This window comes from Pteropus medius, unplaced genomic scaffold (assembly GCF_902729225.1).
Source record: "Pteropus medius unplaced genomic scaffold, Ma_sr-lr_union100, whole genome shotgun sequence".
NCBI classification, from domain to species: domain Eukaryota; kingdom Metazoa; phylum Chordata; class Mammalia; order Chiroptera; family Pteropodidae; genus Pteropus; species Pteropus medius.
In genome coordinates this window covers 6,849,425-6,993,603 of record NW_024349800.1, presented here as the reverse complement: position 1 = coordinate 6,993,603, position 144,179 = coordinate 6,849,425, and the positions used below count along the sequence as shown (strand labels likewise).

Here is a 144,179-nt window from a genome sequence, read left to right as displayed (position 1 = left end):
AAGCTATGATGTCGGTAGGTTAGGTGTATTCAATGCATATCAATTTATGATATTTTCAACTGACAGGGATATAACCCCATCTTAAATTGAGGAACATCTATATACAACTAATAGTATATTTGAGAGTGAAAGTGCTTTTCATCTAAGATCAGGACAAGACAATAATGTTCTTGCTTACCACTCTTATTCAGCACATTACTGGATATTAGACAAGACAATGCAATGGGAAAAAAAGAAATAAAAAACATACTAATTAGAAAGAAAGAAAAAACTTCTTAATTACAGATAACATCATTTTCTATGTAGAAAATCCTAATGAATAAGCAAAAATAATTATGGGAACTTATCAATTGGTTAGCAAGATTATAAGATATGAGGTTAATATCTGAAAATATAATCAAATGTGTTTCTAAATTCTAGCAACAATTAGAAATTAAAATAAAAATTATAATAACATCAAATACAAGAAGCATTTAAGGATAAATTTTTAAAATATGTGCAAAACCTGAACCCTAAAACTATGTAGCACACACACACACACACACACACACACACACACACACACACACACACGCAAAACATAGTTAAATGAAAACATATACCATATGTCCATAGGAAAACTCAATGTTATTGAGACATTGATTCTCCCTAAATTGACCTACAGGTATAATACAGCAACAATCAAAATCGCATTATGTTTATTGTAGAAACTGCTAAACTGCTAAATTATATGACTGAACCTAGAATAGCCAAAACACATTTTAAAAAGATGAATGAAATCGTAGTAGTACCCACAACACAAATTATCAAGACTTATAAAACTATAGTAATCAAAAAAGAATGGCTTTGGCTATCTATCTATCTATCTATCTATCTATCTATCTATCTATCTATCTATTTATCAACTCTCTATTAAAAAATGCAACAGAATATTGAGATCCATATACATATATGTATATGGATTTTTGACACATTTCCCAAGGCAATTTAAAGGAGAGATTTAATCTTTCAACAAATGTAGGAATGGTTGAATAGCTATATGAAAAAAATTTGACCTGTGACCTTACAGCATGTACAAAAAGTAACTTGAGTTTGGTCACAGATGTGGACATATTAAGTATAGGTACAAACTTCTAAAATGAAAAAGAGAAAACTTAGCGATTATGAGTTTGGCAAAAAAATACATACAACACAATAAGCACAAACTATGAATAAAGTCAACACTTTGGACTACAACAAATTAAATGTTTTGTTCTTCAAAATATTTTAAAAATGAAAAGATGAGCAACAGACTAGAAAATATTTTCAAAATATATTTCTGACAAAGAACTTAAATCTAGGTTATATAAAAAATACAAAAAATATTATGAAGACCAAAAACATAATAAAAATGGGCAAAATGTCTGAATAAACATTTCACTGAGAATGATTTTTGGTGGGAAATCGGCCCATGAAAATATTAAAATAATTGGGAATTAATGAAATGTAAACTAAAACCATAACAAGATTCCATTACACAAGCACTAGAGTGGACAAAATTGTAACGATTAACCCATGATGTTGGTAAAACTGTAGTTAACCATTGCTCGAGGGAATGTAAAACCTATACAAACACTTTGGAAAATAATTGGGCAAATTTTTGAAATATTATATATTCATTGGCCTTATAACCTAACCATCTACTCCTAGGTGTTTACTCAAGAGAAATTTAAGTGCATGTCCACAAAAAGACATTTATGAAGTTATCTTAGCAACTTTATTTGTAAAATCAAAAACAAGAAACCTTGTTAACCTGAGTGTGAATGTACAAATCATGATATATCCACACAATGTAATACTACTGACAAAAACTAGGGGAAAGAAGAATGAACTGTTGATGCATGAGACAGCATGGATGAAACTCAGAATAATTACTTGAGAAAAAAACAGACCACAAGAGCCTACACTTTAAGTTTCACTTTATGTAAAATTTTAGAAAAAAAAAACTAATCTATAAGAGTGACAGAAAGCATATTGGTAGTTGATGTGGAGTGATGGGAGAATGGAGCAGGAAAGATGGCAAACACCATGAAGAAACTTGCTGATAATGGATACGTTCATTATCTTGATTGTGGAGATGATTTTATGGGCATATGAAGACAATATTAATCAAAATATATACTTTAGATACAGTGAAGATAGAAAAAATATAGCTTACAATCCTTTGACCTTAAACTCATATTTCAGTCTGTATAAATACTATAAGCAAAATATTACCATATAGTACAGTAACTGCTATAATTGACTGTGCGAATAAGATGCTTTTTGAATATAGATATCTAAAAACTGATACATGATACTCAGATTATTTTATTTATACTTTCATGTCATTTTTCAAACACAGTCGACTAAAACATTTATGCATGTTTTTGACAATTGTTACTTGGGAAGAAAGCATAAGATATGAATTTCAAGTTTCCATAGCTTTGCTGAAGAAGTTACTTCATGAAACATTTATAGTAAATGATGTCAAAAAAGATTCCTTACTACAATATGTTGCTCTCTGGGAGGACTATAGGAAGCATTCTGCTTCCAAAGCAATTATTTCCCAGACAGATAGTATTATGTCTCTTTGCTTGATTCTATACAATGACATCAACACCAAGCCAATTCTTCCTTTCCTCAACAAAATTATTTTTCTGCCTCCTTATCTGCATGCTTAATTCTAAGACTATACTTTAAAATGCCAGAAATAAATGTAGTGGATATAAAGAAAAATAAAAATAAAAAAATTAATATCCTTCAAATGATAACTTATCAGTTATTTTTTTCTCTTAAGACAATACATATGACTAATTTTAAGAAAGTAACACTTCATATGTTATGGGAGGTGCTACCTTTAAAGGTTCAAGAATATATGAGGGAGTTTCTTATGGTAAGATTATATAGAGGGTAACAAAAGTTAAAATTTAGAAAACCTTTCCTTCAATAAATTGGAAAAATAAATGAGTTATTTGGGATGAAATTCGGCATTAATTTATAAATTGAGTTTCATTACATAACAGATATGAATAAAATTAATAAAAGTATACACGAAGCAAATATAATCTATTTCTTAAGAAAAATGTATCCTTACCTTTTAATTAATAATAATAATGACAAAAATAATTTAAAAATTATTATAACATTGGGCAATAAAAATATACATTTGTCTTATGTTAAAGATGATTTTTATTTTTTAATCTAAAGAAAAATAAGTAACATTTTAAAAATTAGAATATCAATTTATTTTAACTATAAATTTGCTAGTTTATTTTACAAAAATATATATTATATTAAAGACATATACACTGAAATATACTCTATAATGCTTTAGTAATGTGCTGTTTAGTGAAGTAAAGCAAATCATAAACATATTGTATTATTTCCTTTTTATGAATTACTAAAATTATAACCAACATAACAGTATAAATTGTTCTAACGAGAAATTAGGATCTATTGTATACACACAAGGAGGAAGACATAGCATCAGGGTTACATCAGTGGCTCAGAGAGTTGAGCCACTGGTTCAAGTTGTGATGTTGTTCTTAAAGTTCATTCATACAGGAGATATCTACTGTGTGGTATACGAATGGAATATAATACTGAGTATGAACACAAATATTTCCTGCTTTCATGAGTTTATAATCTAAAGTGAAATACAGACCTTAATTTAATTATCGTATAAAATCGTGATTTTAAAACAGTATTTTAAAGGAGAGGTAAAAGGTACTATAAGGCCTATAACAAGGAGAGTGGTAAGTGGTAAGAAGTATTTGTAGAGAAGTGAGTTTAAGCTGAGTTGAATGACCAAAAGTAATATATATTTAAAAGGGAACAGAAGATTGTTCAAAGCAGAAGAAACAGCATACACAAAGATCCTATAGTAAGAAACAACATGAAGTATATAAAGGACTAAAATAAGTTCAGAATATGGGAGAAAATGGGGAGCAGAATGGCTTGATGTGAAACTGGATAATAGCTTAGATTATCATGCATGATAAACTATGAGGAACCTGTGTCTTAATAATTATTGCCTTATTTTTTGGCCAATGAGAACATATTGGTTTTGTTTTTATGATGACTAAAATAATTGTATAGCTCTACATGACAACCTTGTATTAAGTGTATGGAATTTCTAGGAGAGGTTATTTAAAGGAGTAAATGATTCAGGAGTTACTTCTATAATCTGGTTGAGAGATAATGACAGCTCAGACTACATTGTAGCTGTGGTTACATAGATAAATGAAAATATTTGAAAAATAATGAGGAAGTAAAATTTATATGACATAGATATAAATGGAAAAAATGACAGAATTCAGCACAGTTTAAAGCAACGGCAAGCACTGAATTATACACTCCAGTATTTGAACTTAAGAATTCAGAAAATCACTCAGCATTCAAAACTGAACTTTAGGTAGAAAATTGAGAGAATATTCAAGTTATTTTTTTCTAATACTAATATTGCATTTTAAATTGTGATCTGGTTTGATGAAGTTTAAAATCATTGATTCATTTTAGTAGAAATTAATATGTAGAATTAAGAGAATATATACTAGAAACATAAGGCCAAGTTTTGAGTAAAAGCTCAACAGTCGTGATTAGAGTATAATTCATAGTAAAAACTGAATAATTTTTATACCATGAATGAATCAACAAATATGAGAGAAGTTCAAGAACAGTAATCAGGATTATTAGCGGTAAAGTATTTTAGGATGAGAAAACATTGTTCCAAGAAAATGTTGATAAAACTATAAGAAAGTTAACTGATAACCTCTAAAGGAATAATTTCAGGGAAATTATACTGCCAGAACAAGAAATAAAATAGTAATAAAATAAAAGGTAGCATGGCTGTCACCACATACAATAAAGTAAAACAAAAAGCAAAATTAGCTGTTGTCTGGTAAAATTCATTAAATTTAGTAAAAAGCACTTCTCTACTGAGAGTCTGTAATCTAAATTCTCACATTAATAGAGATGCTACTGTACTACAATTCTTAAATGTTATTTCATCAAATAGTTTGTGTTCCTCTAGCTTTGTTTTTTATACCGTCAAATAATTTTATATTATAATTGCATATAGTGATGACCTTTACTTTTATTACTTTATCGAGAACAATATTATTTCAGGAGATTGTGAATGACTTTTCTAAAGCTTCACAGTATAGCTGTGGCTGAACTATGGTGGAATCTGACATTTGTCTTAATCCCATCTCCATATATTTTCATTATTCGAAGACATCTATGTTATTTTATCTATACTTAATCATTTATTAGGTTAAGTTAAAACATTTGCTATTAGAAAAAATAAATATTGACTGAATTTTATACCCCAAATATCCTACCTGATATTATGCTATTATCGCATTGTAGGAAAATTTATTTTTTCATCTAAAGGGCAGGTACAATCAAATCAATATTATGCATTTTCTGTTAGGCTTATCTATTCGTGTGTGTGTGTGTGTGTGTGTGTGTGTGTGTGTGTCTGTGTGTCTGTGTGTGTATGTGTAGCAATAGCTTTTAGAATAGTCCATAATCTACATATATTTTTGTAAGAGGGTTGGTTAGAAAACAAAATAAAGTGCAGTAGCTATTAAGGAGATCATTTTACTTCAAATATGTTGTCTTATTTGTCGATTCTCTTTATACTATTCAGACATATCGCTTTGTATGCGTTATTTGTCTGATAAGTGTACTTTAAAGAGACTCCAATATGGCTTTGATGTAACTGATATAACCATTGGCTTTGATGGAGAAACACTTTGTTCCTATTAAACTTAAAAAGTACATTTCTGAAGGTTGAAGAGTTAAGAACATGGAAGCTGCCTGTGTTTTCTCAGCTTCCACCTGTCACGCTTGCTGCCTTGAAATATTTATGTCTCTCATTGTTCTGTCAAGTATAAGACATCCTTGTTAACATTTAGACATAATTTAGGACACATTTCACAAGCAAACTGTTAAATATTTATGCCTAGTACTCATTACTTACAAAGCACTTCACATATGCATCTATGTTTCAATTATTAATGAAGAATTTGGACAGACCTTGTTTTTATTGCTCTGTTCTTCTAAAGATTAACTTTTTCATATTCTTCCATACTAATATCCTGAGTTGTTTATTGTCTGGTTTAAGGAGATTGTCTCTTTTTTAGATACTAAATTTGTTTTATGTTTAAGTTTCTAGAAAAATAGATGTAAGAAGATGATAATATAAAATTAAATTCTTCACATTAATACATATGCACATGTGTGGATTGCCTCAGTTTAATAAAAATATTAGTTTATTTTTGAAGAGGAAATGTAATTCAGTATTTAACAAGGGTGTTTATGAGCTTGTTTAGCCTTTTCAGCCATGTGTGGCTAAAGGCAGTGCCAACTGTAAATACAGGTCCCCCTGCTTTTTGCAAGTTGCCTTTACACCACTTGGCTTTTACCTAAGACCTACATTAGTACTTGGTGTCACTAACTGAAAGAAATCTGAAAAGGATCTTCATTTTAGAGAAAAGGTAAAAAGTGAAAATAGTGTTCAGCACTTGCTTTGCAGCGAGCCATGATAAAGGCAGCACACACCTTGAGCAGAAAGTGTCCCTCACCAGGCTCACTCCCTGAGAAGCACAGTCTGTATCCCAGCATCAAGCCGCCATAGCTTTGAACTATGTCTGTGAGCATCTGTGTTTTATTTCAATTTGTTTTGTGCACCTCTTAGCAAGATGTGTCATAAGGTGATAGCTTCTTTGCTTTACATCATTTCGGCTTATGAAAGATCTTTCGTAAGGAACACTCCACTTTCAGATAGTGGAGAAACCTGTATATTGGGAAATAATATTCTTTTCTACTTAATACAGTGAAGGCTCTTATAGACAATAATACAAGTGGAACCATCTGAGCAGTTTTTATTACTAGACTTAGGAATCATTTAAGTTTTTAAATATCTCACAACTGCAGAAATTACTGTACATATTTTGATTTTAATGTCACTTACATAGTTTAAAACAAAACACACACACACACACACACATGAAGACCATAGAATAATGGACCATTTATAGGCTCCCACTTAACTGAGGAAACTTAGCATTGCAAATAATTTTATTTCTAATGCATCTATAAATTTATGTAACCTCCTATCTCTGATAAGTAAATAAACCCCAATGGAAGAAAGAGTAATAGAATTTGGCTAGGCTTTTTTCCCAATATATTTTCCAGTTCTTAATTTTGGAATATCTTCTTTATGAACAAAGACATTTTCATAAATGGTTATATCACTGAGGCAAATAGATATTAGCACCTTGTTAAAAAGACAAGAAAGTGTGATGTGATAATACTAAAAGAAGTAACAAAAGCCCAATCATACAGACTATAGGAAGCTCAAATCAGTAACAGCAGCAGAAGTTACTGCCCTATCTAAGGTAAGTTGGGATATCGGATTTATTTTAAAATTTTGAGAAATATTTACAACATCATATAACCTTTAAAAGTCTATGTAGGATCATTTTGATTGTATAACAATCTCGAAGTCTCGAAACGAGCTGCTAGTAGGATTTTTAAAGCTACTTCGTATAAAATTCAATGAGTATTTTACTCTTTTTACTGACTATGAAATTATAGTCAATATAATTGAAAATATTCTCATTTTAAAATTATATTTTTCTTCCTAAAAACTTGTTACACCAAATCTAGGGAGAACATATACTAGCATTATGAAATAATAGAGAAGAAAATAGTAGTAGAGATACTTTGTATACTTGAAAAATGAAAAGCTTTTTGGTTCCTTCAGTCTCTCAACAATATTTTTGGAGCTTCAATTAGTAGAGGAAAATAGACAAATAAAATTGAGAGTAGTGACCACTGTTGTAGATAAGGAGCCAGAAAAGAATGAGGGTTTGAATGCTGTATCACAAAAAATGGACTGAAGTGACAGCTCTCAGGTTCCTCAGATGCTAAACTGAAAATCAGAAATTCTATGCAGGCTTTTTTTGGAAAAAAATCAAAGAATCAGGATAGAACCTGCAATTAAATTTAATAATTACTCCAATTTTGTATTATGTAAAGTGTCAGAGTGAACTCCATATTTCAAATTGGCCAATATAATGCTCCTTTTGATGTACTGTATGAAAATGGAAAACTACTAGAAAAAAATAATTAAGTACTATAGAAAACATATTTTTATTTAATAAAGATTTGAGTAGAATGCCTATATATTACAAATAACTAAGGTTAATTATATATTTCTAATGTGGATATATAATTTGCTGTTAACAACATAATCAAATTCAAAAAGCAGTGTCTCAGCAAGCCTGTTTCCTTCACAGATCACTAATCCTATCCAATGGTTCCAACAGCTGTGCTATAAATATCAGAGGAGGTCAACATCCATCATGGGCACATTTATATCAAGAGGGCTCCTGGGTTATGATATGGAATCCACATCAACATCTGTGGAGAAGAGTGCCAAGTATACAATTATGGAATATTGTGCACGGCATTGGAAAAAAAATAAAGATAGACTATAAAGGTGATAGAGTCATGAAAAATACTGTAATAGGAAAAAACTGCAAACTTAGCAAAAACACATTATGTTTTAGCAAAGCACAAATATATTGTTTAGCTCAGCTAGAATCTTCAGTTACTGCCTGAGGCAGGTATAGCACTAAAATGAACAGATATTTTTACAGGGCCTGTTGAGATGGAGGAATGGGCAGAGTGAGGAGAGGACAGAAATTAAGGAATGAAGATGCTAAGAGAGGAGATCATAAAAGGTAACCGAAACAATTCTACAGTTTTAGCAAAGCAGACAAGATGAGGGTTTTAAGCTCTATATAACCACTTAGAATGTTATATACACCATCTAGCTAGGACTTTTAAGTGTTTAGACAAATGATCATTGTAATATAATCAAGAGATTGGTCATTCTTCGTACTGTGATAATAATTTGTACTGCCATATCACATTATTTGTTGTCGACATGCTCAAGGGCTACTAGTCAATAAATTGAGTTATTTTGATTGGCCTTTTTATCTGTTGGGTGCATAATATACCTTACATTTTTCCTAAAGTCGCATGAGCATCTTTAATTTACAAGTAACTATACAAGATGCCATAACACCGTATGCTCTGATTATTTTTCATTTGGTCATCCTCATTACCTATGAGTTTATTAGTTCTAATATATTTTGATACAATTTGCTTTAAAAACTAAGCCGTTGTTCACTTATAGAGCTAAGATAAGCCGCCCTTTTAACCCGAAAACAAGCCTGCAATTAACTATGAAATATCTCCTACACTAGTTCCTAAAATTCCAAGTCCTAGCCAGAGCCACTGGAAGCAATGAAGGAGAAAGTTACAGTTGTTATAAAACAATGACATTTGGGCACATGAATATTATACAAAAGGAAGAAAATAACGTCAAGGAAATGGTGGCGTTTGGAAGCAAGAACTTTGTTTCAGTGTAGGAACATTTAATTGAGTTTCAGTTCATAAAAAATGAATGCAAAGCATTTGTATACAGAGTTCACAGCTATGAATAAGAGAACATTCGATCTCTTTTCATTGAACACTGAGATATATGAGGAGTTAAAACTTTCCACAAATTTAAGCAGACTTAGGATAAAGTTAAATTAACAGATAAAGTTGAAAAATGTAGACTTTAAGAAAGAAAATAAGTAAATTAATTCTATGGAATATGGCCTCAAAATTCAAGTCTGGCTACATATTACAGGTGAAAAGAAATTAACTGCTTAAGTGTTTTTAGTATTTTGGTAAGTAGAAAATACAACAAGTTTTAGTTTGGGATTTATGCTCCCGTCCAAGTTAAAAGATGATAGTTTTTTTTTTTTAAACTAAACAAAATTTAACAAAAGTCCAGTAGACTTTTGTTCAGGCCATATTGTAACTCCACTTTGAATATAATTCAAGAATAAGAAAAGATATCATTAAGATATAGGATAACTGCACTATAATAGTATATTTGGTTATTTTGAATTCACTTTCCAAGAGTAAATCCACTGATGGAATCATTACTATAATTTTTACATTATAACCTAGATGAAAAGATGGAATTTTTATTTGATTTAGAAATAAAACATACCATCTACTCATTCATTCATTTGTTCATTCACCCATTCTACAATTTGTACATGTGTGATTTTTTTTTAAAGCCAACTCACATAAGGAATATAAAGTTATTTTTCTAGCAGATCAAAAATAGCACTATATTTATTTTAGCTGTTCAGCGTACTTCAATAGACTGTAAAGACAATAAAAACTTAGTGGCTCCCAGAGAAATGTTAATAAATAAATAGAATGAAAGTAACCTCTATGCTCATGTCCCTAGTTCCAAGCAATTACTTAACAGGTATCTATAGTTAATTTAAGTTTATATAATGCCAAAAAGATTAGTGTACTCATTAAGTGAGAGCTGGTCATTTTCAAAATTACTTAAATCGGGACAGCTTTTTCTAAACTGTTTTTGGGGACCAAGAATTTAAATTTAAACCCCAGAGAAAAGACTTAACCATACCATAGAATCTTACAACAAATTTGCAAAGAAGGTAATGCACCATTATGGTATTGAAAAAAACTGCTCAAAAGATTAAATTATTTGTTATGTTCATGCTGGACTTACATCCATGTTTATCAGATATAAAAATACATATTCTATTTTTAGGCACCTTACAAGCATGCATGCTAATACACCTTAGCAATTATGCCTCTATTTGTCTCTGTCTCTCTGTCTCTCTCTCACCATAGACTGATAGGTAGGTAGGTAGGTAGATAGAATGATGGGTTTATAGATAAAGGATAGATATAGATATAAATCTGTTGCTATAGTTTATATGGGATTTCTTTGTAACCTTGAAGTATGTGTTAAAAAATAAATAATTATGACTATGAATTTTATAGTCATGCACCACAGAACGATGTTTCAGTCAACAACAGACACATATACGAAGTTGTCCCAAGATTATCATGGAGCTGAAAAATTTTTATCGTCTAATGATGTCAAAACCATTGTAACATCGTAGTGCAAAGATTGTGAAAATCAACAATGTTGTGGATGAGATGGCAAACCACTTTAATCTGAATGCGGATGAGGGTGACATTGAGGAGCTCCTGAGGTGGTTCCTGAGAAATTAACTGAAGAATTGTTGGAACTGGAACAGGAGAGCGAAGATGAAGAAGAATCAAGAGAGAAAGTGACTGCGGAAGAAAGAACCCCCAAGAAAATTCACAATGAAGGAGTTATCAGCCCTTTCGCAGACATCAACAAGCTCCTTAAGGAGTTTGTAAACATAGACCCTAACATTGAAAGATTTTCATTAATAGAGAGGAATGCTCGTGATGTATTATTTGTTTACAAGCAAATCTGTGATAAAAATAAATACATAAATAAACCAAGCTTGGACTGGCGAGCACACAATAAAGTATACAGATATTATAATATAAAGCAGTACACCTGGAATTTATATAATGTTATTAACCAATGTTACCCCAATCCATTTAATTTTAAAAAATTAAAAACAAACAAAAAAAAAACAAACCAAGCAAACAACCATGGATCTATTTCTGAAAAGAGCGACTCTCCTCATAAAGAGCTTCAGATAGGTCCTTCAGGAGGTATCAGAAAAAGACATTGTTATCATATGAGATGACAACTCTATGCGTGTCATTGCCCCTGAATACTCTCTGGTGGAACAAGCTGTGGAGGTGGAAGACAGTGATATCGATGATCCTGACTCTGCAAGCCTAGGCTGATGTGTGTATTTATGTTTCAGTTTTTAACAGAAAAGCTTATAAAGTAAAAAAAATGAAGACAAATTTTAAAAATAGAAAAAGCTTATAAAATAAGAATATGAAAAAAATATTTTTGTACAACTGTACGATGGGTGTTTTAAGCTAAACGTTAATACAAAAAGTTAAAAAGTTAAAAAAAGTTTATAAAGTAAAAAAGTTACAGTAAGCTAAGGATAATTTATTGAAAATAAAATTAATAAATTATTCATAGCCTGAGTGGACACTGTTTCCAAAGCCTACAGCAGTGGACGGTCATGTCCTAGGCCTTCGTATTCACTGATGCTCACTCACTGACTCACACAGAACAACTTCCAGTCTTACAAACTCCGTTATTGGTAGGTGCCTTACCCAAGTGTACCATTTTTTATCTTTTATATCATATTTTTACTGTCCCCTTTGTATGTTTACACATGTTTAGACACATAAATACCACGTGTGTCAATTGCCTACAATATTCAGTGCAGTAATATGTTGTACAGGTTTGTAACCTAGGAACAATTGGCTGTACCATATAACCTGGGTGCAATAGATTGTACCACATAGGTTCGTGTAAGTGCACTTTATGAGGTTTGCACAATGACGAAATGGCCTAATGACACACTTCTCAGAAAGTATCCCTCTCATTAAGCTACACATGACAGTATACTTATTTTTACAATTGTGGGGCAAGTCCTCGTGACGAAGTAGTGACTTGCTTTCTGACTTCTGCCCTACTTTGCTGCTCCCATTACTTTACTGGTTCCTTTCCCGTGTCTGATGTAATCTGACAAGTGTCCACTATGGATTGTAGCCCAGCTGCCAGATATTCAGGTCCTGCCAGTTCATTTTCTCCATGTCTGCCTTTCCCTGGCACCGGTGCTCAGCAAAACGCCCCAGTCAGTTGCTTCTACTCCATGGGGACCATCAAAATGCAGTTCCTACCACCACCCTTTCATTTCTTGAACGACAGTTAAAACAGAATTCAAATTCGTGATTATGTATCAAGCACATTTAGTTAGAAACAAACAAAAAACCTTTGTCATTTCTAAAGTGGAATAAAATAGATCCATATCACCCAATCTAGAACTTTCATTGTATTTTCTGCCCACCCAGACCTCTGTAATGGATGCATTATTTTAGTCAAGCCATAGAGGACCCTGGAGTCTTATGACTGACTCCCTAAGGGTGGCTGTGGTGGGGACCAAATACCTGGTACATGATAAAATATGATGTATTTTAGATATAAGGATATTTCTCACTACATCACCATATTGTCATTGTTCTTGCTGCTCAGAGTCTCAAATCATTTTAAGCTGTTGACACTTTCTGCTCCTAGCAGTCGTCTAGTGCTGACCTTTATAACTATTACTGATTGTTTTTGCCTAGTGCCTCATTATGACTCAACTCTTTAATTGAATTCAACATAGAATATTTAGCAAAAAAGTTTTACGTAGCAATTTAAAAATAATATCTATTTTATTAACTGGAATAAAATCATTGATTCTTTTGTTTTTCATTTTTTATGATTTTAGACAAAATATTACATTTACACTAATTTTATCTTTCTTTTCATTATAAAACATTAGCATTATAATGTAAGTAGTATTGTGTCTACAGGAGCATAAATCTGGAATTGTGTTAATAATCACTGCCCTGCCAGGTAATAGGAATCAGCTGTTCAAAGAGCTCCATTTAAATAATATTATAAATACCCTGCAAAATAAATTTAAACTCATGCCCAGGGCCAAAGGATTTTACAAGAATGGATTAAAATAGCATTACTTTTTAAAAAAGAAACAATATTTCGAATGGGTGCCTAGTAATATGCTTCTTTATATGAACTCAAAAGTGAAATGATCGTGTTTTCTTTTTTCTTATCAGAATCCAGAGGGTGATTATTAAGATGATCTATGCTGCCTTTCCTTTAGGTGATTGAAGGAAACGTGATCTTTAGAATAAGCAGCTTTCCTTAGTAAAGCAGAGCTTTTTCTTGTTAAACTTTATACACCACCAATCATGAGAAAAAAAAACAAGCTAAACCATACCGAAATACAGAAGAAAAGCAAATTTAAAACAAACTACAGTGGATTAAATAGAAACACACGCACGCACACACAGACACACACACAATTTCATTCATTCTCTTTTTTATGAAAAGTTCCAGGGGCAGACTGTGATCAATTATGATTATCTATAATTTTATTGTAAAAAAAAAACATTTAAAAAACTGAATAGTAATAGTTACAAAGGAGTTTTCCATAACTTTTTTTTTTTGGATGCTACTTTGTTTTCAGTGGTTGTTATTGGCTTGAATGTGATTTAGCAAAAGTGGGCTAAACCTGATTTCACAAAATCTGTATATTATTCCCAGCCTGCCTGCTGTCCCAAAATAGCCTAGCTCTAGATCTAATTTAGGAAGCATAAAATTGACTTCTAAAAGGATAGTTAATGATCTTGTGCCTCTGTGAATGTCCAATTTATAGACTGTTCTCTGAGTAAATGAGATACATATTTTTTTCTCAAATATTTGCAATATGGAAACGACAAATTCTCTATATAGACCATTTCATATAAGTTAGTTTTAATACTAATAAACAAAGAATCTAGAAATTATGAGCTTGATTTTCGTTCATCATAGTTTTTATTTTTTGAGACAATTGATATTTATTTCACTTTAATAGCTTAGATGTTATATTCAATATAAAGAGTGATAAAATTTGCTTTCTCCAAATATGAGAAAAATGGGTCATTATCTACTGTGATAGAAATAATTACTGATATTTATAGACTGAGGTTTTTTTTAATAATATTAACCAAAGTTACCATATATTTATTTTGACCCTATGGGGCAATTAATTCTTTCCTGGAATAATTAAGGGAATGATCAATAAATTCAGTCGATTTAATTATTTTGTACAGAATTCTTAATAGTGAACTTTATAGCCAAAGGAGCTATTATGACTAAAATATTGCATGCATTATTTCACAAAGTTTAACCAATTGACTAAGAAGTTAAATTAGGACACTTGCAAGAATTAAAAATATTTTAACCATTATTCAATCAGGGGGACATCAAAATATAACAGTATCCACTTCAGAGGGCTGCTGCAGAGATTATGCATTATTATATGTAAAGCATTTAGGAAAATGTTTGGTACATAGCAAGTTAACAGTTTTTCTATTTTATTATTATTGTTCTATTACATAGGTGCTATTATATCTCTTATTTATTGTTATTTCTGTTTTTATTCAGTTTAGCTTATTTTAATCTTCTATTTGTATCCAGATCACAGGATAGTATTTGTTGATGTTTCTTAGAACTCAATATTTTTGTCTATTTGAAAAAGACAGGATTACTAGAGTGTCTTCCATTTATAAGGAAAGAGATTCTCTTGCGTTTTAGAATGACTGGTTCTGGAGTACCAACAGGTTCTTTAAATTAAGCGTTACTCTACCACAATTACAGAAAACTAATTACCAGGTAGAATACAGCATGTAGCCCAAAACTATTTCAAACAACTCATACCTATAAGATGATTAAAATATGTATCTATACCGCATTGATTCTGTTCTTCCCCTTACATACCCCCTTTCCTGCAATAAAGATGGACATCCAATCTGATGAAAACATTAGAGACTGAGCTTTCACCCATTTTCTCATAACTCAGAGAGCCACTGAAATCCACTGAAAACACAATTTGTAATTGTGCTACAATTGTGTTGTTTTTTTAAAAAATGAGAATTAGAATTGAGTCAGAAAACATGGTAACTGTCATTCTCTAGATAGCAATTAACCTCATATAAAGAGTACTATAACTGAATCTTAAAGCAAGTAACATTTATGTGAATATTTATTTTTACTTTTTTCATGGAGGAACTCTTTTCATATATTAACTGGTACACCAATTTATCACTCAGGCTTTAATTGAAAATTATGTATATGACATTGTATTATTTTTACTGTTTATTTTTATGATTACCCCCTTATTTCTATATGCAATTAGAAGTTGTAATATAATGTTTTATTTTAAGAGAAACATGTAAGTAAAATGAGTCAAAATGAATAAAAAATATTTTTAAAATGATAGAGTTTATAAATTTAGATGTAGCAATAATCATGAAACGGTATTGGAATGATGGGACTATTTTAGTGAGGGAGATAATTATACAAACAATTAGCGTGCTGAAAAACCATGGTAAGAAAGTACAGTGTGAGATGAGCACAAAGGGGAATGAAAGGGCAGTGGGAAGCAGGCCACTGAGTTAAATTGTCATGCAGCATTTCCCAGGAAAATCAGTATCAAATGGCTCCAAGAATTATTAATAGACGACACTTAAGTCAAAGGAGGAAGGGAGAAAGCTGTAGAGAGAGTGCTGATGGCTTGCTTTTACTTCTTCGAATGAGTCGACACCTTTTTAACTCAAGTTCTTTGTACAAGTGGTTCCCTAAGTTTGGGCTACATTTTCCTTATATTTCTTTCCATAATTAACTTTCCTTAAAGCTTATAATTTCAGTTCGAGTGTAACTTCAGCAGAGAAAACTTTACTGACTCACCAGAATGCATGAAGCTTTCCTCTAATATTTTTCCCTAGATGCCTATATATATTTTTGAGAACGGTTATTATATTGAAGTTTATAATTTTAAGTCTCTGTTTACTATGCATTATCAGCTATAGATGGTAATTGCATGACAGCAGGAATGTAATTTTTCTTTCATTTTTTGGCAAATAATTTATCCCCAGAAGTCCTGCAGATATATATACAGGGTGTTAAATAAATATCAGCTAAATGAATGAATGAATGAATGAATGAATAAATAAATGAATGTTTTAGGCAGAAAAAACAGTGTAACATTGAGAAAAGTGCATGTATTTCAGGATGGTTTTATATTATCTCTTTGCAAAAAATAGCTTCTGCAGAAGACACTGGTTTTTATTTCCTTGTTTGTTGTCTCCTCTTCATTATTATGAACCTGGGGACAGGAACTTTGCCTTTTTCCTTATATTTTCAATGCTTAGTATAATGTCTATTCCAGTTAGAGTCAGACAAAAAGCAGCCATTTTACCTGTTAATCCCAATTATTTTAACAGAGAGATTTTGACACAAAATCCGTTAACCAGGCATTAGAGAATCAAAAAGACTTCTAGGATGAGAATGAGGTTTGGTAGAGTTAATAATTGCAAGAAGCAACCATAACCCCTATGCCTGAGGATACAAAGGGAAGACTATGATATTCTGAAAACTAAGAAGAGATCCCATGGAGCTGGTTCCAATAGCTTCTGAACTCTGAAAACAAATCAGCTGCCCTTACCTGAATCAACTACCATTGCCAAGGTGAGAACCATTGCTGAGGTAACTATCAGGAATAGGAAATGAAAAAGAAGCAAGCCCATTCTTCCTCTTCCACTCGTCCTTTCTCACTCCGAAACCCTGTATTGGCAGAGTCTAACACAGAGTTAGCTGATAAAATAGAAGTGTTGTTTGCAGTGTCTCATCGCTAGTATAACTAGAATATAAAAGGGTGGATTTGAGGGTGAGAGCAAATAGGTAATTATCTGGCACAACATCCACATAGTACATCTGAACGACAAAAACAATCAATGATTTTTTTCTTAACAGGAAGCAATTTTTATTTTGTGTAATCAAAATGACTCTTCCACTCTCCCCTAAATTACACAAAGTTCCTACAATCAGTCAGTAGGTCCACAGCTGAGAGCCAGCCACAATATCCTTCTCTAGGCTATGTTAATTGCTTCTCATATTCGTTCTCAGCCCCATCTGAATATTTTGTACTACAGACAAAATTGTAAAATAATCGCTAATAACGATCTTTGTATAAAGTAATTAGGGAAAGACAAAAAGAGAAAATTATAGTTATAGATAAAAAAACATAGATGTAAGTATATACACCTATAACACCCAAAGGAAAATATATATATAGCTGGTACATTTCTTGTTCCTATAACTGGTCATAAATCCATAGTTAATTTGCCACTTCCCATTTAATGTTTCCTTTGCTTTTAGGTAAAATCTTAGGAAGTCTAATTCTTTATCTGTTGGAATGACAAAGATCTTCATTCCTGAGAAGACCAAATCCTTCATGGCTCTTCCTTTGTTCCTTTGCTGTAATTTTGTATTAACTTTTACTATTGGACATTGGAGAACTGAGAGGCACCTTGTAGAGATTCCAGACAAAACTCTCTCAGATCCCTGTTGAGTAACAGCAATGCTGTCTCCCCTTGAAATTTAAACAATCACCCAGTCAGTAGAGTAATCCTCTTCTTTGTCTGCTGGTTCAAAATCATAAGACATCATTAACAACAAAACAAAAATGCTAATAGCTGAGTGGCAGATTCAACTTCTAATGTAATGGAAATAAATTGTGTCCTCTCTAAAACATTCCTGTTAGGAACCGTGGTCTCCACATCAGCAGGGCTCAAGCTTGTGAGAATTAAATGAAAAGAAAAAATATAGAGTGAGATATTAAGTGTAATCATCAGAGAAACTGCTTTCACTTTTACTTCTTAATTCCCAGACCAATATATTCCGCAGCACATCTTAGTTACTGATTCATAGGATATACTGCATTCTATAGGATAGAATCCCATTCTTGGATATTGTCTCCCAACTGACATACGTGGCTTGAGCCTTTGAAAGGTATATACTTATTCAACTTTGCCATTTGCTTATAGCTAACTGGGCCTGTGGTAAGACCTATGAATTCTCTGGGCATTAGCCCATTGCTGTACTACTTGTACTGTGAAATCTGTACCTTAATCAGAAGCAGTTGTGTACAGAACACCATGCTGTTGAAAAGGCAGTTACTAAGTTCATAGATGGCAGTCCTGGTGGTGTTATGGGCAGGAAATGTAATTCTATACCCACAGTGTACTTCTGTTCCTTTGACAAAAAATAGCTAACTCTCCATGATATAATTTACCCAGTGTAATCAATCTATCACCAGAAATAGTTCCACATACAGAACAGTGTTTTTCTCGGATATTAATAGGTTAGATACTTGATATGGCCTGGTGAGGGGAAGTTCCGTAATTATATCACTAATGTTATGGTATTTTTTTACTTGAGTCCATTGTGTAAGCACAGGGTAACTGAAGAAACTGAATTATCTGAACAGTATAAGTCATCTTGTCCACGTGATTACTGAAAGGCTCCTCTGCAGAGAATGACCTTTGAGGAGTATCCACACGGAACACAAATATCTTCACAATCTGTAGCCATTCTTCGAGATTCATCCCTATATATATATATATATATATATATATATATATATTTATTTATTTATTTATTTATATATATAAATATAATATATATATAAATATAATATATATATAAATATAATATATATATATATATATAAATATATATATAAATATATATATATATATATTTTATTTCAGACCTCCTTGCTACCAATCTTAAAATCCTGTTCTTTTCAAGTCCTTTATCTTCCATCCAGACAGTGTACAAGGTCTCATGAATCTATGCCAATTTCATTTATAGCAATTCCTCAGTCCGGATTAAGTAGAAAATAAAATTTACTGCATGAATTTCTACACACTGAAGAGATTTATCATGTCTTTTGTCTTTAAGGACCACTTCTGGATTGGGGCATATCTCTGCATCTATTCAGTTACAATTGAAACCAGTATAACATGCAGACCATCTATAAATCAAGAACATGCTTTTTCTTTCTCAGTCAAATGTCTGTAAGCCACAATTTATGAGACTATAAGTCTGGATTAAGGGAGATAGAGAATATCACAGGCATTGATATGATGTAGTGTGAGCCACCGGCTCTTTCAACTTCTATCCGTCTTTCAAACTTCCTTGAGCTTAATTTCTTATCTACTGTTTTCATTTAATGATAGATTGCTTCTTCATAATCACAAGATTATGGTTTGGTAGAAAATACAACAGCCAATAGATGATGAACATTTCAGTTCACATGATTATTGATTTCCTATTATTAGGCTTATAGTGACTACCAGAGTTAGGTAGAAGCCTAGGGCTATTTCTCAAAAGAACAGTCATTATCAGGAGAAAAAGTAAATTTTTTTTTTACTTTTTTACAATGCCTAGAAGTCTGTACTGTTATTCTCTTACTGGGGAATTCCAGGGGCTTCATACAACATTTATATTTTTCACAGAAATTTTGAATATCATTGGATATGCTTTCAGTCTCTATAAGGGCTGAATAAAAGCTTGAAGCTATTTCTCAAAAGGAGAATAGTTATTTTCTAAAGATGATACGGACTTTCTCTCAAACCCTAGGGATCTATTCTCTTATTCTCACAGTTTTCCAGAGGTTCAATCCATCATCTGTGTTTGCCACAATAACTTTGAATATTATGGATATGCTGGGTCTTAAGTCCTGCGTGGAAGAGCAGCTTTCACAGCAGTACCAAGTTGTTGCTGAGTCTTCTTTTATTCTCATCCTTGCCCAAGATTATAGTTTTATGACATATATTGTAAGTGGGTTTGAGGAGCACACTCAAAACATCACTTGACAGAGAGCAGAAAAGTTTGTGGAACCCCCGAACAATACTGAGAATTTTCACTTTTAGCCTTGCAAGGTAAATCTCAAACTGCTTTCAGTAATTCTGACAATTAGTGTAGAGGGATAATAAAAGCAAATTCCAGGTAAATGGGCTCAAACCAGATACCTGGACTGAATTAAAATTTTCCAGTAAATACACACTATTTAGAACAGCAACCAGAGTTCTCTTCTGATTTGGATGATAATAAAACAGTTATTCTCCAAGATCCAATTTGTGCTGAACAAAGCAGAGAAACTTTCTGTGTTAATTAATGTAGCAGCCCAATGTTGCAGTTTGTCGAAGTCAATTCCAGTTTTTCCTTTTTTTTTCTCTCTCCATTCAGAAATCTAACCAATTTCTATTTATCCCTACTCTGATCTTGCGTCCTGGCAGTTGGGGAGGGAATTGTAGCTGTACTTTGATTAAATAATGTATAATCAGCTCAGGATAATTTTAAGAGATGTGTCAGTCAACTTTTCTGGAACAGAAACAGGTATTTTTTTCAGGATGGAACTATACACAACATAATTCAGATAACAAAAAGAACTTTAAAATAAGTCTGAACCAGACTTCACATAAGTTTGAAAGGATATTGAATCCATCAATTTAAAACATGTTAAGTGAAAAGTATTTCTTAAAAATTTTAAATTCTTAGAAGGGATTGGTAATTTAATAGGTTATCAAAGTTGTAATCTTGAATTTAAATATATAGAATAGAAGCAAAGAAATAATTTTAAATTAGAACATGAAAAAAAGGAAATACAAATTAAAAGCCTGAAGAAACAGTGAGAAGCAGATTGATGTCAGGCTTCTTCACTCTAACATTGGATGCTAGGAGACAAAGGAGAACTAACTTTAAATTATTAAGCAGAATTTATTTTGAATCTCAAGCCATCTACTCAGAAAAATTAATATTAAGTGAAGACATTTTCATACACATAAGGATTTAAAAGTTTAATTACTTAACACTTGTAAGAAAAAATTTACCAAGGACATATTGTGACAAGAAGAAAATGTGATTCTAAAAAAGAGGAAGGTACAAAAAAGAAGGGAAATAAAATCAGTAATGATTATAGATTGTGCAAGTAATTGCTACTAAATGCTTTTAAAAAGCCTGGATAGAAAATTCAAATGTTTTCACTGTTGAAGATGACTATTTTTGGTAAGTAATATAGGTATTTGTGATGAAAATATCAGTAACAATGATACCAATAATAAAAGTCTGAATATGTGCAAAGATCTTTGTGCAGTCGATGCCATATTATATTCTTCATCCCTCTTTTCCACAATGCTATAAAACTATGCATTTTTATGTTAGTAATTTAAATGTAATAATTAGATATCCTAGAGAAAGTATGAATATATCCCATGGCATTAAAGCAAAGCGGAAGGAGAAAAAAATTGTTTCAACAAAAAGCAGGAATACAGAAATATATTAAAGAAAAAGAGAAACAATAAATTGGATACATAAATACTACTTACATTTTAAATCTACTTCATTAACTATAACTCTAATTAGGAAGAAAACCAAATATATTGCTTTTTCCAGTACATGTAGCAAATGGATAAAAATCTACATTTGAAAGGCAGAAAAACCCATATTAGAATGAAATTGACCTAAAAACATCTGATAAACAGAAATATATAAAATGAAATAACAGAATAGTTTTAACAGAAGGATACAAAAGCTTTAATATTTTATTAACAAACCAAAAATGATCAAGTAATATCGATAATAGAATAAATAGAACAATGTACCAAAGCATAAAAATATAGGTAATAATATAAACCATAAGAGGGTATAAAATTATGAATAATTATGCACCTGATAATGTATATTTGAAATATATAAAGAATAACACAAATAGACAAAAATGGCAAATACATTTGCAGAAAAGGACTTTAAAGCATGTTTCTCAGAAATCAACAGATTGTGTGGAATCAACAATATCATTATAGAATATTTAATAACGTAATCTACAAGACCAATCTAACACTATATAGACTTATTTTTTTGCAAGCAAAAAGTGTATATTTTTTCAAAGACTAAAATCATATCACACATTTGACCATCTATAAACCACTTGTGCACACACAACCATATACACACACACACACACACCCTTGAGCAAAGTTTGCAGCACACAAAATCTCATACAGGTTATCTTTTGGTTCAATTTAATGGAATTATATGCTCCAAATTTTCATTTATGTGTACAGAGATATATACAGAGAGAACATTATATATCACAAAATTCATACAAGTGATCTTCTTTTGCCATATAGCTCCTCCAGTAATGTGATCAAGATGAAAATAATATAGCTGAAAGAAAAGAGAGGTTCATAGGTGGGGGTAGTGACTATAATTTTTCAAAGTAGAAATATTTTGGAAAAGTTATAGAGGTAGTTGTGACATGTGCGGTGTTTGAGGAAGATATATACAAACCGATAAAAGGAGTTTTAATGAGTATTGCTAATGGAGTTTAAGAAAGACAAGCAACATTTTGAGTTTTTGAAAATTGTCTTAAGCTTCACAGGCTATTCTCTTATCTTAGATTATATTTCAAGAATGAGTTATGTGCGTTGTGACTTATAAGAATTACATCTATGAATGGGAAAATTGAAATTAAAATAAGTGTTTGGGGAATGGTTAAATTTATTCACTCATTATATAAATGCTTACTGAATGTTTATCCTAAATGTTTTTTTCAGTGAAGAGATATAATTTATTTTGGAAATTGAATCATTTAGATGTATGATGAATTGGGTGTAGAGGAAGCAAGGAAAAGATACATCATCAAAAAGATCATCAAAAGAAAAAGTGGAAAGTTTTGAGGAGCCTTTGTAAAGGTTACTAGAGAAGGACAGCAGAGATCCTAGAGATGATTTAGAATATATTGAAGTTTTTCTTTTTTAAATCCTTTTAAGCAAAGGCATTCTGCTATATTGTGTAACTTGTCAGCAATAATGCTCTGATGCATCGATATGAATATATATGAACAAATACTTCAAAATAAGTATTTTCTTAGCTAAGTCCAAAGGTAATATGCTTAATAATAATTGCAAGTGAATGATTATAATGTTGAACCACAATATTACAAGCCAGAGAAGTAGGAAAGAAGTAAACTGAGAGGTATACTGAAATTGGGAAAGGAAAAGTTCTGACAGTCTTGGAGAAGTTGAAGAATTGCATTATTTGCTGGAGAAATAGAGAATTTTGTTATATCAGTAGAATATCTGAATGTGTGGCTGAAAACTTCCAGTTTCTTTTTTTTTTTTTTTTTTTTTTCTAGTTTGTTTTTGCAAAGACAAGAACAAGGAAGCAGCCATAAGATTCTGGAGATGAGTCGAAGAAAAGATAAGGTGTGAAAGCTACTGTGTTGGAAATGCCCTCTATGTGCACCATAAAATTATTGAAAATGGTGAGCAGAACTGAGGTGGAGAGAAAAAAAAAATGAGACAAAGTATTAAGCATTATTGTCTGAGTAAAGATGACAGAAAGTTTCCATAGTCAATAAGGAAAGAGACAGGGTGATACAACAAGACTACTTGAACTCTAAGGCAACATGGATTTTCAAATGATTGAAAGTGAGGACGGGTCTAAAACTGGTATGGAGGAGAAAGGAAGACAAGCAGCAGTATTTTGACCCTTGTGTGTGAAAGTTATGACCTTTCTGGGCTGATATGGTATTCTCAAGGTGAAACAAGGGTGTAGTTAAGAGAGGCCAGTAGACGAAATTTGGGAAAGGATTTTGAGTCTTGCAGTTGTATTTTCATATTGTGGATTAGAGCATTCAAGCTCAGTGGAAAGAATTGGAGTAAGGAGAAAGATGGGAGAATATGTTCCAGTAGGGCATGAACCAAGAGGTATCAAGGTTGATAGCATGTAATAATAGATTAAAACTGGGGAGTGAGTGAAGTGGGCTTCAGCTCTAGAAATGACTAATGTGCATGGAGATGGGACATATAAAGGGTTCTTAGGAAAGAATCCTGAAAATAGCATTGAAGCTCTGAAAGTTTTTCCCAGTGGCTTTCTGGGAAACGTTCTCAGTAGGTAAGCCGTCACTGAAGAAAGACAAATTCAGGTGGCTGGGTCACAAAGACCTTAGGTAGAGGCTCCGCATGTGGAGCCCTACAGGCTGCTGGGATCATGGAAGAACTGGATCTTTCTGACTGCTAAGGGATGGTGTGACTTCTGGGAAGGATCTGGTTGGGAGTGTCTGACCTGCAGTTAAGTGGAGCCAGACTCCCATGTGGAGTGACCCAAATGGCAGAAAAGTGTGTCAGTAGCCTTCCGTATAAAGATTGAAAAAAAAAATGTTTGCCAATAGCTTGTAGGTAGTAAGGCCCTTGTTTCTCTTGGCTAATTTGTAGCTCAGTGAATCAGACGCCATGGCTATGGCCCAAGTAGCTGAACATTCAAACTAGCAGAAAAAACCTTTCTTGTGAAGATATTACACCTTAATTATCTATGGAATAAAAGTAGTACTAATCATATATTGCACTTATAATAGAATAATAATATCAAACTAAAACCAATTAATATTTCATTTGGTAATTCACAGTTATTTAATAACTTTTTTCATGTAAAGATTTTCTTTAAGTTAGTATATTAGTATTCTTATAAATACATAAATAATAAGAGACAAAATTGATGAAAAAAAAAACACCTTTTTCTACTTTGAATGCATTTCCAATTCTTCACACTGAGTATTTTTCTACTTAGAGAACTTTCTGCACATAAAGCTGGCATTACATAATCATGAGGGAAGATAGAGATTTATACGTCTTCCATTTTGTGGACTTCCATTTTGTGGAGTGCTTATGGAACAATTGGCATATTAAATAACTGGGAAATTAATAAATCACTTTTTGATAGTTACTTCAAAGAGTAATAACCGAACTACAAATTCTTCTGCTATTCAATAAGCTTACCTGAAATCATTTAAAGTTACATGATAGACAAAGGAAAACTGTCACAAGTTTATTTTGACAAATAGATAAAGGTTGGGGAGATTTCAGACTGTCAGTTGGAATGGTAAATTAGATTCCTTGGAGGTATAACATCTATGACAACTGTGTATAATTCAGTTTGTAGATTGATCTCATATACTCGGTAGTGTCATTGGCTTACAGTCTACCCAGATCGTGACTGTAATAAGCAGTTTTACTGACTATGGCACCTTGTTAATACAAGCATAGACATTGAAAGTTGGCAGTTCTCAATTTTTCATTTTTGTATTTCATGAAGCTGATAGGAAAGAGTGTGTCAAAGTCAAGGGAATTAAAAACACTAAATAAATTGAGAAAGAGTAATACTTACTGTTGTAGTAACACAACATTATACTTTTTGAAAAATCGGAAAATCTGAATAGCCACTAGTGTTCCCTTTGAAAACTCTTCTTACTATCATAACTATCCCTTAATTAATGATTTGCTATTTAGATGGAAAATTTCTTATGAACACCGCTCTTTACAACACAATAATAATTAGCCTCACAATCATAAATTGTATTGAAAATAATAGAATGAGGTCATTAAGGACATGAGTTTTGGAATAACACATACCTGTGTTTAATTCTCAAGTTTAATACTTACAAACTAGGTCAGGGGTCCCCAATCCTTAGGCCACAGACCAGTCCTGGTCCATGATCTGTTAGGAACTGGACCACACAGCAGGAGGTGAGCAGCAGGCAAGCAAGAGAAGCTTCATCTGTATTCGCAGCTGCTCCCCAGTGCTAGCATCACCACCTCAGCTCCATTTCAGATCATCATGCATTAGATACTCATAGGAGCACTGGGCCCAAAAATGTTGAGGACTGCTGATGGGAAGCTGAGATTGAGTTCTGAAGCTCAAAGTTTTTGTTTATATTAAACAAGAGAATAACACTATGATAACACAGGCAGATCCAAAGAGATTTAAAGATAATAGTATATGTGAAGTGCTTAGCATAGTGCCTTGTCCATAAAGAGGGATTCGAAAAAGGCATTTATTATATCATTAGCATTAGCATTGTGACCAAATTTATCATCAAAAATCAGTTGAAATTATTTTCCCAAGTTATTTCATTATTCTGTTTTCTATATTAGTGACTAGATAGGTGATTATCAAGTTCCCAAGAAGTAAATTTTTTTTACAGTAGAAAATAATGATCAAAATTAAAATGCCTTGCATTATGAAAATGTTAATTTACACATTCTTACACAAGAAGTTAGTATATTGGTATTCTTATAAAAACATAAATAATGAGACAAAATTGATGAAAAAATAAAACACATTTATTCTTACACAAGAAGAAATACTGGAGAATGTTTAAGTACCCCAACTTTATCATAGACTCCAAAGGCAAATGATTTGTAGACATGCTTGACTTTCATGTTAAGAATAACTTGTGCATATCAAAACACTTGTGCTAGAAAAAAAATACATAAACAAAGCTTATATTCTTTTAATTTCTGCATTTTCCTGATTTCCTTTGTACATTCAATATCTGCCTTTATGTCAGTTTAATAACCTAACTGCATACTTTTAAGTGGCTATGTATGGAAAATCCTGCATAAAATCTTTATATATCATATTCCATATCTCAGTTTTACTTCTTGTTATTTGTTTGATTTTGATTTTTTATAATTTTAAAAATAGGATTAATGTAAAAAGTCTCTTGTAAATATTCACTATTAAAAATATATATACAAACCATGGGAGGACTGAAATTTGAAATGCTCCTTTGTGTCATTGTAGTATGTGGTAAAGCTCTTCGGTGCAGAATTAATATTCAAACCAAAGTAGATCTCTATTTAGTCTTCTGCTTGTTGACTAAGTATTGACTCAGTACTTATTACCACCAACAAATGAGTTTTAGTGCCCTGTTAACAAAATGCCACTATGGTTTTCCAAACTACATTATTTAATATGATTTGCAGAGATGATGGTACACCTATAATGACTTAACATGTGCATAATAAAACCTCTACCTACTTTTCATTGGATTTAGTTATCAAAATTTCTCTAAAAGGAAATAGTGTAACAGCTTTTGCAGTGATGTATAAATGATAAAAAGACAGCAGGACATAAGGCAGCTGAATGAAAATAATCCAGTAACAGTGTTTATCTACTGACAAAAAAACTGAGATGGTGACTCAAAATATCTGTTAACATTTGGCACGATCTTCATAGCTGCATAACTGCAAGAAAAACTTAATTTGCTTGAAGATCAAGGGAAAATAATTGGAAAGATGCAAACTGTAGCATATAATACTAAGACTGCTTTAGAGAATGTTATATGATAGCAGCCTTATTTAAATTTCTGTTAATTATTTATTTGAAGTTGCAATAAAAATGGCTTAGGATAGATTACAAATTACATCTAACTTACTGAATAAATGGCAAGCTCTTGTGATCTCTAATCATAATTATTTTTAGTTCTATAGGGTTACATATTTTTCTCTTCTCTTTATTTGTATGCCACTAATCTAAATAATATTGCTAAAAATGCAGTCATAACTAACATATGTATACCACTTGTAAAACCAGTACTAATTTATCTGGCACTATAAAACATACTATCTTTCAGCTGAAGAATGTATATTTACAAGAGAATAAAACAACATAGAGCTATATTTCAAGAAAGTCAGAAAACTTTTACAAGAAATCAGCAAAGCTTACCAGTTAGATATTTTGAATGTCATCATAAGTAGTAGGAAATCAATGAGAAACAGTGCCCTCATTTGATCTTTCTGTTTCATAGTATTAATTTTTCAAAAACTCTGCTCATTTTATTATTTTTCTTTTACTTCCAAATCAATATGTTTACATTGATCGTTTCTTTGCTTTATAAAATATCTTTTATTTCAACTCTTCAGTGAGTATCAAGTATACATTATTTTTTATATGTCGATAATTGTTCATTGGTTAGAAGGATAAAGACAAAACATGGACCACAACAATTAAAATACAAGACAAATTAAAGTGGGTTGTATTAAATAGTAAGGGTATCAATAGACCATAGAGATAATTTAAAATATATATGTATATATCAAAATGCAAAATTAAAATAAAGACAAATATTTTCCCAAGTTAGGCATTCATAATTTTTCTTTATGTTTATTCATTTCACTTGCAAATGTGCTTTACACATTTTGAGCTATAATTTGTATTTCTTTTTAATCATTTTTTCTTTTATTAGTTAAGCAGCATTAGAGTGATAACCCATTCTTTGATCTTTTCAGCGTGATTGTTCTAAGTGACAGATATCCGACTTGAAATAACCTTGAGCACAAAGAGAGAGTGTATTTGTTTGTGTGACTTGGCTCTGAGAATGACAGAATTGATGCTGGTCTCAGAGAAAATTGGAACTAAGGACAAAGTTCACTTTTGTTGTCTTTGCTTTTCTCTCTGCATGTAGATTTATTTCTGTCCTGGTAGACGTAAACTTTTTCTTCTTTGCTAAGGATACGGCAACTGACAAATTGACTCTAAGTTTCAGCATCCTACAGAAATAGCCTCTTCCCCCATTTCCTGTTCTAAAAATCTCAGGAAGAAGTCTGCTTATATTAGCAAAATAAGAGAAATAAGAGAAAATAAGAGAAATAAGAGAAAATGTGTAGCTGAATATACTTCTTTATTGCAAAATAAGAGAAAATGTGTAGCTGAATATACTTCTTTATTTTTCTCATTCTTTCTTACTGATATACGTATTCTCATAACAGCAACAACATTATCTAATAGAACTCGAGTGAATGCTGTTTGAAAAACTTCTACCTTTATAATAGCAGGACTTCAGACCTCTTCAAATTCTCCATCATTTTGTTGTCCCCAAAGTAGTTCTTTACATGTGTCTAAGAACACTTCAGTTGCATTCACCAGAGCAGTTACTCTTTCTTCATTCTTATATGTGCACACACACTACAATGACTTGGGGAAATTGTGTTTTCCTTCTCACCTTTCATGATAATGCTGACTTTCAAGCAAATTGTGCTTGCAGACATTTCCAAAGGCGTTACATTGCTCCCGTATATCTGAGCAGCCTTTGAGTTCCCTCGAGACTAAGGGAGAGGGCTTTTCTTCTCTAGGGCGTTTCATACTTTGTCAGAGTTCCCCCTCTAGGCTCTTATCTCTTGAATAGTTGCATCAACTTGATGCACTCATCACTGTAGCTATAGGGATTCAAACCCATTACTGAAGCTGGAGGGGGATGTAAGCCATGTCATTATCTTAACTGTATTCTCTTCACAACTACTCTCCACATTGAAAAGCCTTCCTTCTCAAACAGTTGCAAAATAAAGCTTCTAATGTTTCCTGTACTCAGAACCTGAGGACAGTAGGAGATGCTGCTTACATAAGCAGAATTTGGACCTTAGCTCATCAGCTAAGAATGCTTTGTAACAAGAAAGTAAGTCTCATTTAGCTGCACCACAGGATGCTCAAATATAATTTCTCAACCATCTACATTTGTAACCAATTGATTATTTTTTACATTAACCATAAAATTTGTTTGAAATGCCTGTGATACTTCCATTTCTAAAAATATTCATTTATTCATTTATGATTATGTACAATTCCCAACTTCAGAAAAAATTAACATAGGGAAAATATTATAATATGGGCAACAAAAAATAAATAAAATAATCACACAGCAGTCAATTGAAAACCAGTATCATTATATCTGTGCTCTATTTCTTACATACATACTATATAAATCAAGACTGCATAGATTTCATGTGTTGCACTAGAATATGCTTCATTATGGTAGTGTTGAGGGTGGGGTACTATTTACATGATCTCTCTACTTCAGGAACAAAGCATATTATAGCAATTTCTACTAAGGTCAACTCAATCCAGATCTGATTAACCATACTTACTTGTCACTGTTTGGTGAAATAATGTAATGTAGAGGGTATAAATGAAGGAAAGCAATGGAATTATAGCCAACTTGACAAAAATGTTCCCACACCAAATGTTGCCACGTCAAACCTTGATAACTTTATAGAACTAACTTCAGTGATTTTAGATGCAATTAAATTTTTCTTTATTTTATAACCCCAATACACTGGAAATTGATAAGGTACCTAACTAAACTGAGTAGATAAAGTATATATTGTTCCTTTTTTCCTTTTATATGCATATCTTATTAACATATGTTTACTTGTCTTAAAGCTAGTTTTATGCCATATATTTTTTACGTTAGGCTGGCCAATATTTGACTAAATACAAAGATAGTAATTTCAGTGTAAAAATAACAAAAATTACTATTTGTTGATCTATCATCTGTTAACTCATTCTCTGTATTTATAGAGATGCTTACTTTCTTCATATGTTCTCTAAAATTCTGATGCCCATGTGTGGTATGTTTATTCTGATTTTGGTCTCCCCAGCTGTTTCTGTGTTTCTCTGCTATGGGTGGATGTATATGTGTGGCTGGGCAAAGGTTCATCTTTAAATCAATTTAGCTGGAGGCAGAGAAACAGAATTCAAATAAGTGTAACTCTATGCTTTTTCTTTGATTTTCTCCAAGAAACTTCTATTTACACACCATATTCAACTTGGTAATACAATTTTACTGAAGGTTTAAAGTAATGGATATATTTTACTTTACAGTAACAAAAGTACTTACATGCAGAATACTTGACATCTGTGCTCCTAAATCTTTTCAGTCTCCTGCCTCTTAGCCTTTATCACATGGGTTATATGTTTGGATCTCTGGTAACCCTTCTCTGCTCCTCTATTTTCCAAACCCAACTCTATCTGATTGTTTTGGGGAAACATAGTAGTATTCTGTTATTCAAGTTAAAGTCATTCTTCATTCTGTACCAGGCTTAAGACCCACTTTTACAAACCAAACTCTTCCTTAGTACGTTAGCTAAATGAGACCTTCTAGTCTGTTTCATTTTGAGTACTTTACTAAGCTTTACTAAGCTTTGGTGATTCAATATTTTGTTGTTATGGTATCTTTAACAATATCTGTAAGTGGAATTGAGCATTATAAAAATTTAGTTCCTACTATTAATTACACTGATAGCATTGCATCCTTTGTCCTAAGAGGCTATGTCATCTAAATCAATTTTTCAAAATCACTTTTGAAAAATTATTAATTAATAGTGCTTGCTCCCTATAGCACTAAATGTTAACCATTAAAGAATTAAGTTTCCAAAAACTGTATAGTGTATTGAGAAATTATAACTGTTAGGTAGCTAGTCAGATATTGGTGACAGAGGAGCAAAGGAATAGAGGCCCAGCCTAGAGACCACCCAAAGAACACCCAATAGGTGAGAATTCCTCCTGCATCCCCAGAGACAAAGGACAGGAGGGCCATAGTCTTAGCTGGTCTAATCTGGCCACAGACACCTGCGCAGAAGGTACTAACCTAATTTGCCCACAATTTAAGCCTCATTATACTGTCATTATAATACTATGTTTGTGCCTGGAAGTTCATGAATCTAATTATAACAGATTGAATTCTGAGTAAGCACATGTGCATTAGGCAAAGAGTTATATAGCAGCCAATTGTCAATCAAAGTGACTTCATTTGCCAGTCACCGAAGAACGTCTTTGTAACCACACATCATGGCCCTAATATAATGCAGACCTCTCCCTTCCCTGGGGTTACTGCTCTCTGTCTTCCCTGGCTATAACTCATGCCCCCCCTTCAAAGGGTACCTATCTTCATTAACACGTGGTCAGTGGCTTTAGGCTTGACCCGTCTTCTACTTCACAACGTGCCTTTAATAAATGAATATTTGTCATCATTCACTGAGTCGAAATTCATTTCTTCATCAGTGATAAGGACCAAGAGATGTGTGTTACTGGAACTCTGATCGCCACGATGGTAACAGGTTTCTTTTTTTTTTCCTTCTGATAAATATTTGTTTATTAAAGGCACGTTTGGAGGTAGAAGACAGGTCAAGCCTAAAGCCTAATGACCACGTGGAAATGAGGATCCGTACCCCTGGGGTGGGGGGCATGGGTTACAGCCAGCGAAGATAGAGAGCTATAAGGGGGTAGGGGAGTGTGGGGGGAAATCTGCGTTATATTAGGGCTGTGATGGGTGGTTACAAAGGTATTTTTAGCTGATTGGCAAGTGAGGTCATTTATTGACACTTGGCTGCTATATAACTCTTTGCCTGCTGCACATATGTTTACTCAGAATTCAGTCTGTTATAATTAGATTCATGAACTTTCAGGCATGTAGTATTATAATAACAGTATAATGAGGCTTAAATTGTGGGCAAATTAAGTTAGTACCTTCTGCGCAGGCGTCTTCACAACCCCATCGGTTGTGAAGAACTGTGCTACATTCAGGCTTACCCATTGAACTCAGGATATATATTTTTTTCCCTCCTGCCTTTTGTCTGGTGGGATACCATTCTTGTTGCTCTTCTGTGTAATGAAGTTTAAATGCTTGTTTGGAAAACTTTATTTAACAGTTTAGAAGGCTTGATAGGAAGAGTGCATTAGTCTGAAGAGTATACATTGGATAGGAAAGAATTTCCTTCTTTTGTTTCTCCAAATCTTTCTGCCTTATTTAGCTTGAGATCTTTGCAGCTTGGTTCATGGATTCTAGCCTTGCCCGTTGCGCAGTATATACTGATCCAGATGATAAACCAGTGAACATGTCAAAAGCACTCTCAATATTACATTTGACAAAAAGTTTTGTACTTTTCACACAGCTTGTTGCCCCGTAAAAGGGTTAACAGCACAATTTTTAAAAAATAAATTAAGAAGTATTTATTAAAAAAAAAAAAAAATTAGACCAGCTAAGACTATGGCCCTCTTGTCCTTTGTCTCTGGGGGTGCAGGAGGGATTCTCTAACTACCAATAGGATGTTCTTTGGGAGATCTCTAGGCTGGTCCCCTACTCTTTTATTTCCCTGTTGCTCATGTCTGACTAGCTACCTAACATTACTACTCCAATAGCCATTTGCTATTAATAATAATTTCTTATATAAAATTCCATATTTGCTTAAAATTAAAAATTGTTCTGAATTATTTATCAAATATATAAAATTATATTTTGATAATTTTAATTACCAAACATAACCTATTTTTCTAAGAGAAACAAATCTCAAAGGCAAAAATCTTAATTTCTCTCAAATATTATTTTTAAATTAAAAATTTTTGTTTTAAAAATTGTTATTTCTATAATTTAGAGCACAACTGAAAATGAATTGCTATAACAGAAAGAAGTAAGTCAAGGTAGAATGGACCGAAACATGTTGGTAGTCTTCAAATGAGAGTCATTGTGTTTGATTTGATGCACTCTCAAAGAAGTTGATTTCATTATAAATCTACGAAATACCATTACATTAAATGGTAAAACTTTGCTTTATTGTATCGTGTATAGTGAGTACTCCTTTGTTTTGTAAACTAGAGATTCCAAATATATTAATGAAGGGGGAACATTTTACTTTGATTTCAATGGCAGAAGTCACTGAGGTCTTATAAGTAAGGAAAGAATAATCTGGACTGTGTCACTACATAATGTGGGAAAAACATTAATGAGCAGTGTTCTCTCCAAGGCTGTATGTTATACAATGAAGGTGGTAGTGCCATAGCAGCAATAATACAGTATATGGTTCCTTGGTGTTCTGAGTTTATGAGCTTCAATAATCAGGCAAAAGTGATTTGGTCTGGGAAAGGATAAGTCTCAAAAATGTAACTATTACTTCAATTTATGAGAAATCATTTGTTTAGGACTTTTAGGTTTTATTTTTCTACATGACAGAATTTAAATAAAATGGATTATGAAAAAATGAAACACGATTATAGGTTCTAACATTTGAAATCCTTTTCAAATGAAAAGGGAGATAAAGGACTTATTATTTTTTAAAACTTGGTTCAATGATAAGAAATATACTATTCTGTTTATCTTTTGAAATAGTTATGTTTGTTTCTTGCTTCAAGCCTCTGGTAATTATATTAAAACTGATTTAACCATTTCATAATACTGTTAAAAATAATATCAGTAACACTGATAATAATGACTAATACTCATGTAATATTTACCATATGCCAAGCAATATTCCAAGAATATTTTTTAATTTCTGTAATCTTCACAGCAATTTGGGAGATAGAATTATTTAACCCCATTCAACTAAAGATAATACAGGCACCAAGAATTAAAATAATTTGCCCAAGCTCACATGGCTAGTCTGTGGTAAATCAGGGTTGAACCCAGTTGACTCCTGTGTTCAGAGATTGAGTAATTAACTACTCTGTACGTTACTCCTATTTAATGATATTTCCATGCACAATTTTAGAGTTAACAGTGCTATGTATAATTGTTTAGTTGTATTAAAGAACTTGCAAAATATTTTTATTGGTTATAAAATATGCCATGTATACTTATAGGTTATTTCAAAATAAAAATGACTAACGTGCAAACTATCAGAATATATTTATGAATTTTTTGTTTTATTCAATAAAGAATTAAAATAATTTTCAAAATAGCAATTTTGTATTTAAAAAATAAAATAAATGAAACTTAAATTCTACCCACTCATCTTCAAAATGCCATTAATTAAATCTTTCTTTAAAATAATGAGAAAGTTTAATGTTGAAAACTAAATATAGTTTTAAAGGGGGCATTCTCCTTGTCGCAGGAGGGAATTAAATTTGCAAAGGAAAATTGCTGTCTGTGAGACATCATCATGTAAGCTCTAAATATCCATTGCAAAATTTCTATGTCATATTGATTAAATAAGCCCTTCACATTTGAAAGTTTGACATTTATAAGGTATTTCATTAGCAAATAGAAAAGAGAGTGTAATTATACACGTTTCCTTTTTCAATTTATTATGTTTAGTGAATTTTAAAATCTGGGCTTTTCAAAGTGAAAGACAAACAAATTAACTGTAAATGAGGAAGTACAAATGGTGGTGGAAAAATAAAATAAATAGCTTATGTTTGAAGAGAAATAATAGCATAGTGATAAACTGATGCATGGAAAATAAATATATAACATTTTTAAATTTAAGAAACTGATTTTATCTCACAAAGTAAAAACTAAGTATCTACAGCAATGAGCATGTTTATTCTACAAATTCTTCATTCTAAAATGCCTTGCAGTTGAGAGTAGCACAAACACATGAAAAGAATAGTTAAAGTGGAGTTATTTAGCTGAAACAGGAATGCCAATCTCTTCACCTGATCTTGTAAAAAAGTGCAATTTAGTGGCTTAATTGATTATGTGAATTGCATTTCCTGTCTCTTCCAATGCCTTTCCTTGGTAGAAGTGCTAATGAGAAACGAAGTGACTAGAGGGCCAAGTGAAAAAGGTATGGTTCATGGTTAATCACAAATTAAATCGAGCCTCCTTCTGCTGCCTTCCACTGCCTTCCACTGACTTTATCAAGTGAATGTGACCTTAAGCTTAATCACTGTTTTCTAACTATAAATATACTAAACTATAAATTTACTTTAGCAGTGTTTCCTACAGAACTATTTATTAGACTTAGATAATATGTAAAATTTTTAAAGGAATTTTTAAAGGAATTTTTAAAATTAAAAGTCATCACATTTCATGTAAGTCTCGTTATCCATTATTTATTTATTTATCTGTTTGTTTGTTTGTTTTGCAATCTTCCAGTTTATAATGTGTTTGACACGTTTTATATAAAATCAAGTGCTGTTTTTAAGACATTTATCAAATGCAGTGATATTAGCATGCTAATCAAAAGACTGAACCTTCCTAGACTTTATGTGTGCAGGGGAAGACTACAAAAAAATCTTTATGAAATGAAGAATTACATTTTTCCCAAAACGATAAAAGAAAAAAATAATTTAAAAATAATTGTATGTATATTTTTAGCAGTTTTAAATTAGAAGTGGTACATTTTACGCAGTGGATTTTGTTCAAATGGTCAAATTTCTTGAGTGTGTTTAAGCAAGCTCAGTTTACATAATCTATGTTCTAAAATTTTTTAATTTTAAAAGCATAATGATTTTACCATCACATTAAAAACAAAGCCACATACGTCTTCATGGTGTGTGTGCGCGCGCACGCATGTCTATCCGTGCACGTGATCCTTAGTGTTGTGGCCCTGCTTCTGTCCTCTGACTCTTTAGGGCACTTAGATATCGTTTAAGGAACTCTCAAAGGCTACAACTTTAAGGCATCCATCACTCTCCATTTTGTATATTTAAAAAATATATCGTTTCTATTAGAAATATTAAAGAGTTTATGACATAATGATGATTCGATGTGTAAATTACGTCTCCCATTAATTTCCAAAATGAGTTTTTCAAAGTTCGAGCTAACCGAAATTAAGATTAGGTTACATATGTTTTAATCATTGTGTTGGTTCTCTGAATGCTCCTTTATCTATGCTGTTGTCTTTCATTCAGTTTCTCAAAATGTATCAAAGGGAAACAAACTTGTTTATTTCTGTAAATCTGGAAAGAATTTGAGTTTGGGGGTAATCATAGAACTTAAGAATTTACACATAAACGTAATAGAAAAGTTTATCTTTAAAAAAACCACCATCATATTAAATAAATTGTATATTATACATTAAATAAATCATATACTAATATAATTGCTTGATGAAGCAAAAGGGAAACTTCTATTTATTAAGCAAAAACATTTAAATTTATAGCAACTAATAAAAAGCATACAGCAATGTAAATATCTACTTTTCCTTTACTACAAATCTCATTCTATTTCAATCAAAACATAAATGTAATTTTTGAGCTATCTACCATAATGGAACAATTTTGGAGTGCTTCAGAGAAAGGAAACATATCTATCTGTACAATACCAGAAAACTTTTCATTTATAGATACTTTATATTTCATATATGATATTGCTAAGAAGAAGTGATTGTTGATCACCATTTAATGACACAAAGCATCAATTTGTAGCTTTAAAATTTTATTTTAGAAAAATCCATTTTGATAAATCCATTTTGATAAAAAACATTGCAAATACACTTAAGAAAATGCATTCTTTTGCATTGCTATTTGCCATAATGAATTATATGGACAGAAGCACTTTAGCCATAGTGACCACGACTTTTGGGATGGGTTTAAAACAGAATTTCAAGACCAACCACCTTATATTACAGGAGATTTTGCAAAAAATATTACTTTCTTCAGAGTTCTAAATAAATGTCCACCAGAAGCATTCATTTTTCATGTATGTAAACCTAATATATAAATAAGAAAATTCACCTATGCAATCAAATTTCCCAGCTTCAAATCACTGAATCCTATCTCTTTTTCCTTGGAGTACATTGCATAATGTGAAAGGTTTGAGGTAACCTAAGGTAAGCTTTGGTCTCCCCCGCCCCGCCTCCGCCCTGCCCTGACTCACGAACCTTGGATAGCGCTGCTGGTGCTTGTGGAATACAGCCTGAATGAACTCTTTAGAAACACTCAAGTCTCTCCATGCTGTAACCCCAGCTTAAACATTAACAATGTCCTTAAACAATTCAGTACCTACTGTATGCCAGGATTTTCTGTATGTATTTTATATATTTAATTGTGCATCAAACCAAACTGGTTTATTCACACACACGCATATACTGATGCATTATGTATATAAAAAATATACACTGAAAATGCTGGCATACAGTAGGTACTGAATTGTTTACAATATATCAACTGGTTTAATGCATAATAGACATATCAGGGTAAGGTTACATTGAATTTCTTCAACTAACATTTCCGTTTTATTTGAAAATTATCTGCTGGAGCAAGCATTCTTTTCCTTTCTTAGTTCTCCAGTAATACTGATAAAAACTAAAATATCGGTATGCATCCTCACCACAAATTGTATTTGTTTAATTTGCGTGAAGTTTGTAACACACAAGTATTAGTTGGGTACACTATACATAACCACTGAAATTTGGGGACTACTGTTGCACAGCTCATTTGCTTGACTTTGGTCAATCTTTTTCTAGGGGTGGCTTTGCTTTGGTTTTTGACTTCTTCGTTTTTAAAGTTACTACTTGACAAACTGATTTGTGTCTACATCAAGACTGGCTCTTGACACAAAATCACTGTTATCAATTCAGACACATAAGAGTGATTATAAAATGTGCTTCAAAATATTGTTTTATTTAACGTTTCAGAACAAAGAATGAGCTCAGGGATTTGCTCCTGTGACCTTATTTAATCCTCAAAGCAGCCATGAGGTGGCGACTGTTTTTATCCTCTTTTTATAAATGAAAGTGAGGTATAGTGATTTAAACCATATTACAACTCCAATGACTGAGGGAGAACTTGAATTGAGTCACTTTATTGTCAAAGCGAATGCCTAATCACTACCTAATAGTATCTAAAATCGCAGATCCAATTTTAGAAGCGTGATCTCTTAAGTTCTGATTCCTATGCATTCACAGTTGACTGCAGGAACTTTCAAACTGATACTTTAGATTCTCAATGTATTATTTTTGTAGTACAGTTATATTGAGTAATGCCTTGCTGTATTGCTTTCTCTGTTTTGACAGAAATTTCTAGATTTTGCACATCTGTACATTCCATTTCTTCATTCTTAGCTCATATCTCACTTGTTTCCTTTCAAGGCTATGGGTATATACTATAGTTTGGTCATTTATAGTCCAAAAATAGGACTCAGACATTTTTTTCTACAGGGTACCCTACCCTTGACCTTTGGAAGCCAATGTGGTCTTTAGTGGCACCTTGTGGGTTGTAACCACATTTTCCTTACTATGAAAGTAGCCAGATTTTCATGTTGTGATCAGATTGAACCAAAGTATTAACTTCAAAATTGCAATTATATCTTAAACTATGGGTGTTTCCTGTAAGCCTTCTGAATGCATTTCAGTTTCAGTTTCTTGCTTGCATTTCTGTCATAATGCTTATTGGTCTCAAATTGCTAATACTTGGAAGAATGGTTTATCATTTCTTTATAGTTTAGTGACTGGCATAAGGTGAATGTGGAGAAATTTTGCAGGGCAAGAACTATTAGGAAGATTTTTTTCTTTTAATGTAGAAAAAAATTCTCTCTTTCTTTTTATTATCCACGTGACAACTTTCCTTTTTTTCTATATCTATCTTGAATGGTAAAGAAACAAATATGTATTCCATCTCTGGAGCAGAACTCAAGGATAACTTGAAATTAGTTTAAATCTATTTAAATATTCTATTCTATGACTGATTTTTGTGTGCCAGTTTTTGACTATTTCGACATTGTTTCTTTAATTTCCAAATTATCTATTGTTTCCAAAATTGTTTCAGCCATTGGGCCTGGTGGTATATCTTTTTGGTCTCTCCTAACCTAGAACATTCCATTTACCTTTCTTTGTTATTTACAATATTGAATACGTTGAAAGATTTCTGGTTCACAGTCCTAGAGTATGCCCTGCTTTCTGCTTGTTTTCTGACTGTTTCCTCATCATTAGCTTGATGTCAAACTATTCTGGCTCACGACATGTAGATATGGTGCCATAACACCACATCAGGAGACACATACTGTCATGCCACAGCGCTGTTGGCAATGTCAGGCTTAGATATTTATGTAAGTTGGTGACTTCTAGATGTCTCCTTGTAAAGTGAATATTTTTTTTTTGTAATTTATAATAAGCAAGCTGAAAGGTTATAATTTATTGTTTCACTCACTTGTTCAATTCACAGTTTTAGCCTGAGTTGTGGATCCTTGACTTAGTCAGCATTTACACAAGGGTTATAAGATGGCTATTTTCTAATTCTACAGTTTCTTTGACATATATATGCTGGCACAGCTGACATTTTTTTTTCTATAAGAAGAACTTTTCATTCTTAACATTTATCTCTTCTTTTTTTTTTTTAACTATCACTAAGGATTTATGGACTTTATTTGTTGATTAAAAATCCATTATCCTCATTATCTCATTGTTATTTGCGGTACTCAAATTTTTCTGGTTTTTGGCTTTAGGAGCCCATTTATTCCAGTTTATTTATATTTTTGACAATATTACATTTCTCTTTAAGGAAGTCCTTCATATGAACAGTCACAAAAAAGCAAGAGTAAAATCCTAACAAAGGATGAGGGGAAGAAAATCAATGTTTCTAAAATTCTATTCTGTCCAAGTTTCCAAAAGAGCCTTGTGGCCTTGACTAGAGAGTGACACAAGACAGAGCTGGGGACATAGGGTGCTGACAGTGCAGAGTCTTGTAAATCAGCATAAGATATTTGAATGTTTTTCCTAGTTTATGGGGTGAATGTTAGGAGAGAAAGTCATGGTAGCACTTGTAGTTTTGAATATCATTCTTCTTTACAGGTAGAGGTAGAACTGTTTAGAGGTGTTGACAGCAGTGGAGATGGAGAGAAAGAGATAGATTTGAGACCTATTATGATGTGGAACAGAAGGTACGAGCAGATGGATTAGATAAGGGGGAAGAAGGAGAAGAAGAAATCAGAAATGATTTTTTTTTTTTTACATGAGCAATGAAATTTGCTGACATCAAAGAAGCTAAGAGAAAAAGATTGTGGGGCAGTGGGAGAGAAGAAATTAAGATTCTAATATACACACATTTTAAATTACCATATGCCTGTACATATCCAAAGCAGAGCTGTAAAACCTGAAGTTTTCCACTGTACAGATGTAAATTTAAGATTTATTAGAATAGGTCTAACATTTAAAGGCATGAGATTAAATGAGATGCCATAGAGAGTGGCAGGCGTTGGGAGAAGTGCCTCCAGGCATTATGCAATTTAGAAGTAGTAGAAAAGGACAAGTCAGGAAAAAGGTTGAAGAAGGAGCACCCAGGAAAATGAGAGATGAACCTACAATTTCATGTTCATTAAAGTAATTTTCTAAATAATTTTTAAAAACTGTAAAATTTTATGCTCATTTGAAACATTGAATGTAGTATTTGAAGGTTAAATTAAATTTCCCACTTAAAATATTTCATCTTCATATTTTAAATGTCTAAAATTCTAAAAGTTATTTGTTACATATTAAAATGCAAATAGTTCTTATCAAAATTTTGGTGTTTGACAGTTCAAAATTGTATGTAATTTTGATGTGCAAAACTGTATTACAGCCATCATTACAATCGTTAAAAACTTCCTACTCTCTTTAGCTATTATGAGTTAATTGATTTTATGGAGAGAAAAAACCTGCAAAGAGCAATTTTGAAGGGGATGAGAATCATCGGAGAACAGTCAGCTTTTGTTTTAAGTTTTAACCACACCATGCAAATATCCTAAGAGATGGTTTTAAAGCTTAAAATGAAAATTGCTCTTGGGCTGAAAGCTTATATGCCAAGTGAAATTTCACTAAAGTAGGAGTTCATAACTGCTGACAAGTCCTTAACTATAGTGAGGCTAAAAACATTACTATTATAAGAACACTACAGAAGCTATTAAAGCTCTTGAATCCCTCCTTCAATGTTCACTTACTAAAGGAAAAGCACACAAATGCAACGAGAGAGTGGAAGAGGTGCTATTTTTTCAGAGGAAAAGACTCTTGAAAATTTTAAAGTCACTTTGGGATATTACAGGAATTCATCATACAACAGAAGAGTTTCTTCTGTACCCATGGGGAGCAGGGGCAAAACAGAAAGACTCCGATGACACAGAGCTTTCTAGGACTCTGTTGGACTTCATAAACATTATATTGTTTTATTAAAAGTGAACAGCTGGTAACTTAATATCCCTCCATCGTGGGATGTGGTACGAACTTAAGGGCTCTTCTGATTTCCTGTTATGAAGCTAATTTAGTAATTGCAAGCACACCCATAATAGGAAATACTAAAAAAAAAAAAAAAGTAGGTCATGATTGTCACATTATTTTTTGTGATCCAGTAATATTTTCATCTCATCTATATTCATTTCAAAAGAGTAGTCTTAGTTCTTTTATTAGAAAGGAAAGTCTAATAACAGGTATGCCATCCTCAAGTTTTAAAGATTTCCCCCTATTGCCATTTTTTCAGGAATTCCAAGTTAGAACTTTCTTCTTTATGAGCAAGGTTGAACTGAATGTCTCTCTCTGAAACCAGTAGATACCTATCCTAGCTTATCTCAGTTTTGTAGATCAGGGAAATATTTATTTTTGGCTTATTATGTGTCTTTGCTTCATTGTGCCTGCATTCTCACCAGTAACCTCATGCACCTCTTGGTAATAATCCAATATGTCCACTTTGTTTCCTTTTAAATAAATCAAACAACAGAAACAAACAGCAAACAAAACCTTTCTTTACCTTGCTGTGTTTAGGGCCTTATTCCCTTTGAATTATAGTTAGGTAACATTCCAAATGCTTGAATCTTTTGCATGAAGACTTCCCCAGATAACACAAGAAATACAGGTTTATTTTAGTACCACAGTGAAAGAAACAATTTCTTGTCATAAAATCTCCAACTTTAGTGAGAATTTCAGACAAAATAACAGGGCAATAGTGGATAGATATTTGAGGCAGGGAAAGACTTTTACTGCTTTTCAAATTACCATAGAAGAAGCCCTATGTATTTTAGCATCTCCTTTTCCATCAGCTCTTTCATTTCAGAATATAAACTTTCCCTCAGCCCCTCTCATGTTAACAAATAAAGAAACAAAAAATATTTCCACACATTTCTCTTGAAATCTCTTACTCTGAATCTCTCTTCTAGTCTTCTTTTCAAGTTTCTGGTCATCCTTAATATTTTTATTTTTGAATTAACAAGTTCAACAAGTCAGTAGTGCTTATGGATCCTATCTATTTATTACCTCATTTATTCTTCTGTCTTCCTTGGATTTGCAGTTTTATCATTCTATCTAGATCATAACCTGTGGGCTCAGTCCTAGTGTTCTTTAATTGATAGACTCCAGTGCCTAAAACATTGTCTGGGTCATAGACGACAATAAATATCGGTTGAATTAATAAAGGTACATATTTAAGTCTATGTTTTATAATTATGTAAACTTAATCAGTAATATTTTAGAAAAGTTTTGTGCATTCTGTCTTTAAAACTGCTCTCAGAGGTGTTCTATTACCTATTAATTTTGGAAAAGAAAACTGCTAGAGACCTAAGTAATTTAGCCAAGGATATAATAAATAAGTAGAATCTAGATTTGAATTTAGTTTTTTATGACTCTAATCCTTACGTTTTCTTTTACTTACCATGCTGATAAAAAAAAAAAAAGAAGAATATAGCAAAGGAAAAAAATCAATGCTCTTGTTTTCAAGAATCTTAGTCGCTGATCTCAATTGTTTCCTATATATGTCCCACACCTATTTAATGTTGCTGAATCTTTGAACTTGAATGGTTTCTCTCTAATTCCTTAGTCCTAAGGTAAATTAGCTATTCCTAGAGCTGTTGCATATGCCTTGAAGACTAGCGGTTATAAGATTTGAATTCTTAATTAACTAACTGAACGCTAAGCCATAGTCGCTTTCATTCCCCTCCATGCTCTGAGAAATGAATTTTATTCATTCAAGGATTTAATTTGTAAACAGGTTTTGTTTTGGTTAACATGACACTGCTACACCTTAAATTATTGGTTGGGCATTTTAGTATTGCTGAAAGGCATGATATTATACATAAAAGCTGTCATCATGAAGATAGATGTCTGTCTCTTTTTATAACATTATGCTTGAGGCAAACAGATCAGATTCTGAGAGGGAAGGAGAGAATATGATAAAATTCTAATATAATCATGTAAAATAAACATTTTAAATTAATATGGAGATGGAGTTTTGTTTTGTCTAGACAATGAATATACTATAATGACCAAAGAGAAGTCAATGTAGTTCCAGCAGAGAAAGAGGTTACTTTGTATTTTTAAATAACATCTGGTTTATTCTCTATCAGTTATAATGGAAAATCATTTAAACAGAGTGTCTTATTTTTATAACAATCATTAGAGCCTGTGAGTAAAGATTTTATGATTACATTTTTACACCTTGAATATTTCAGAAGAAACATAAGCCCAGCAAATGTTTTTAAGAACTGACACTTTTAGCAAAGGAAGTGCTTAGTAAGGGGAATTTTACTACGCAGATGAAGTGGCAGAGGATGATACCATTCCAGTCCAAAAGGACAGCATGCGCTAAGACACATCATATTATAAACAGCACCTACTGAGGCCTGAGGGTTTTATAGTGTCCCTGTTGGACAGGGTCAGAGAAGACTGGTGAGAAGAAGAGTGACCTGAAGAGAAAGGGATTCTGTAGGTAAAGTAGAAAAATAAAAAGAGGTCAGAGAATGAAGGGACTTACAGAAGAGACGTATTTTATAATGCAAACCAGGGGCTCACAAGCCCAGTGCTTATAGAGAGCAGGGAGATAGCATAAATAGGAGAATCCATAGTATAAGAGAAAGAGGAGTGGCCCCTGACACACTGCATCAGCCAAAGGCCATTTAAATCCTAGTTAAAACAACAACAACAACAAAAATGTTCCTGACAAGCAAACAAACTTTTGACACTATTTTTGGCTTCTCAGAGGTCAGTTAACTAATGGAGAGCATATAAGGGACAGATATTTAAATATTTGAAATAGTGTAGTGATAAAATAAGTATTATAGGATCTTTAGAAAGATAACAGAGGCAGGAATATGGAGGCTGCGGCAATAGGATTGCAATGCAAGAAATCACGAGACAGTGAGCCTACAATTTTTGTCATCAGAGATGATTAAGTCTTGGCCAAGGGTAATGGCAGGAAGGGTGTAGTAGAAAGAATATCCTGGAGGAGAAATGAAGCAGTGAGAATAAAAAGAAAATATTATTTATGAAATGAAAGGTGTGGTTACAGCGGATTGAGAGATCTAGATTTTAACATGGGCGTCTGTACGAATAATGTTAGGTGGGGGCAGGACATAAGGAGTTCAGTTTGAAAATGTTGTTTTAAGTCTTGTAGGACAACTCAGTGAGATGAGATATCCAGGAGATGATTCTTAACAAGAGTATGGAGATCATATGAGATTTTTTTTTTTTTTTTGGTTAGTGTATAAATTTGAAAATCATCTGATTATAAGTGATAATTAAAGCAAAACCTATAAAGTAAATTGTAAGCAGAGATTTAGAAGACAGAAAACTATAGAGCCCCTCTGTACAGACCTATTAACAGATATGATTCTAATTATTGCTTTATATTTGAAACTAAAATTCTAGATTTTGGCAATTTGATTTTTTTTAAAGTGAGGAAAATGGATGCATTTTTAAAGATTTATTTTATTTTATTTTGGATTCATTTAAAATTTCTAGTGTTATTGTATCAAACAAACTTTGTGTAATACTGATGCATTCCATGTTCCTTAGGAGATGATCAATTTTGTGAATGTGCTGTTATGTTTGATGAGGTATTCTCTATTAGTGTATAGTGTTTGGTGTGTATCCAAAAGAACCACCTTTTGAAAATGCTGTTTAGGTTTTTTTAGTCCTTACTTTTCCCACTAGTTCTTTCTCGATGAGTGTCCTTTATTTAGTTTATCTTTCATCTCTTGCATCTTCTACCTGTATTGTTTTGTATAGAGGTATTTGTAGTGTTATATCTTCATTGTGGCATGGGGCTTTTATGAGTTGATATTAAAATCATTTCTTTTAATGGTTCAGCTAAGTTTTTTGGTATAATTATTTATCGTAGTGATTATCATGCTTGATCTCAATTCTGTCATAGCTTATATTTTAATTACTGTATTAATATGTTATATTTATTGTATATTTATATTTTTTCTCTATTCATTTCCTAGTTTTTTTCTTCATAAAAAAACTCAGTATTAAAGAAAATTTGCATTTTATTCTAGCGGTTAATATTTTATAAATTTTTTTAAGTGCCCATAATTTACTTTTTTATTTCTTAACCTTATACTTTCTGTCAGTTCTAAATTGTGTACTTTTTATCCCACATTACCTATACAACTGTCAATAATCTTATTCTAATTTTCCTTTCCCCACTTTTAGTTGATTTTTTCTATCTTTTAGAACATAAAATAGTTACATATTATTCTTCAACTCACGACCCCATGATCCACTCTCATTTTAATATTAGTTCTAAAATTGAATATTTGAAATGCTTGCAATGAGTTCTTTTGTACATTTTACCAGGCATCACATGACTAGATGAAGCTGGTCCACTTGTAAAGAGCAGTCAAATACAGCTTTTCGCAGTGCTGGAAATGTTCTGTATCTACATTGTCCTAAAGGGTAGACACTAGCCACACTTGAGGATTGAACATAACATGTACCTAGGACTGAGGAACTAAATTTTAGTTAGTCGAATTATAATTAATTTCAATTTTAATTTAAATGGCCACATGTGGCTAGTGGCAACACTATTGGACTGTGTAACTCTTAATAGATTCTTCAGGGGTGGCATATGATTATAGTATTTGCTAATTTTTAGCTTATTCAAAATTCTTTTTCTATGGTCTTAAAACTTGAAGAACAACTAATATTTTTGGTCCATTCTTTTCTTTTCCTTAAGTGTTTTTGAAAATGTTGATACACTTCTGTCTGGTTTCTATGTTTTTCACAAGCAGGACATCAGTATAATTACATTGCCTATGTAAGTCATAAAAGTTACCAAGTTGAAATGAACAATTTAATCATTTTTTTAGAAAATTATCAAGTTGTGCATAAATTACAACAATCTAGTTTTAAAACATGTGTGGCCTGGTAGGATTTTTGTTGGCATTGCATTAAATCTATAGATATACTCAGGGAGGATGGACATCTTAACGAAACTGAATCTCCGTTCAGTGAAGATGGTATATATCTTTACTTATTTAGATCTTCTTTGATTTCAATTATCCCTTAGTATTTTGAAAATAATATTGCTGCTTGTAATTTCAATTTCCTACAGTTCTTTAGTAGTATATAGAAATATAATTGACATTTTATTTTGCCTTTGTATCCTTTGACTTTGTTTTCTGCAAATATAATTTTACATTTTCCTTTCTTTATGTGCCTTTTATTATTTTTATTGCAATAATTTTATTAGAAACTAAAAGTAAGCATTTATGAAAATTAATCACAACCTACTTTTGCTCAGGCATGCTTGCCCATGATAATTTTTTTAGTAAACTATTTAGTTTTTTTTTAAACTATCGGTTAATCACAAATTGCAATTTTTAAGAAAAAGTTTTTGTTTCTCAAATAAGAAAGCTTGAGAAGCAGCAAGATAGAACAGTTCTATACTATCTATACTATCTATACTATCCATCCAAATTACCCCAGCTATCTGATTAATTCATGGTCTACCCTCAAATTTTGATATACCAATTTGTTTAATTTTACAATTACTTTATTTATAATTATTGGGTTTATTTTAAAATTAGCTTTTTTAAAATCCTTAACTGAACATCTGATTTACATTTTATGATGCACCTTATTTCCTTTCTTCAATAAAATGCTGAGGTAAAGGTAAGGCGTTTCCATGTTTGCAGAATGAGAAAACATTTACTGGTATTATTTGAATAAAAGTTTGAGAAGAGAGTTTATCCCTAGTATATTCCACACTCAGTATTTTAAGAGCATTTTCCACATTGTGTTCTGTGAAACATAAGATTCTTAAAACGTATCAATAAGTATTCAGTGATAAAACAGTTTATTACACAGTTATCTGGTCTTCATAAAGGATTCCTAAAATACTTTGTGTAAAAGATACACAACCACAAGTCAGTAGCACAGTTCACATCTCACTCTCCCCTGCCAGGTACATAGAGTGGTAGAAATGAGGCACCTCATTACTGACAAAGTGTTCACATGGAGAGAACAAAAATTCATTTTGTTCTTTGTATTAGTAATCTGTCTATAGATTTGTTTTGATGATATTAAGAATGACAAAATTTTTTAAAAAATTTATTGTTAGTTTAAAGTATACAGTACATTGGTTAGACATTTATATGGTTTATAAAATGATCTCCCTGATTGCTCTTTCTCTCCTCTTGCTCTTCTCCTAGCCAATACATAAATGCTGACTGCATTCCCTATGCCGTGCTCCCCATCCCCGTGACCATTTATCAACTACTTATTTGTATTTCTACAGACTTTTATTTCATCTCAATTTTAAGGGATCTGCAGATTGGTAATCTTTCAGTCTTGTCACTCCCTCTAGGCTCACCATAGACAGGACTGGGATTAGGTTTGGGGGTTTAACTAGTCTTAGTGAATGAAAAATTAATGGAAACAAAATGTACCTGTTTGTGGCTTAATTATTTAATTGCTTATGCAAGACGTTAAAAGAATTTTCTTCCTGCCAAGGTGACTGTGAAAGCACATTTCAAAATGGATCCTGTTTTAGCGTGGGACTCTGAGGAACAATGATGAGCAGAACCCTTTGCCAATCTGCACTGGGCAAGTAGTGTGAGCAAAAAATAAATTTATTTTTGTGTTTGGTCACTAAATTTTTGTTTCCGTGTGAAGGGATGTCCTTATTGCATTATAACCTAGACTACATGATGCATACAGACCTCTGTCTATGCTAAGCCAGCTGTGGAGACCTATGATCCACCTCATGGATTTATTTAATTCATGTCTAGCATGTCTCGAGGAAAGGGAACAGTCTTGGTGCTTTTACATGCTTAATTCCCTCATATCTTGGAACTTGGAGAGCTGCTTTCAGAACCATTTACATGGACCAATTGGTCAAATATCGCTCCTCTGCAACTTCCTTGCCAACTGTGACATGGGAATGCATTCTGAGTAGCAAGGCCTTGGCACCTCTGCTTTCAAGTTATTCCAGAATTTATTCAAGTGTTTTCATCATACCTCCACACAGAGAATATAGATATATTGGAGTGAGGCACCTCTTTTCAGAGATGCATATTGTATTTAATTTTATATATCTCTTGTCACAACTCTTTCTTGTTAATTAATAAGATTGATTTAACTTCTGTGTCAGTTTTATAATCTGTGATTGAGAAATATATCGCCTCTTGGGTCATGGGTCAGCAAACATGGCTCACCAAATTGATCTGCCACCATCTTTTATTTCTTTGTTTTTTAACTTGTTATTTTGAAATAATTATGGACTCACTCACTCAAGTGTGTATCCATCACGTATATTACTCCAATGGTAACACTGTATATAACTATAGTGAAATATCATAACTAAGACATCGATTTAGTAAAATATTAACAAATCTGTAAACTTTATTCAGAATTCTCTCATTTTTGCATGTACTCATTTGTGTGTATGTGTGTATGTATGTATGTTATTCTGTGAAATTTTATCTCATGTGTAGATTTCCACTACTACGAATATCCAAGACACAGAATGGCCCATCACCACAAAACATCTTCCTCATTCTGTTAATAGTACTAACAGCTTCCTCATTCTGTTAATAGTACTAACAGCTTCCTCATTCTGTTAATAGTACTGACAGCTTTCTCCCCCAACTTAACTACTAGAAACCACTAATCTGTTTTCTATCTCTTTACTTTTGTCAATTTAAAAATATTATATAAATGTGACCATACTTAAGAATCCTTTTACAATTGGCTTTTTTTCATTTAACCTAGTGTTCTTGAAATCTGTCCAGGTTGTGTGTATCAATTAATATTTTGCTTTTTTTTATTGATAAGTAGTTTTCAATGGCCTGGTTATACTACATTTGTTTAATCATTCAATATTGAAGGATAACTTTTTCTTTCCATTTTTGTTAGTACAAATAAAACTACTATGTACATTTTTGAGAACATAGTTTTAATCTTTCTAAGATAAATGCCAACTGGTGTTATCACTGAGTCATAAGATAGATAGGTATGTGTTTAATTTTATTTGAAAATGTCGAATGAGGTTTTAGAGAGGCTGTACCATTTTACATGTCCACCAGCAATGTATGGGATACCTAGTTTATTCATATCTTCTCCTTCATAATGCATTATTGTCAATATAGACATATATATTATTTTAGTCATTCTGATGTTTGTGTAGTTTCTCTCAACTCTTTTATTCATGAGCTGGTCAATTCCGGGGGCTGAGGGCGGGGTAGTGGAATTGGCACTTATACAGTCACACATATTTCCCAACTCTATTTTATATTCTATGAACTTGATCTATTGAGATCATCTGCTCTCTGATTCATAGCGTTCTAAGTTGCATTTTTTTTTTCTTTTGCTCAGGAAAAAGAAAAAAAAAAGTTCCTACAAATTAAAAGAACTTAGTTTCCTAGATTATTTAATTGTAAAAACTAAACTGGTTGCTTTCATCTCTTTGAATTTTTTGGTGACCGTCCCCATTTCCCCAATAAGGGAAGACAAATGCTTTCTGTAGCAGCAGAGTTTTTAACTCAAAGGCTGTAGGATATGGGATATAAGAAAAGTGCAGAGATGAGAAATATCTTAATTATTATGCATAATTTTTATATCTACATTATTGCTAATATATATCATAAATGTCCAAGGAGGGGATATATTAAGTAAAATTGTTTAGACTCTTTTGATCACAAAATGCTATAGTACAGAACAGCTAATTAAGCAGTTTACAGAAGTATCTTGGGAACTATTTCTGTAGCAGTAATAATATTAGATATGTCAGTAATATTTGTAGTAGGTCAGCATGACATAAAACAATTGTTCTCAAACATGTGTACATTAGAATTGTCTGGGACACAATAAAAAATACAAATTCCTAGACTCTCAACTCTAGAAATTTTAAGTCAGTGACTTAAGTATACATTTATATATATACATGTGTACTTAAGTACACATAGACACACATGTATGACTAATCTCATATACATAATATATAGATGCACATATGTAGTACACATATGTGTAGATATGTGTGTATATATGTATGTACACACCCATATATGTCTCCTCTGTGTGTGTGTGTGTGTGTGTGTGTGTATACATATAACACTTCATTTACTCACATATTTTTTCAAATGCTGAGAAATTTTTAAATACTTGTTTTTCACAGGGCTATGGTAATAAAGTATTACTATATAAAAAAGACATTTATTGTCTCAGTTCTGGAGGCTAGAATCTGACATTAAGGTGTCAGCAGGACCATGCCCCCTCTGAGATTTGAGTAGAAAGCATCCTTCTTTGCCTCTTCTTAGTTTCGGGTGGCGGCTGCAAATCCCTGGCATGCCTTAGTTTGCAGCTGCATAACTCCAATCCCTGCTTCCATCTTCACGTAGAGTTCTTCCAGGAATCTTTATAAAGTCTTCTTATAAGGAGAGCAGTGATGTTGGATTAAGGGTCTGTCCTGATTCAAATGATGCATCTTAACCAATTAAATCTGCAGCAACTCTATTTCCAAATAAGTTCACATTTTGAGGTACTATTAAGACTTCAACATATCTTTTTGAGAGACACATTTCAACCCATAATACACACTTTTTCTGCAAAGGAGCTTATGTTAGAATAAAGGTAGTAATTTTTTAAAAAATGGATTACCACAGATCTGCATCATAAGTCCATGATATTTTTAAAAAGCACACTAAGTGTTGTGATATGTTTTTTCTTGAGAAAGTCTCAGTTTTTCTCCTAAAATGTTTTCTGCCCTAGATTCTTTCTCATGAAATGGCTGCTGCATTAAATGCTTAGATATAAAATAAATATGCTTAATAATCTAGGTCCAGATATTTATTTTAATGTAAGTTAAAAGAACACAAGCAACAGTAAAAGGCTATATTAATAGCCCTATAAAAAATCAAAAGGCTAGACCAAAACCTAACAATTCTCAAAGGAGTATTTTCACCTTTAAAGTTATTTCATTAGCTATATGAAGTTGAAATAATTTCCTAAACGTGGCTTTTATTTCATTTAAAATACATTATACGTGTTAAAACATTTCTCTGCTGTGCAAACCAGTACATAATCCTAAGTTATATAGCTCAAAATCTTTATACTAGCTGGATGATTTATTAGCATCTCTTCTTGATGAGGAACTAACGTGAAAATATGACTCAAAATATATCATCTTTATGTTCTCAAGTTTGGAAACATAATCAACTTTATGAATGAAGTTCTTTTAACATATTCAGCCTATCTTTTAATTACTGTAAATTATAGTGGAAATGTTGAATTATTACTGACATGCAATATAAATTATCATCAAATCATTATGACATTTTATATAAATAAAACCTCTATGAACGATGTCTTTCAAAAAAAATAAACAGTTTTTTTCTTTTTTAATCTAGCTCATGGTACTACTACACAAAGCTTAGGAAGAAAGCAGTTATAAGATTTTAAATGACAATGGGAATTTTTGCTAATGTTGTACAAAAATAATATTTTCCAAACTTTCAAGTCAGAGGGCTTACAAAAGCTTAGTAAACAAACAGCAAAATATTCTAGATGATCTACAATTCAGATAAGGCACTGTATTATTTCTTTTTAAAATTATAGACAATGGTGCAGATTACAGATTTTCCAAGTATCTTATCTACCTACATATAAATTAAGTGAGAATATATATATATATGATATTGCAAGCCTAAAGTTTCCTGTTCCCTGTATTAAAGCTTGTTTAAAACTGACTTTACAGAGTGCTTCTCATCTCTGCTTTAGCAATCTCTCCTGTGAACTCTCAAATGATTAAACAATGCGAATAATTCAACATATTCTCCTCTTCCCCAAGAATTATCCCAACAGTCAAGGAATTATTTCCCCATTGCATCAGATCAGAAAGGGCGAAATGGGCCTATCACATATAAAACTCCAAAGAATATACTGTTGAATTTGTAAAATAGAAGAACAAGGCTTAATAGTATAGATATTCTTTTGCTGATGAGTAGTCAGCAAGTTGCAGCATATATTCAGGAGAAAATGATATTTCTTTAGTAATTAGGTTTTTAAGGACTCTGAACTTAAAGGGACTTTCCAAAATATGCAAATAAGATTTCAATTCTGTGTACTAATTATACCAAGAAAATTAATAAAAGAACATATCTCAGTTCAAAGGACAATGGGAGAATGTAAAAATAGCCATGTAAGGGAATAAATCTGAAATACAATAGAATCTCATTTCAGTCTCACCTGTGATAAGATATAAAAGAATTGTTAAGAAAGTTTACATATGATATCAGAAGTCCATGCATTAGTTTGCTTACTCACCATATCTTTTGCATAAAATTATTAAAATTATGACATCAAAATATGTAGATTTAATTTTTCTTAACTTTTTTGTCATAATATGGTAGTAATTTAAATAACCATATAGTACCTGTTGGGTCCCACTGACCCCTAAGTGGCAGGAGTTTAAAAATAAGTTAGTATGCATCAACCCATGATAATACTGCTTTAAAGATATGCAAATAAGAGATATATGTATATTTTCAAACACTGTGGTGGGACCTGTGTGATACAGTTGAATCAGAAGAAATTTGACTCACAACAATTAAGAAGTTTATTAAAAGAGATGTGAACATTTACACACATTACTAAGATATATAGTTGGATAAAGGCATACATAGAGATAGAAAAGGATTCCCAAGAGGAAAATTAAGTAGATGGTTGGTGGATAAGAGAGTTTTCACAAAAGAAAGGGCATAAGAAGTGGAGTTTTAAAAGAATGCAAATTTATAAGCCCAAATCAAGAATGAGACAATAGAAGGAAATAAAGTACTGAGATAAAGAAAACTTTTCTGATTATGTTTTTCATATACAGTGAACTTTTATTAAATTATACCTCATTAGACAGAAAGGAACAGGAAATGCTATTCTGTTGTCTATCATTCATTTTGGAGACTTTATATTTCTGTCTACAAATTCACTAATTCTCTCTTCTGTAATATCTAAAGTACTGTCAATCCCATTTATCTTCATCTCATTGTACTTACCATTATATATTTGAATCAGGGATTTTTAAAAATATCTTTCATTTCTCTACTTAACATGTTCAGTCTTTTATCTATCATGAATATATAGAATGCAGTTAAAATAACTCTTTTAAATGAAATTTTATTTTGGAACATGCTTAGATTTGTATAGAAGTTATAAAGATAGTGCAGAGGGTTTGCTTATATCCACAGTCACATCTAATTTCTTCTATTATCAACACCTCATATCATGTGGCACACTTGTTAAAATAATCTATACATTATTATTAACTAAATTCCATAGTTTGTTTATATTTCCTTAATTTTTGCCAAAGGCCTCTTTTATCTTTGAGGACCCAATATAGGATACCACACTACAGTTAATAATATTGTCTCCTTAGGCTCCTGTGAGCTGTGACGGCTTTTCAGATATTCCTTGTTTTTCATAACTTTGCCAGTTTCAGGTGCACTGTTCAGATTTTTTGTAAAATTCCTTCAATTACGCTTTGTGTATTTTTTTTCTTCAGATTACATTGGGGTTATCTGTTTCTAGAAGAAGACCACAGAGGCGTAAATGTTATTTTTATTATATTGAGAGTGCAAACTATCAAAATGACATCACTATTGATGTGGATCTTGATAAAGAGATTTTGTCAGATTTCTCAACTCTACGGCTATTGTTTTGATTTCTCTTTCTATACTGTACTTTTTGGTAAAGAGCCACTATGTGCAGCCTACATTTATAGAATGATGAGTTATTTGAAATTATATTGCATAAGAGATTTGTCCTTACTTCCCCATGTATTTGTTTAACATTTATATCATTATGAACTTTGGATATTTATTTAAACTCACGGACAAGTAATTTACAATGTATTTATTTTGTTCAAATTATTTCAGCTTTGCCATTGGGAGCTTTCAGTTGTCTCCTCTGTCTCTTTGATAAAACACCATCTTTGTGGGGTTTATATTTGAACATTTTTAAATTTCTGGCACTACAAAATACTCCAGTTTCATTGTGTATATTTTCTGTCCCAGGTCTAGAATCAACCATTTATCCAAGGAAATGGTTCCTCTTAATTTAGAATTGTGTTGGAAACAATGATATTAGAAATAATGGGTACTAGGTATGCTTGTGCTACTGGGATGAAGTTGTTTCTAGGCTCTCTTGGGTGATAGAACGAGGATGTGCATGTGTGCATACTATGCCATGTATATACACATATTTATAGATGCCATCGGTACCTATATTGAGCTAAACATGAGTTCTGTTATAGTGTGAATGTTTGTGTCACCTCCAATATTGATATGTTGAAATCCTAATGGCCAGTGTGGTGATATTAGGAGGTAAGGCATTTGGGAGCTGCCTAAATCATGAGAATAGAGCCTTCATAATTGAGATTAGTACTCTTATAAAAGTGATCCCACAAAGTAATCCTTACACCATGTGAGGATACAACAAGTCTACAGCTTGGAAGAGGGCTTTCATGTGACTATACTGGTGCCCTGATCTTGACCTTCCAGCCTCCAGAATTGTGAGAAATTGTTGTATAAGTTATCCAGTGTGTAGTATTTTGTCATACCCACCCAAACCAACTAAACCAAGTTCACATAGATAGATCAAATGCCAGTCTATTATTACACGAATCATTCTTGCTTCCTCTCCTTATTTATTTTGAAATTCCTACTCCAAAAATGAGAAATGTGGCTCAGACCAATAGCCATTACTTAATGCCAATATACGTGTGTAGTGGTATCAGAATTATAAACCCATACCCACACGGGAAGCGATGTTTTCAAAGAGAGTATATTGCTAATTTATTGACAGTTCCTTTTGCCTTTAGTATTAAAGAGTCCACTTATTTCCTAAGTTACTTATGTCATCACTTTCCCCCTACCTCCTTCAGTAAGATACTTTAATCTATTTGTAGTAAAATTAGATTGTTTTGTCTACATTCTCCACATCATCCTTGGTTCCTAAATATATATATATTTAATTTTCATACAATAATGTTCACTTACATTATAAAATTCTATGGGTTTTGACAAATATATAATGTCATGTAGCCACCATTATAATATTTAATAGAACTGTTTCGTCACTAAAACATGCCCAGTGCTTTATGCTGTCAACATTCCCTCCACCTCTTAGTGTCTGGAAACCATAGATCTCTTATCGCTGCTGTACTTTTGCCTTTCTCAGAATATCATGTAATTATAATTATTATTTTAAAAAATATAAAGAAAGCCACTTTAAACTGGACTCAGAGCTGCCATCCCAGAGGAACTGCCTTTTATGTCTTATTCCTCAAAACTTTGGAATGTTTAAACTGGGCAAAATACTCTTGGATTGGGCCTAAAACAGCACTATATTCCAAACAACTGTTTGTAAAAATAACAGAACACCAACTGTGACTACCAAACTAAAACTCAAACACATTCTTTAGAATTAGCATCACTATGTTAGTTTATCTGCACCAATAGAAATTCCTTCCTTAGCTTATTAGCACTCATAGAAAATCTTTCCTTCTATTCATGTTATATTCCCCTCCCTTTCTCATAACTACTCTTTACCTTCACTGAACACTATTTGGGTTTCTGCCTGAATCAGTGCTTCCCGAATAGCTGTTCTTTTGGATCTCAAGTAAAGACTTGTTGCCTCTCACTTTAGCCTTTAATTTTTAGGTTTACATTATATTATATTAGTCCTTTTCAAACTGGCTTTTTTCACTTTGCAATTTGTTTGTATGGCTGTAATATTAATTCTTGTTTCACTACAGGTAAGATGTTTATTGTTTTGCTTTCTTTTCCATCTTATTTCAAAGACTTTCTATTTCTTTTTTGGCTTTGGCACTTTGTTATATTTCTAAGTATAGATATTTCGCTATTTTTCAGGCTTGAAGTTCTCTGAGATTTCTGAATCTGTGGTTGTGTGTGTGCGTGTGTCATTAATTCCGCAAAAATTTTGGTCATTTATTATTTCCAGTATTTTTTTTTTTGCTTCTTTCTTGTTCTTTTGTGTTCCAATTATATGTATTTATATCTTTTGAAATTGTCCCATAGTTGTTCTTGGATATTCTATTCTGTATTTCTTTTTTTTTTTCCATTCATTTTCTCTTTGCATTTTAGTTTGGGAAGTTTTTATTACCTTTCTTCAAGTTCACTGATTCTTTACTCAGCCAAATGTAGTCTACTGTTGATACCATCAAAAGCTTCATTTCCATTTTAGTAGTTTTGAATTCTAACATTTCCTTTTGATTCTCTCAGAGTTTTCATCTCTGCTTAAATTATCCATCTGTTTCTTACATGTTGTCTACTTTTTCATTAGATCTCTTAATGTATTAATTATTCTTGTTTTAGATTGTGAATTTTAAATTCCCTGGCTTCCAACATCTGTGTCAAATGTGAGTCTGCTTCTCATGCGTGCTTTGTTGTTTCAGATTTAATGTATTTACTTGTTTTGCTCTTTAATGTGCCTCACAATTATATATGGAATGCCAATCAGAATGTACTGGGTGATAAAAACTGAAATTGTCTTTCGGTGGTAGGTTTTATGTTAATCTGACTAAGAGTTTTATTGTGTTTAATGTTTAGTGGATCTGTAGGCGCCAAAGGCTTCACATTTCTCTAGTGCCCTAGTTTTCATCTCTCCTGTTGTTCCGGGCCCTCCCTAAGTATTCCTCTGAGAGTTGTGGCTTTTTCACCTGAAATCTAACATTATTACAGTGGATCTATGTTTCTGTACTGGTAAGGTGTGTATAAGGGGAAAGTATTCTATATTTAGGATTAAATATTGGTCATTTGTAGGCCTGTGTCCCTAGCATGTAACCATCACAAGTGCTTCTCAGCATTTAACATTTTTATTCTACTAGCTGACACATAAAAGCTCCAGAGGGCAAAAAATGGAAAAGCGCCTTTCTTCCAAGTGGGATAAAACTCTGGCAGTGTCTTTTCCTTTTGCACAGCAGGCCTTTGTGATAGAGAACACTGTCAGTGTATTTCATCATGATTATTCTTCCCTTTCCCCTGCTGGAACCATGAACTTACCTTTCTCAGATCTTTACCACATGACCTTGCAGTGTTTCCAGTGGTAAAATCCAAGAAACTGTGAGCTTCTCACTTCCATGCTAATCCACAATCAGCTTCCAGCAATTCATCATTATCTTTTTTAAAATTTATTTTTGATTATTTATTTACTTATTTATTTTGGTGACATTGGTTAACGAAATCCAGTAAGTGTCAGGAGTACAATTTAACAGGAAGGCATATATATATTGCATTGTGTGTTCCCCTCCCACAGTTAGATTTCTTTCTGTCACCACATATTTGACCCCCTTTACCCTGTCGACCACCTCCCTCCTCCTTCCCCGCTCCCCTCTGGTAATCACTAGTCTTTGCTTGCCCTGTTCATTTGTTGCTTTTGGGTTTATATCCCATATATAAGTGATATCATGTGATTTTCATCATTATCTTTTAATTGTTCTTATCAATTTCTCACTCCAACAGCTTCAGTCCTGTCTAAGCAGACCATGGCTGTTTCTCTGGATTCTCCAGTCTCTGTGGATTTTGACATTATGTTTTACCCTGTGACCTTAGGACCCTGCTGGAGCTCAGAAGAGGCATTGATTTTCTATTTGTTCAGCTTTTTTCTTGTAAGGATGGCTTTGATGACTTCCAGCCTTTTTACATGTCAAGAGATGAAGCTGGAAGTCTAATAAAACTCTTAAAAATCCTTTTCTACTAGTTCTGTAATCTCTGTCATTTCTAGTTCAATTTTAATTGGGCCCTATTTTCCTTCTTCTTTATAAGTCTAATAGGGTTTTTGACAATTCAAGGCTTGCTTTGTTATATAGATAAGGAATTTAGTTTAGTTTATGGCTAATTAGCTCCACTCCCAAGGAGTTTCTGATTACTCTGTATGATACCTTGTGAATTATCAGATATTCCGCTCTGGAGAATTAGAACATGAGCAAGTTCTGGAAATGTGTGAGGTCCAGAGATTTATATTTATGTTTCTTTTGAATTGTTCTTTACTGCTTGTGGGGTATTTTTCTCATACAATTGTGCTGATTAGTACTCGGATAAAGATTCAGGGGAGTCCTCTGCAGATTACTGGACTTCTTCTATTCTCTCTCGAAATGCTCTAATACTTCATCAGTCTTGAATCTCCTGGAATCTTCCAGCTCCCTGGTGATAACTGGGGAGATTATCAAGTTCCACCTGGAGTATCTTTTTCTGAGCTGCAATCTCGAATCTCCCCAGACAGTGAAGTGTGGCAATCTCAAGGCTTGGATTAGTTTCCTAGGGCTGCTGTAACAAATTACCACAAATTTAGATGGTTTAAAACAAAATAAATTTATTGTGTTCTGGAGGCTGCAGGTCTGAAATCAAGAGGTAGGCATGGTCATGCTCTCTCTAAGACTCTGGAGTATGTTTCCTTGCTTCTTCCTAGATTTGGGCGATTGCCAGCGATACTTGGCATTTCTTAGTTTATAGTAGTATAACTCCAATCTCTGTATTTTTTCTTCCCATGGTGTTCTCTCTGTTTATCTCTGCTTCCAAATTTTCCTCTTTTTAAGGAAGCCAGCCATTGAATTAAGGTCCACTATAACCCAGTGTGTTCTCATCATTACTTGATTACATCTGCAAATACCCTATATCCAAATAAAATCACATTTACATATTCCAGGTGGACGTGGATTCTGACAGAGCACTATTCAATCCAGTACAGGGTTCAATTTATTTGTTTCCTGTCTCTCAAAAATAATTACCTGAACACTGTTGTTTCATATATTTCTCCAGCTTTTCAGTTCTTTCACACGGGGGAATAATTTGGTTCCTTTATCTTAGCAAGAAGTAGAAGTCTTCCACATAATTTCTGTTTACCTAGCATCTCTTCAGTATTTTACTTGGAGTTCAGTGCACAATTTTCTTTTAAGAAAATTGCTTAAAATCTGGCTTATGCATGAAAAAGGCAAACTATATCACAATAGTAGAAAAATTGTTGTGGGCAAATGTTGAAATGCATTAATTGCATGTAAGTTGACTTTATAAACATTGAAATTTCAACGTTATTGAGCAGAATGAATGATTTGAGTTGAGCTTGGAAAAGGCACATGTGGCACATGTAAAATGAGTATAGAGGTGGAGAAATACAAAGTAAGGATTTCAGGAAGGATTTTGCTATAGAAGTCTAAGAGTCTGAACCAGTTTGGGACAGTTTGTTACAAAAAGATAAAGTCAAATCACAGCTAAGGTTGTATTATCATGCCAATGTACTAAAGAAAATTAAAACATTACAAGATTCTAACAACACAGGGTCACAGCTAAGTGCTCGATAAATATTGCTATAATAAATTAATGATTACAGTGTTCAGCGATGTTTTCTGGAGATGTACTCATAAATTCTTATGAAATGGTAGAAGGAGGTAAATCATAGGCCATAATGAATTAGTGTCATAACTATAGCTAACATATACTCTTACCACTCATAATTCTATGATGTCTTTTACTAGACAACTGTCTTTTCTCTTTTTCTATTATGTCAGAATTTTATGACATAAAGATTCTTTGAGTCATTCTATGAATATCAGAGTGAAGACAAAATATTGTCAGTGAGTGGCACACTCTTTTAGATGTCCAATAAATTTTCAGATTTTAAAGTTTAGAACATATTTTATGTATTTATTCAGACCTTTTCTTAAGCAATATGGAAAAGCTGACAGTGTATGAAATATGTAAGTTGACATTTCATCACTGGAGAAACACCTCTTATTTAAAAATGAATTCAGAAATTTGATTTATGTGACATTTCAAACAATGTTTTTTGATATCAAAGGATAAAGTAACTAGAAAAATTATTTTTATAATAAAAAGTAAATAAACCTTACCTAGATTTTGGAGTATTTTAAAAGGTAAATATACCAACATCTGTTCATTAAAGAAATCTAAATAACCTTCCATCTAGCTACATTTTCTAAACTTTCAACTCTAACAAATTTGAATTTTTAATAGTCGATCACAATTTATAATTAGCTATTCATTAGTATTTTGCCAACACATTAAAATTAAAATACATTAAATGCCTGCTCCATCCACAGATTATGTTAGAGACCATAGAATGCACAAAATTTAAGATAATAATATACTGAATATTTTATTCCAAGTATAAATGAGGTATAATAACTAAAAGATAGACAAACAATTGTCTTTCCAATTCAGAATATGCCATTCAATGAGGAAACAGAGATTTTTAAGTGATTACTTTTATAAATGCACTATGATAAAGACTATATACATGTTTGCGAATTACTGATTTCACAGACCATAAAGTGTTAATTTTGCCTAGTCCAGGAGGTATATTCCTTACAAACTTGAAATTGTGCCAATATTTGTAAATGTGTATTTACCTGGCAAAGATGTGAGAAATGTGCATTCAAGGATGAGAGAAGTGAGTGTATAAAAGCACGGACATATGAAGTAGCACATGTTCAGGGAACGGCACACGTAGACTGTAAAGAGTACAGGGGAAGAGTGGCAGATTATAAGAAGAAAAACATGTTAGAGTTGCTTGAAGGACCTTGTACAGTATGTCAGAGTCTAAAGTTTAATCCTATGTGAGGGCTATGCCTGAACATGGCAGTATTCTTTTCCTCTACTTAAGTTTTCTGTTTGTTTGTTCGTTTTATTTGTTTGTTTGTTTTTACTATTGTTGATGTAAGGAATCAGATGAATGAAATAGTCAAAGATGTATCCAAGCTTTTCATCTAAGATGGCTAAGACATGATTATATCAACTGTTATCTTTTTAAAAAAGTGTTTATAAATAAATCTTTAATTTGTTTCCTTTCCTCAAAATAAGCTCAGATGAGTTTTACAAGAAGACATCTAAAAATTGAACTAAAAAAGAGCCATATTAAAGACAGATGTAAAGGTGGTAAGGTTTCAATGATATTCAAATCTTTTTAAATGAATATTATTCAGAAAAATATATGAAACTGTAAACTTCCTTCCTTTATATTTAGGATATATCTAAGATAACTATTCAGAGTAATATAGAGAAAATTAAAAAACAATATTGGAAAGTCATGTTGTTATGATTTGTCAAATTTTCCCTGTCTTCTTTGTAACTATTATTTACCTTTTTCTTTCCAGTGTAGATTTATTTACAATTTTAAGGATTGAATTTGGTATAATATTTAAGCTCACAGGCACTGGAGTCAAATTTACATGGGCAGACTTTTCAGTTTCATTCATCTCTTGCTATGTGATGCAGACAAAGCCCTCTGCATCTAGGTATCTAGGTTTTACTTTTTTTTTTTTCCCATCTCTAATGCTTTGTAAATAGCAGAACCCATATTATAATGTTAGAGGATATGTAAATGAAGTTATGCAGGAAAGATATTTATTTCAGTGTCTGGCATATGATAACATGATAGCAATTTAAGAAATCCTGGAACTTACTAATCCTTTCAGAAAGAGAAGCTTCTGCAAATGAGTTTTGAGTTAGATAAAAGTGTGTTTAGGTAAAAAAAAAAAAAATTAAGACTGCATATGCTTAGATAAACAGTTAGCATTATAAGTAACTATTTCAATGTTCTTTCATCAGAAAACAGTATAAGTTGTAGATCTGTCTCATAGAATATTGACACTTTTTAGGTAAACATAGAAAGAATCTCATAATAAGAAGAAGACTAATATATTTTATCTTTGATTCTCCTTTTAAAAATTTGTGGTCTGATTTTTCACCATTAAGTTCACATTTATTAAGAACCTCTTATATGATAGAAAACATTCTATTCTTAGTAGGCATTCAGATACAATTTGACTTAGTGTTTGTACTCCAGAGATAAAGTATAGGAGAGAAATAAATACAAAACACACACGATATAACACAGGGTTTTTAAATTAATATATAAGATATAAAATTAAGATGTAAAATATAAAATTAATGCAATATAAGATATAAGATTTAGAAGTGTCATGGAAATCAAGCATGCAGTGTTCTTAATTGAAAATTAGATGTGGAATTGAAAGTGTAATTAAATAGAGCATGTCATGTTCAAAGAGGTGAAAATCAACATAAAAAACCAGTTGCATTTCTTTACAACAACAATGGTCTATCAAAGAAGTAAACAAAGAAAACAATTCAATTTATAATAGTATCGAAAAATAAAATACTTATGAATAAATTAGACCAAGAATTGAACTTTCCATACATTGAAAACTATAAAACATTGATAAAAGAAATTGAAGAACACATAAATATATGAAAGGATATCCCCTCTTATGGGCTGAAATAATTAATATTGTCAAAATGTCCATAGTACCCAAGGCACTATAGATTCAATGCAATCCTCATCCAAATTCCAATGTCAGTTTTCACAGAAAAAGAAAAAACCTTAAAATTTGTGTGGAACCACACAATGCCCTAAATAGCCCAAACTATTTGTTTTTAAAGAAAGAAGAACAAATTTGGAGGCATCACACTTTCTGCATTCAAACTATATTACAAAGCTATAGTCATTAAAACAGTATGGCTGGCATAAAAACAAACACATAGGCTAATGGATCAGAATAAAGAACCCAGAAATAAACTCACACATATATAGTCAACTACTTTGACAAAGGTGTCAAGAATACACAGTAGGGAAAAGATAGTCTCTGTAGTAAATGTTAGGAAACAGAATAGCCACGTCTAAAGAAACAAAACTGGACTATACACAAAAATCAACTCAAAATGGATTAAGGACTTAAATGTAAGACATGAAAACATAGAAATCCTAGAATAAAACAGGGGAAAAGCTCCTTGATATTGGCCGTGGTAATGATTTTTTGGATATCACCCCAGAAGGTCAGGCAACAAAAGCAAAAATAAATGAGACTACATCAAACTAAAAAGCTTCTGCACAGCAAAGGAAAAACAATCAAGAAAAATCTACCTACAGAATGGGAGAGAATATTTTTAAATAATATATTTGATAAGAGGTACATATCCAAAATATCTAAGGAACTCGTACAAATCAATAGCAAAACAAACCAACTAATAAACAAACTGAAAAACAGTCTGATTAAAAAATAAGCAAAGGACCTGCTTGGTCATTTTTCCAAAGAAGATATACAAATTGCTAAAGGGGATATGAAAAGGTGCTCAACATCACTAATCATCAGGAAAATTCATTCAAATCACAATGAAATATCACTCCATACTTGTTAGATGGATACATAAAAAAGATAACAAGTGTTGGTAATGATATGGTGAAAAGGAAACTCTTTTACACTGTTGGTGGGAATGTAACTTGTTAGAGCCACTATGGTAAACAGCACAGAGGTTTTACAAAAAACTAAAAGTATAACTACCATACAACACAGCAATCCCTCTTCTGAGTATCTACTCAAAGGAAATAAAATCAATTACTGAGATATCTGTGCTTTCATGTTCATTGAAACATTATTTAAAATAGGTATGAAAATAATCTAAATGTCCATTGATTGTTGAATGGATTTAGAAGATGTGGTACACACACACGCGTGCACACACACACACACACACACACACACACACACAGGAATATTATTCGGCCACAACAAACAAGGAAAATTAGCCATTAACAACAGCTTGGAGAAACTGGAGGACATTATGCTAAGTGAAATAAGCCAAACACAAAAAGAAGACAAGTATTGTGATAAAGAGAAAGATTAATGAGTGTAAGTGTAGCATGGTTTTACCAAGGACAGAATGGTCCACCTACTAGAAGTTAGATCTCTGGAAAACACTGCAGCCTGAGGATAGCTTGATTTCAGGTCAAAGCAAGTCATCTAGAAGGCATTATCTGTTCCCGAGTAAGTCAAGAGGACCAAATATAATAGTATTAGTTGTTAAAATTAACTAGAAATTCCAACAGGGTAAACCATGCCCATTTTGGAAAGGGAATTTTCCCCAACAATATGTCACAGAGGACAGTGAATATCCACATACCAACATGGAATCAGTTTGTCCCGCACCCCCACCCCACCCTCCGTCCAGTATTCACATGGATGCATAAGCATGGCCCCACCCCAACAAACAAACAAACAAACAAACAAACAAACAGATAACCTTATCTTATAGAAAGGAATAGTAGAAGAGAGGCATAACTAAATTGTTTTTCCCCTAAATGAGAGTATGATCCCTAGGGCGTGTTTACATTATCCCACATGTTTTAATCTGATGGGATATTTAGTTATCTTCATTTAGAAAATGTTACTAAAAAATAATTTTATATTTCAAATTATTTTTAAAGTCTTACATTTTAATGTGGTTTTCAAATTTTTTAGACAAAATATGTCGAAAAAATAAAAGATTATTTTTAGGAATTTTGAGAATATAGGTTAAATAATTTGGATGTTCCCTCCCTCCTTTCTTCACTTTCTCCTTCCCTCCCTCCATCCCTCCTTCCTTCCTTCTTTCCTTCCTTCCTTCCTTATTCCTTTGCTTCCTTCCTTCCTAATTCTGCCTTCTAATCTTTTCCATCCTTCTCTCTTTCCATCCTCCTTCCCTTCCCACTCCTCCCTTCTTTTTTTTTTCCTTTCCTTTCTTTCCTTTTCTGAAAAAACAATTACTTTTGAAATGGAGTATTATCACTGGCATGTTGATCAATGGAAATCAGCAGGAAAGAAGCTTTGATTTGTGGCATTTGTTAATTATCAAGGTCTAAATACTATGCCACATCCTATTTCAAGCTACCGACCTGATGTCAAACCCTAGCAAAATTCCTGAAAATTTAGCATTCTGTGCCAAGAGGCAGTTCAAGCTTGTTGCATCATTCTAAGACAGCCTAGAGGATACAAGTTTGAACATCATGAAGACTTTCAGAGTTGAAAAGGCCATTGATATAGAGGTAGAGTGTATTTCTTATCTGACCCTAGGAGTATGAACTTGTACGAGTAATAATGAACAGTTGTTCCATGGGGTTGGAGTTGGGGTAGTGGGGAGAATACTCTAAATCCTTAAAAAAAAAAAACTGGAATATTTGGAGTAAACAATGGAATGATTCATATACTTAACATGCCAATTTCTTCCCCTGTAATAGTGTGTTTGCTGATTTGAAGGGCCTACGTGATCTCTAATGTTACTAATAGTTTTAAATACCATAAAATAGAAATTATTATTTGAAAGACGGTACGTTCCCAGAAAAACAGTTCAATATTTACGTCAAATTTTAACATGAATGAAGAATCTCGGGTTTTCTGCACAAAGACTTCTAATTATTTTGACTTTTTAGGATAGCCAGTATAATATTCTCTTTGTTAATACAGGGAATGCTTTCATTCAAACCCCATAATATCTCAAAAATGAACAATGGAAACAGTCTAAAACTTGATAACCAAGGGCTTTGTGTTAATTCTGCTAATAGATAATACCAGTGAATATGTATTGTTAATTTAGCACTTTATGCTTTTCAAAAGATTTTGAAAATGATGTTGGCATACGTGTACCTGTTCTCTTTCTGTACACTAGATGAATTAGTTACCTGTGTAAATTTGCTTCTAAAATACATCCCTATGCTCTTTTTTTCTCTGTTCTATTTTTAAAATGTTTGTTATGTGGTTAATAAGTAAGAAAAAATTTTTTGTCTAAATTCTGCACACACTGTAGCATTATTTGGTATGTTATGATAGAAGGTGATTATGATATTTAGCTTCAATATTTATTTTCATACACGGATTTGGAAAGAAGGAAGGAAAAAAGAAATAAAGGAATAAATCTTACTTACACAAATATGCCAGATAATTAGTGGTCTCCCTTTCCAAAGAAACAATCATGATGGTAGATTTAATGAGGACAAATGAATTTCTTCTCTTTATTTAGGTTTAATGATCACTACTAATATAGCAATGCCATCAATAGTATGACTAATAACAGAGCTTTCATCTTCTGCAAGGAGCTGATATTCTGACTTTGCTCTTTGATTATACTGCCTTTTGTGGTGTTGGAAATCAATGTTAGACATAGAGCAAGTCAGACCTTAATGTTTTAGATTGAAAAATGTAAAATAAAACCCAAGAGGGTGGCAGACATGCCCTGAAAAATAGTATGCATTTTTCCTTTTCACATTTTGGTTAGTATCTATTTTGGTGAATTAAAATATAGCGTAAACACTCACCTCAATTATATAATCATTCACATGTATTTCTTCATAGGATCTAGGTTCTTGAGTGCTCCAAATTTCTGTATCATTAAGATATTTCTCCTAGTTAACAAGATAAGGAGATAAGTCAAATAAGTAGTTTACGTTGTTTTCTTTGAAAATTAACAAATCTATAAATAACTTATTAAAAGTGGTTCAAAGGTCCTACAATTAGACATTTAAAATATTTATTATTTTTTAAATAAACTCTACAGAGGTGTATTTAACACACACTAATATATACTCACTTTAAATGTATAGTTTGATGATTTTTGATCAATGCATATGTACAGAGTTTACCATCATAGTCAAGATATATAACACATATTCCACCAAAAAGTTCCATTGTGTCTTTTTAAAACCAATACCCCTATTCAAACTTACACCCAGACTACAACTGATCTGCTTTCTGTCACTTTAGTTTTGCCTTTTGTAGAGGTTCATATTTATAAAATGCCAACTTCACCTAAAAAAAATATTGTTCTCTTTCTAGCAACCAGATACCACTGTTATAAATGTTATTACTACATTACTACGAGTGTTTAAAAACACTTCTCTAAATGCATTACAGAAGAGCTATCACATCCATTCCCTGAAATCACACTTAAAAAACAACAAAAACAAAACAAACAAAATAACTCCAGTGATGTATGATCGTTCTAGCTGATCCACATCTTTGCGTGATAATCACATTTCACTACTGACAGAAGATTTTGAGTATTTTTTTGTGCTAATTGGTCATTGCATGTCTTCTTTTGAAGTCTACTGAAAATGTTTGCCCTTTTTCAAAATTGGGTTAGTAGTCTTATTTGTGAGCTGGATGAGATTTTTTACATAAACTAAATACAAATCATCATATATATATATGTACATATAATATATATGTATGTGTATAATATTTAAAGAAAGGGTAGAAGATTTTAATTTTAATAAAATCCCAATTTATCTTCTTTTGAATGTTAAGTGCTTTTTACGTCCTGTATAAGAAGTCTTTGCCTTTTACAAGGTCATGAGAATTTTTTCTAAATTTTCTTTCCAAATTTTTATATTTTTGTCTTTTATGGTTGATTATGTCATTTAATTTGACATAATATTGTGTATTGCATGAGACAGATCCTTTTTCTTATGAATATCCAGTTGTTTCAGCACCGTTCGTTGCAAAGACTCTCCTTTTTATTTTATTAGATCAGTGTTTTTGTTAAAAAAAGATTGATCCTATAAAATCGTAGGTTTATTTCTGGATTCTTTTCTCTTCCACTAATCTATCTGTGTATTTTGTGTTCTCTTCAATTTAGGAAATTACTTCTATTTTTGTTCCCTTTCAAAATTAGTTTGCTTATTTTAGTTTTGTTGCATTTCCATATATATTTTAGAATCAGATTATAAATTCCTACCAAAAAAGATATGAGGATTTCAATATAATATGGTTTAAATTTATAGATCAAATTGGACAATGATATAGATAATAATGCTGAATGATTAAAATTGTGTGATTTCTGTGAATTGTTCAGTTTATATGTCTTCGTAGTATTTTTCTTTTCAAAGTGATCTATGCTGATCTCCTTCTCTAGTGCTCTGCGCCACTAAGTCCAGACTCCTTAGTCTACCCTAATTCAATTGCTATTTCCGTATCTCAGTGAATCCTTTGTATTCTGCTTGGGGTCCCTGTCTATGCTATCAGAAAACTGCATCCAGGCAAAATGCAGGGGTGATTGTGGTACTCACTATACTTATTTTCCTTCTCTCTTTGGTCATTGTCTTAGTATCCGATATCTAAAACTTGTTTTACATGTTTCACCTAGTATTCTACTTAATTATGGAGAGTATGTATATATGTTGATCAGACTTTCTATTACAGTCAGAAACAAAAGCCACATTATCATGTATTTTTATTATTAATTTTGGTGTTCTTATTCAATAAGTTTATCATTTATTTATAACACAGAAATTTTAAAGCATTAGCTTATTAAATACTTAAAATAATTCCCTAGCATAGACAATCTTATGCCCACTTTCCGGATTCAAAAATAGGGAAAATTAAAGCATGATACAGTCAAATTATCTGCCAAAGATCAAGCATCAAGTAAATGATGAAGGCAACATTAGAAACGAGGAAATTTGCCTTCGAAGACAGGGTAACTCATAGATTCATTCTAATAATTATGTAAATTAATAGCTCTCAAAGAACTTAATACATAACACAGTACAGATAAGTATTTGGTATATATTTCTTTTCCGAGTTGACTGACATCATAGTGAGTTAAATAGTGGCCCTCACAAAAACAATGTCCAAATTCTAACCACCAGAACCTATAAATATGACCTTATTTGAATAAAAGTTTTGCGAATGTAATTAAGTTAAAGATCTATAGGTAAAATCATTCTGGATTTAGGGTAGGCCCTAAATTCAATGACGGATGTCCTTTTAAGATAAAATCAGAGAGACATTTGATACATAGAGAAACAGTGTTGGCCATATGAAAATGGAGGCTAATTTGGAGTTAGGGAGCAATAAACCAAGGAAACCAGTGACTTCTTGCAGCCACCAGAACCTAGGGAACGGCATGAAATGTATACATCCTTGGTACCTCCAAGAGGAACCAACCCCACCAAAACCTTGATTTCAGACTGCTGGCCTCCAGCACTATGAAAGAATACATTTCTGTTCTTTCAAGCAGCCTTAATGATAATTTGTTATCATTTGTGATAATTTGTGATAATTTGTTATGGCAGCCTTAGGAAATGAATATAGACATTATTCATGTTTATAGTATTGTATCAGCCTTTTACCCATTTTGATTTAAAATATTAATGGTTTCATAATATTTCAGCTTTTTTCATACTATATAATATGTAAATGTACAAACTATTAAGTTGATTAAAATTTTTTATCATTAAAGCTAACATTTCAGTTAACCTCTCCCTGCATAAATAATTCCAGTTAATCTCTCCCTGTATAAATATTTTTATAGATTTCTATTTCTTTAGGAAGCATTTATAACTATTTACTTATGCCTTATGAATCCAGACAAAAAAGACAAAGTAAACTGCTGCTGAGGTGTTTGCGTGTTGCATATCAATTATAATTTATCATTTTAGTTGCATCTTTACTGTCAGTTTTGTGTCATGGTATAATAAAGTGCAAATAAAAAGTCTGCAGATTTTAAAAATATTTTAAGTTCAGATACAGGTAGAAACTTTAGATCCTTTATTTCTCTAAGATTAAAAAGCTTCTAATTTATTATTCTTTAATACATTTTAGCCCTCGAGGAAGACATCAAGCTGTAGGAACTCTTAACTACTCATGAACTTTAAGGGTTATAAGAAGATCAGATATTAATTAAATTTAAATGTTTATTGGTTGTAAGAATGAATTTAAAATATCATTTTATTGAATGTTAGAGAAATGCATAAAAGCATATTAACAGTCAAAAACAAAGTTTGGTCATATTACTAATTTTTCCATATGTGAGTAAAACACAGATCATAATCCTGAAAAAAAAAATCATTTTCTATACAATTGGGTGAATTTGACAGAATTATTTACATTCCTTAATCCCTGCTCATCTCTCATGACTTCCAAAACATCAAATACAATTTTTTAAAATACCTTTTGGTATTGTTGAATGCCTCATGGAATTCGTCTATCAAGGCAATAGTTATTCTGTTCAATGAGATAAAGTATTAGGGCTGTCTGTAGAAAAGGTGGAAACTAACTAGAGTTTCCAATCAAGTTAGGGAGCTACGACAGCATGTGTGGGAGCTCAGAGAGGGAAATGATCAATCCGATTGGGCAAACCACAGTATTTCTTTTTTTTAATTGTAGTGCTCATAATTTTGATTCCTTTCACTAAGTTATATTTTGGAATTTTATGAAGTTCTGGCTTCAATCCTTTGCAGTTTTTTTCTTATTCATTTCAGTGTATTCTTTTATCTCTTCTTTACACATGGCTCCAAAACTCATGTCCTTAAAAAACCTCTCCTATGTGATCTAGTTTTCAATATGTAACAACTAATAATTCTACTAGAATGTAATGTCAGACCCTTGAATTCAATATATTTATATCTAATATGTCTTGATACCAAATAGATTTTCTTTTGAATTCTTAGTTTCATTAACAGCTCCTTATTGAAAACCATCGAGTCCTGTATGACAGCCCTCTCTCTTTCACTATGCTTCCTCCATCAATAAGCCACACACTTTCAACAAATTTCTTGCCCTCTTCTTTTGCTTTTAGTGTCTACTACCAATTTCTGAAGGCTTTTACTTTTCAAGGAATACTTCATTTGCATCTTAATTGGCCTTCTTGTCTTTAGATTTTCTTCCCTAATACAATCATTTCATTATTATTTTTTAGCACCATGTTACAGCACTACTTCAATATGTTACTCCCTACCTAAAAATCTTCATGCCTACTTTTTTGTATATGTTAAAGTGGATATTATGGAAAAGTGGTTTGAGCCATGGAAAAAGTTCTGGTATTTGTGGTGCTCGTATTCCAGTAAACGTATAAAATAATTAAGATAAAACATGAATTACATCAATGTCTTTTAAAAACCTAACGAAATAATTTTTCCCTATAGATTACATAGACTGAGAATAATTATGTCTTGGAAAAGGCAGAAAAATATATTTGCAGATGTTTTAAAAACTTATTGGTGAAGGGTTACATTTTCGAAATAATTCCATATCGTCTCCCTAAGTCACTTTTGAATTTGAATTGCATATTGACATATATTTTTGTGTACACTAAAATACAGGGAGGAAATATGTCTTGTATATTGCATTTAAAAATTTAAATATTGTGGACCATGAAATCTGCTTTTACCAAGCTTTTCAGAAGTAACACAGTATTTCTAGTTTAGATAGATAAGATGTAATACAACTCAGAGAAAAGAAAAAAACTTTTAAAATTTCATGATGGAATTAAGACATTTGTAAAATAAGTATATATAATTAAAATATGACTTACTTTTAAGAGACAAATAAGAAATAGTGCTGTTTGATAAAAACACAAATTCTAGTAATCTGTTTTTTTCTATTTTTGTCATATAGGTAGAAAGTGAAGTGTGTACAAGTTGGCTTTTGAAATTATCAACAGAAACAGAAAATGTTACCCAAGTCTTAAATAATGTAAAAGTATATAGGTGACTTTACCAATCCATTATGAACACACATAGAATATAGTGACAATAAAAATTATCTTCTTTATGCTCATTTTTGTCATAGCCAAATTGTCCTCATGTCTTTATGCATAATGATTAAAAGCTCTAGAAGACTACATGTATGTGCATTGTATCAGTACAATAAATAACTTGTGTTAAACTGATTTAGTTATTTCTTCCATAAATTATCTGTGTAATCTTTGTAACATATCCTAGCTTTATTTTATGTATCTGTAAAATAAGAAAGTTGTGCTCTGTAGGTTCATGAATTTTTTCTAACTCTAAAATTCTGATTTAATAACAGATACATGTTATTCCATATTGGGGATATCATGATGAAATAATCAGTCAAATGGCATAACAACATAAATAATACTGTTGTTAATACTGAATACTGATAAAACTGTTATTAGTATTCTGTGAATTTCTCCTACATTAATCGTTAAAGATAAGTTGTCTCCTATGCAAAAAAATAAAAGTAAAAATGAATAAAAAACCAAAGCCAGAAAACATGCAAACAAGTGAAGGAACCAAATTTATATATGCATGCTTTTTCTTTCTAGTCAAAGTGGACTTTTGTTTAAGTGTCGCATATCCTAAAGTGTAATTCTGCCTCTGAGATTTTATTCATACATATTGAGCAGTAACAATGATATAGTTTCTAATAAGGGATTTGAATGTGGTCGAAGTGTAGCAAAGCAGTTAGTTCTGCCAATTAGATAAATGTTGTGGAAAGTGCATCTCCTACCACCCTGTGGTAGTTTAGAATCATTACATATTAGCATACTTCATTTAACTTGCCTGCTTAATTGATGCTTTCTTAATGAATTGCATATCAAGTGGTATTTGCGACATATAAAGAAAGTACATAGCGGAACAAAACATCCTGCACATTCTTTTTGGGAGGGAAAAAACCTGCACACACAGACAAATTTAGGGGTTTGAAACTAGCAGCAACACTTTCTAGCTTGTCAATAATTTAATCAGTAAGCCACGAATGCTTTAAATTATACTTTATCATTTAGATATCTTTCAGAGATTATCACATTAAACCCAATTCATTTCCACACTGAATTATTTAAGACAGAATAAAATCTCTTTTAGAATTTCCCTGAATTCCACTTCTATTATTGTTTCATTTCTGGATCAAGATAAATTGCATTCTTTGTTTTTTCAAAGAAAAATATGAAAAATATAGAGTATTTAGCAGTATTGATTGATTTAAAAGAGATCGTGCAGTTTTTTTATGTTTATGTTCTTATATTACTTTTACTCAAATGCTTAACTGACAGTGTAAGTAAAAATAAGCTATTACAGATTTAATGCATATTTATAAATTATTATTGAACATGTACTATAATAAAGTCATTGTACTTGCTGTTGTTATATAAGTAATATTCAGTTGTTTTATATTGCTGTTGTTTATCTGAGAGATTCCAAACTCAAATGATAGGAAGATTCACATGGATAAACTAAGTGAAACAGGAATGATGAGGAGTGAAACGGACTCAAGTTGTTGGAAGCACTTTAGTTTTGCCTAAAATAATTGTACTATTTTTTAATTTCATATTTTGCTATGCGGATGAGATCTGGGAGCTGATGATGCTTTTTATGTATTTTGTCATTTTCCCTACCTTGCTCACATTTTCTTTTTCTCTCCACTCTCCTGCTGCTTTTCCAACCACAGCTCTGAAGTACAGCATGGCACTACACCCCAAGGAATTTGTGTATATAGAATTATCTTTCTTTATAATTATGCATAATACCTAAAGATAGTAGAATACAAAATAGACATATTCTATGGTGTATTTGAATACATAAAATGGTCAGCTTTCTTCTGTCTCTAGCAACAGATTTCTCTATCAAGGCACAAGTATGTTTCTATGTTTCTATGTTTATTATCAGAAAATGACTGAAATTAGATGCATTTTTTTTTTCAGTTACAGACTAGACATGCCTATTTATTTTATTTCGGTTGTTGTTTCTATATCAACTATTAGTCCTATCTCGAAAATAATTAATGACCTAAAAGCACACCAACATAATCCAGAAATTATGTCTCCTTCATTTTTTTATCTTTCAATTATTTTAATAACAAGCAAAACACAATAAACATATAAACATCATCTATGAAATTTCACAACTCTTTTAGCTTTATGACTGACGCCTGAAGGATGGTTTGAAATTTACCACCTTCTCCCTTTTCTGAATTCCCTAAGGTGAAATTTACCACCTTCTCCCTTTTCTGCATTCAAGTCTACTCGTAGGAATTTGAGAACAGATTTATGTGAATCTGGAGTGTTTGGTTCAGTCCCAGCCTAATGATGTTGCTGGTTTATGGGATACCATTGGGTTTAAATAGAATCAAATGTAAAGCAGCCTTCCCAGGCCAAATGGCTTTCCTTCTCTTTCTCCATGTTTAAGACCACTACACTGAGAAAAAAATAACTCTTTAAAATAACCAATGGATGGACCCGGATGGTATTATGCTCCATGAAATAAGTCAGACAGAGAAAGATAAATATCACATGATTTCACTTATATGTTGAATCTAAAACAAACGAGCAAACAAACAAACAAACAAAACAAAAGCAGACTCATGGAAACAGAGACCCAAAGGAATGGTTGCCAGAGGATAAGAGGGTGGAAGATTAAATATCCAGTTGTGGTTTCCAGGGATGATGAGCTGGGGGAAGTGAGAAGATGTTGACCAAAGGGTGTAAAATAGACTTACTTTAAGTTTTTATTTCTAGTTGTTTGTTTTTTATGTCTGGTGTGTAGAAATGCAGTTGACTTTTGTATTTAACTTATATATACCCACCTTCTACGCTCATCTATAAGATTACTGATATATCCTTTGGATATTTCCTATCTCCTGCAAATAACAATGTTTTCTGTGTTTTCATCTTTATTAATTAATTTATTTTTTTGTTCCCGAATAAGCTAGGATTTTCAAAGCAATGTTTACTGGAAATGGTTGTAGTGAGCAACCTTTTAACCTCCTTGATTTAAAGAAAAATATTTCCAACAAGTCTCCACTTATTTTTCGGTGGGCTTTTACAATGCTTTTTCATGTTAAGAAAGTTCTCCTAAGATAATAAGATATTTAAAAATAAATACTATAATACAAATATTATGATATAAATATTATGAATTGCTTTTTCTACACCTAATGAAATGGTTAAATGCTTCTTCTTTTATCAATTAACATGGTAAGATGCATTTACAGATTTTCTAATATTAACCTAGCTCTTTTTTTTTTTGGAATAAATACGTTAATCTTAGAACATCCTCTCATTTTATAATTTTGGATTTTGTTTGCTAATATTTTGTTTCAGATTTTATATATATGTAAAAATGCATTTATATTTCTGCTATCATATAATACTTATTATTACTTTGGGACACAGTGTAATATCCAAACTCTCAATATAGGTATTCTTTATTTCAGAAAACTATGCTTTGATTTTTAAATAATTATCTGATTTATATGATTTGATTAAAGTATTTATCGCTTTATCATTTTTTTCTAGTGATTTCGAATGCTTTCTTTTTCCATTTCATTCTGCTTAAATATGTCAAGTCTTTTCTTCTGGTTCCTTACTATTTTCGGCTGGGGCTATTTTCTAATTGCTTTTCAAATGGCCTGTTTTCTGTTATTGTTTATTTTTCTCTTCATGTCTAGTCTGAGCTCCATCAGTTTGTTTTTCATGAAATCATGTTTTCTTATTATATTCTCTTTGAATTCTCTTGTTTTGTGTTTCTTCATTTCATAGAGTCCATGGGAATGTTTTTTAATTATTTATATTAAATTCTGTTGCCTTATTCTATTGTGGTTATTCACGTAATTTAGCATCATTTCAATATAGGGTTCTTTCTGATTACTCATAATTTTGTTTGAGATAAATTCAAATTTATTTTGGGACTGAAGTTTTGTTTGTTTTCTGTATTTTGAGGACAAGGGCCTGATGACTGTAACACTAAAAATCATGGATTTAGGTATGTTGGTTAAAAATACATATCATTCAGCCTCATACTTATTTGTGTATATTTTGATTGTGGGCTAGCAGCAAGAAGGGCTGGTTGACTGGAGAGATCTACGTATGATGCAGTCTGTGGTGACTTAGCATTCATTTTCCTTCGAAAGACAAAGTCAACTGTAGTGGAGCAAAATGACATTCACACTTTTCCTACCCTTTGCACATCAATCTCTTTAAAAACACAATACATCAATTACTAGATTTTTTGGCCCCCACATTCTCTGATGCATTTACAATGCTCTAAAAACAATAAAAATAAACACAAGAGAGTATTAGTTTTACCTTTTAGAAAGTACAACTTAATGTTCCTCAAGGTCTGTACATATGAGTTGCTTGACAAGATCGAATATATATATCCTGAGTGTTACTATTTCTTCATAAATAAGATTCAGTGTTAACAAGTATTTTCTAGTATATCTGAAAAAGGAGTTTCTTCTTTGCTCCACCTTTTTTTCTATTAGTTTCATGAAGATTTGTGTGGGAATTATTTAATCAGTATGTTTCTCCACTATTTTATTATGACTGAAAAAAAATGAAATTAGAGAAATCTTATGCTAATCTTACTTGGTTAGAGTTGCTGTGATCAGCTTCACTTAGAGATTACTCAGTCATGAGGATTTATTGACTTCACACTCTTTTATGAAGCACCATGCTAAGTGTACAGAAAGTGTCGCTGAGGATATTAAAATCTACTGAAGGAAACCAGAAACATTTTTTTTTTGCTGTGTGCCCCAGGGAAAGTTAATTGACCTCTTAAACTGAATTTCTTCATTTATAATATAAAGATAATAACTTACTGGGCTGCTATTAAGTGCTTATGCTCTAATAAGAAAAAATACTAACATTGCTATACAAAAAATATACTGAACTTTTTCTTAATTTATGTGAAATAAATTAACAGATAAAGGAGATAGATGAAATGTAGATATTTTTATTTAGCAGTTTTATTTAGAAAGTATGAAAATATGATCTAAATGAAACTGTTTACTAATTGTACATATGGTTCATACTACCTACTTCGATTATAGCAATAGCTTATAGATAGATATACTGCGTCCTACTTTTTTATAAACTTACTGACTCATTTCCTATCAACAAAATCTGTGACAGTATTGTTAAATCAAGCCCAACATTATTTTAGTCTATAATCTAGAACTAATCCAATCAAATAGAAAATTGATACTAATATTAGTCAATTATAATATGAGTAGATCGATTGTTTTAAATTATTTTTAGTAAAACATGTTTATTTTTCTTAAAGACCTATGATGAAGAACATTAAAACATATAACTGAGATGTGGCAGATTACATTGTGGAAGATTGCATGAGAGTGTACGGTTGTTCCACTAAGGGATAGACCTGCCACTTTCCCAATTTGTCTCCAAAAAATATCCTAGTCAAATGTGAGCTCATGTGCTAGAAATTTAGATACTACTAAAATTAACTGAATCCAACAATTATAGTTTGTGTTAAAAGACATGTTCTAGGTTAATTATATATTTTTAAGTTTTATTTTTCAAAAAATACTTGGCAGTGAGCAAAGGAAGTGATATCAAAATATATTTAGATGAAAGTGAATCTCCTAATTTTTATTCTATGCCTGGTGATATCTATGATAACTACCTAATTTAGTAGAAAAACAGCACTGTTGAAAACCTGGACATTTTGTGTGAGCAAAGTTTTTGTGGTGCTTGATTGCATTAAATAGTCAAAAGTACTTAAGAATGAAATGCTAAATGTTATTACTTTATTTCTTCATTGATTCAAGCAATCGTATTAATAACACATAGAACAGTGACTGGGACATACTAGCATAGTAGGTCTTTATTAATTGTTTAAAACATGATGAATTAATAATAAGTATAAATGATAATTAATATATAGGTCAAAGATAGTTAAGAGGAAATTAGAGCACTACTATGAGAATTAAGAAACAACGATCCCTTCAGTAGGCTATATGAAAAAAAAGAAAAAGCAGATATATATATGACATTGAGATTCTAGTCACCACATTGCCCAACATAGTGTTTGCAAATATTAGAACACCTAAGAGGAAAGGCCAAGAGCTGTGTGAAACTTTCAATTATCATTCAATTTAATATAGAAGTTAACATATAAAAATCAGTTCCTAAATAAGTTCCTGTATTCTTCACTGACTTGTGAGCAGTTTATTTCAACATCAGTAGCAGGAGAGTGTCCCTCACAGTGAGGTTCTTGAGGGCTGTTAAATTTTCACCATTGAAGGAATGCTGATTACAGCGTAACTTCACCAGGCTATATTTATATTTAGAAACTCAAAGTACCCAAGTATTGTTATATGATAAGCTGAAAGGATACTGAACATAGATGATGGATTAAATTATTTTAATATGCCCTAAAACATGGTATGAGATAATTTAAAACACTAAGAGAAAGCTAGACAATTGGTGTTAATAATAGCTTTTGCTCAGAGATAATATCTCTTCAACAGTGTCAGGAAAAAGTAAAGCAATAATTTCTTTCAAGATTATTTTGTCTTTTTGTTATGTAAGCATACACTTTTTCACAATCTCTTTTAAATCAACCTCTTCCCTTCACAATCGCAATAGTTTTCCTCAATAAAAGTGATATTATTAATCAGAGATTACAGTAAGGTAGAGTGGTGATCAATATTAATTGAGTGTCTACTGTGAAAAGAGACTACTATTTCTTCTTTGGATTTATTAGCTTACTTAATCCTTACAATAGTCCTGAAAAAAAAAGGGGATATTTCACTATACACAATTTCCAGAAGAAGGTTCAGAAAGATTAGGAAACTTGACCAGGGACGCAAAACTCACCACTGGAAGGACTCAAGACTCTTCTTTAAAGCCAGTGTTATCATTTACAGAGAGAATAGATGATTCTTCCTAATTACATCTGTTATTTTATTTAAAAAACAAATGTACACATAAGCTATACTACATGCATGCTGTATAATATAGCTACACTTTGGACCTTTCTATGTATGCATACTTATAATTCTATATATTTTTATGTTATAACTACATAATTGAGTAAAATCCAGTTTAATGAGATTTATTTAGGACATTTCTGACATTATTATTATTAATTTTTCTAGCCCATTAATGAATTATCATATTTTTTCTAAGTGATGAGAAAAAGGAGACTTATCACCGTGAAACACAAACCACAATGCAAGAAATTTACCTAGAGATCAACAGAATCCTATATAATCTAAGGTGATTAAAGTGGTTCTTCCACTATGTTTTCACAGGTCAAAGTCTCTAAGACAGCTTTTCCTGTGTGATCTTCTGACACAATGAACCTTTTCTTATTTAATGCTTGGATAGCTCAACTTTCAGTTACATGGCAGTTGATTTATGATTTCTTTCTTGTATTTTTTTAATGCTAAATTCAACTAGTAACTGGAGGAACAATGAAAAACAAGCCTGAAAATGAACATATTTCCTGGTCAACAAATTATATATGCCTAGTCTCTAATATTGCCATGTATATATAAATATGCATTAAGAGGAAAGGTGTGGCAATCTTGGAGGATCTCAAATTTTCTCTAAGTCATATAATAGACCAAAATTTGTAATGAGAGAAGTAAAATATAATTGAATTTATATTTACAGATTTTGACTGTCCAATTTTTTATAACTTCATAAATTTTTTTCATTGACACATGGATGTAGTCAATTACCTAAGACCTTACCCAAGCATCTATCTGAGAATCCTAAGGAAGAAACAAAACTAATTGAATAAATAAAATTATCTAATATTATTTTCGATGTTCAACTATAAAAAAAATAAATAGAACTCTAAGCCTCAAGTACTTAGTTGATTATATTATATTAAAATTTTCAGAATTGAGATATAATTACCTATAATAAGAATATTTAGAAAAAAATATATAAGTTCCCAGGTACAATCCCTTATTCTCTGAATAGAATGGAGTATTTAAAGTTATTATTTTGCTATATCAGTAATTTTAATATATATTTTAGTTGAGAAAATGTTATAATATCTTTATCAAAGTCTGTGTATTTTGACTAGGAATAGAATTCTTACAACCAATACACAGTGACTATAGAGCACATTGATCTCAAAGTATATTAGTCAAATAACAGAAAAAAAATTCCTTATAGACCCATGTTAGGACACAAAACAAGATGAAATCATATCAACTGTCACGTCCACTCACAGTGGTATGAAACTTGAAATCAACTACAAGAAAAAAAAACCTGGAAAATATACAAGAGTTAACAAGGAGATCAAGGAAGAAATCAAAAGATACCTACAGACACATGAAAATGAAAACACAATGACTCAAAATCTATGGAATACAGTGAAAGCAGTCTTAAGAGGGAAATTCATTGCAATCGAGGCCTACTTTAAGAAACAAGAAAAAACTCAAATAAACAATCTAACCTTACACTTAAAAGAATTAGAAAAATAAAAGCAAACAAAGCCCAAGGTGAGTAGAAGGAAGCAAATAATAAAGATCAGAGTGGAAATAAATGAAATAAAGTTTAGAAAAACAATACAAAAGATTAATGAAGCCAGATGCTGATTCTTTGAAAAGATAAACAAAATTGAGAAACCCTTAACTAGACTCTTTAAAGAAAAAAGAGAAGCTTCAAATAAATAAAATCAGAAACGAAAAGTGGAGAAATAACTATGGACTCCAGAAAATACAAAGGATCATAAGAAAATACTATGAGCAATTATACGCCAACAAGTTGTACAATCTAGAAGAAATGGATGCATTCTTAGAAATATAGACTCTCTTAAAACTGAGCCAAGCAGAAACAGAAATTCTGAACTGACTGATTACCACCAATGAAGTTGAATCAGTTATCAAAAACCTCCCAAAAAACAAAAGTCCTGGACCAATTGGCTTCATAGGCAAATTTTACCAAACACGCAAAGAATTAACACCTATTGTTCTCAAACTATTCCAAAAAATTTAAGAAGAGGGAAGGTTCCCTAACTTCTTTTACAAGGCCACCATTACCTTTCTTCCAAAACCAGACAAAGACATTACAAAATAAAGAAAACTGTAGGCCAATATCTCTTATGAACATTGATGCAAAAATCCTCAACAAAATATTAGAAAACCGAATTCAACAATACATTAAAAATATCATGAATCATGGTCAAGTTGGATTTATTCTTGGGATGCAAGGTTAGTACAATATCCACAAATCAATTAATGTTATACACCACCTTAACAAATCGAAAAATAAAAATCATATGATCATATCAATAGATACAGAAAAAGTATTCGATAAAATCCAGCATCCATTTATGATAAAAACTCTCAGTAAAATGGGAATAGAGGGAACATACTTCAACATAATAAAAGGCTATATATGACAAACCTACAGCTAACATCATATTCAATGGGGAAAGGCTAAAAGCATTTTCCTGAAGATCAGGAACAAGACAAAGATGGCCACTTTCACCACTCCTCTTCAATATCGTATTGGAAATCTTAGCAGCAGCAATAAGACAAGAAAGAGAAATAAAAGGTATATGAATTGGAAAAGAAGAAGTAAAACTCTTGTTAGTTGCAGATGACATAATATTATATATAGAGAACCCTAAAGATTCCACCAAAAAACTGTTAGAACTGATCAATGAATTCAGTAAAGTAGCAGGATACAAAATTAATATTTAGAAGTCGGTGGCATTTTTATATACCAATGAGGAACTTTCGGAAAGAGAAATTAAGAAAACAATCTCATTTGCAATTGCATCAAAAACTATAAAATACCTGGGAATAAAATTAACCAAGGATGTAAAATACCTGTTTTCAGAAAATTATGTCATTGAAAAAAGAAATTGAAGAAGATACAAATTAACAGAAGCATATACTATGCTCATGGGTAGGAAGAATCAACATCATTAAAATGGACATACTACCCAAAGCAATCTATAAATTCAGTGCAACCCCTATCATAATACCAATGGCATTTACAGAGAGCTAGAACAAATAGTCCTAAAATTTTTATGGAACCATAAAAGACCCTGAATAGCTACGGCAATCTTGAGAAAGAAGAACAAAGTTGGAGGTATCACACTACCTGATATAAAACTATACTGCAAGGCTACAGTAATCAAAACGGCATGGTACTGGCATTAAAAAAAACAGATACATTGATGAATGGAACAGAATAGAGAGCCCAGAAATAAATCCATGCCTATATGCTCACTTAATTTATGACAAAGGAGTCAAGAATATACAATGGGATAAAGGCAGTTTCTTTAATAAATGATACTGGGAAAATTGGGCAGATACACACACACACACACACACACACACACAAAGAAAAAATTGGATAACCTTTTTACACCATATATAAGAATAGACTCAAATTGTATTAAAGACCTAAATGTAAGACCTCAAACCATAAAACTTCTAGAAGAAAACACAGCTAATAATCTGTCTGATATTGCTGCTAGTAAATTCATTTTGGACTATCTCCTCGGGCAAGGGAAACAAGAAAAAATAAATGGGACTACATCAAACTAAAAAGTTTTTTGCACAGCAAAAACTTTTCAACAAAATGAAAAGATAACCAACTGAATGGGAGAAGATATTTGCTTATGATACATCTGATGAGAGATTAATATCCAAAATATATAAAGAACTCATACAACTCAACAATAACAAAAAACAATCCAATTAAAAAAATGGGCAAAAAATGTGAACAGATATTTCTCCAAAGAGGAAATACAGATATCCAGTAGACATGAAAAGATGCTCAAGGTCACTAATCATCAGAGAAATGCAAATTAAAACCGCAGTGAGATATCACCTCACACCTATCAGAATGGCTATCATCAATAAATCTAAGAACAACAAGTGTTGACGAGGATGTGGAGAAAAGGGAACCCTCATACACTATTAGTAGGACTGCAAATTGGTGCACCCACTGTGGAAAATAGTCTGGAGGTTTCTCAAAAAATTAAAAGTGGATAGACCTATTGACTCAGGAATTGCACTTCTGGGTATTTATCCAAAGAAAACCAAAACAATAATTTGTAAAGATCTACGCACTCCTATGTTCATGGCAGCACAATTTACAGTAGTCAAGATATGGAAGCAACCTAAATGCCCATCAATAGACAATTGGATAAAGAAGTTTTGGTTCATATGCACAATGGAATATTACTCAACCATTAAAAGATGAAATCTTGCCATTCGCAACAACGTGGAAGGACCTAGAGATTATTATGCTGAATGAAATAAGTCAGACAGAGAAAGATAAATACTATATTATTTCACTTATATGTGGATTCTAAGAAACAAAAATAACAAACTAATCAAAAACAGATTCACAAATATAGAGGACAATATGGTGACAGCCAGAGGGGAAAGGGGTTAGGAGACTGGGAGGAAGAGATGAAAGGTTAGAGAAGTACAAATTAGTAATTGATAGATGGTCACAGGGATGGGAAGATGGCACAGGGAATGCAGTCAGCATTAATGTAATGGCTATGTAGAGAGCCAGAGTAGAGAAAGAGCAATCAGGGGGATCGTTTTACAAACTATATAAATGTCTAACCAATGTACTATATACTTGAAACAAATAAACAAAAAATTCCTTTAATTTAATGAAATCTATGAAAAAAATAAGATTTGAGAAAAGCTTTTTAATAATAAAAATGCCTAGCAAATATTTGTGCATATTTTAGGAAAGATATACATTTGTTAAATTTAATTCTTCACATATTACTTTATAATTAAAATACAATAAGCCAATAAGTCAGGAGGAATCTCTTATACCCCTTATTGAGAATTAAATGGTGGCAAAATAAAATATGTAGCTGATTATTTTAAGCAGCTTTGTTCTTAGCCAGACACTGTAATGACAGAAACATATATTATCTTAAAGTAATCGGCTGAACATATTGAAGTCCAAGCCATGTCTGTCTTTTTTATTACTATGACCCTCTTCACCCAGCAGAGTGTCTCATAGTCAGTGATCAACACATCAGAAAATGAATAAAAGGAATGAGGTTATTGTCATGCATAAATTGGAGAGTACACTAATTTGACATTGCTGATCTAAAAAGTTGTTTTGATACAAATAGTAGATATTTTATAAATATTTACTTATGCACAGCACTCTTTACATTGAAATTTTTCTTTAAGTGCAAAAGAAGAATATTTCCCAAACTCATGGCCGGATGAAAGCATCCCTTAGGTATATCCAGTTCCATTTGCTTGAGTTAGATGATTACCAATTTCTCATTTAATTTGGTTTCTATACCAGAACTAACCACTGTGATGAAGTGGCTTGTGCAGGCAAGCAGCAAATTGTAAATACATAAAATAGCATTTCATTTTATAAAGCACTATCATGAGAGTAATTTTTGTGAATTTCTTACTTGGAGCCCAATAAGTCCTCTTTATTTGTCTGTATTCTCCAATATATTTAGATATCTCGAGGGCGAGAGTAAAGCTTACAGTTTTAAGCCTTCCATAGTCATGCCCAGCATAATTATTACCATGGGCACTGAACAAAGATTTGCTAAGTAGGCAAATAAATCAATAAATAAATTTAAAAAAAAACTATAAGCCCGAAGACCACATCCTGTACACAAGATGTAATACCTCTCACTTTGCAATCACCAAAGCACCTCTCTCTAAAAATCATCTCTTACCTGTTTCATTTATGTCAAAAATACTATCATATGGTGAATCCTTTTACTATCATGACTAAATTAATAGTACTTTTTGAAATTTGTAAATTTGAAAATAAAAAAGTAATTTTTTAATTTGTTCATCAACCAATATTTATTAAGCTATTAAATGGGTACTATGTGACAGACATCATTCTCTGTGCTTTGTATGAGTAGGTACAGTATTTATATTTTTTCATAATTTAGATTTATACCTATGTACAATTAGAATCTAAAATATACTTGTAAAATATAATTTAAAAATGTTTCACCAACATTTTATCATTTAAACCAAATTGCTCTCTTAAAAAATTATATCTGTAAAATATATTGAGAAACATTTCTGTAGGATTTCTTTCGGTTCCTTACATTGATCACAAATGAACTAAAATTTCCATGAAAATTTATATTAGTGTCCCTTCCCCAATAATCCATTTATTAAAATAGTATTTAATTCATCCTTTTTTCTAATGAGTAAATGTACACAGAGATAATTTAATAACTTTTTAGCTCTTAAAAAACATATTTTAACCTATTATTTTCTTAGAAGAATGAATACCAAGTGCACCTCTTGACCAGCTTTTATTGTATATGAAATCTTAACATAATAGCTTATGCCCAGGATTTCTGTAGAAATCTAAATCCAATGGCATTATCAATATTTATGGATATCTCTTTTATTTTACTTAGAATTAGAAAAAAGTTAAGGAATGGAAATCACAGAGCTTGCTTTTAGAGAGACAGCCTGTGGAAAGGACGTTACTTCTCTTAATGAGATAGTCTTGACAATATTTGGTTAAGAATTCTTTGCACTGAGAATTGTATGGCAACTCCCTGAGTTTCTGCAGAAGCTCCTAGATTTCGTGGTGATCGAAGAGCTTAGTTTTTATCTCCGTGCAAATGATAAAACTAGTCAGAGGAAAACCCTCCATGCAAATGATAAAACTAGTCATAGGAAAACCCTTCTGGAGAAATTTATCTCTATTTTCTGTGTAGCTCTTAGAAATAACTTATTTATTCTGAAAAGGTATGTAAGAAAAATATAATATCTTACTATTGTTTCAAAAGTACATTCTTTGCTTTAAGGTTTTAGATGTAGAGCTCATCAGGATACTATGGGTTTGGGCAAAAGAAATTTATTTTTAGCCATTCTCTATAAACTATGATTGTATGTATGCAAATCAAGCCCTGCTGATGAAGCTGCAAAATTAATCCTAAATAACTCAGTTCATTGAGCTGATGTGGCATCTCAGCACTTTCTAATTCTAATACTTCATCTTTCCATGGAAACATTGCCTTCATGATCTTTCACTATTATCTGTGTTTATTATGAAAATCAACATCTCTTTCCAGTTATACCTTCTCAGAATGCATTTTGCTTTATCCAGGACTACTTACCAGATAGAATATTAGCAATGAATCTTACTACCTGCCGTCTCTCTAAACCCTACTCTGAAATCAAGAAAGCCTCTTTCTCATTGTTTCTTTGGGTGAAGACTTATCAGACTTAAATTAAGGAGATAGTTCATAAGGTTCTATCTTAAAATAACAACAACAAAAATCAGTTTAACTTTAAGAATGATTTATTTTCCTGATGCCCAACACCTGGACTGAGTGCCTTATCAGGAACTAAACTCAGCCATTTTTATCATAATTTGTCTTCCAGAAGAGCTAACAATCACAAAACACAACATCTTTTATAAAGACAGGAGCATGTCTATTGAAATTGGATTCAGGAAAGCAATTGAGAGAGTGTAATTATAACAACTGAAATTTAGCTAGAATATTTTACACTTGCTCCTAAGATAGCAGGTCAATAAACACGAACTCTCTATACAACGTAGAAACAAAAATAAAAACAAAAATACTAGTAAATTATATTACAGTTCACATTTTATGAAAAATGAATTTGACTATAAAACTTATCCTCATCAAATAATGGATTTACCTTTCAAGCCTTCATTAGCAATTCATTTGCAAATAGGTGGTACTGATTTACAGAAGATAGCATAAGCCCACTGTTTTGTAAAATACTACCAATTAACTATAAGAAATAGTTTATTTTCAAATAAATTCTCTAGCTTAAACTATCATTTAGATAACCAATTATATTTGATATTAAAAGATGTCTATTAAGAATTTTTCCAAAGTTTTATACGACAAATAAAGAACATGTCTGTAATTAGAGAGATGCCATTAAAAATATTAATTTTCTCACTGTTAATAACTTAAAAATTAAACAGAAAGTTGAAAAAGAATTATAATTAAAAAATGCTCTTAATTCAATGATTCAATTAAAACTAAGAGAATATTTTCCCTTGTATGTTAACAATATAATTAAATTCTTCCTAAATCTATGGTGTTAGTGTTAATGGTTATAATTACTTAAAAAGTATGACAATGAAATTGTTTTCTCTTTCTTCTATTTCTCCCTCTTTAAAAGTTATATGTCATAAACTTGGATTCGTTCATAACTTCATGAAGCCATACATTCTTTTTGCAGAATGTGTTTGTAGATTTGTGTCCCACTTATGCCTGCATGAATTTACTCATTTATTATCACTCCAGAATGCCACACAGGAATAACCTTTGTAGTTCCTCTTTTGAATAATTGAAACAATAACTTCCGTTTTTATGGTGCTTTAAAGATCACAAGATGCTTTCACATAAATTATGTTTTTATTATTAGAAAAACTCTGGAAATTCTTACTGCTAAATCATTTTTACAGATAAGGAAATAGAAACCAAAGAGTTATTTAATGTCATATAACTCATAAGTTAAAAAAAACTTTTAAATACTATGAGTTAAACTAAGTCATCTTATTTTCAGTCTACTAATTTTGAATATACTAATGTTTATTTTTCCAATATTCTAGAACTGCAAAGCTGTAGATCTCTTTTTCTAAATTTTTTAAAAAGTGTAATCTATTCAAATATGGACTTAATCATGGCTGTGTCTGCTGTGTTCGGCACCCTACAACTTCAAGGGCAGACAATCACTGGTTACTGGCTAAAAGCATGCATTCGAAAAATCTTTTCAAATTCAAGAATGAAATTTTGAGAATAACTTGATTCCTGAGATGCTATCACATTCAGGAACTAACTGGCTTATGTGAGACACATGAGGAAACTCAGCTGGATTGAAGTCTGTGAATGAAAGTTGTTGCTGTGATGATGGTGGTGATGATAATGATGACGAATGTTCCTCAAACTGTATTTATAAAAAGATTATTTACAGTATTTTTGTTTTTATTTGACATTTTACATACAATATTCTTGTACAAAGTTTGTAACATTGCGTTGTAATATCCATGCACTGTACATGTGTGATATTTCTTTTCAAACAATAATTGCCAAAGAGAAATAAGTGTTCATCTTTGTTCATTCTTATATTTATTGTCTATTCTGTGCCAGGTACTTTTTAAAGCACCTATAGCAAGCAGTGCAAGAGCAAAGCAAAGCAAAGTACTTGCTCTCTTAGAGTAGAAAAAAAAAAAAAGACATAAGCAAATAAGTATAGGAAAACTGAACTGGTACAGGTTTTTTGTTTTGTTTTTACTGGAGTCATTTTCTCTCTGTTTTAGTAATCTGAAAGCTTTTTTCTCAATTGTCATGTAAAATTTCTTGAAGATTCAGCATTATTTCTCATCTTTTGCTCAACAAGCTTACAACTATATATTTTTCTTTTTCTCATTATGTCCAGGAGGCTGAGTGACAGAAAATACTGCTTCACAATTTCTTCATTTTGAATACCAGGACCAAAGTCTTGGTAAACCTTTTAATATAGAATACAGCACTACATACTGTCATATCTCTTGGATTTCTAGTTGGAGTCATTCTACTAATTAATCTTTTATTCCTTTATTTTGTTTGGTTTGGTTATTTGATGTATATTTTATATTTTATTGATTCTTAGACCCATTGATTATAGAATGAACCATTAGGCTATATACCATGTAGTAAAAAAGAAAAATGCTCTCAATTAAATAACGATGCAATAAATGCCTTAGTCTCAATGCACACAATCTGCAAAGAGTTCACACCATTTTTTGGTTGCTTAAAAATTTTTTCTACTTTACAGGATTTGGCAGTTTCTCATGCCTTCAGTTTGTATTGCTTGGTGGATGACAGGCCTCTTCTTGTAACTGTCTCAAAGATAAAACGTTGTCACCTTTATATGTGATGCAGTTTTCCTTCCTTGGGTTCTGTAAAGCACATAGTTATTGCTTTACAAGAAAATATGAAATTGTAGTAATTCCCCCAAGGATTGAAATCTACTTGTTTGCTTTCTTTCCTCATTTCCTAAAAACCCAGAAACAGTTTTATTGCTGATTGTTTTGTAATGTTTAGAAAACATCGTAATTAGTAATTAAAGCCAAACCATATATTACCAAGAGGAAACATAACTTAATTGCAGTGATGAAAATGTGAATAAGTCTAACCCAGACTGCAAGCACAATGATAACTAAATCCTGAGGGCTTTTGCAGAACTACAATTTTAAGAAACATAGATGTCAGAAACATCCTAGTAAAATATTCAAATAATCCCGCTCCGGTTGCTATATGTATAGCCTCTTTTCTAATGTGATACCACCATATTATTAACCTGGTTGTTTCCCTGGATTTAAGAGTAAAATGTGGCTCAGCAAAAGCTTTCAGAGGGGCTGTTTTGGGGTTATGCCTGGGATGTGTTTGGACTTGTAGGAGCCTCCAGTGGGCAAATATTTTAAGGATCACAGTTGCATTGTAACTATTAACTTTTACTTTAACCTCTAAATTAGAGTTGACCCCGGAACAACATAGGTTAGAACTGCTTGGAAGGGCCTGTCTTCCCTAAAAGATCTGAAGGCAACACAGCCTTTTCTTATGAAAATGACTACACACACACACACACACACACACACACACACCCACACACACACATTTGTATATTTATGTATATATATACACATATATTCATACATATATGTGTGTGTATATATAGATATATGTGTGTGTGTGTGTGTGTGCGCGTGCGTGTGTGTGTGTGTGTGTGTATAAATATGGGAGCTATGGAATGACACACTCAGTTCATGTAAATTGTAAGCTAAAAGTGGAGACTTCCGAGAAATGTCTCACTTGCGGCCAATGCACATGATTCCCCAGCGACTTCGGGCTGTGTAGGGAAGGTTCAGTCATTTGTGGGTACTTCGGTACAGAAGTTTGAGAACCACTCACTGACACATTGGGCGCCTTGACGTACAAACTATGTCTCATTCCTCTCTGTATCCTCATGCTGAATTCAGGGCCCCCCACGGACAGTGATCCCAAGGATGCTTTGGTCCACCCTTCCATCGTCCCATTCGCACATCCATCCTTGTCAAGGAACAAGCCAAAATGGCAGCCTTAAACTGGTAGAAAGAGGTCAGTTTCTGGAGACATCAGACAGCTAGGAGTCTGAATTCTGACTGTCACTTATTAGCTGTGTGATCACCTCTCTGAGACTCAGTTTTCTCAATTTTAAATGAGTATAAAAGGACCGCCATGACCAGCCCAGGCAGAAAGGTGAGGGAGGGGGAGATGTCTACTCCAGTCCAGAAGTCTAATTTGAGACTAAGAAAGCAGGAAGGAGTTGAGGCCTCAGGAAGGAGCTCCTGGGCCTCTGGGACAAGGAGGGACCATGTTGAATTGTGGATCTGGAGGCCCCCATCCCCCAACTCAGTGAAGGTAGTATGCAGGACAGAGGGTGATTTGGATGGAGTGATAGAAGGATCAGATGTGTCTCATACACCTTAGGTCTCTGACCAGATGTGCTGGCCTTCTCATGTCTGCCAGTGAGCCCCTTGGAGGCCCAGCTCACAACAAGGGTCATTTAGCAACGAGGACTAAAGTGCAAGCAGGCTGCTAACAACTCTGTGACCCAGGGCAAGTGCTTTCTCCATAGCTTCTTTAGCACACTCTTAGTTTTGCAGAGTAACAACATGTCACTGCCTCTTGCTTCCCAACAAGGGTATGCGTCCCTTCCTGGGCCAGAGCTAAGCAAAATTTCTTGGAAGATGATTTCAAAAGCATCTGCTTAGAATGGCCTGTTTTCCCTAAAAGATCTGGGGGCAGCACAGCCTTTTTTTTATGAAAACCACTATATATATAGGAAATATATATATAGGAGCTATGGAATATAAACAATCATCCCATTATATTTCCATACACCACCTCAAACACTGTAGTAGGATTTTGCAATGGAAAGATCTGACATTCATTTTCTAGGCTTCCATCTTAAAAAAAAAAAAAAATAAAGAAGATTAGCAATGTAAATCTAAGGAAAGAAAAATGAAATAATTAGAACAGAAATCTATAAAATTGAAAACACAAAATTAATAGGGAAAGATCAACAAAACATACCTCCGCTTTTCGAATGAGCAATAAAATTAGAGGTCTCCAGGCCTTCTATCCTTCCTGTCTAACCAAGAAAAAAAAAGGGAAGCAAATGTGTAATATCAGCAATGAAGAGGGGCCATTACTACTCATCTCAAATCAGGACAGTGACTTAATTTCAAAATATTTAAACTTCTATTTTCTTATAATACATAGTTGTGAAATAATTCTGACCAAAAGGTGACTGTTTTTGATGCCGAATTATTTTGGTGTGAAATACCATATTAGAATATAATTTCATGGCATTATGGTTAGTTTTTTTAAGAACAGGAAAATAATCAATTTTTTAAAATATTAAAACTGAAGCATCTCAGAGTCTTCTTTATAACAATTATAAAATGCAGATGCAGTTGCCACTTTATTAATATAATTTTATGACTTCTCAGAAATTGAATAATATATTTTCATGCTTTATTCATCTTTATAAGGATGCTACCACAATATTTCTCAGGCATATTTTTGTAGGCGTTTTATGTAATTATTTCCTAAGGAGTATACTATAGTTGATTGAGGAGAAAGTATGGGTGAGAATGAATAGACAGCAAAAGTAGATTTACTTTTGAATCGTTTTGCTTTTAAGGGAAGCAGAGAAATGGGAAGAAGCTGGAGCAAGTCTTGAAGTTAATAGTAGTTTTATTTATTTATTAGTTTGTTGAATTTTTTTCTTAAGATAGAGAATTCTTTGGGCATTTCTACGGGCTAAGGGACATGTTCTCATAGAGAATGAGAAATCATTCATCCTCTATCAGTCCTTACTATCAGTCACATAGTCACTTGTTGAGACGTTTAGAAAATATGGTCTTATTATGTGAGACAATTTGAAACTATTTGAAGATCTTAACAATAGAAAAACTGGAGTAAGTAGAACTACTATATGATCTAGCAATTCTACCTGCAGGATATTGAAAAGATATCTGCACTACCATGTTTATTGTAGCATTATTCACAAAAGCCAAGATAATGTTCATCAACAGATAAATGGAAATACACAATGGAATATTATATAGCCACGAGAAAGAAGGAATTTCTTCTATTTGCAACAAAGTGAATGGACGTTGAGGGCATTACACCAAGTAAAATAAGTGAGACAGAGAAAGGCAAATACTGTATGATATCACTTATATGTGGAATCTCAAAAAGCTGAGTTTATAAAAACAGAGTAGAATGGTGGTTACCAGGGGCTGGGGAGCGAGGGAACTGTGGAGATGATGGTCAAAGGGTACAAACTTGCAGTTAGCAGATGAATGAGTCCTGGAGAACTAATGCACAGCATAGTGATTATAGTCAACAGTACTGTATTACGTACTCCAAAACTGCTAAGAGACTATATTTTAAATGTTCTTGCCACAAAAAAGAAATGATAATTATGTGTCATGATGAAGTTGTTAGCTAATGCTAGGGTGGTAACCATACTGCAGTAAATAAATGCATTAAATCAACACTTTGTATACTTTGAACTTGCATGTTATATGTCAGTTGTATCTCAATGAAAATGAGGTCCTGAAATAGAAGTTTAATAAATTTTAATGTAATAAATAATGTGGAAAAAATCTAATAAAGGATTTACACCAGGAAAAAAAAAAAGGAGTAAATGCCTATCTTTTAGAAAGTAAAATATCCTAGGAAAATATAATACTTACACTTAATATTAGCTATAACTGATTATGTTATACATAAACATCGAAGAGAGAAAATAAAAAATGCAACTAAAGAGACGCACTAAACGAGAAGAAAAATGGAGATTTATTTTAAAACGACATTTGATAATTTACTAATGTCTTTGAGAATAAAACTACATGAAATACATCCTAACTTGCATTTTATCTTTCGTGTTCTTGAAACCACAGAATTTGTTTTGTATGACCAACAAAGGCAGCATGCCCATGGAATAAACTTCAGTCGCACAAACTAAAACAGAGTTTGCCTTGGTGGAAACTCTGTTTTGTTATATACAAAGCGATAGAAATTGTTGAAAGTATATTATTCCCAACACTTTGTACTATGTTTCTGAAGATATTTACAAAATGTTTGTGTGATATACTTAATCTTCATACCCAGGAACTCTTGAAGGCAAACGATTCCTGACTTAATGCATACTTTAACCTGCTGGGATACAACAACGTAACGTAACATAAAGTAACGTAATGTAACATTACAAATAACATAACAGCACATAACATAAATTTTGAAATTTAAATTTAAATTTTCAATTTAAATAATTATGTGATGATTTTTTTCCTGAGAAGTATTAATGTTGCCTTCCGATGAGTGTATTTGCATTATATTTAAAAGCTCTGGTTGACCTTTAAAAATATAGATGATGCATGTCTCCTCCTACAATATGTATCAGATATTAATGTCACAAAATTTTAACAAGTACAAATGTGCTTTTTTTGGTCGCTGGACATAGCCTTAATATTTAACAAATGTTAGCTAGGCAGGATAAAACAGAACATTTAAGATGTAAAAATTCAACTATTTTGGTCAATTTACTCAAAATTTTAATAATTTGAGGTACTTAGATTCTTTCAGGGAGTAGAATAATTAATGTAAAAATGCATAATCTCTTCCTCCCTAAGAGCGGGGGAGTGGAGGGGAAACATTTAATTACTTCATGCAAACAGGCTCTCATCATCTGAAATTTTGCCATACTAATTATTTTTTTGCATGTATTTTGAGGATTAGGAAAAAGGAAATTTTGAGAAACTCTAGTACATTCCCTGGCCTTTAAGAGTTACTCAGTAAAGATTTTCTTGAGATTGAAATAAAAAAATATTTGTTGACAGGATTTTAAAAACCTTTATTTTTAAGAGATGAAGAAAAATTTATTTCTAAGAAAGAGAAATGTAATTTTTTTTTTTTAAGAATTGAATATACCTAATAACCTTCAGAATACATTTTGGAAAAAAATCTCTTCAGATATATTTTACATCCAGTATTAAAATTCTGATCCGACTTCCCCAAACCTGTTTCACCCACAGGCTTCTTCATCTCAGTCAGCAGCAACTCCATCTTCTAATTTCTGAGCAAAAGCAAGCAAGCAAACAAAGAAAAAACCTTGGTGTTTTTCTTTTTCCTTCTCTTCCACACTGCATGTGCCATCTGTCAGAAATTCTGTAGGACCTATTTTCAGATGAAGACTGAATCTCACTATTGTTCACCTTCTCCACTGTAACACCCTGTTCAGATACTATCTTCTTGATTTTGATTATCGAAGTGGCCTCCTAATTAGCACAATAGCCCTGATTATTGCAATAGTCCAGATTGTTGCAGGACCCTCCTCGTTATTGCAGTAGCCCTTAATTATTGCAATAGCCCCTCATTATTGTAGCACCTTCTTGGTTGTTGAAGTAGCTCATGGTTATTTCAGTGGTCTTCTGATTATTGTAGTAAATCCTCATTAATATCACTGTAGTAGCCTCTTGGTTAATGCAGAAGTCCCTGATTATTACAGTAGCTTTCTAACCACTCTCCTTTTTTCCATCATTGCTCCTCTTCAGTTTTTTTTGAACAGTGCAGTCAGCATGATTCTGTTAAATCTTAGGTCAGACCACATTACTGCTCTGCTGAAAATCCTCTCTCTAGTGGTTTCCATTTCACACACTGTAGAAGCCAAAGCATGTAGCATGCCCTACAGATTCCTCCACACTCTGGGATTAAATTTGCATGCTCTGATACTCTGCTGGAGCCACACTTGCTTCCTCTGTCTGCCCCAAGCATGATAAGAATTAAGCAGGCCTGAGTATTTGCTCATTTATTTGTTCAGATGTACTCCTTGCCCTCTGTTGTCAGTGTCACATTCTCTTTGAGGGTTTCCAGACCCCTGCATAGAAATGCAGTCCATTCTCAAGGCTCTCTATCCCCTGGCCTGTTTTATTTTTTCACGGCTAACTACGTACTATCTTCTGTCACACTACATGGTTTTTTTTGTTTTTTGTTTTTTTTTTATTTGCCTCAAAAGAAAAAGAATGCAAGCACCATTAAGAGTATGGTTCTTGCCAATTCTGTTCAGTGTTAGATCCGTTTTTTTAAGATTCTAAAATATAAAGAGCATGTGTAAATATGAATGCAAGTGGGCCCATAATAAATATTTGTTTGTTATTGTGTATGTGTATGATTAAAGGGTAAACTACTGAAAAGAGTGAAACATGTTTGCTTCGCATCATCATGTCCAGGAAACTTAAAAGGAAATTTGATTTGCTGAGACCAAGTCCATTCTGAAATGACTCTACTGGACCTATAACTCCCAAGCTGATCTCAGATTATCCTGTAGAAAAATTATCTTTCTCAACTCTCCTACCTTTTATATTTTAGCTTGAGTGACTCAAACTATGAGAACTGAACTGTGAGAGATGACAGGGTTCCTCTGCTTGTGCGGACGTACTTGTGAGTAGGGGAGGATAAAATATTCTAAAGCTTGAACAGTGTCTCTGGGTAGACACCTGCAGGTAGGTACCTATTTTCAACTTGGCGGTTTGCAGGTGATCTGCTCTAGGAAATGTTTAGATTTGAGGATAGAAAACTTAGGAACAACAATAGGTTAATGATAATTTTCCTTTGTGTTACTAGGACTTTCATTTCAGAACAGAGTTTTCATGACTCTTGCATTGTAATTCTTTGAATGATTCCAGTTATTCAGTCCAATCTGATAACACATAGAGCCCTGGGAAATACAATAGTGAGGTACTGAAGGGATATTCACACCTACAAAAACAGTCCAGAGGGATTCACATCCTGCCCAATGAGACCACTCATCAGGAAATTACAGCAGGGTAGAGAATCGTAACCCATGGTGAAGTTAGGAATATAGATAAGAGCTCATTAACAACAGTGTTAATGGGGTGGATGGCTCAGAAAACCCTTCCCCCCCAAAAAAAAATATATTAGAAAAGTGAATATTAAACATAGTAAAGAGACAATGTTAAAAATGTACAACCTCTTCATAGGACTTCATATCCTATATGTTGATATTTGATTCAAAGCCTGTATTAGAACACATTCTTGGTTCAATTAATGAGGGCATTACAATGCACTCATTTCAAAATGTCACAGATTTTTTTTTAGATCATCTTGTTCTGATAGAATTATGAAAGTAGCCTAAGACACTAGTTAGTAACAGAGATAATAAGAAAGTATATAACATCTCTTTTTTGGTAAAAAAAAAAAAAAAAAAAAATCACTAGATAAAATTATGAGCATGCTAAAGGAATGAGGTTGTCATTGCAATTGTTCATCATCATAAATATTCATCTTTCTCCCATTTACTTAGATAATTGAGAATTTGTTAGAGAATGTTTTCTTATTATTGAAAATTACTGTGACAGTTCATATCCTTGCATAGTCCTAGGCTGATGATTTCTAAAAGAAATTTAAATAAACAGGAAGCTAATACAAACATGTAAGATGAACAGGTTCATCTTAGTTTTTTTTTTAATTTTTTTGTATGATAATAGATTTATGCTACTAAACATATTTCATTTTAATTTTCATACCAGTCTTGTGGTTGGAACTTGTGTCCTATAATCATTGCTTATTTATTTAGCACTATATGGAGCCCCTGAGTTATAATATAGAAAACAATCAAATTTCACTACCTGAACATTTCCAGGAAATGAAATTCCCCCAAATTACACAGGGAAACAAATTAATACATAACTTTTAGATAAGCATATTTAAGTTGATTTATGTGACTTTAGCTATTTTAACTTACACTTTCACCCCCTTGTGATAGATCTCAAGATAATTATCTGTATTAACCTAACTATCACTTAGAAGTAATTCCATTTTATTTTTGTTTTTATGTGCATGAAAACAAAATTAGCTATCAAAATAGCAAATAGCTAATACATAAAGTGAGTTAAATTTAAGATAAAATATAGAGCAGAATTTTTAAAATCTCATTAGTATATTTAAAAGATAGTGAAATAGAAAATTTTCAATATAGTTTTTGAGACTAAATATTGAATTAAATTTTACATTAATATGTCTCTTTTTGGTAAATTGACATGCAGTTGTGGAGTTATGTGTGCAATCATTAATGTTCCATGTATTATGATATTTTAAGATTTGGGAAATCAGAAGTCAAATATGAAGTAATTCCTGTGATTCTCAAGAAACAGACTTAAAACATTGACTTAAGGCTTAAACTTTTGATTTTAATTATTTATACAAAAAAATAGTAGAGTGATTACTCAGGATCCTCTTTAATTGTATTTACCCACTGATCATAAATTTAAAGAGGAAAAGTGATTCAATTAAATCGCTGTTAAAGAGTGTGAGCATAAAAAAAAGGACAACCATAATTTTCTTTTAATTATCTGTATTAACCTTACTATCACTTGGAAGTAATTCCATTTTATTTTTGTTTTTATGTGCATGAAAACAAAATTAACTATCAAAATAGCTAATACATAAAGTGAGTTAAATTTAAAAATTATAACCTTTACTTAGAGTTATTTAAACTGTTGTTTTTATCTCTTAGTGCTACCTTTTCGACAGTATAAAGGGTAGGAAATTCGTGAAACTTTGATTAATATTTAATTGTCACAACTTATTTTGTTTTACTGACTATCGAAGTGAACTGTTTATTTCATTCTTTCATTCAGCATTCTAAGTAATTTAAAATATTTAGAAATTTCAGAAAGGTTTTGACTCTTTCAAAGATTATAATATGCTTTTTTCCTCAGGTGCTTACATCTATAAGAAGAAAATATAGTAGTGGCATTCTACTACTGTGATTACATGTAAAACATGTAATCACATATTTTGCATATTTTGCCAATTTTAGATTCTTTTACCAGTGTAGAGGAAATTGGATTAATATAATTTTAGTGTTTGAAGAGAATTCAAGCTATTTTACTTTGACTCTCTTTTTTAATAGATTAGAAAATTGAGAGACAGAGACAGAAAGTGATTTGACAAGTTTACACAGTAAGTTAAAGGCAAATTGGTAACATATAGAAATGTGAAAACCTAATTCGACTTGGGAATTCAAGGATTCAAATAATAAATATTTAAATAAGTACATATTATTTTTGGAATGCATCTTACGCATTTCATGTCATTTTATGTGTTTTACATGTAATCACTCAATTCTCACATTAATTTTCACTTAAGTAAAATTTATCATTATCTTTATGAGAATTCGAGTGCAGAGATTTAGATATATTTCCAAACACACATTGTAGATCTAAGCTTTGAAATTAGCTCTGTTTGATTTCACAGCCTAAACTCTTAAACATGACTCTCCACACATCAAGATTTCTATACACAGAATGTCTACTAAATAGTGTTATTCTATGGTTTTTTCTCTCTATAATCTCTACCACACCTGTATTCCAACACTAATTTTCTTCAACCTCTAACCTTTCTATCCTTCTTATTTTCATTATTTCTACAATTCCCACCCTATCCAAGTCATGGCTGTTCCTAGATCATTAAATCTTGGAATTGGTTGGGACCTTGGGGGTCTGCTCTTACTCTTTCATGTTACATTTGAGGAAATTGAAACCCAAATACTTAAAATTACTTGCCTTAGGCCCTACATAGTAGATGGTAGAGCTACAAATGAAAGCATATCTTCTAAAAGTTCTATTCTCCTGACAGTCCACTTCTTTTCTTTAATATAATGTTTATTCTACAGTGGTAGAAGCATGTCAGTCTAAAATTGTTTTTAAAGGATGCCCTAAAACTTGAAGGAACAAATTTTTTATTTCTCTTTCAAAAAGTGGACTTGCTAACAAACTTGAAATTACAAGCATAAGAGTCAGCATTGACATTTATCATAGGATAAATAAGAATATCAATTATACTATCATATGAACCACAGCCATGAGTGATAGTTGGTGTGTAAAGTTTTTAAAATCTTAGAAACTTAATATAATAAATCTTTATTATTTACTCAAGTCCCAATAGGCTGACAGTTTGACAAATCCACTGAGCAGATCTCCTTGGTGGCAAATGAGGGAAAGAACTGCCTTATATCATGCTGCTCCATCCAGTCTCTCCTAGAGTCTCCTAACAATTGTCTTCTAGATCTGCATTCTTCCAGCCAGTATAAGTAGAGATGCAGAGGATCCTGCAAACTGTTCTATAACAAAGTTTTTCATGACACATCGTTTCTGACCACATTACATTTGGCTGGAATCTAGTTACATGACCTTAACCTAATTATAAGAAAGACTAAGAAAAATAATCTGTCTAGGATAAGGAAACTAAACTGGTGCACATCTTGTTAGTGTCTGCTTCAGATTAAGTTCTACTGTAGTGTATCCCAAATAGAATAATACTCTGATAATTAAGACTATATTTTTTATCAAAAGGAACGAAACAAAATGGAGGAAATCATGCAAGCTGAAAAGTTAATTTTATAAAACCTGTAAGTATTGCTAACCCAGACTCATATTAGTCTTTAGTATATACATGTACATGCATTTTTTTATGTTATATTATGTTATGTTATATATGTCCAAATAATTTTGCCAGGCAGGTCAGAACCTGTTATTCATGTATCAGACTCCACGTATAATATCTGTGCTGTTTCAGTTTGCACCGTTGATATGTCTTACTAAATATAGCTCTGATTAAAATTTGGGATAAGAAAGAGCACATACCTCTTTTACTTCTTCCTGTATTCATACTCAGTCTCTGTGTGTATTCCAACACTCATGAAATTTAAATGTGGCCTGCCTATCTTTTTGCCTCCAGAAAAAATTCACCAAATGAAGTAGATTATTTCCTATCTCTAAGCATTCTCTTAATTCAAACAAACTCTTGGCAAATAGCAGATTTTTTTTAAATAAAACTTTGCTATATAGAACTGCTAAATATATTTTGTACTTAATTTATATACTCTATTTAATCGATTCTTATATAGTATAATTTATGGTAGTAAATTATCAAAATCATGGAAAACTATACAATATTACAAACCTATTATAATGTCTACCTAACTCATAATACATCTATTTTCCCCCCTGGAAAATACTGTTAATAATAGGACTGAAACCCTAAACTCACATTATATGACCTTATCTTAGGACTACAGTTGATTTGGTAATAATGGTGAGAGTTGACATGATTAAAGCCAATTAGAATGTATCTCCAGGAAATGTAGGAGAGGTGGCATGGAATTACATTCAGTTTTATGTTTTTTGTTTGTTTGTTTTTGTTTTTGTTTAGCGTGTTTGGAACTTTATAACTTTAACATCTAAACTATAAAAATTTGAGATACCCATTTTCTGCCATGTGATTTTTCACTCAGAAAATGTGTCAATAGAAAGAAAAGGGAATGAAGCTAATAGAGAGGAGCACCAAGTACATAAAGATCTCTGATTGCTATGTTCAATGGCTTAGTCTAGCTCCTGTCTAAAATTAGGATCTGTAATATTCCCTTGTGGATTATTTACAACATATTTATTTTTTAAAGATGGACAAGCAGGGTTCCTTACTTAAAATTAAAAGAGATTTAACTATAACAAGTTCTACTTCAAAACATCTCTCTGATTCAAGCAAGTTGAGTACATAAATAATACGCCTGTTTCAAGGTAACATGAATTTCATATTTTGCATGTATGAGAAGGAGTTAGACCTTATGAGTAGAACAACATAAGCAGGCATAATCTTAGTCTTTAACTTTCTAAGCCAATGCCAATTAAAACTCTAAAAAGTGGCATACATTTTAAATGTTTAAGCAATGAAAGTTTAAATATCACTAGCATTGAGGTTAACTTGCTTAAAAAAAAAAATCACAATCTAGTGTCTGAATGATTTCCACATATTTACTGGCCTGGGTTCCTACTGAGAATTGAGTTTTTATATAAGAAAAAACGTAGTGCCCAGAAGGCTTTAAGGTGTGGAAGAATTGGCCTGTAGAATTCACTAGAGGAAAACCTATTTTAGTTCATCTTGAATGAACCATAGCACTAATAGAGAAGTCTGGTCTCAAAGTGCAGAAGTGTAATTTTCTCTTCGTTATGAGCTATAATTGTTAGTGTATTAATATTTGTGACTCTCAAGAAAGGGGACTATCACTTGTTATTAGCTTCACAAATATATGTAACAGCGACAAACTCTTCTCTCACTTGCAAGTTATGACATTTTGAGTATCATGGTTTGTAGGAAAGAAATAGAATGTTGTTATAAGTTAGAATGCAAACATCCCCTAGCTAACAGGATTATAGCCAGAAATCTTTCCCAAGGACAAAATTACAGCAGTCTATTCATTTATCAGTGAGATAATTTTCTGTAAAGCGGACCTCTACTCTATAGGTAGCACAGACAATGCAATTAATTAATTCCTAGATTGAAAATAAACACACTTCATTCAGAAGATTAATAAGTGCCAGGGAAGAAAGGCTGCTGTCATTTCTGAAAGATAGTGGATTTTTATAAATACAAAATCATTAATAAAAAACCAAATAGATGTAAAGAATAGAATACAGTTATTTTTTATCGAATTAATAGTGCTTCATACATATATAAACTTTCTTCCTTATCCTTTTTTAAAAATAAAGCCACATTTCTGCTTATATTAATTTCATTTAAACATTTTGTGGCTGTCACCTATAACTTGCTCCTAGTGACAATAAAAAAAAAAGATCTGTAGGTTGAATAATTATTTAGATTGTTTAGGTGATTTGTGATGCATTCTTTAATAAAACCATGTTCTTAGCCTTGTCCTTCTCCCCCTCTTTCCACTTAGGTCTTTGCTATGTAAATCATTGATAATTTATCCCACTTCGAAGCAAAGAATTTGGCATTTTTAAAAACTGACATAAATTATGGAAAGATGCAGTTTCCAAGCTTTCTTTTTCTTTCCTTTTTTTGGCTGATGGAAGCCAAATTTAAACAAAACTCTACATCCCTGGAGCTAGCCCAGAAAGCTGTCTTGAAAATGTTAGATAATGATTACATTTGTTCCATTCATGACATCGGGAGTTATGATAGTCAAGGGAAGCACGTGTAAATGAAACAATGTTTAATTCTAGTGTTTATCTTCAGTGAATCCAGACATATCCACAGGCCTCTGGTTTGCCAGTCCTCAACAGAGAAAGACCAGCAAAAGTGTGATACTACAGGAATAAGATGAAGCAGTATCCCCTGAAGGATTTACTTATCCAGAAAAGCAGAGATTATGTTTTGCCAACTTGAAACATCAAGCCTTAGATGAAAGATGAGAATAAAACTCTTAAAGGAAGAATGCAGTAGAAATTCTGTGTGCAAGTACATTTGTCCACCTTTCCACAGCTGGCCCCTTAATCACTGCTGGCCACTTGTCCACCTTTCCACAACTTGCCCCTTAATCATCACTAACGTGGATTTAGGAAGCTTATAGGATTCTGTTTAAAGAGCCACCTTGAGCCCTAGAGTGTTCCTCATCATGAATTCTACAAGGTGTGCTTCTCTGGGTGAGATAGATATATCCTGTGCTTGTTACCCTGTGATTTTTAAGGTGTGAGCAAAATATATATGGAATATATCGTGTAGTAAAATTGCGTGACGTATTTCATGGTGATGATGGAATGAAAGATTTCAGTAATTATATACATATCTGGAAACACACTGCTGTTTTTCTTAAGAAAGAGAAGGCTTTCTTTAGCCAAAGAGCCCATAGGCTTCTATCAAGCGTAGTCTGGCTGGCTGGTCCTAGGAAACTCCCAAGTTAATATCAGTAGCAAAATGTTTAAGGATTTGTAAGTTTACACTTTAAAGGTTATATAGCCATGCTACTATCACCTAGAGCAAGTAAAATATTAATCAGTATGTAAGACATCCCAAACCAACACCATGCCCCCAACCAGTCACCATTTCTTCTTCCTCCACAATGATTTCTACCACTAAAAAAAGTTTCTGTTACAGTTTTAAGTATCTTGCATAGCATAATTTATATCATTAAATGCATAGAAAAATTCAGTTAGTAATGACTTTAGTTGTGTCATGTCATATGTCGGGGCATGAGAGTTAATGGAAATTAAAACATGTAAAATAGTTTTATAAAACTACATTATGATGTACATTTTAAAAGTCATATTAGGTATGAGGAACAATACTGACACATCTTTATACTACTCTACTTAGAAATATAGAAGTTTGGAATGTAGTTTATGCCTTCTATTATAGAAATTTCATGAAAAATTCTCAACTTACAGAACATATTCTTTATTTTAAACTACAATTTATCCAAATTTTAAATTGTGAACATACTTTAGGGCATTAAATTATTTGAGTCAGGACTAAACACTTATCACATATTTTCTAGTTAATCCATAATTGTAGAATTATTTTATCAACATGAATTTTAATACTGAGAAAATATTTTAACTTTTGGGAAGCATTAATTTTCTAGAATGAGCTTTATATATATATTATATAATATGCATATATAATATATATATATTTCTAAGGTATTAATCTCATTTGAAAAACAATCTTTTCCTTTGTTTAATTTAAAGAAATATTCCAATTGAGATATTTATCTCCTTGTGAAGCACTACGGCAAAAACAAAACAAAAAGCCTAAGCTTATGCTGTTATTTTAAGCTTTTTACTGCTATTGCAGTTATAATCATGAGGTAAACTCGTTTTGCACACAGTTATTTAGAGCCTACTGTACATCAGGCGCAATCGTCAATGACACAGCTCATTGGATTGAGAACTTTATGTTGATCGCAGTCTTTCTAAGTAAAATTTTAAGAATTGCAATATTTATGTGGCTCGTATAATAAAAACAAACAGGTTATAATTATTTTATCGTGATTATTTCCTTATCCATGTGTATTCCTTTTTCTGAAATTTACTTTTTGAAATGACTTCCACCACTTATTTACTTATTTAGTAGCAATCAGCACATGGTGTTGTGTTCTCTTTTCTTGATAGAATACAGAAATATTTATATGTATATGTATAAATACATATAACTACATATACATATAAATATGGCTTAGACCTGACATAAGATCTCTTTAAAGTGAGTTCAGATTATCTGATAGATTATGATAATGCCTTCAAAAACACATTGAGAACTGTATGAATATTATCTTCTCTATAGTAAAAGAGAAAATTGGTGGTGATAGTGGTAGTTGTGACATTTGTACTTCAAAGAAAAACCGACCATTTATTTCTTCCATTTAGTAACCTACTCTGTACATGCTCTCATTTTAATACATTCCTATCTCCTCTCTTTGAAATTGCAACTAACAATTCTACATTTTACTTCACCTTTATTGTTTATTACTACTCCAGTCTAACATTCTGATTTCTTCATCTCAGTTAATAATATGGCTTTACATTCCATCGGCAATTTCATTAGTAGTTTAGTTTAGATTTTTTGGTTCGTATAGAACACTATAAAATCAACCTTAACTGGCTGCTCAATGTACTATAGAGAGCACTCCTAAAAATTTGTTTTATTGTTTTTTTTAAGAAAATTACAATCGATTATCAACAAATAATAACAAAGTCCAAACATCCCTAAAGGCTTGTGCATTTATCGTAGAAGGTTAAAAAGTTTCTGGAAAAAATACATTAGGGGTTAAATAGAACAGTGCAGAAAATGAAATAGCCTAGAGGAAACTAAGATGAGGAGGTCAGTTCATTTAACCCAGTGTGTAGACTCTAGAGCTCTGGGAGAAGAAAAGAACCCTCCAGTGAAAATCTGTATACACATTCATAAATTAGAAGCTGCTATTCACATAATCTCATCCCTTCACTTCCATTGCATGGTAAATTCCAAGAGATTAATCTCATTTGAACTGTAGTGTTATATATATATATATATATATATATATATATATATATATATATATATATTTATATATAATATTGTTTGCATCATTTGCTACTATAAGACTTTATGTTTTCAAATATAAGGAAACATTACATTTGTGAAATAATTCTAAATCATGATACTCTGAAAAGTGCTGAACATAAATATTAAGACATGTAAAACAGAAATGGACCAATAAAAAAAGAACTGTCATAACCAGAATCATTCCTAAATAGCAAATTAGGTGTTTTTCAATAGTTAATAACATAGTTCTGGTTTTCAATGTACAGGAAATTTCCTAAGGAAACAATCTTAAGAATGGTTATTTTAAGATATTAAAATGTGAGGTTTCTAGGCCAATAATAGGAGTACATTTGAATCCCAATAGAGCTGTAATACATTAATAATTGATGGTAGTATTAAAATATGATATATATGAAACTTTAAAACAAACAAACAAAAACCCCCAACAAAGTAAACATTTTTTTGTGTGTGATTGCTTGATGAAAGCATTTTAAGAGGAGGAAGTAAAGTGGAGGCTGTTTAGGAAATTTTGAAGAAAACGTGGTACTCTTTCAGATACTTTTGACATTAATACTATCAATTATTTGTAGGCTTAGTTTTTCTTCAAACTCACTTTCTATTCCTTCTCTTTGATAAGGGAATAGTTTTTAACCATTATCAAACACTAGTTCAGAAACAAAAATAAAAAAGAAGATTGTCCCAGATTTAGAGATGTTAGTCAGTGGGTTCAGGTGCTGTCAGTCTAATCTACCATTGCCATTCCTGTCAATTACATACATTTTTTTATTTTACTCCTATTTTCTCTTAATTTATTAATGGATTTTTTTAAAAATAAAGAATAACTCCCATATAAATTACACTTGGTAACTCTAAAAATATAGTTCATATAAGAAAAGTAAAGAAAAAAAAGGCACAGAAATATTTCTTGTAAAACCTAGGCAAGACTTTAAATGCAGAAATAACATAAAGACATTAGTAAATTATACATACTTTAGTGGTCTTGTATTATACAGTAGTTTTTTTTTTTCTTTCCTAAAAAAGTTATATTCAGAATCTCCTATTTGATCACAGAAAATCTATTTGTTTCAATTTTGTGTTTTCATCTATATTTCACAATATATGTCCCATTTGAAGTGAAAAATAGATCTGATAATTACAGCTTTATTACCTCATATACATTTACTTCAGTGGATTTCAATTTCTTTGGCCTTAAAATAGTTTTCCATTGTTTGTCAATTAGTAAAAAATAATATGTATTTTTATGCCTCTGGATTTCTCTGTTTCTATACATTGTTATTAAATTAAATAAAAGGAGGAATTATCCTAAGATCTCATCTTTTCTACAAGTCTTGCCTTGGTTACTATAGCTATAAATTGACTTATTGCCTTTTCAACCACTTTTAGAAATCCTTTACGAATTATTAAAATAAAAAATGAGTTTTAAAATATGTGCAAAAGGATCTTCCCTATTAATAGACTATTTGGAATTAGTTAAAATTACTTGATATGGATTAAGTCGATATTTAATATTGTACTCTGCCTTAAATCCTTCATTATTGCCATATCTATTCATGCAGCTTTACACACACACACACACACACACACACACATACACACACACAATCTTTAATTGGAATGTTCTTTGTAGTGAGCAGAATAATGGTGCCCCAGAGATATCCACATCCTAATCTCTGAAACCAGTGCATATGTTCCTTTACCTGGTAAAGGGGTGTTAAAATGGCATATGGAATTAAGATTACTAGGAATTAAGTTTAAAATAAGGAGATTATCCTGAATTACCTGAATGGCTGTATGCAAGCACAAGGGTTTTTAAATGTGGAAGACGTAAGTTAGGGTGACATAATGTGAGAATAACACTTGACCTGCTATAGTTGGTTTGAAGATGGATGAACAGGTTAATGAACCAAGAAATATGGCTGGCTTCTAGAAGTTGGAAAGGGCAAAGAAATGGATTCACCCTCCAGAAAGGTGTGAAACCTTGCTGACATTTGATTTTGTTCAGTGAGACCTGTTTTGGACTTCCGACCTTCAGAAGTGTAAGACAATAATTTGTGTTGTTTTAAGTCACTAAATTTGTGGCAATTTGTTACACAGTGATAGAAAACTAATGCACTGTCTTTTTATTAATAGAGGAGGGACTCTGCTAAACCTAACTAGATGTTAGAAAGGTTACAAAGTGTTTAAATTGAAAAGATACTGAAATCATTATATGGAACTGTTATAGATTTCATGTTTTTCATCTTCCTGTTTAAACCATGAATACCAAATGATATTAGTTACAGTTCTTAGTTGCTAATAGAAATGGGCTTCTTTAGCAGAAGAATTTTTTTTTTGAAACATACAGGTGACTCATAAATACAGAAGATGTATTGTCAGTCACAGAAAACATACAGGAATTAATTATGGAAAATCATAGCAGAATTAATCATGGAAAATTATACCTTAAGGCAACTTTTCCACTCCTCCTTCTGGATGCTTGTCGCTGTCATTGAAAATGAGAATGATCTCACTTAACTGCTTTATCTTTGAGACATTGTTCTATATTTAAAGTCCTAGGTGTAAACTCCTGGGGGGCCAAACCTAATGTATGTACACACACTCAATTACAGGAGAAAGTGACACGTTGCTTTCACTTCTTTTGGAGAAGGTCAGTGCCTATCTTCCTCCAAAACTCACAGAAGGAGATTTCCTCAAAATGAAGGAGTTTGCCGCCGAATATCTCATAAATGTTCCATTAAATAAAATATTGTTGTCGTTGCTGTTATTATTTCATTGAAGTCGTGAGGAGGCTGAAGTTTAGATTAATGTTAAGTAATTAGCCAAAGCCAGTTAAGTAGTAGTCAGAAACAGAAAAAAAGCAGTCTTCAGATGTCTGAATCTATTTCATTTTCTGCAAACATGAATTCTAAAATTTAGAATATATTTCACATAGTGGAATAGGAAAATGATTATTTTAAAACTCTAATAATAATTAAGGGTTAATATTGGCTTCGGAGTAATGCATATGAATTGCTTCAACCAAATAAATTTTTATCGTTGAAGATAATTTTCATCCTACATGTCAGGTATACGACCTTTTAGTAGATGCATTATCACCCACAGTATTAATTGAGATGATGGAAGCACTAGAACTCCTTGATTTCAATAATTAATTGAAGCTTCAGCAACCCCAAATCCTGCTGATAGTGAGGAAAAGCTTCAGCTTGCCAGTAGGTGGTGATGTTTGCTATTCACTGAAAGTTCAGTTGGCTACAAGGCAGTATCTTCTCTATGTGCATTATTGTCCAAGATCTGTATAGAAATTGATCTCATGGAGCCTGAAGTCAAGGGAATGTGTGGGTATTGTAGAACTTCATGCATGCCCTCAACTGATTTTATTCCGGATTCTTGCTGACTTCTGTGTTCACCTACCTGATCTGGTTGCTGGTGCCATGGAAACCTGCTCCTCCAGCCCAGTGCTGGCAGTATTTAGTATGTTCTTTGCTGATAACAGCATCCAGTGATTGCTCTTTCCTCTCCTTGGTGAATATTTCGCTTCTGTCGCAGCTCCCTTTTTGACTTGTCATTTAACTCAACTGATCTTAAGACAAAAACTACATGAAGTTTGCAGTGAAGGAACCAAACTTAGTCAAGGGAATGTTTATTAAGGAGTGTTTCTCAAAGTTTGTTCCATTAGATTTTTTTTCTCAGAAACATTTTATAAAAAGAATTATTTCAACCAACTGCCCACTTGAATGCCCACTATGTTAATTTCTCCTGATATTGCTATTTTATTTTCTATATATATAAATGCTTTGTACATGTGCTCATGTATTTTCATTCTATCATTTTTCTTCCCTTAAGTTGATTTACATATCCTTTTAGATAGAGGTTATGCTTTCTACTCTTTAGAATTTCTCACTTGGATTCTATTTATCACTGTGACCAGAATGGGATCTATTTATAAATTAGAAAATACAGATAAATGAAAAAAAAAAATCACCTGAAAGAGACCACCCAAAGATTGTCTTAAAAGGCTGCTATTAATACATCTTCCCATATAGGAAGGCTTGTGATGGTATCACAGTATTTTCTTTACTTATCTTTCATGACATTAGACTTCTTTCTTGAAAATAACTGCCTTTAATTCAGTTTCATTTCTGCCATGTCTAGCAGAAATTCCTTAATGTGCATTTTAATTACAATATGTACTTTTTTTCTATTTTTGTCTTTTAGTGACCAAGTTCTCATTTTAATATATATCTAGGAAAGTTATCTGTATGTTAATTCTTGCTTCACTATCTTTGCTAAAAGTCTCTTTGAGTCTTTGTAAGAAAGTTTTTTTTTTTAATTAAAATTATTGGGGTGGCGTTGGTTAATAAAATCAAATAGGTCTCAAGTGTACAATTCAATAATACTTCATATGTATATTGCATTGTCAGGAAGCTATAATGCTGGCTATACAATCTTGGCTGGAAATAGGAGATCTAAAAATCAAGATTCTTTATTCATTTAATGTTGATAATACATATTCTCTCTGAGAATGTAGGTTTAATATTAGGGTTAATTTAAATTTAAAAACTGGATAGTTAAATCATAATCTATTTTTATGTATTTATGTATACATATATTGTTTCTTTACACTGTAGTCTGGAATGACTTTTTTTTTGAAACTTACATTTGCTTAATAATAATAAGCTATAATTTCTGATGTCTCACATTAGATTTGATCATAAAGAGATATGTGGTCTGCAATATATTTTCTTATGCTTCTGTCAAATTTGCTTTCATAAACACATATACTTAGATTGGAGCTATGTAAAAATTACTGAAGCTAAAATATATTAACATAAGCACTTTTAGTTAATCAGTCTTTTGAATCACTTAAAACAAGTGTTATAAAACTATATCACATTTAACGCTGATTCCATCATATGTACTTCACACTCTTTGTTTCCCATGAAGATTGATTGGTTTCTGCTGCAGTATGAAATGAAATTCAAATTTGTAATTTAAATAAATGTAGTTTCCCTTATATTGCAACTGCTTGAAGTAAGAGCCTCCACCCTAAAGCATAAAATCTTCTTCCAAAATGAGATTTTATATCTCTGCTTTGTTAGGTGCAACAGACCATCGAAATGAGGATCATAGAAATGAAAAAAATAATTTTAGTAATGCTGGCAAAACCCTTGGGAGGGTCTTTGGAAAACTGGAAATCTTCAAACAATTGCAAGACTAACCTTTGGCTTAATAGTATCCAATTTCAGTAAAGCAAATTGTCAGAATGAGTTCACTTGGATGTACAGCCAATGAGGTCAATCAATTAACAAATTAAGCAGCCAATCTTCAAAGACTTTTAAAAGACTGTTACTTCCCAAAAGAATTACTCAGAATATTAAGTGTTGCATTATGCAAACAACAACAAGATTGTCACCTCCTTAAGGATAGGAATTATGTTTTATTTATATCTTGTTTTTTGGAGGTGAGGTGGGGTGGAGATTTAGACATTTCTGGAAGGGGAAAGATGGTGAAGAAGAATTTATCAAAAGACATATGGAGATGGATTCTCATAATTGGAGACTTGAGCTTTTGTGCTGATATGACCAGAGATAAGGGCAGATGTGTCTAGCTCTGGACATTTCCAAGGCTAACCACATTGGTGTGGTGTGGCATGGTGTGGTGTTATGTGGTGTGTGTCGGCGGGGGGCGGGGGGGGCTTACTTTTAAATCACGCTTATATAGGTCTAGGGCTGTAGAAAAGTTGCTTTTCCTTGTATGTACCTATATTTATATTTGAATATTATTGATAGATTTTTATGAGGGGCACATTTTCATGGTTCCAAAAATAATAAACATTAAAGGATGATTTGATCAACTCCTGATTTTTTTTGTTTCTATTACTATACTTAATTCTTATGAATAAATACTAAGAGGCATGGCTCCAAGACATGAATCACACTCTATGGCAGTCTCAGATTAAATGAATTACTCATATTAATTCATATAATTTGATTTACATATTCTCCTTCTACAATGTCATATTAGAAGTTAAATTTCTGAATTATGAAGTTATCCATGGAATTTAGCACATACATGCATATAATAAGAACTTGGAAAATATAACACCATGACTAGTGAAAATGGACTCAGTGAGATTGTATAATCTGAATCTTGTGTCAAGAATGCCATATTGTGACCTTGGCAATGTTTAGCTATAAGTTTTAGTTCATTGGCTTATATAGGAAAGTTATCTTTTCTCCTATGATCTTATGTGAGGGTAAAATTCTGGTCATGCAAACTATTTTTAATGATAAAAAAGTAAAAACATCTGTAATTTTTCAATTAGAAAATTAACCAACCTGTACATATTTGTTTAATGAAAATGATTATTTATTTATTTCTCTTTTTTGACGGGGACTTCTTTCATTGATCATCACAGTATCAACAAAATGTAATAACGTGACATTTAATTTTAAGAAGATTAAACTATACTTAAACTCTGTCCAATTTTACCACTCATGGAAATCCAAGAATATGAGGATATAAGTTTAGATGGTCATATAAAGACATATTTTGCTTTTCTGCCAAAAATGAATAATACTTTATCTATAAGTATGAATATGGATTTCATATCAATATTAATAGATAGAAATGTGCTTAATTTTATTCTATAGACACTAAATATTGTTTTTATTTCAACCTAAAGCAATTCTTTAGTTAGGTAATATCAAAAGAATTTTTAGTTAGGTAAAATAAAAAGACTTTTTTTAGTATTAGAACTATACACACATTCTATCATCTATCATCTATCTATGCTTAACATACAAACATATGTAGCTGGTGCTTATTTGAGAGGCAATTATACAAGATCTTTACATATATCATTTTTATTTAACTGAAAACTGCAGCAAAATGCTAATATTGTTATTATTTTTAGAAAAGGAAACAGTGACTTAAGTTCATTTTGCAATTCATACAGGTTGAAATTATAAGCATCAAGTTCTGAGTCCAAGTTTTGTTAACATATTTGTATAACCAATGTTCAGATACTTTTACTTTCTTCTCCATTTCGCCATTCATATAGCCTACTTTTTCTTATTTATTTCACATACGTTAGCAGGAGCTAATACTCTAAAACAGCAATTTTAGCGTGAGGATAAGGACAAAATCGCTTGTAATGGTTTCGAGACAGGATGGAAGATGTGTTTGTGATAGTGCTTTGAACATATAGGAATATCAAGCTACTATAGACAGGGGGTTGTAAGTGAGTTTTTGTGTAGAATAAAAAGTAAATGGAGAGAATAAAATACGTGAGAGAGAATTGTTTAATAAACAACATACTGAGGTAAAATGATAGAAGAAATTATTAAAAACAATGGAGGAAAGGTTAGCTTAGAAAAGGCTAGAAAGAAAGGAGACAAGGAGGTAAGGAGACAAAGTATCAGAGAATAACAAGGTGGATAGAGGGGAACTGCAGAATAATGAGGCAGAGGAAATGGAGGTTGAATATTTACAAATCAGATTTTTTTGAGTCCATAAGTAAACCAGGAACTAAAATGAAAAGCTTGGAGTTAGGTGTAAGGACAGTGATAAAAGGTTTGAATTAGACACTAGTGTAGTATCTATGCAGCTAAGCAAAAATAACTAGAAGGACTAACAAACCATACTGGGTCATTTAAAGCCACTTTAAGTTTATATTGAAAATTTCACTTTTGAGAGATTATTTTAATCAACCTGAATATCTTCTTGAATGACATGCATACAGAATTGTCAAAATGCGGTGAGACTTTTAATTTTTTAATTAGATCTTAATGATTACAAATAAAAACTTGTGTTTGTGTTTGCAATACAGTGCCTGGTTAAATATCGCATACAGTCTTGTCATTTACATAGACTTGTCAACTGTGTGCTTGCATAGATAAAAAGGATTTTTTTTAATTTAAAATAAACAGAGCTCTAAGTACTCTTCAAACAAAATCATATATTTTGAGACGTTACTAATTCTCTCAAACAATATTTTCAATTAAAATAGAAAATCTATATAGTATATGTTTTAAAGTGAAAAAAGCACGCATTTCTAAAATATGTTAAGATTTTCTCTAGTTTTGTTGCGATCAAAGAATTAACTTGCCATCTCTGTGTATGAACATAGATAAAAAGGATTTTTGTTAATTATAAAGAAATAAAATTAATAGACCTCTAAATAGTATATAAACTCTTTATTTTAAACAATACTTGTAAATGATAAAAATTATCCATACGATATAACATTTAAAAATGAAAAGCCTTTTTTTGCTAGAATTTGACTGCAGTGTTTCACAAAACTGTATTCAAAGAAATGAACCATCAAAATGGGTTTTTAATTATAATACTATGTAAGTGGACAGTGGACTAAGATGATAATAATGAGAAAACATTCATTTCCCAAGTAGAGGAAATTTGTTGGCCAAAGATAAAAATTAGAAATCTCAGGGATTTAAGGAGACAATTTATTGAATGATAAAAGTTACAATAAAAAACTTTTCTGGGATTTTACCAGAGTGTTTTTCTTTATTTAATTCCATGAATATACAAATACTTTTAACTATTTATGAACAAAGTATAATTAATTTCCAAATATATCACTTTATATATAGAAGGATTTTCACAAGTGTGGTGTATTTTTCTTCAATTTGGAGATAAACATGTCAACATTTATATTATTCGGTTTAAAACAATTAGAATAGTATAGTATATGCAGAATTTGGGCTTTAAGATCTAAATTTGCCTACTGTCTAAACTTTATTCTGTCAATTTGCATTAAAAAAATTAAATTACACCTTTGATATTTTTAGAGGTAAATTTTAAAAATTATTTTATTAAAGAAGTATAAAGCCATATTTATATATCTTGAACTTGTGGTGTTGCTTAAATTTTCGATAGTAAATAAAAAGGAAAAAAATAAAAATTAAGAATATATCTGAATTCATGTATCATGGGAATGGTTACCTACCATCAGGATAGAAGAAAAATTAAATAGTGCTAAGTATCAATGAAATTAAACTGTAAAATAAGTTCTGTGTACCTTAAATTCTACTACCTTTATGTTTTTGGCAGGATTACCTTCAAAAGTAGAAAATAGAAAAAAAAAAAGGCAAATCCACGTAGAATTATACCTGAGTATATTTATATGATGCATTATTAATCTCAGTTATGTATCTCACTAATGAAATAGCAAATGTAAAATTAAATATTAAAAATATTAATAAAAAGTCAGGTGTAAACAAAGTTTAAAGTAAATTGAAAGTTAGAGTTTACATGTTATTGGAAGATTTTATTAGAGAATAAATTGTATAACTCAGGTTTTTCAGTTATAACCTGTCATGTATACATAGAGAAGATGGGAAAATAGTTAATAGTCAGATTGCTTATATTTGCTGAGTGTCTACAATGTGCCATTTGCTGTGCAATGTCCAATATACAGGCCAATGTTCTCAGCCAAAAAGAATTAAATATTTTAAGTGTCATACAACTAAATGTAGGATTTCGAATTCCAAATTAATTACTGTTTCTTTTAAAACCATACTAGAGTTATTATTATTATTATTATTACTATTATGCTTTGAGGTTATTATTAATGTATCAGTGAAACATGGTTTTATCAGTCATGTATTAAAATGATATGTCTCTATATTTCATATGGATTTCTGTAGATCTGTATTCTCATTCATGGCACTTGTATACTAGAAGTTAAGATTTGTGAAGCCTCTGTATATATGTAGATGTTTCAGGGGAGAAGACTTTTAAATTTTTTCCATATTCTCCAAAATATTAGTGACTTCTCAAGAAATATATAACCATTACTGTAGGAAATATGATTTATTTTTTTAAACTTCTTCCATTTAAAAGAACAAAACATTTGAGTACTATGTTAGCACTTTATATTTTTGAAGAGACTTATGAGACATAGTTCTTCCATTGCTTTATTTGGATTATAGGAGGATATGGCAATAAGTTAAAATTTCCACCCAATCGTATGCCAATTCAATTGCTTTCAACTACTACCTACTCTGTTAACTGCACCAGACATTCTAATTAGAACCAGGGGTTCCAAGTTATATAAAATAAAATATTGTTCTTATCTCTAGCTCTTTGATTATTACAGTTAAAAAAATAAGAAAAACTATGTGTTTAATAACACATAAATATACATAACGAAGAAAGCATAACTTTCTATTTCATGTAATGAATAAATAAAATCTAATTTGTTAGATTGTCTGAATTTACACATTTATCTTATTTTTAATGAATTTTCCTTGTGGAAAACACTACATTGTACTCTGTGGTGAATATGAACAAGCACACAAATTTCTTGCTCATTTTCCAAGAGGATTCATAATATAGTGGAAAGAAATCCACATATGAATTAATAGGAAAGTTAGATGAATGAGAAAGGCAAAGAAAAGTAATATTGTTCTCCTGGAGTTGTTCATGAGTAGTGATTCAAGATTTTCAAAATGGTAACACAGAATGATAAGAGGGATTTCCAATTATAACATTTATAAGGAGTATTCTTAGTGAGTTTATGACAAAAAGAAATAAATTTTAATGATTAAATTTCTCATGAGGGACAAAAAAGCAAATATCCAATCAGGATGGATACTGCATTTATTTGCTAAACAAGTACATATTGTGAGAAAGTGACTTGAAACCTTAATCAAAATTTCAGACCTCTGCAGGTCTTGTGGGAAGAAAATATACCAATAAAAATCTCTGAAATGATTTTTCAGTATCATGGAGAGCAAACTAAATGTGTGGCAATTGTTCCTGAATACAAAATAACTAAAATAACCGAGGAATTCAAAAACTCATGGGAGATCTTGTTATAATCACAGTTCAAAATCATGTATAACATTGATGAATGACCTTTATATACTGTGAAACACAAAATAATATTTGAATAGTCAAAATTGTATTATAGATTGTTCATACACTTAGGCCCTGATAGAAAGTAAATTTTGTTTCCACTTTTCTTCACTTTTAAGGTAGCAAAGTTAATGTTTTCCGGGAGGTAGTTGACAGGGTGGATAAGAAAACTATGTATTGAGATTTACCCCACCCTATTCTTGCATGTCTTGTGTGCAGAAGTCCACTGTAAGACAGAGGGCTGATAGAGTCATATGTCACCACACTGAGTGGTGCAGGACCTTCCAAACAGTAATGCCCATTGACAGTGAGATCAATGTGTAAATTAAGCCCTTCTAACAAATTAAATTGTATATATTTGCTTGGCCTTAACACCAGTCATTATAGACATCTAAAGAACTTTCTAGATTTAAGTTGGTACTAGAGAAACTTTGGGAAGTCTTACTTTAAGATGGCTCATTCACTTAAGGACAATTCGAGATTACCAAGTCAAACTTATGAACCCTCAAAGTGGAGTGAGCACCAAAGCCAATGGAAGTCCAGGTCTCTTAGGATGAGCCAATATTTGGGTGTTTCGTGCCTGGGTACTGTTCTGAAAAATCACTTCCATAACACCAAAAACTAGTGACCATTTCTTAGGTCTCCTCCTTCTGAACTTGTAATCAATATATGACACTTTTGATCCACTCCCTATTTATTGAATCAGTCCTCAGTTGGCTCATTGGACAGCACTTTCTCATGGTTCTCCTCCTTCATCACCTTCTTAGTCTGCTTTGCTAGTTTCTTTTACTTCCTCACTTAATTCTAGATAGATTTAGATGAGTCTTTTGGCATCTTTTTTATTAGAAACTACACATGCAGCTACATGGTTTTATATATCGTTTATATGCTGATCATTCTCTAATTTATATTACTTGTCCTTTTCTTGTATTAAATATAATGATTCAGGTAGGTTCTTGGACTGTGTAGGTTGTTACGAATACAGATTTTAAATTTCAAACTATTCTGCATAAAAATTCTCAGGTTTACTTCTTTCTCTTTGTATGACTTTGGATTACTTCATGAAACCTGATTTTCTCGTCATGATGAACAGCTAAAGTTTGCCAGGGAAAGAAAGCTATTTTCTGTTTTATTTAAAGATTAGTTCTCTATGAAGGCTGTGGCTATACAACTTCGAATACAAGTCTTCGAACTATATTCTGGGTCTACAACCACCAGTATATATATATATATATATATATACATACAACCACCAGTATATATATATATATATATATGTTATTTTCTAAATAAATAAATAAATGTAATAAATACTATTGAAGTCTGGCCATAGATAAGTGGGCTAAACGTTACAAACTGAATGTTTGTGTCCCTTCAAAATTCCTGTGTGAAAACTCTGATTCTCAATGTAATGGTATTTGGAATTAGAGCCTTTGGGAGTTAGATGAGGTCATGAAGATGCATCATAATGGGATTAGTGCCCTTATAATCCATTATAAGGGCTTGTTTACTCTCTCTGCATATACTAATCATGGTAAGGCCATGTGAGGATACAGGCCAGGAAGAAAGCCCTTGCCAAGAACACAATCTTCTGGCACCTTGATCTTGTATCTCCTGGATTTAGAGCCGTAAGAAAATAAATGTATGTTGTTAAGCCACCCAGTCCATGGTATATTTGTTATGGCAGCCTGAGCAGATGAAGACAATAAATAAGACAAATTTTGTAAATAATGTAGTACAATGAAAATTCTCAATAACTTGTTATTTCAACATTTTAGTCACCCATCATTGGCCCTGTCTTCTGTGGTCTGTGGTGTAAATATCTCTGAGCTGGCGAGTTGTCTTGATTCTTTATTTCCTATTTTCTTTTTTAGGTTTTATAAAATACTTCAAGCATACATCAAGATGTGTTGACTGAAACCTACTTTATATTGTCTTGGTGTAACTTAGGAAGATTTGTCTATTTTGTTACATTAAATATTGGGACATTCACCATCATTGTACAGATATTTAACATATTTCCCTGTGGCTAACTAGGAATAGAATTTCAAAATTGCATTGTTAAAACAGAGAGTGCTTATGATTTTAACTCTCTTACGTTTGGGATGTATTTTAGTTCAGTGTATTCACATGCACCCAACTGTCAGGTCTAAAATGATTATTTTAAATTTATTAGTTTTAGTTCTAAGCCTTACAGGTAAAATCTAAATTTAGTTGCTAGCAATTCCACCGTCTTAAAAAGTTCCACAGCTTTCCCAAGAAAAGTTTCCAATAACATTGGCCATTTCAGTGATCATATGTTGAATTTAATTATTTTCATTTATTTATTAATATGTCTTGTTTCTGTCTTGAGTAAATTAACAAAGTTCTTGTTATTGTTAAAGATTGTAATTTTTTTAAAAAAGTCAAGAATTTCAAGTTACATTTCCTACTTTTTTTCTTGTTAATTAAAAACTCAAAGTTTTTAAAAACATTTTGAGTGTAAAATATTCAAAATTTATATATGAATATTTTGAGTACAAAAATTATTTTTATTCCTTTTTGTGTTCTTTAGCAAATAGAAGCTAAAGTTAAAAATTCTGCAAAACTATAGATGAAAAAAGTTCTGAATATGATTAATCTCCAAGGTCAAAGTTTCATTAGAGTATTGTTCACATAAACAACTGCTTCCAAAAGTACCTCAAATTCACAATTATTTGACACACTCATCAAGTGAATACCTATTCTTTTTATCACTTGAGTTGCCTATTACATAATCTCTATTCTCACATCTAGTGGGCAAAGAGAAGGAGGAAACAAATAATTGCAAAGCAGTACAGCAAATGCTTTATATACAAAATGTCCTAGGAGTACAAAGAGAGAATAATTAACTCTGCAAGGGAAAGTTAAGGAGAAATTCACAGAAGTGACATTTGAGACATGTTCTGAAGCATAAATATTTGTTCAATAGGAAATGGAAAGAGCATAACACAGGGCTTTCTAGACCTAAGAAAGGACATTAATAGAGAGCGAAGTGAACAGGATCCTCAAAAGTTTATGATTAATTTAGAGTACTTAAATTGGCGAAAAGATTGAGGAAAGTTAGGGTACATGCTGAATGTTAGAACTAAAATTCAATTGAGACTAATCTAAGGTTAGAAATTAGTCTCACTTTAAATTTCTAACTGGATGTGACTGGATGGTGAAGGGTCTTTTTGCCATTCCAAGTAATTTAAATCTTATCTTTGAGGTAAACAAAGTCCTTAGAAGGAGTCAGTTGTATAGATAAAATGTTTCAATCCTCAAATATCAAGAAAATAAATGCCTGTAGCAGGTATTGTTTTAATCTCTTCTGTTTATGTAAAGAAAACATTGCATATAGCTTTCCTTTACCCCTCTTGCCAATCGTATATCGATCTCAATCTCCTCTCGCACCCTTCTCACTTCCCGTTCTCTTGTAGCTATCAATTCCCCCCCACACACACACATACACACACATCCTTTCTTTTCCTTGTCTACCATCCTTAAATTCAGAGATATTGAGATATTAATATTAATGTTCACCTCATGTAACATTAAATTGAAGGCTTTCTTAAAAACTACCTTAATGTTTTAGCTATAGATAAATGGGCTTGCATCAAAATTTGATCATTTTTGACCATTGGATTTGGATGGAGCTGACCGGCTTGTAAAATATCCAATGGGAGAAAGGAGGGCTACAATAGTTTTAGAAATGTTGAGAACCATTTTGTGTATTGTTCAACTTAAAACTGTTCAATTTTTTTCAGGACTCTGCAATTGTTTGCCCATCACCGTTCTCATGCAAGTCTGTTATTGCCAAGCTACGTGGTTCCCATTTGGAGCACTGCTTCAGAGATTTGGTGCAAGCTCTCAAACAGTGCATGAGTTTCTGGGTACCACAGAGAACTGTGAATGCATGCATGTGTATGAGGGGGATTTCTAATGGGTACGTTCAATGATCTGTTAACAAAAATGTTTGTCTCTGTACCTGGAGCTCAGGACTCCCTCTCCTGGGTTTTTGTACTCATTTACGACACAGATGAGAACTGCTTCATCAGGACAGAGCAGTGGTTCCAAAATAAAGCTGCAATACAGTCATTTTGAGGGTTCCTGACAATTTTGAAGTTCTTGTAGATAATTCCCAGAATAAATTGTCCAAAAAATAAAAATGGGTTCAGGGTATCGGCTTGAGTAATAGATCTGGGTCATCATTAAGAAATAGAGCTCTCGTTACATGTAGGAGACCGAATGGACTATGGCTAAAACTGGGAATTCCTTCATATTCTTTCTCATAGTCTCATTTAAGTCTCGTTAAGGTCTAAAAATGATGATGGATAATATATTATGCCTCTCTAAAGGCCAAACAGTCAAAACGGAACCCCTAAAAATAGATTTTGCTTCTGGTTAAAGAATCCTCTCTATATGTGAAATTATTCAGAGTCAATAATGGGTAGTGAAGGAGGGAGTTAATAAATCCTGGTATGTAACACATGAAGGGAAAATGTGGGAGTTATCTATTTCCAGCTTTGTAACATCTCTTCCTTTTTCTCAAACAATTATTGATATGGTGTGTTTGTCATAGGCAACATTACCATTAACTTCATAATTTGCAGATTAGCGTAACGTGTTTGTGTTAAATGGAAAAAGATAAAATCTTTAAATAAACATATGAAAATTTGTGCAATACCATATGCATTAAGGAATTTCAAATTAAAACAATTATGTACTAAAATACATCTAGTAAAATAATTTAAATAAATAAACACTGCTAATACCAAATGCTAAATGAGGATGAGGAGCAACAGAAACTCTTTGTTATGGGAATGCAAAATTGAACAGCCACTTTGGAAGACAATTTAGAAGTTTTTTACAAAACTAAACATGCTCTTATACGTATGACCTAGCAGTCATACTCCTTGAGATTTACACAAATTAGTTGAAAAGTTGTGTCCATAAATAAACCTGTACATGAATGTTTATAGCAGCTATATTCATAATTGCTAAACTTTGAAAGCAATTAAAATGTTCTATAGGAGGTAAATGGATAAATAAACTGTGGTACTTCTAGTCAGAGGAATGTCATTCAGCAATAGAAAGAAATGAGCTATCAAGTTACACACACACACATAAAAATGGAAGGATCCTAAATGTGTACTGTTAAGTGAAATAGATCAGTCCTAAATGCTGTATATTACCTGATTATAATGTATGACATTCTGGAAAAGGCAACACCGTAGAGACTGTAAAAAGATCAGTGGTTGCCACAGATTCCGGGGGAGGGAAAGAGGGGTGAACAAGTGGAGCACAGGGGATTTCTAAGGGAGTGAAACTCTTCCATATGATACTATAGTGTTGAATACATGTCATTATGTATTTATCATAAACAAAGAATGTATGACATGATGAGTTAATCCAAATGTAAACTATATGCTCAATAACTGACAGTATTTGAGGTTCTCTCCCATTAGGTAAGAGAGTGAATATCTCCTTAAGTGATAGGTGCGTTATGATTTTATTTACCAATATAAAAATGGACAGAAGAGAGTTTTTGGATTTTAGAAGCCAAAGTGATGAAATACGGTAACCACTTGTCATTTTTGCTGTTCAGCTTCAAATAGCCCCTTTCTCAATGGGGCCAAACTCACTTTGTGGGAGGCAATAATTTCGCTCCTTAATCAGATGTTTACAATAATGAAGCTCAGCCAATCAGATTCTCAGATACGGAAGTGTAAATCTAGCGATTCTGAAGTAAAAGAAAGGAAAGTTTAAAATTTCTTATTCTGGAACAATGTTCAGTGGTGACAGGTCTAGCAAGGTTCTGGCCAGATGCTCCTGCTGCCAGGAGCTCTGAGAGTCTCATTTTTGCATATTTTTCTAACCTAGGTTCTCCAACCTGCAATCAATATAGTAATTTCCTCTGTACATATCCAACACATCAAACTTTTGCTTAAAATGGCCAGAGTCCATTTCTGTTGCTTATAACCAAGAATAACTAATGTCATCACTATTTTTGTCTGATTATCATTATTTTTATTAGTAATATTATTCAGCCTGTATTTAAAGAGAATCAAGAAGTGCAACATAATAGGAAAAGCAACATCTAACAAGCAATGTTAGCCACTCAGAAATACAGATATTTTGAAATAGTAGTCCATATTCCCACAGCTTAAAAGCCTTTCAATTGACAAAAAGACATAAATGTGAACTTTTCTTTTGTGAAGTTACTAAGTATCATCAGTCAACATATTCTTCAGAAAAGAAAATGAAAAGTTTTCTCATCAACAAAATTTCAAAGTCAGCTAAATAGTGCTCTGTGGGAGGCACTACTCATTAACCTTTTCGTAATATATACAGCCCTGAAAGCTTTGCCATTTTACTATTAACATATCTTCATTATGGAGCTGCCAGCGTCTCTGCAAACAGAACCCCTTTGGATCTTTGGTGACAATTAAAGTGCTGTGATCACAAGGGGAAAAGGGTAAGAAGAGACAGCATCTTTATCAGGCTAAAATGTGAGTGTCTGCATATGAATACAATATTTATTTGAACTAATTCGTCATAAAAACAACCAGTTTATGCCATGTTGGCATAAAGAACTCACTGAATGACCCAAACTGAGGCTTCAATCTATTTTCCTAAGTAAGAATAAGTATACACAATACATATGTCTATTGGGAAATGTGTATTATAATGACAAGCATTAAAAATTTTCAAAACATATGATTTCTATTTTTATTAAACAAATGCTTTATATCAGTATATGGAAACTTCTAATTCTTTTAGAAAGCTTAGCAAGAAAACTTATTAACATAAGTCCAATATACAAAGGCAGAGATTAGAATGAGAAAGATATGATAAAAAAGCAAAAAGTTTATGTGTGCTATAAATCCTAAAACAGAAATTACTGATACTTGAGATTACGCAGAGTATGCTTCCAAATCACTATGAATATTAACTCAAATCTTTAGCATTATTTTTATATTTTTCATTTAGTAATGAAAGGTATATACATAATTTTTCATATTCTACTCAGAGATTATAAAATATGTTGTGTTAATATAACTAAAGAAAAAATATGCTAATACATATTCTTCATAAGAAATTAGGTCTGAAGCGAACTTTTAAATGTGATACACATATAGACACCTCCTGGGGAACTTTCTTGGGAACAAAAGAATACACTTTCTTAGTTAGTTTAATTGATTCTGATCTAGCTTACTGTAAAGAATTTCCTAACTGGCCTTCCTATCTATAATCTTGTTATCCTGTGATAAAATCTGCATATTGTTTTCCACTGTTTCTAAAATGCAAATCTGATCAAAGTGATATATATTAAAAAATAAAACCTCTCCTTTAGGATAATGTGAAAATGTCTAACTTTGCTTTAACATATGCTTTATGACTACATCACTGCTTCATCTCTCATCAAGCGCTGAGCCCCTTCTCTGCTTCTAACTTTAGAGAACCAGTTACAGGTTCGTCTTTATTTACGGACCAGAACTTCGCATAGTCCATTCTTCAGCCTGGACTCCGTTCCCATTTCCCAACATTTATTCCTACTAAATTTGTCTTGAGAACTCTTACTCATCCTCCAGATATTTTCTTCAAGAATCCTTCCCTAGTCCTTCAAAATAACTTAAATTATTTCTACTAAAAGAAAAATGATGGCAGCAGAGCTATCGGAACGATCTGTTCCAGAACAATATGGTTATATCCCATTGCACTACATTGAAGGGAGAGGTATGTCTCCATTCCCTTCTTGCCTTTTGAAGAATGAGCACTTGTTAATTCAATTTATGTCTGTATAATAAAGGCATAGCTGTACAATTAGATACGTTTTTGCTGGAGTAGATCTAAATAAGAGTAAGTTATATAAATAAAAGTAAAGACTAGGTCCATATAAATATGACATGGGGCATTTATTTGATGCTAGTACTTGTTTGTTACAATCCAAGATGCATAAAAACATCTTAAATAATTAAATATTTGATTTTTTTCATTATTATACACAAATAGATGAATACAACTAAAACTATGTCTATGCCCATATATTTATATATCCTTTTAGATGAATAAGTTATTACTTTAACTAATGTCATATTTACTTTTAATGAACTCTTACTATTTTTTCATATGCCAGTAGTCAATTTCAATATTAAAATAATTAAAACTTTGGGAATACATCATATCAACATCTCCAAATGCACAGGCTTGCCTCTGTATTCGTCAATGTCATAAATGCTATTAGCATTTATAATCAACAGTTAGTGTTGAGAAATAAAAATGAACAAATTCTTTGTAAATGATTTTAAGACTGTTTATTAATGAGAAAGAGTACGAAAAAAATGATTGAGATTAGGCGAACAATAAAAAGTAGATACTTCATTTATTTTTTATTAAACAAATAGCTAATTAGATTTATTTTTATATATTTTACATTCACAAAAGAAAAATACTATGTAAAGTTTTATCAAAAATTTCATTAATATCTGGGTTCCACTTAATTATTAAAGATGATCAAACTAAGCTTTTAAAAATATTATCTTTATTGGTATAATCCATTCATTACCTGACACAGTAATACAAATACAAATTTATTTGCTTCAAGGAGTTTGTGGGGCTAACCATTTAAATCTCCTACAATTCAAGCTTCTGTAATTTATCTTTAAGTGTGAATATATATTATTCGTTCAGATATTCAACAGATTTTAATGGTGTTTCTCTTGTACCCAAGGCACTGAGGATACAATAGCCAAAACAGAAATGAGTGTATTAAGAATTATAAAAGTTTAAAACACTGTTGGTCTGTAATGAATGTCAAGCAAATTATCTAGAAATAATGCTGGAAGCTATTTCTGTATCGAGTACATGATGCAACAATGCCTTGGGTCAAAGTATTTTAATACAATCTATATGTAAGTTATTACTTGGCATCAAACAGATGGAGATGACTTGCTCTTTTGTATTATATAACATCCTAAATTTCAGTTTTTAAATAAAATTATATTCAATAATTGCATTTGAAGTAATATTATTCCTTACTATAAATGGAAAAAATAATATTATTCCTTGCTATAAACTGTACCATACAGAAATATATAGGTCTACACAGAAAAAAATCCTTCTATAATTGTGTTTTTAAACAAGGCTTTCAACTTGCGTGCAAACTAGAGACTTGGAAAGTGCTCGTGTGCATTACAAATTTGCTGCTTTATTTTATTCGGCCCTAATGATTTTCATTATCTCCTTAGTTGATAGAATCCATTTCCAAAACCAATAATCTCTTGAAATCCACTGAGCCACAAATTACTCATTAGAGAAAATTTTCAAAGATCATTACCTTTACCATAGATTTTCGCTTTTCATCTGCATGCTTGCTTCTAATGTTCTTCATAATAAGGGGAGGGGAGATTATGCAGTTACAGACAATGGTTTCAATATAGTACAGACCAATGGTTTGTTTACTGTTGGAATCACTGCATTTTATTAAAAGTTAACATTGCATCATGTTTAACCTTAATTTTGTATTTGTAGATCTAATACATTATCATTAAAATAAAAATGGACTCTTAATGACATGGTTCTGATAGTTTCTGAAGTATTATATGATTTCGTTATAATTTTTGGAGAAGGGCAAAGGTGTGTGGATATTTGATGAACTTGCTTTTAGAGAACTGTAATTAGTAAGAGAATTATTTCACATTTAACTTATGGTATTTCTAATACTAGAACATGGTTTTAAAAGTATATAGTTTTTGTATTTGTAGTAAAATAAATCTCATTTCTTAAGAAATCATAACATTATTGATGTGGCTCACTGAGAGAAAAAAAATCCCCTCTTAACATGAACTTAATCACTTTGAATTAAATGGATGCTTCCCTCAAAATCTCTGTATACATATTTGAATGCTCAAAATGAATGTGGAAATGATTGAAGTTTAATAAAAATCTGAATAATTTTGTCAAAAAATAAATACTGCTATTGAGAAAATTACATGCCACATAATGATGTCTTTGTTTTGTTAAGAACATAGCTAAGGAGAGATTTTACAAACCATGCTTTAGGAAATCTCAGTTTGAATATTTATTGATGGTATTATTTATTAGCTTTGTGACTTTGGACAAGTTATTTAGCTTCTCTCTTTTTCCATTCCTTCATATACAGATCAGAAAATCGAGTCTTTCCTACGAAGCTCTTGAGCACAGTGCCTGGCACATGGACAGTTTAATGGATGTTTGACCTTTTATTTTTTGACCAACCGGGCCTCTATTTTATGTTTTGAGCATTTTCTATGTTGTGATTATTAACTGGCAGCAAACACTGCCTTCACTACAGGGGCTGGCAGTGTGAGTGGCTCACTTCTCAGGTCTTCATTTCAAACAGAACACAAGCATGTGACCCGGGGGTTGACAATCAGAGACGTCATGCCAGCGTGGGCTGAGGAGCTACTGGCAGATAAAGGTCAGAAACAAGAAGTTCTGTTTTTCAAGAGTTGGTAGAAAGAACTAGAACAAAGATGCAGACCTATTATTAAAAACAGTTTGGGGTATTATTACAGGAAAGTATGGTGTTAGCCAATGATATAGCAGTATGTTTGTACTGGTCATTAAAATAAGGTTTGGGGTACTTTATCACTGCTTAGCATCTGGCCTAGTTCCCAGTCTTCCTAATGATTCTGTGAAACACCCAATATCTTCTTAATAAACTCTCTTCCTGCTTAACCCAGCAAGACCTGCTTGAAATGCTTACAAATACAAATACTCTCTGATGCAAAAAGTGATCACTGAATGTTAATTACTGTTTTCTTAGAAAGTGGAGCAAAATAGTTCATAGGATTTATTCAATGGGCATAGGAAAACTTTCATTTATAAAAGAGTGGGCTGTACTAGATGGCCCTAAACTTTATATCTAGCAGAATTCTTGTGTTTCTATAATACTGCATATGTCTGACGGATTTTGAATGTTGGTGCTAACACAAGAATGTGTATGTGTGTGGATGTGGGTGTGGGCATGTGTATCTTAGATCGTAATCATACCAAGGAGTGGGAAATTTATTATGTGTAATTTATATGAAATATAGTAATACATTCTCATATAAACACAAATAGAAAAGAAACAGAAGGACAAAAGAAAATTTAATTCTGAGGTTTGAGAAGTAAATGTGGTGTACAAAGGGTTCAGTAATGTATGTTAATGATATCTTGCATTTGCAGTTATATTTTCACTCAAAGTAGGTACAATAACTTTTGAAAACGATCAAGAAATGTCTGTTTTAGTTATTTTACGTCATGCTTACTCACATTGGGTAAAACAGACTATTTTCATGCCAATTAATCTGGCCATAGAAAGCCGTAAAATGAACACTAAAAGACGTAAAAAATAATTGACCTCCTGAAGGCAACTTTCTTGGCTTTTCCTGGTAGGATATGGATTCATTAAAGTACTTGCCATTACTTATATTCATTAAAGGAAGAAACGATCTATATTGTCATCAACAAACCATACAAACTTTCTAACCTCTTGCTAGTTCCATAACATTTTTTTAATTGGCCTGACCCTGACTATCCTTCGGGCTTTTCGAAGAAGAAAGTTGGTAGATCCATGTGCAGTGAAATTAAGTGGGCCTGGAACAAGCTCCTGAAATGGTTCTTGTAACTGAGGATTCAGAATATATAGGGTTTTCGGAGTTTACGTGAATATGAATTATAAGTGACTGCTGAACTGTTAGAGGTCACAGCAAATTACATCAGTTCTGGGGACTGTTAATAGACGTTTTATACATTTTTGACTAGTAAAAATTTTTATATTAGTGACAATATTTATTCAGTGTCACAGTATAGAATATTTGTAAAAATATACATGTAACTAATATGACTGATACAGGTTTAATATACTATTGTCATTATTATATAAGGATGATGACTAAAAAGAGGAAAAACACTAACATAGCAGTAGGAATATATTCAAAGAATTTAAATGAAGAAATATAAACTGCTAATAAAATATGTTCAAATGTCTAAGAAATAAAAGATGCATACTTAAATTATAATGTACTCTTCTTGTATATGTAAAATTGGCAAACATTAGGGGAAAAACCTACAGATATTCAGTGCTGGAAAGCTGCAATGGAAGCGTGAGTCTCACGCACTGCTAGGTAGACTATAGAACCTTCTGCTGGAAAGAAAGCACCAAAAGCCCTTAGAAACATATTCCCTTTGACCAAGTGATTATACTTCATGACTCTGTCCTACATGAATAAACAAAAATCTGGGCCCCATATTTAGGGTGTTGTCTTTTTTAAGCAAAGGATTATTAGAGTTATAATAAAATTATAACAATTTAGTTTTAAATGAATAAGGCGGATGTTACAAATCTCATATAGTATGTTTAAAATTTATACACACACACACACACACACGACACACATACACAGCAGGTCCTTGAATAATGTCCATTGTTTTGTTATTACATTGCTGAGATGCTGTAGGAACTTGTCTTATTTATATTAGCCTATCATACAATTGGTTTCATTATATGTTTTGTTTAAAGTCACAGTTTCCAAGAACCTATCCATAATGTTAAGTGAAGACTTACTGAATATATATATATAAAATTATCCTGTACATACACACACCAGCCTTATATGTGGTTGCATGTGTATGTTTATAGTGTGTGTGTGTGTGTGTGATACCTTCATATCTGAAACTAGACAAATATTTGAAGAGAGTATTTATAGTAGCTCTATCAAGGAGACAAAATTTCAGCTAATTTACATATATTTCTTTATGATTTTCTTGTTTTCCAGAATTTCCAAACTGAGTAGATTCTTCAATATATTCTAAAACATTTTTGATATGCCAATAAATGGGAACCTCAATTCTAACATCTTTGAAAGAACAGAGGCAAAATGAAAAGCAATTGTTTGCCTTACAAAACTGAAGTAGCAGCTGAGCCATTCCTTTCAGTGACACTTGCACACTCTGGTACAACAAATGAACCTGTGGTCATAAGCAGTTTTTTAAACTTCATCCTGCTTCTTTCCCCATAAGATCTAACATTACTCTCCCAGCCCTTGATCTGTCTAATTACAGAATGTTATTTTCACTTTAAACTTAACTCAAATGCAATTTATCTGGTTCCTCAGTTCATAATAACACGAGAAATTGGAAATTTGTGGGGGGTGTGTGTGTGTGTGCATGTGTGTGTGTTGTGTGTGTGTGTGTGTGCGCGTGTGCGCGCGTGTGGTGTGATGGGCAGGGGAGCAGAGAGGGTGCTGAATAACAAAGGAGGCTATAGCGATAGTTTTGTAATGAAAGAGGACCTAAGAAAACACCCTCTCTTTTTTCCCTATTTCAAAAATTCAAACAATGAATCTCTGTTTTGTTTATATGATAAATAGCGTCACATATCTCAGTGGTCTCTAAGTATGTTACAGTAATTAAAGTTTTTAAGTAATAGATCTGTGTCAGCAATATGTGTTCAAATTTCTTCCCCTACAACCTGTTTATTCAATCGGGAAACCGAATTACTAATTTTACAAGCATTCCTAGGCAGATAAGCTTATTTGCCTTCAGCAAGCTCTGAGGCGGTGTTTACACTCTAGAGCTTCCTCCAGGGTCAGGCGGAGGCTGGGACCTCTGCTGAAAGAAGAGCCTCCTTGGCCTCCTTCCCGAACCCAGAGTCTTCCCTGTTTCTCCTGTGTGTGCACTGCCTTACTAAACCATCTGTCCACAGATTGTGGTCTCAGAGTCTGCTTCTATAAACCAGATACACATCACTTCTGAAAGAGTGAAAAAGGTTACGTAGGACACCACTTTTTAATAGAAGCACCAGCATCTTGAATGCAAACAGCAGTTGGACCTGAGGGAATATTTTAAAGTAGGAATTCATGAATAAAGCCAACAAAAACAATATAAATAAAAGAAATACTTAAGCGCATACAGCCATCTCTCGGTGTCTGTGGGAGATGGTCCCAGTACCTCCATGGGTACCAAAATCTACAGATGCTTAAGTGTCTTATATACAATGGTATAGTATTTGGATATAACCAAAGCACATCCTTTCATATATTTAATTCAGCTCTAGATTAATTATAATACCCAATACTATGTACATACTATGCAAATAGTTGTTATACTGTTTTGTTTAGGGAATAATGACAAGAAAAAAAAGTCTGTACATGTTCAGTGCAGATGCAGTCATCACAATCATTGTAGGCCTAACTACATAGTACACGTTAGCCATAATGTAACTTTTTTACGAACACGTTTAAATCTCGATTGAACCTGTAGGCACGGAACCTGTGGATACGGAGGGCCGACTCCTGACTGTATTATGCAATCAACCTTGTTGAAGAGTAAGTAAACAATTAACCTACCCATGGTTGCTTGTTCTGACTACACCTTCTGTGTTCCTCTATTTTCCTGCATCACTGGCCTCTGCCTTTCTCTTTGCCCAAAGAAGTTGACCTGTATTATTTCATCAATAGGCTCTGTACCACTGAGTTTCACCTGGGTTTAGTCAATGGAGAGCCTCATTAGGAGATTATAGACGGTAGAGAGAGGGAAGTAGAGCATTTATTTCTTTGGCTACCTTCCTATGAAGTTGCTTTAGGCTTCTGACTTCAGTTCTTGACCCAAATCACATGAATCTCAAGACTGTTGACCCTATCCAATGTTCTGTCTTTCTGACTTTTATATTTATGATAGGCTATGATATCTGGCTTCTGATATGATTTGCTCCCTTTCTTCCTCTTTAGGCCTACAGATGGTAATAGCTTGCTACTGTCAGCCCACGTCCCTGCAGTATTCCTGTGATTTTCCTAAAATGATACATTCATAAATATAAAAATTATAATTAAACTCTCTCACATTATCTTATTTTGGGTGTGCCATCCTTTTCCTGTTAGAGTTTTGATAGAAGTTGGCATCTAAATTTACAAATAGTGTATAATGTGTTCATCATTTTTAATTACTTTTTCTTCTTTCTAACTGGTCCAAACCTTATGTAAACATGTCTTCCTTTATCATCTTAAATTATGTGTGTATGTCTATGCTTTTTCTCATATAATTTTAAACAATTTCATACATGTTTAAATAATATGAAACAATATAATTTCTTCTTGTGTCAAGAGTTTTTAGCTAATTATAGTCATGTCATTTATCAAATTCACAATAAGGGCAGAGTCTTACTAAATTATATTTCTGTAGCTGTAACCAGCACTATTCCTTCTAGATATTGCTTAATTTGAACAACATTGATCTTCAAGAATATGTACTCCCCTTCAGTGTGTTCTGTACAGTTGCTATGGTTGCCATTTTTTTCTGTAAATTGCTTCTATCTATATTGTATCTCTGGGGCTATATGAGCTCCATTTAGAAAACTCTCTTGTTTCTGCCCCAGAATTGGAAGAGTTTTTATAGTTTGGTCTGTCTTATAAAGAGGAGGGGGGAAAAAAGTCCAATTTGTATAAAATTTGGAAAAAATCTTCCAACAGGGTAAAATCTCTGAAATAAAAAGTAACTAGAAGTAGTTGCTTAAACCAAATTTCAAATCCTCCTCGTGTGAGGATTAAAGATGCATGATTTTGATCTACGAGGTTTTTTCAGGCAATTACAAATATAAAGTAAGTTTTTATTTTTTATTTTAGAGTTAAATTATTCATAATAAATATTACATACTGCATTAAGTCATATCTAATTACAAACCTTAACTATTACTTAATTTGATTAGTACTTTTAATATATTATTATTTGGGAATATTTTCTCTAGTTAATCAGCATATACTTAATGAACACTTAATGTATATTAAGCGGTAGGTTTCAAGTAGTAAAAGAGAAAAACATTAACTCAGTTTTACAGGGAGTTTTACAAAGTCCTAAATTTATTCATTGAATCTTCAAACATGTATTTTATACAGGTATTAGGAGACAAAGAAAACATTTCTTTATAACTTTATCCTTTATGATTTCAATGTAATATTATTTTTCACAAATCTACTTTGTTTATCTTATCTATATCCTTCTTGATACAATGTTTCTTGGTCAAGTTCCAATAGTAATTTCCTTTGTATCAGGGTCCCTTGTCACAGTTCCTTTCCCATACATAGTACTTGGTTCATTATCTTCTTTCTTAATGCTCTAGCAATTCTAACTTATGCCAGGCTTTAAATGTGCTGCCAGTATTCCTTCTTCAAGCCAGAAAAGGTGATACCAAAAGATCCATTTTTTTAAAGTCACACACACACGCATACACAAATCTATCATCTATTTATCTATCTATAAATCTTAAACATTGCTTGAATTTTTTAGGCTTTTAAGGGTCTTATGAGTAAGAAAAGACTTAAAAAGTAATTAAGTATTTTTGTATTCCCCATGTGTTTTGGAAAGTAAAAAAAAAATATATATATATATATATATGTATATTTAAATTATTACTTTTATATGGTTTGCTTTGTTTTCTGGAACTAAAATCAGAAGTTTGAGTGAATCTTTATTTTCACTTTATGCCACATTATCAATGTATCCCATGCAAAATCTTCAAATTATTCATTTAATCACTTATCAATGAACAGAACGAGAAAATGGAGATTTTTATTAAAAATAAAGTATTTAAGCTGAAATATTGAAAGTAAACAAATATTAATATGGTATGGGGCATGCCATGGACATCCTGCCCCAGTCTGTCAGCACATTCAACTAGAGACTGGAGGGATGAGCTTCTGGTGACCCCCGATCCAAGGGTTTAGAGTAGCTTGGTGGGAGATTATCAGTTTCTTGGTGATTGCTTATCTGCATTGAGTAAGCATAGTTAGCCCATCATCAGCGAGGGCATTGGCATCTGTCTAGCAGCTTACAGGAGAGGGACCAGCTGCTAATGGGCTGCCTGTCTAGTTGTGGGGCAGGTGCCCAGGCGCTTCTGAGGGTCTGCGTACAGCAGACTGTTCTTGTGTCTGAGGGAGCTTGACATTAAATATCAAATAAAAACATTATGGCAGGTGGACAGAAAAACTGTGGAAGAAAGGAATTTTTTTTATAGTTAGTATCTTTAACAACACTTTTTTCCTTCTTTTGGAGCAAAGGTCCTGCATTTAAATTATACATTATGATTGATTTTTACTGGCTTATATCTCCATTGACTTCAGAGGAAAGGATGTATGAGTTTTATTTGTTTTCTTTTTTTCTATTCTCACTATTTTATTTGCTTGTTTGTTCGTTTGATGTTTGATTTGTTTTAGTTTTGTTGCCAAATATATATCATATAACAGAGAATGAGAAACTATAGGCATTTTAAATCGTTCCCATGAGGGTACTTAAAAAAGAGATTCACCCCTTAAAAAATGAGGTGGCCAAAATGCCACAGTTCTCAGTGCTGAAAGAAGAAATGTAAGTGATTACCAGAAATAAAATAAATTGTACATGTCAAGAAAGTCTAGTCAAATATCCCCAGTGAGTCTTTAAAGAACTCAACAAATAAGATCCCCAAAAGCTACCTGCTTTTATTATCTGTCAGGCTAACAGTGTGTCTGTCACCTTGGTGATTGCCAACACCAGGAATAACAAAGCCTAATTACATTGATGCCAGGAAAGGAGGACCTTGTGGCACCTTCCTTTTCGGCTTTGCCAGCTCCATTCAACTCGAGTCACTGGAAGCAGCCTATTTAATGAAAAAAGAGAAATAGAAGAACTGAATGGGTAAATAGAGAAGACTGGCCCAGTTACCTACCTCCCAAAAGGCTTTGAAACCAGGCTGGAAGATATAATGTGAAGCTTGGAGTTTGGTCATTAACTTGGCTGGATGTATTGATTACATGACAATATTCTTGTGACTGAAAATGATGAAAGGACTTATTTTATTACTAAGAAGAATTAAAAGCATTGTTAGATTTGGCCTAGATTTTATTATAGCTAGAGCACATTCTAAGAGCAGATTCACCAGGGCAGTCGTAGTAAAAGTAAAGTAGTATACTGTGATTCTGAGTTTAACTCACTATGTCATACTTATATGGACTTATCAATCAGCTATAGTAGGTCTGAGCAAAAGCTTTATTGAAGCAAAATAAATTTGGGTAAATGGATATTACTTTAATTTCTACTGTTTTCTTTCTTCAAGAGATTTTATGTAAGAAACCCTAAATAACAGATACATAATAATTAATGGTCTGTGAATTCATCAACATAAACATAATTTTTATAACTTATTTGTAATACATGATAAACAGTAAATTGCTATTTTTAAAGTTCTAAATATTTGGTAACAATAAATATTACACATCGATTTATAACTTCCATTTGTCCATATAAAATAATCCATTTATCATTTATCCAGAGTGATGTTTAAATTTCTCTGACTATGTCTCAACTAGTATTTCCCTCATGAGAACTAACTCTAAGGAGACACAAATGGGAAAGTATTTACTCTTTACCGTCTTCAGGATCTTTGCCCCACTTAAAGAATTTTCAAACCGTTCCTGGCAGTGAATCCCACTGCTAACATTGACACTTTTTTACATATTTCTCAGGTCTGTAAATATATCTCTGAATGGGATTTTAGGAATAATTATTCCACCTGAATAAATATGCCCTGCAGCTATTTAAATAGCTTAACATTTGGGCAAAAACATTTTCAGGAAAACTGTATATTCATAATCTCTGAGCTGACCTGCAAAGGATTTTGTTTTTCTTCTATACTGGCATCAACTTTCCAGAAAAGAAAACCATTACGATGTAAAAGAATCTTTCTTTTTTAATAGATTATGAATAAAGTTAAATTTGTTTATTCTGCTTCTTAATTTATAAATACATAAATAGACAAACACATAAAATGGTGTTATATATTTTATAAAGTAAAGAGAAATATAATATTTACTGAAAAAATATTCAGAAGGCATTGACCATTTGTTCAAGTAACAGACATTGGAGTGGACATGAGAGCAACATTAACATTTTAAGTAACAGTCACTAGGATAAATACAACATAAAAGACATGTGCAAATTTTTTGCAGAATGTAAGAAATATAGGAATAAAAATTTATGTGTAATAGAAGAGAAGACATTTGACCAAGACCTTCAATGGTAGAGATTCCTTAATTAGGGCAGTCGAGAAGTACATTGCAAAATATAAGTAAATAAATCTAGTTTGGTACCAAAATATCATAGGCTTTGTTCATGCTAACGGTTTTCTACTTTATCATATGGGATAATCAGTCGAGGTTTTTCAACTAAAAACATTGTGAAAAAAATGATTGCAGAGATAAAGGAATAGAGAATGATTCTAGTTAGCTGAGTATCGAAGAAGCCTATATGAAAAATCACTGTGAAATAATAATAGTAAGATTAAGAAGGAAAGGATTTGAAAGATATTTAATTGGTGGTGTTTACAGGATTTAGAAACTGAGGAAACACATAAATTGGAGCACAGAGATGGGAAATCATAATCATGAACAAGATTTTATTGACAGGACAATATCTAGTTAAATAAAAAAGAGAAATTCTCCCATTCTCACACTATTTAAAGTATTCTTTAATCTCCTCAAACTTTGGTTTAATTTCCATCACCCATTCTTAGGAGGTGATAGACTCTCCTATTTTAGATAGTCAATGTATTGAAAAGAATGCTCAGTTTCCCACCACCAGTTGACAAATCTATTTCCTTCAACATTCATCTCAACCTTACTTATTACTCAAGGAGAAAAACTCACTGATTTTCCTATCTAGCTCTAATCCCTCTACCTACATTCTTAGAGTCACTTCTCTGCTTACTTTTCAGCTTAATGATTGTCTACTTCTAAATCACTAGTCTCTCTGTATACACCATATTATCATTAAAGCATGTTCAAATCTCTTCCTTCTGGAGGCTTGGGAGAGATCCCATTTAGCTCTTGCTTTGCCTCCCTATTTCACTCAACAGCCAAATTTTTTAACAAGTTGTTCATATTTGTTTCCTCAGTGTTTTCAAGAAATTATTTTTCACCCATTTTTAATATCTGGTTTCTACCCCTGAACTATAATCATAATCCCCATGTTACAAAGTCCAAAGGACACATTTTAGTCTGAGGTATTAATTCATTTATACGTACTGCCGTATATTCTAACTGAAAAACTATTGGGCTTATTGTCGGCAGACATTTTTCTTAGAACTTTGTAAGAAATATTAATTTGATTGAACTCTGCTCATTATATTCATTTCTTAAATGTTGGCATTTATTAGTCCAAGTCTATTTTCTTTTTGTTTTTTGTTTCTTTCTCTTTCTGTCATTACATGATGTTACAGAAAGTTGTCTGTGAGCTAGCACTGGACTGGATATATGTGTTCCACACTTAGCGTTTTAAGCAAAGCATTAATTATTTTTGTGGAGAAATATTTAGCTCCCCAACACTCGTTCTCCACTCTTCTTGGAGGAAGAATCCCTACTGTGTCGTGATGACAGTATTCAATGTCTTTCCTACCATCCAGGAAGGCAAAGTGGTTAAATCCACTCTACCTGCTCACTAGCACCTGTTGCAGAGGTTATTTGCCCTGGGCTTACCCAATGCCTTCTGAATATTTTTTCAGTAAATATTATATTTCTCTTTACTTGGAATTCTGAATATGAAATTAGGAGAGTCCAAATCAGTCTGAGCAGGAGTTCAGTGGTTATGGTGAAGATGTGTGGACAGATTGTTCATGATGCCAACCCTAAGGAGACTTCTTGATTTCTGTCCACTTTGTAAACCTGAAACATTTTGCAGTATCCTACCAGTTATGTGAGCATAAATAGTATTACAAAAATTCCTCTTTTCACTTAAAACATTCAGAGATTTTTTAAAATTAAGACTTTATTTTTTTTAGAGCAGTTTTAGGTTCACAGAAAAATTGAGGGGAAGGTAAAGATTTCCCATATGTCCACTACCCCCATCCATACATAGTCTCCTCAATTATCAACATCCCCCACCAGAGTAACACATTTGTTTCAATTTATGAACTTACAGTGACACAATCTTATTACTCAAAGTCCATAGTTTACATTAGGACTAGATGTGAGGGATATCTCTGGCTGAAACATATGTCACCCCATTGATCGTCAGGGTTGATTCAGCAGATCTGGCTGACTAGGCAGGTGTTTCCTTCCTCCCTTACTGCTACCATGTGCATCCCTCGTGAAGCTGCACATTTGGTCCAGGAAGATGACCTTCCCTGATAGAGGAGTGGACTAGTCTTCGGTCATGGGTATGTGAGTATCTGTGCTCCTTGACTAGAACCTCTAAAAAAGCTCTCAGAGACCATTTCTTTGCTTACTAAGATAATTACCAAAATATACATATATAAAAATGTACACATTTGGTTTCGCTTCAAAATTAGATGATCTGGTAATTCCCTAGTGTTGAAGACCAGCTGGCTCCATTAAATGAAGCATGTGGCCTCCAGTTCCAAATCATCACTACTGCTCTTGCATTTGGAAAGTTTTATTTGTTTTTGTTATTCAAACAACCAGGGTAGGCATTTGAGTTGGTGAACTGCAATTTATACTTCTCCCCAAGACATCTCATTCACTCTTACTGTTTTGGATGCTGTGTGTGTTAAAACTTCAAAATCTAATATACTGTACACAGAACATATTTTTGAGCTTCAAATTTAATTTTACAGTTGTCTTTTCGATATCACTTTCAGGGACCTACTATTAAAAATATTAAAAACAGAGATCATCGCTCATCAAAAAAATCCTTGCTATGTTTTCTATTTTCACTTATTGGTTAAATTGTAAAGAAAAACAAAGTTAGATATAAGGAATGTATCACTAACTTCTCTGTCAGTTCTATGCTTAATTAATTATGATATTTATTCAATTTCATATATTAAGAGTCTCTCACAGTTATATATTCTACTTTTTTATCCCATCTTTCCAGTTCACACCAGAATCACTTCTTGTGTGAATTATTCCATTTTAACTTCTCACATGGCATATTTACCTCAAAAACTTGATTCCCAGAAATGTTTTTTCTACATTGAACTTAGAGCATTCTTTGAAAATAAGAAAAATCTAAGTAATAGCCCACTAAATAATGTATTTTTAAAATACTATCTAAAATTTTTAACATTGCTTAAAAATCTTTATGTCAACAGTCTCTTCATATCATAATCATTTTTGTTTTATATATCCAGGTATAAGGTATAGATACAGTTAGATATTTATGTATGGAACCAAAACAAATAAAAGTAATTTTTATTTCAGAATCACTGAAGAAGTAAATTTAAATTGTTTGTGGCATCCATGGTATCCTTTCAGAGAAGGAGAGGGGGTTATTATTCACCCTGAGGTAAATAGGATCTTAAGAGTGTTGGCATATCAATCTGAACAATCAAAATCTAAGACAAGCCTTCAAAGTATTTATTAATATAAAGAAGTTTGAGAGAGAGACACACACACACACAAGTATAAAGCAGTGGGCTATTAAGTAAACTAACATGAGCCCTATAGTGGACAATACTTGTCCAAGTCTCTGACATCAAAGAGCTTAAAACTTTAGAGCAGATAAATGCATATTTTAATACACAAAAGTGTAATAAATGATATATGATTCAGAAAATGCAGATAATCAAAGAGTACATATCATTTTATTTTGCCATATCATTCTAGAAAATCCACAGATCTAAGAGTTTTAGGTAGGCTTTCTGAAAGTGTGAAACCACTAGAACTAAGATATGTAAGATGATTTTTAGATAGTACGTAGTTATTTGCCACTCCAATGGCTCACTTCTATGTGCAGTGCCATCGAGCTCGGCATGGACTGAGAGAGATAGGAGTAGAAAGATATGAGAGCAAAAAAGTAATGAGGAATGAAAGTATGTGAGATATTTTAACACTCTGGTGTTTACCCTGAGTGAAATGTGGAACCATTGTAGTTTATTGCAGAGAATCTATATGCTTTATATTATAAATTTGAAAGATCGTTATGGTAGCTGTTGATAATAAACTCTGGGAGCTATAGGGGAGAGATATGGTAGATCTCAGGAAGCTAGTGAGAAAGCTACTTGGATAACTGAAGTGAAGGCAATAGTGGCTAAGACTAGGAGAGTAGCAATGGGTAAAATGACAAAATGTGGACTCTGGACATATATATTTTTTCCTTTAAAATAATATGTTTTTCACATTTTTATTTTCTATGTGTTTTTTTTTTCCCCTAAAAACAAAAACATTTTCTTTAACCAGAGTTCACTAATCAAAATTATGAAATTTGTTTTTATTCTGTACTATTTTTATATCTGCATATATTCTGGAGATAGAGTCAACAAGATTTGTTACCAAATTATAACTGTTTATGAGTAAAAGAGAGGAGTCAAGGATGACTCCAATATTTTGCTTTAAACAAATGTAAAGATAGAGTTAATGCTAATGAGAATAGGTATTCTATGGGTGGAGCAGGTTTTGGGTCTGGAGAAAATCATAAGTTCACTGTTGAACATGGAAAGTTTGGGAAGTCTCTTAATACCCAAGTGGAGCTATCAAGTAGCCTACAGTTTTGGAGATATGTCTGGAAGTTGTCCTTGGAAGGGAGTGTAGATTGTTCTGCCTAAAAAAACAGTCAGATAACTAAAGATGTAAAGCCATTTAATATTTGAGATAAAGGTAATTGATTAGTTTCAGGACAGAAGATCTCAATTTTCTCAATGGGATTGTCACAGAATAAATTTTTAGAGATAGGTTTGCAAGCAAAGAAGAATGCTGTTTGGAATACCTTGTAAAGGGACAGGAGGAAAATTCACAAGTGTAGACACCATTGATCCTTCAGAGATGTGTAAGAAAAGAGTGGAGGGGTCAGAGAGCAGTCAGATGTGAAGACCCTGGTTATAGGGATGCATTACGATATGTGGGTTGGGTAGAAAAGAAAGAATGGAAGAAAAATAGAAACGTAAGAGAAAGAAGATGAAAAAAAAAGTTTAAGTAACTGAAAGGATAAAATAATATATGAGAATAAAAATAGTGAAACAAAGTTATGTGAGGATATAAAAGGAATGTATGGTGTTCTATATTTCAGTAGTAGAGAAGCTTAGATTGATAACAATGTGTAGCTTGTGTCCAGGATTCAGTCGTTGAAATGGAAATGATGTTTGCTGAATTGGAGGATGCCCACTACAGGGACTAGATCTAAGAATACCTGGCATGGGCAATATCCAAAGATGAGTAAGTGGCACTGTTTTAGTCCTGCATGACTAATTTATTTATTTTTTTCCCTGACAGCAAAGAGTCTAAAATCATATAATATCTACTTCCTTATTCTTTTTTTCTCCTCTTACTATTCCTTTCAGAATATTTTCCTTAATATCTGAAGATATTTTTTCTCCCCACACTATTGAAAAATTTTCAGTTTTTATTTATTTGTTTCATTTCCAGGTGAAGTTTATTTGTATTCTTTAAAAGCACTGTGAGTCAATAAATAGAATCAAGTTTCAGAGTATTCTCATCTCACCTAGGGAGTATCTCTTTCAGTGAGACTATAAAAGTGCCTTTCTCTTATCTTTGTAAATTTGCATGTATCACATTTACATGATAAGCTGTGGTTCTCTGATAAGTCAACAACTGTTTAGAATTTCCAAATCTTATCAGTGCTCTTTCAGTTACTGAATCTCCTAATTCCCTATGGGGTGGGAGGAAGAGGGGGAGGGATGGAAAAAAAAAAAAGATTTATAATCTGGATATTTTATTTTGAAATAGACCTTTTTATCACATTTTCTTCTCACTGCTAATCTTAGACTGGTATCTTCATTTGCCATGAGTAAAAGTGCTATTACTTGCTAGCACATCATTAATGTCTGGCGAGAGTATAACAAATTATGCTTTTTCTCTGCAATTTTACTCGTGCTATTTTTTTTGTTGTTGAAACTGGAAAAAACTAGACTTACACTTGACGCAAGAACACAGAGATATTTTATAACTGTCAATGTCACTAATATATTTATAGTCAGGGTTATCATATGAGTTTTGGTCTGCTTCTAGAACAGGCCAACAAAAGAATCCCCAGTTGAATATGGGGCAAATCAGAATATATGTGGAAATATGACATAACTCATTTGTTAACATATTTGGTAAAAATGGTGCAGATTAACCACTTACCAACACTAGAGTGTTAGAGCTCAGTATTGTTAAATTATACAATTCAAATATTCAGAGTAGAAATAATCAAGATGATGTGTATCTTAAGACTTCATTTTTAGATCCTTGCAGATTTCCTTATAAGGAGTTTTCTTTTGGGCCAGAATTTTTTTTTAAGTTTATTGGGGTAACATTAGTTAATACAAGTATGTAATTTCAGGTGTACATTATCATTTGACATCTATATATTCTGTTGTGTGATTATCACACAGAGTCCAATTTCCTTCAGCTACCATATATTTGACCCCTTTTACCCACTTCACCCTCCCCTAACCCCCCTATATTTGACCCCCATTACCCTTTCTACATCTTCCCTCCTCCTGCACCCCCTACCCTCTGGTAACCACTAGTCCATTGTCCATGTCCCCGAGTCTGGTTGTCCTGTTCATTTGCTGATATTAGGTTTACATCTCATATATAAGTGATATCATGTGATTTTCAATTTTTTCAGTCTGGCTTTTCATTTAGCATGATTATCTCGAGGTCCATCCATGTTGTTGCAAATGGCAGTATTTCATCTCTTCTTATAGTTGAGTAATATTCCATCGTATGTATGTATCACAACTTCTTTGGCCAATCATCTATTGTAGGACACCATGAATAGTGCTGCTATGAACATCGGTGTGCAAATATCTTTTCTGATATGGGTTTTCAAGTCTTTGTAGTAAATACCCAGTAGAAGGATTGCTGGATCACATGGTAGATCAATTCTTAGTTTTTTGAGGAACCTCCGTACTGTTTTCCACAGTGGCTGTACCAATTTGCAGTCCCACCAGCAGTGTATGAGGATTCCTTTTTCTCTGCAACTTCTCCAACATTTGTTATTACTTGTTCTGTTGATTATAGCTATTCTAACAGGTGGGAGATGGTATCTCATTGTGGTTTTGATTTGCATTTCCCTAATAGCTAGTAATGTTGAGCATCTATTCATATGTTTATTGGCCATTTGTATATCTCTAGGGAGAAGTGTCTGTTTAGGTCTTCCACCCATTTTTTGATTGAATCATTTGTTGCTGTTGTTGTTATTGAGTCCTATGAGTTCTTTGTTTATTTTGGATATTAGGCCCTTATCGGAGGTGTTACTTGCAAATATATTTTCCCATTCAGATGGTTGTCTTTTTACCTTAGTGACAATTTCTTTTTCTGAGCAGAAGCTTTTTAGTTTGATGTAGTCTCATTCATTTATTTTTGCTTTTACTTCCCTTGCCTTTGAGGTCAAATTCATAAAATCCTCTTTAAGTCTAAGGTCCTTGAGTTTATTTCCTATGTTTTCTTCTATGCATTTTATTGATTCCAGTCAGGTCCTTAATCCATTTTGAGTTAATTTTGGTGTGTGGTGATAGACAACAGTCTAGTTTCCTTCTTTTGCATGTGGCATTCCAATTTTCCCAGCACCATTTATTGAAGAGGCTTTCCTTTCTTCACTGTATGTTTGGGGCTTTTTTTTGTTGAAAATTATTTGACCATATAAATATGGGTTTACTTTACCGCACAAAGAACAAACTTTATTGTATGCAAATTAAAAAATATATTTAGGAAATTGGGGGATACCAGAATGGAATGCAGAATATGACAAAACAATTTAGTGGTATGACAAATGTATGAAATAACTTCATTTCGTGGGTTGGGGGAAAAGATGCAACCTAAGTAACTTTGGAAATCAGTGGAGTCTGTAAAAATCAAGTCAAACAGAACTATAGATAAGAACTCTACTGTAATGAGTTTAGTTGTTTCTCATAGGAGTTTGGTTAACAACACTGAAACCAGTATACATGTACACTGGTAATGAACAGTTAACTAAATGAGTAGCAGATAGTGGGAGCTAGGTTTCTCACTGTTGAACTGGGATGTTGCACAGAAACAAGGAGAGGACTCTAGAATGAGCCATATCATAATGGATTAGAGTTGGTGATATTAGTGTAAATTCATGTTTAGCTTAATAGAGATACAGATGGTTACATGTAAAAAAAAATATATATATATATACACACACACATACATACATACATACATACATACATACATACAGGAGTTTGTGCAATGAGGGAACATTAATTAACAAAGAAAACTAACATTCTTGCCGTCTTGGATTTTATTTCTATATAAGGTCTGCTGGAGGTACAAGATAAATAATTTGGTTATATTATGTTTCCAATGGCAATAATCATGCTAAATTAAGAATGAGTTAAAATTAGGACTACAAATAAGTTTCAGTTTAAAATTAGTTTAAAATAAGATGTCATTTTTGCAAGAACTTAAAGGAGGTGAGAGATTAAAACGTGAGCCACATGGGCTGCAAACTCTCTTCACTTCAGGTTTACAGATGTGTTAGGATGGCTAATTTAGCTCCTTCAGCATCCAGTATGGGAACAACAAAAAATGCCAGGGCATGAAATGAAAGCTACATGATGCATCTGAATAAAGGCACTCCCAGTTTATATCTGCGATAGTTTTGGACCAACTTTATGTTTTTACCTTTTACTTTCTAAAACATAGCGACCACTAAGAACTCTTCATTGACTAAGTAAATATGTGAATCAATTAATAATACTCAAATGAAGAAAGATTAATTGGAGCATCTATGATATATGAAATCCAATGATTCAGAGTAAATAAGTGAAAGATAATCTCAAAGCTAAATGTAAGTACAAATATTAAATTAAGTAATGAGGGTTTAGCATAAAGATTAGTGCAATCAATTTTCATATGTTTTTCAGAGGTGGATTTTAAGCTTTCAAGAAATCACTACGATGATTGGAAGATCTTTTGGTAAATACTATTTTTTTCTGTTACTAAATACAGAAAGATGTTGCCCTCATCAGTTTTCATAAATCAGTCAATACTTATTTTAGTTTACTCCATCTTTAACAGCATCCTAACAATCAAAGTAGTAATTCACAA

At 32.1% G+C, this 144,179-nt stretch overlaps 1 long non-coding RNA gene across 2 annotated transcripts; it reads left to right on the top strand.

The window, feature by feature from the left end:
- The first annotated feature begins 44,214 nt into the window (after positions 1 to 44,214).
- LOC120621492 (uncharacterized) lies at positions 44,215 to 126,258 on the top strand. 2 transcript variants are annotated; one of them, XR_005658170.1, is made up of 6 exons: positions 44,215 to 44,439; positions 48,472 to 48,573; positions 95,770 to 95,903; positions 98,336 to 98,385; positions 99,777 to 99,832; positions 119,916 to 126,258. It is a non-coding gene; the product is annotated as an uncharacterized LOC120621492 (long non-coding RNA). The 2 variants fall into 2 exon arrangements; XR_005658169.1 differs by lacking the exon at positions 98,336 to 98,385.
- The last annotated feature ends 17,921 nt before the right edge of the window (positions 126,259 to 144,179 follow it).